Here is a 144,179-nt window from a genome sequence, read left to right on the forward strand (position 1 = left end):
GTTACCCCACTCTTCCACCAAGGCACCTGCAACCTCCCAGACATTTCTGGAGGGAATGGCCCTAGCCCTCACCCTCCGATCCAACAGGTCCCAGATGTGCTCAATGGGATTGAGATCAGGGCTCTTCGCTGGCCATGGCAGAACACGGACATTCCTGTCTTGCAGGAAATCACGCACAGTACGAGCAGTATGGCTGGTGGCATTGTCATGCTGGAGGGTCATGTCAGGATGACCCTGCAGGAAGGGTACCACATGAAGGAGGAGGATGTCTTCCCTGTAACGCACAGCGTTGAGATTGCCTGCAATGACAACATGCTCAGTCCAATGATGCTGTGACACACCACACCACCTCCAAATCGATCCCGCTCCAGAGTACAGGCCTCGGTGTAACGCTTATTCCTTTGACGATAAACGTGAATCCGACCATCACCCCTGGTGAGACAAAACTGCGACTCGTCAGTGAAGAGCACTTTTTGCCAGTCCTGTCTGTTCCAGCGACGGTGGGTTTGTGCCCATAGGCGACGTTGTTGCCGGTGATGGCTGGTGAGGACCTGCCTTACAACAGGCCTACAAGCCCTCAGTCCAGCCTCTCTCAGCCTATTGTGGACAGTCTGAGCACTGATGGAGGGATTGTGCGTTCCTGGTGTAACTCGGGCAGTTGTTGTTGCCATCCTGTACTTGTCCCGCAGGTGTGATGTTTAGATATACCAATCCTGTGCAGGTGTTGTTACACGTGGTCTGCCACTGCGAGGATGATCAGCTGTCCGTCCTGTCTCCCTATAGCACTGTCTTAGGCTCACTGTACTGACATTGCAATTTGTTGCCCTGGCCACATCTGCAGTCCTCATGCCTCCTTGCAGCATGCCTAAGGCATGTTCACGCAGATGAGCAGGGACCCTGGGCATCTTTCTTTTGGTGTTTTTCAGAGTCAGTAGAAAGGCCTCTTTAGTGTCCTAAGTTTTCATAACTGTGACCTTAATTGCCTACCGTCTGTAAGCTGTTAGTGTCTTAACGACTGTTCCACAGGTGCATGTTCATTAATTGTTTATGGTTCATTGAACAAGCATGGGAACAGTGTTTAAACCCTTTACAATGAAGATCTGTGAAGTTATTTGGATTTTCACGAATTATCTTTGAAAGACAGGGTCCTGAAAAGGAGATGTTTATAAGGCTTAAGCAGACAGACAGACAGAGAACAAGAAGAAGCACAGAGTAACAGCAGAGAAGATGCTGAGACAGATGGACAGCACAACAGGGAGGCAAAAAATGTGTATGTGTCACCACTGCTGTCTGTGTCTAAGTAGGGTTGTGTATGGTCAGGGTAAATATATAGCTGGTGGCCAGCAGGGGAGGGTTGGCTAGCGCGCGCAGTGACGTGGGCTGGTGTGGATAAAATACCAGTGCCGAAGTCTTGTCCCAGTCCGCCCCTGGTTAGTAATACTTGAATTTTATACAAATGTAACCAGGTTTTGGAAGGAGAGCAATGACTAGTCTGTGTAATATTAGGCCCGTAGATGGCGCCAAACCATAAACCTAGATAATCTAGTCTAGCTCCATAGTTTACAAAAACCAATTATATCTACAACCTCGCCTCATGCCACGGTTTCTGCATACAATATAATTGATTACACGCACATACCATTCAATCTGCTCACCAGCACAAAGTCCCTCACTTTGTTGCTTACATGACTCGATCCACCCTGCTCTCACTCTCCTCCGCCAGACCAGGCTAAAACCTATCGAAACCATAATACTCATTGCATTTGATGATTGTGAAATATCATCCTCACTTGGCGACGAGGCAGGTAGGCTACATGACCAGTGGTGATAATACGTTGACATGATGATGAAATGTAGCCACCACTGTAGCTTAGTTAAAAAAAGAAAGAAAAAAAGAACAAAACTTATTTAGGATGCCAGCTATAAGGTGAATGCACCTATTTGTAAGTCGCTCTGGATAAGAGCGTCTGCTAAATGACGTAAATGTAAATGTAAATGTTTCCCTTAGCCATGGTCGGCATATGTAATATATGGCCATACCCCGCTCTCACTTTGTTCGTCACTATTGTATCAAACACACCAGACTTAGCACCTAAGGTTTCTCGCCCTGTCTCACATGCGCAGCCCCCAGACAGGCTAATACCAAAGCCTCTTTCAGATAATAAATGTAATATTGATGATAATAATAATAATCAATAATACTATAGATACTCGCTGCTACTACTATAGGAAGAAAGGATAAGAGATTGAGTGGTTAAAAACGACCGTTTTATAAAGCCTTGAGTGGTTAAAAAACAACTGTTTTATATTGCCTCATATGAAGCAGACAATGAGGTATTGTGACAGTGTTGCCAACTCCTCAGTAAGGAAAGTAGCTATTGGCTGTCCTAAAAGTCGCTAGTAGTCGCTAAATGACGTCATCACCTAATTTGCATAATTGGCCATGTGCATGTAATTGTGATGGACGCTGTAGGAGAGAGGAATAACATCATGGGAGAAACAAAAAGTGAGTAAAAAACAAATGAACATTCTTCTGTCGATTCTTGTTTTTTTTATGTCACAATTCCAACCCTCCTCCTTTATCCGGGCTTGGGACCGGCAAAAGTGACCCAAAAGAGACACTCTGGCGGAGTTACTTATTTATTTATTTATTATTATTTTATTCTTTAAAGTTTGGTTTGGTTTTTAACCTTATGGTCCACTTAGGAGCCTACAACAAGTCACAGTAAAACATGACATTTTTTAACAATAACATTTTAAATTATTTTTGTATACAATCTACATGAACAATCTAAATGGACCAAAAAGAGACAATAGAAACACAAGGTCCCCCTGCTCAAGCCAGCGCATGTCCAGGCCCGTCTGAAGTTTGCCAATGACCATCTGGATGATCCAGAGGAGGAATGGGAGAAGGTCATGTGGTCTGATGAGACAAAAATAAAGCTTTTTGGTCTAAACTCCACTCGCCGTGTTTGGAGGAAGAAGAAGGATGAGTACAACCCCAAGAACACCATCCCAACCGTGAAGCATGGAGGTGGAAACATCATTCTTTGGGGATGCTTTTCTGCAAAGGGGACAGGACGACTGCACCGTATTGAGGGGAGGATGGATTACATTTACATTTAAGTCATTTAGCAGACGCTCTTATCCAGAGCGACTTACAAATTGGTGCATTCACCCTATAGCCAGTGGGTTAACCACTTTACAACAATGTTTTTTTTTTTTTTTGGGGGTGGGCTAGAAGGATTACTTCATCCTATCCCAGGTATTCCTTAAAGAGGTGGGGTTTCAAATGTCTCCGGAAGGTGGTGAGTGACTCCGCTGTCCTGGCGTCGTGAGGGAGCTTGTTCCACCATTGGGGTGCCAGAGCAGCGAACAGTTTTGACTGGGCTGAGCGGGAACTATGCTTCCGCAGAGGTAGGGGAGCCAGCAGGCCAGAGGTGGATGAACGCAATGCCCTCGTTTGGGTGTAGGGACTGATCAGAGCCTGAAGGTACGGAGGTGCCGTTCCCCTCACTGCTCCATAGGCAAGCACCATGGTCTTGTAACGGATGCGAGCTTCAACTGGAAGCCAGTGGAGTGTGCTGAGGAGGGGGGTGACGTGAGAGAACTTGGGAAGGTTGAACACCAGACGGGCTGCGGCATTCTGGATGAGTTGTAGGGGTTTAATGGCACAGGCAGGGTGCCCAGCCAACAGCGAGTTGCAGTAATCCAGACGGGAGATGACAAGTGCCTGGATTAGGACCTGTGCCGCTTCCTGTGTAAGGCAGGGTCGTACTCTCCGAATGTTGTAGAGCATGAACCTGCAGGATCGGGTCACTGCCTTGATGTTAGCGGAGAACGACAGGGTATTGTCCAGGGTCATGCCAAGGCTCTTCGCACTCTGGGAGGAGGACACAACGGAGTTGTCAACCGTGATGGCGAGATCATGGAACGGGCAGTCCTTCCCCGGGAGGAAGAGCAGCTCCGTCTTGCCAGGGTTCAGCTTGAGGTGGTGATCCGTCATCCATACTGATATGTCGGCCAGACATGCAGAGATGCGATTCGCCACCTGGTTATCAGAAGGGGGAAAGGAGAAGATTAGTTGTGTATCGTCAGCGTAGCAATGATAGGAGAGGCCATGTGAGGATATGACAGAGCCAAGTGACTTGGTGTATAGGGAGAAAAGGAGAGGGCCTAGAACTGAGCCCTGGGGGACACCAGTGGTGAGAGCACGTGGTGCGGAGACAGCTTCTCGCCACGCCACTTGGTAGGAGCGACCGGTCAGGTAGGACGCAATCCAGGAGTGAGCCGCGCCGGAGATGCCCAGCTCGGAGAGGGTGGAGAGGAGGATCTGATGGTTCACAGTATCAAAGGCAGCAGACAGGTCTAGAAGGACAAGAGCAGAGGAGAGAGAGTTAGCTTTAGCAGTGCGGAGAGCCTCCGTGACACAGAGAAGAGCAGTCTCAGTTGAATGACCAGTCCTGAAACCTGACTGGTTTGGATCAAGAAGGTCATTCTGAGAGAGATAGCAAGAGAGTTGGCTAAAGACGGCACACTCAATAGTTTTGGAAAGAAAAGAAAGAAGGGATACTGGTCTGTAGTTGTTGACATCAGTGGGATCGAGTGTTGGTTTTTTGAGAAGGGGTGCAACTCTCGCTCTCTTGAAGACGGAAGGGACATGGCCAGCGGTCAAGGATGAGTTGATCAGCGAGGTGAGGTAGGGGAGAAGGTCACCGGAGATGGTCTGGAGAAGAGAGGAGGGGATGGGGTCAAGCGGGCAGGTTGTTGGGCGGCCTGCAGTCACTAGTCGCAAGATTTTATCTGGAGAGAGAGGGGAGAAAGAAGTCAAAGCATAGGGTAGGGGAGTGTGAGCAGGACCAGCAGTGTCATGGATGGGGCCATGTATCGCGAGATCTTGGCCAACAACCTCCTTCCCTCAGTAAGAGCATTTAAGATGGGTCGTGGCTGGGTCTTCCAGCATGACAACGACCCGAAACACACAGCCAGGGCAACTAAGGAGTGGCTCCGTAAGAAGCATCTCAAGGTCCTGGAGTGGCCTAGCCAGTCTCCAGACCTGAACCCAATAGAAAATCTTTGGAGGGAGCTGGAAGTCCGTATTGCCCAGCGACAGCCCCGAAACCTGAAGGATCTGGAGAAGGTCTGTATGGAGGAGTGGGCCAAAATCCCTGCTGCAGTGTGTGCAAACCTGGTCAAGACCTACAGGAAACGTATGATCTCTGTAATTGCAAACAAAGGTTTCTGTACCAAATATTAAGTTCTGCTTTTACTGATGTATCCAATACTTATGTCATGCAATAAAATGCAAATTAATTACTTAAAAATCATACAATGTGATTTTCTGGATTTTTGTTTTAGATTCCGTCTCTCACAGTTGAAGTGTACCTATGATACAAATTACAGACCTCTACATGCTTTGTAAGTAGGAAAACCTGCAAAATTGGCAGTGTATCAAATACTTGTTCTCCCCACTGTACGTACCGTGCGGAAGTCGGCATCCAGCCAGGACAGGTTGTGCCAGCTCTACGCTCCAGACCTCCAGTGCGCCTCCACAGCCTGGTACGGCCTGTGCCAGCTCCCAACACCAAACCAGTGGTGCGTGTCGCCAGCCCGGTACGCCCCATACCTGCTCCCCGCACCAAACCAGTGGTGCGCGTATCCAGTCCAGTACGGCCCGTACCTGCTCTCCGCACCAAACCAGTGGTGCGTGTCGCCAGCCCGGTACGCCCCGTACCTGCTCCCCGCCCCAAACCAGTGGTGCGTGTATCCAGTCCAGTACGGCCCGTACCTGCTCCCCGCACCAAACCAGTGGTGCGTGTCGCCAGCCCGGTAAGCCCCGTACCTGCTCCCCGCACTAATCCAGTGGTGCGTGTATCCAGTCCAGTACGGCCCGTGCCTGCTCCTCGCACCAAACCAGTGGTGCGTGTCTCCAGTCTGGCACGACCTGTGCCTGCTACCCGCACCAAACCAGTGGTGCGCATATCCAGTCCGGTACGGCCCGTACCTGCTCCCAACACCAAACCAGTGGTGCATGTCGCCAGCCCGGTACGCCCCATACCTTCTCCCCGCACCAAACCAGTGGTGTGTGTATCCAGTCCGGCACGACCCGTTCCTGCTCCCCGCACCAAACCAGCGGTGCGTGTCACCAGCCCGGTACGCCCCGTACCTGCTCCCCGCACCAAACCAGTGTTGCGTGTATCTAGTCCGGCACAGCCCGTGTCTGCTCCTCGCACCAAACCAGTGGTGCATGTCTCCAGTCTGGCACGACCCGTCCCTGCTCCTCACACCAGACCAGTGGTGCGTGTTCCCAGAGTAGTCCGCTCCACCGGTGCCTAGTTCAGCTCCGGTCAGCGGCTCCATTCCAGTGCCAGATTAATCCACTCTACCGGTGCCTAGTCCAGCCCCGGTCAGCTGCTCCAGTCCAGTGACAGAGCAGGAGCTCCACCGGTGCCCAGTCCAGCTCCGGTCAGCGGTTCCACTCCGGAGCCAGGGCAGTCCGCTCCACAGGGGTCCAGTTCAGCTCCGGTCAGCGGCTCCACTCCAGACCCAGACGTCAGCCCCTCTCCAGGGTCGGGGCCTCCCACACCAGGGTCCAAACAGGGCTTGGTGCATCGCGGGAGGATTGCCGATCCAGGCCCAGACGTCAGCCCCTCTCCAGGTTCGGGGCCTCCCACACCAGGGTCCAGACAGGGCTTGGTGCATCGTGGGAGGAAGGAGAGGGGAAGCATCGCGCCGAGGTCCAGACCAGACCAGGGGTGCAACGGGGAGGCAGAGAGGGAGAGGTCGTCACGCCCGGAGCCGGAGCCGCCTCCGAAGCTGAATGCCTATCCGGACCCTCCCCTTATGAGTTAGGTTGGTGCGGCCGGAGTACGCACCTTTGGGGGGGAGGGTACTGTCACGCCCTGGCCTTGAGAGGCCGGTTGTCTTTAGTTGGTTTGGTCAGGGCGTGAGTTTCTATGTGTATATCTATATTTAGATCTAGGTTTATATTTCTATGTTTGGCCCGGTGTGATTCCCAATAAGAGGCAGCTGTCGCTCGTTGTCTCTGATTGGGGATCATACTTAGGTAGCCTGGTTGCCTACCTTAGTGTGGGATCTTGTTTGAGTTTCTGTTTGGCTAGTTTCATTACAGCCCATAGAACTTCACGGTTCGTTGTTTGTTATTTTGTCAAGTGTTTATTCGTATTAATAAACATGTACGCATACCACGCTGCACATTGGTCTGACCCGTCTCTCAACGATCGTGACAGAAATAAACCTCCATCCCCTCATTTCTCCAGCAGGGTATGACCGCTTCTGTTCCCAGAACAGATAAGATGGACATTTTTGGTGCTAATAACCACTTTGCCTCAGCGGGCCACCTATTTGTTAAAATACACTACATCACCAAAAGTATGTGGACACCCCTTCAAATTAGTGGATTTGGCTATTTCAGCCACACCCGTTGCTGACAGTGTATAAAATCTCCATAGACAAACATTGGCAGTAGAACGGCCTTACTGAAGAGCTCAGTGACTTTCAATGTGGCACCGTCATAGGATGCCACCTTTCCAACAAGTCAGTTCGTCAAATTTCTGCCCTGCTAGAGATGCCCTATTCAACTGTAAGCGCTGGTATTGTTAAGTGGAAACGTCTAGGAGCAACAACGGCTCAGCCGCGAAGTGGTAGGCCACACAAGCTCACAGAACGGGACCGCCGAGTGTTGAAGCGAGTAGCACGTAAAAATCGTTTGTCCTTGGTTGCAAGACTCACTATCGAGTTCCAAACTGCCTCTGGAAGCAACGTCAGCACAATAACTGTTTGTAGGGAGCTTCAAGAAATGGGTTTCCATGGCCAAGCAGCCGAACACAAGCCTAAGATCACCATGCGCAATGCCAAGCGTCGGTTGGAATGGTGTGAAGTTTGCCGCCATTGGACTCTGGAGCAGTGGAAAAGCGTTCTCTGGAGTGATGAATCACGCTTCACCATCTGGCAGTCCGACGGACGAATCTGGGTTTGGCAGATGCCAGGAGAACTCTACCTGCCCGAATGCATAGTACCAACTGTAAAGTTTGGTGGTCTGGGGCTGTTTTTCATGGTTCGGGCTAGGCGCCTTAGATCCAGTGAAGGGGAATCTTAACGCTACAGCATGCAATGACATTCTAGACGATTCTGTGTTTCCAACTTTGTGGCAACAGTTTGGGGAAGTCCCTTTCCTGTTTCAGCATGACAATGCACCGTGCACAAAGCGAGGTCCATAGAGAAATGGTTTGTCGAGATCGGTGTGGAAGAACTTGACTGGCCTGCACAGAGCCCTGACCTCAACCCCATCGAACGCCCAACATCAGTGCCTGACCTCACTACTGCTCTTGTGGCTGAATGGAAGCAAGTCCCTGCAGCAATGTTCCAACATCTAGTGGAAAGGCTTCCCAGAAGAGTGGAGGCTGTTATAGCAGCAAAGGGGGCACCAACTCCATATAAATGCCCATGATTTTGGAATGAGATGTTCGACGAGCAGGTGTCCACATACTTTCGTTCTTAATGATCACTTACAAATGGCTAACATTAGGCATGTTGATCTTTTGGCCTCTGACTTACCTCCACCTAATTAGTGAAAAATAGTACTTGAATTCAGTTGAAATGCAAGCACAGGAAATCAAAATTCCAGTAATCGTTCTGAAAATGTTTCCCCACAGATTATGTTTTTGCCTTTAAAGCAAGGAAAGTGACACTTTGACACGCATTGAAATAATATTTGAGCTGATCTATCATTGTTCCTAGTTTTTATAAATGTTTTTGCACAGTACATAGAGAATGTGTATCAATACAACATGTGCAATGTCTGTGTTATATAATGAAAGTCTTGGGATTGTAGGTACCAGTGAACTCATCCTAAACAGCACTCAAGAACCTCCTTTTGGTAAGCAGAACAAAATGTAAATGTTCTCTTCATGTTGGTCAATGTTTCATTATTCCACAATTGATTTAAACTCATAGTCATTGGTGATATTTGTCTCCCATCACAGCGACAGATATAATGGCCCTGCTGATCGGGAACCTCTCATACCAGAACCACCCCCAGCTCAAGGCGCCCATGGTGGATGTGTATAACCTCACCAACCTCCTGCGCCAGCAGTGTATGAAAGAAGACCTAGAAGAATTTGATCCGTTCTTGTCAAGTTTCAGTCAAATCTTAGTTTGTTTGAGCTGGTTTTTCTAAACAAAATCAAATCATGGCATTTTTGGTTACATACGTTTGAGAAGTCACATTTTTGTCTTATTTCATTCACTTCTCTATTCACTGTCTCATTTACCCCTGTTCAATTCATTCCCATTACCTTCTCCTAGGTTTGCTGTACTATGCTGGTCATGTTTATGAGAATTACGGCAACAGCTTCATGGTACCTGTGGATGCTTCAAACCCGTAACGCTCAGCCAACTGCCTGTGTGTGCAGAGCATCCTCAAACTGATGCAGGAGAAGGAGACGGGCCTCAATGTGTTCCTGCTGGATATGTGTAGGAAGAGGTGGGTAAAGACTAGGATACTACCCACTGGGCAAAAACTGGTTGACTCAACATTGTTTCCACATCATTTCAACAAATAAATGAAATGTGATTACACTGAATCAAGGTGGAAAACTGATTGGATTTGCAAAAAGTCATTAACGTAAGGGAATGTCGTTTTTAATTCATCAACATTTTCGTCTAAATCCAATAACATGGGGACCAAATGTAAATCAAAACTAGACAAAGTTATGTTTCAACCAAATGTAAATCCAAGTTGAACTGATGTCTGTGCCCAGTGGGTATGCTAACCATGATACTTATGCTATGTTCACTATTATTCAGTGTCCCCTCCCTATTGGTAGCATGGGATATAAAGCCCTTCACCATATTGTTTGTTGTAATATTGTGACTATTTAATTTTTATTTTTAGAAATATTAACGATGAAACCACCCCAAACATACTGTACTATTGAGGGTCACCGCTAACATTGTTTTTGGATATTCAATGTAAGTAATCTGATGATTACTCAAAAATATATCTAAACTTCTATTTGTAGCATGTTACTTTGTATGAACAGATGAAATGATATATTTCCCAATGCTGTTCCATTCTTCTCTTGTGCAGCTGCCAAGATGCAGACGCTTTTGAGCTGAGCTCTAGTGGATTCACCAATAGTCTTCATCAAGTTTCTGAAGCAACGTCTTCTGGAGGATGAGAAGATCACTGTGTTGCTGGACAAAGTGGCTGAGGGTACAGAGTAATGGACCAATTATGTGTTGGTAAAATAATAATAATTTTGTAAATGTCACCTATTTGTGGTCATGGAGTATGCAAGTCAATTAATAATAAAGTATACAGAATTGCTCTAATGCAGTACCATGCAAAGTAAGTAACAGCAGTACAACAAAAAATACATATTCTGTGTTTGTTTTATCCAGACATGGGCCAGTTCAACGCCACTAACGGGAAGCAGGCTCTGGAGATCCGCAGCAGCCTATCAGAGAGGAGGGATCTGACGGACCCTATTCTGCCTGGCGACAGCTCTGACATGGCCCTGGCTCACAACGTCAGTGGGCCAAGGCTCACGGTAAGGACACACCTCAAACACAATCAAAGAATGAACGTAATTACAGTACGTTTCGATTTGAGTTGTTTAGCTGACGTTATCAATATACTTATTGTGGATGTAACGTTGTGTTTTTAGTCTAGAACTGCCTGAGAGTATATATCTGGACTTTGAGTGTGGGGCTCAGACCAAGCTGGGTTTGCTGCAGATTTCTCTGACGTGCTGGTCATCTACACCCACATTGTGAAGAAACCAGAGGACATGTCCTTCTGCCAGGCCCACATCATCAACTTCTCCCCGGTGAGTTGCTACAGTCTTTCACCCAGTTCTAAAATTATGCAAACTTGTTCCTTTCCCAGGCTCCTGTCACCAATTCTCACAGTTTCTTTCCTATCCACTACCCCTTCAAGTGTTCATAGATCTGAAAAGGTGTAACTAATCCAATAGCCTAATCCATTAAAGCTTTTCAGATCCGTGAACACCAAAGGGATAGGAGGATAGGGAAGGGAATTTAAACTCAATATGCCACTGATGCCATGATGTTTTTTCCTAGCTCTGTTCAATACAAATGAGAGCATTTTCCTTTCTTGGGGTTTACTGAAACAACATTAGGAGAATAGATGGCATTGTGCAGACTGCAAAGTCTTTCTTTTTGCTGGAGATATGTTTTGATGTCCAGCACCTGGCTCAAAACTATGCATATGCATATACAGTGCCTTCAGAAAGTATTAATAACCCTTGACTTATATTTCACATTTTGTTGTGTTACAGCCTGAATTTAAAATGGATTCAATAGATTTTATTTCCTAACCCATCTACACACAATACCCCATAATGACAAAGTGAAAACATGTTTTTAGAAATGTTTGCACATTTATTGAAAATGAAATAACAAAATATCTAATTTACATACACCACCAGTCAAAAGTTTGGACACACCTACTCATTCAAGGGTTTTTCTTAATTTTTCACATTGTAGAAGAATAGTGAAGACATCAAAACTATGAAATTACACATATAGAATCATGTAGTAACCAAAAAAGTGTTAAACAAAACGAAATATATTCTTCAAATAGCCATCCTTTGCCTTAATGACAGCTTTGCACAGTCTTGGCATTTTCTCAACCAGCTTCATGAGGTAGTCACCTGGAATGCATTTCAATTAACAGGTGTGCCTTAAAAGTTAATTTGTGGAATTTCTTTACTTCTCAGTGTGGTTTAGCTAATCAGTGGTGTTGTGACAAGGTGGGGGGGGTAGCCCTATTTGGTAAAAGACCAAGTCCATATTATGTCAAGAACAGCTCAAATAAGAGAAACGACAGTCCATCATTACTTTAAGACATGAAGGTCAGTCAATACGAAACATTTAAAGAACTTTGAACGTTTCTTCAAGTGCAGTCGCAAAAACCATAAAGAGCTGTGATGAAACTGGCGCTCATGAGGAAACACAAGCAATGGACATTAGACCGGTGGAAATGTGTCCTTTGGTCTCGAGTTCAAATTTGAGATTTTTGGTTCCAACCACCATGTCTTTGTCAGACGCGGTGTGGGTGAATGGATGATCTCCGCATGTGTAGTTCCCACCGTAAAGCATGGAGGAGGAGGTGTTATGGTGTGGGGGTGCTTTGCTGGTGACACTGTCTGTGATTTATTTAGAATTCAAGGCACACTTAACCAGCATGGCTACCACAGCATTCTGCAGCGATACTCCATCCCATCTGGTTTGGGCTTAGTGGGACTATCATTTGTTTTTCAACAGGACAATGACCCAACACACCTCCAGGCTGTGTAAGGGCTATTTTACCAAGAAGGAGAGTGATGGAGTGCTGCATCAGATGAACTGGCCTCCACAATCCCCCGACCTCAACCCAATTGAGATGGTTTGGGATGAGTCGGACCGCAGAATGAAGGAAAAACAGCCAACAAGTGCTCAGCATATGTGGGAACTCCTTCAAGACTGTTGGAAAAGCATTCCAGATGAAGCTGGTTGAGAGAATGCCAAGAGTGTGCAAAGCTGTCATCAAGGCAAAGGGTGGCTAATTGAAGAATCTCAAATATAAAATATATTTTGATTTGTTTAACACTTATTTGGTTACTACATGATTCCATATGTGTTATTTCATAGTTTTGATGTCTTCACTATTATTCTACAATGTAGAAAATAATAAAAATAAAGAAAAACGCTTGAATGAGTAGGTGTTCTAAAACTTTTGACTGGTACTGTATTTGTTGACCCCAAAAATATGAACAGGGAGACACCAGAGGAGATTGGTATCTACCTGCTCTCCAGCAGTCTGCCCCAGCACTGCCTCTACACAGGCCTCAACTCTCTACAGAAGCTCAGGGTAAGGGTACAAAAAAGAATCACCACTTTCTAGATTCTCACATTACTACTACTTTATTATACTGTCTTTGCCCCTTTTGTTTGATCTCTTGAATAAAGTTTTTTAAAACTACCTTCCTGTTTCTATGTGTGCCCTGTGTCCCCTCTGTAGGAGCAGCTGGTGTCATCTTAGGGCAGTGCTCACCTTGGACAAGAGAGTTTTGATCTCCATTGTAGCTATAGTATAAATATATAAGGTCAATAAAATATGATTCTACTCCTTGTCTTCTTCTCTGTAGGATCAGCTGTGGTTCACAGCGTGTATACAGGGCTCTTTCAAGGCTGTGCATGAGCTGGTGGACTGGACCACGGACGTCAACATCGGCAAGCCCCATATCGCCAAAGTAGACCTCCATGAGGAGGAACAGCTGTCTGCAGACCGGCCCCTCTTATTTACAATGATGGCCTACACCGGCCAAACCCGGACGACGCTGGGCCAATTGTGCGCTGCCCTATGGGACTCCCAATCACGTCCGATTGTGATACAGCCTGGAATCAAACCAGGGGGTCTGTAGTGATGCCTCAAGCACTGAGATGCAGTGCCTTAGACCACTGCGCCACTCGTACTGTTTAGTACTGTTACATATGCCTTGAAAAGGTTGTGTTTTTTGCAATTATCTTTCCTTTTGTTAGATAATGATAATATAATATGTAATATTGAGCTTTGAATAGCTAAACCGGTCTCAACCAGCCTCTTTCATATTATATAGAGAGATACAGTGAGGGAAAAAAGTATTTGATCCCCTGCTGATTTTGTACGTTTGCCCACTGACAAAGACATGATCAGTCTATAATTTTAATGGTAGGTTTATTTGAACAGTGAGAGACAGAATAACAACAAAAAAATCCAGAAAAAAACGCAAGATTTGACCTGTCCACAGAAGCAATCAATCAATCAGATTCCAAACTCTCCACCATGGCCAAGACCAGAGAGCTCTCCACGGATGTCAGGGACAAGATTGTAGACCTACACAAGGCTGGAATGGGCTACAAGACCATCGCCAAGCAGCTTGGTGAGAAGGTGACAACAGTTGGTGCGATTATTCGCAAATGGAAGAAACACAAAAGAACTGACAATCTCCCTCGCCTGGGGCTCCATGCAAGATCTCACCTCGTGGAGTTGCAATGATCATGAGAACGGTTAGGAATCAGCCCAGAACTACACGGGAGGATCTTGTCAATGATCTCAAGGCAGCTGGGACCATAGTCACCAAGAAAACAATTGATAAGACACTACGCCGTGAAGGACTGAAATCCTGCAGCGCCCGCAAGGTTCCCCTGCTCAATAAAGCACATTTACATGCCCGTCTGAAGTTTGCCAATGAACATCTGAATGATTCAGAGGAGAACTGGGTGAAAGTGTTGTGGTCAGATGAGACCAAAATTGAGCTCTTTGGCATCAACTCAACTCGCCGTGTTTGGAGGAGGAGGAATGCTGCCTATGACCCCAAGAACACCATCCCCACCGTCAAACATGGAGGTGGAAGCATTATGCTTTGGGGGTGTTTTTCTGCTAAGGGAACAGGACAACTTCACCGCATCAAAGGGACGATGGACGGGGCCATGTACCGTCAAATCTTGGGTGAGAACCTCCTTCCCTCAGCCAGGGCATTGAAAATGGGTCGTGGATGGGTATTCCAGCATGACAATGACCCAAAACACATGGCCAAGGCAACAAAGGAGTGGCTCAAGAAGAAGCACATTAAGGTCCTGGAGTGGCCTAGCCAGTCTCCAGACCTTAATCCCATAGAAAATCTGTGGAGGGAGCTGAAGGTTCGAGTTGCCAAACGTCAGCCTCGAAACCTTAATGACTTGGAGAAGATCTGCAAAGAGGAGTGGAACAAAATCCCTCCTGAGATGTGTGCAAACCTGGTGGCCAACTACAAGAAACGTCTGACCTCTGTGATTGCCAACAAGGGTTTTGCCACCAAGTACTAAGTCATGTTTTGCAGAGGGGTCAAATACTTATTTCCCTCATTAAAATGCAAATCAATTTATAACATTTTCGACATGCGTTTTTTTCTGGATTTTTTTGTTGTTATTCTGTCTCTCACTGTTCAAATAAACCTACCATTACAATTATAGACTGATCATGTCTTTGTCAGTGGGCAAACGTACAAAATCAGCTCACTGTATATATCCTGGAACTTTAAGAGCAGTTTCTGTAGAAGACTTCAGTAAAATGTAATGGTTTTATCCACATGGAGGCATTGTCATTTGATTTGATTTGATTTGTCTCTCATTATATAAACCACAGTTCTGGACATGGATTGTTTTTCATGGGGTTCTTATGAAACATCTCTGTATTTATTACAAAGAAGCTCAAGTACTAGGCTGTGTCAGAAGAAGGCCCAAAAAATTGTCAAAGATTCCAGTCACCCAAGTCACCCCCCCCATCCTTAACAGCTTCTACCCCCAAGCCATAAGGCTGCTGAACCATTAATCAAATGGTCACCCGGACTATTTACATTGACCCCCCCACCCCTTGTTTTTACACTGCTGCTATTCGCTGTTTATTATCTATGCATAGTTACTTTACCCCTACCTACATGGACAAATTACCTCGACTAACCTGTACTCCCGCACATTGACTTGGTACCAGTACCCCCTGTATATAGCCTCGTTATTGTTATTTTATTGTGTTACTTTTTATTTTATTTTTTACTTTATTTTATTTAGTAAATATTTTTTAAACTCTATTTCTTGAACTGCATTGTTGGTTAATGGTTTGTAAGTAAGCATTTCACGGTAAGGTCTACATCTGTTGTATTCAGCACATGTGACAAATAAAAATTGATTTGAAGTACAAAAATCCAGTTGTATACAGTCCGTTTTACAAAGGCTTTACCGAAGATTCAGAGGAATGTATTATTTTTATCATGAAACAATTCAGAGCATTTATAACCATGATGACATTTATCCTCCTAATTGTAGATTCTTGCAAAGAAGACATGAGGTTTACTGTATATAAAAAGAACAGAAAACCGTATTAACCACAACAACAAAAATACTTTTACTGCCATCCCTGTGATGTTTGTCCTGACCTCCTCCCCACAGCTTTCTGAGAAAGACAGATTAAGAGTCATCTCCCTGGGAGAGGGCCCTCTATTGACAGATTAACCAATTTAAGACTGGTTACATTTAGATCGTGTAGTAGGCCTACTGTATGTGTTTCAGATAAATCCAAGCCCACAGTCTAGATTAGAATACTTGAAAGCTGGAATATTTCAGGGAAGTCCAACCTTGGAAATCGTTGGTCAAACTTGGTGCTTAGGTACTAATCTCAAATCAACTGAACCAATGTTTCCTCTCATCACATTACAGAGCACTTCTCCTCTGCTTTAGATTTCATCTCAACCATGGTGGCCGAGGCTTTCTCCTTGATCTGGTCCATGTCCATGTTCTGGAGGTTCTGTATCTGGCCCAGGATAGAGTCCTTCTCCTCTTCCTCTGTGGCATCCTCATCCACCATTTTGAGTAGTTCTTCAGGCACGTCGATGTCGTCTCCTGCCAACTCCATCAGGTTTGCGTCCTGTTCACTCTAAACACAGCAAGCAATGCACAGATCAGACTGGCTGAGGACGAATGTATTATGCCCACGTCCAGTATCAATATTCTCATGTTTAAATTCTATAGTTTATCTTCCTGGCCCATTAAAAAAAACATATAATATTTATTTCCTGACCATGTGACCTGACCAGGTACGATTTTGGGCCGGAAGGCACCTGATTCGGTCACGTGGTCAGAAAACATTTCTGCCCCTAGGTCCAACAGCTAAATAAACAGCTTAGCATTGCATGTGACCCTCTATGACCCTGACAGGGCCTGTGATATAGATGGCATACACACACACATACACACAGGGCATTTCAGGCCTGGGGCTCAAACGCAGGATAGCCGCGGTCACTGGTCTTTTTTTATGCCTTAATCTCTTTGCTCTACTCAGGCCTATCTGACTAGCAGGCCATGTGCTCCTGTAAATGTACTCAGTCACACACTCTGACACCGACCGACACAGCCTCTGTTGCATCATTTTACTCATTTGTGATAATGTGTTCTCGTTTACTGAGAAATTGCATAAGATTATCACCTTACGTCATTCACAGAAAATTACAAATGTGTGTTTTTTATTATTGAGGCCATTTTGCTATTGAGGGCATTTTTATCAAAAAAATCATTTTTCAAAGTATTTCTTCTATGCATTTCTCCTCTTGTTTCATATGACATGAGCATGGAGGAGAATGACAGGAGACTGTCTTACCTTTGGTAGTCTGTATTTGTCTCTTAAGCACGTTCTCAGTGTGGCCCTCTCAGCCTTCTTTACCAAGAACTCTGAATCTCTCTCCATCCTGTTTTCAGACAAGAACAGAAACGATGTTACCAAACCTATAAAAGCTTATTAATATATTGTCCAGCAGTCTATCATATAACTCTTCCAAAATTCTAAAAAGGTAAACAGCTTGTATTTTCACTGTGTGATGCTGGTTGTGTAAAGGTTTGCATTCTTTTTTTCAGAGATACAAATCTGTGTACAGATCTGTTTCTATGCTTCTGTGCAATGATAATTATTCAAGGCCATTGCAGTTTTCATATCAATCAATCACATTTTATAGGCGTCAGTTCTAAATAAGATAATGTAGGAAAACAAAAAAATATAAATGACTCAGTTTCTGGGGCAGCAGAGTAATATATATTTTTATATTAATCTCCAGATTATGGCAGCATTGTCAATCCCACCACTCTCAGCAATTGGAGACAGACAGTAATTCTGAATTAATCTGGGTGTGAAGTAATCTAGGACTGTATGGTGGTTAGTCTGCCTTCAGTTTGACTCTTGTGATCCTAATATTTGGTAAAGCATTCTTCATAAAAATGGTAAAATATGTTCCATTTTATTTTACTTTTATCAGTGTAATACTGTTGACTCAAGGTACATTTACAGGTGGTTTTCTCATTGCACTGTATCTCCTTTACAACTGTTTGGCTTTTTTACTTCACATAACTAGGATAATAAAAAAGTGCTAAAATTTTTCACAAAAGCTAAAGTTTCAAACTAAATCCTCTGCTCTTGCTTGCTATTGAATAAATATAATACAAAATGTCAATTTTAATAATTCCAATGAGGTTGGCCTCAGATTCAGGAGTATAATTTATTTTACATTTAATTTCAATTGAATAAGAATTCAATCTGTACTTCTTATATTTGGCTGAATTGAAATGGAATTGACCCAACCTTGAAGCATTCCTTTCCCCCTAAGCATCCTTTCTAGTTGTTTGATTACCACTTTGTATGACTTTTTACAGTACAGTAAAATAAGGGCTAGTAGTAGTGACTTACTTTTCCTCCACCATCTGTTTCTGGTACTCCTCTGCCTCCTCTCTAGACATCCCCTCGGTGGACATGGTGACGTCTCCTTTTCCTCTGGTAGAACACTAGAGGAGAGAGCTGGACTGGACAGTGCTCTACTACTGTAGCTCTTCACCAAACTGCTCGACTACTCACTCTCAGCCTCAACCGGGTGAATACCCTACCAGGGGATTTGCAGACAAGTTTTGGTCACTGAGTCCCTGGATTCGATTGGTCTCCAAGCAGGCTAAGCCAAGAGAGGCCTTAGACTGAGGGATGGCGCTGTGAAGGGCACGGCTGATCACTGATGGGCCGTGTAACTAAATCTGAGGAATTTCTGCTAACACAATAATCTGGATTAATCCATTTGGGGACAGGTGGTTTAAATTAAAACATTTAATATAAGTAATGAAAGTGAAAGTTCACAGGGACTGCTTTTGAGATGGGTACTATTGTGGTTTAGACTGGTACAGTGGTATATTCTACAGACAGGGCAGGGCGCTAGACTCACTACTCTTGTCTCATGCTACGAGTTTGACTTTAATCCCCTTACATCCCCAACCACAGCCTGAGCGCCAATAGATGTCCCAGACAGAGAGAGTGGAAATTGTATACCACTGAGTAAATCACTAGATCTGCACTCAATACATTCAACTATACTGTCTTGTCCAAGGTAAACAACTTTCAACATATGCATTTCATTCGAATATAAAAATTGTGAATACAGAAATGGTATTGAATACTGAAGTAAACTCAACCGTTGCCAATATTAGCACAGGTGATGTTTATGGTATAAATCTGATATTGTACATATCATTTGGGGGGAATAATGGACAAGGACTTTGGACAGTGATCTCCAAGATGACAGGCCTACTGTACCATGTGACTTACAGCCGTCCTACACCACATCTTACATGACCTGTATATCTATTTACCCCCCCCCTCCCACCACAAGTTATTTTTCAACCAAATGTTTGTACTGTAGTGTAGGGTTGTCATATGATACTCACTGTACTGTACTTTTTTTTGCACCTTCCATTACAGGGTTGCTGTTGCACTATGGGACAGGACTGTCTGTACCCTTGGTCTGTGTCTGTATGAATTATAGATGAACACCAGCAGGCAGAGGAGGAAGTAGGCTGATATCTTTGCTGCGTCACCGATGCTGAGGGGAAGAACAAGGAGGGGAGGGAAGGAGGCCCCAGCGAGAGAGAGAGAGGAGTAGCAGGTAGCTGATGAGAGAGAGAGATCTGATAGAAAAACTCTATGCAGCAGATAATACAGGACTAGCTGACTGACTGAAACAACCATGTTTTCGCCCTGGATCCCTTCCCTTCAGCTCATCCTGCTGCCTCTCTGCTGGAGAGGCATCTATACAAGTAAATATAGATTCTGTATTTTATATGTATCAGCTTTGTACACAGGTCTTTCTGCTTGGCCAGTTGTGATGAAAAATTGTGGCTGTGAGTCTTCGCTGCAGCAGTACATCTGCAAATGTGCATTAGATTTTCACAGTAACTGCATTGGTGTGGTGTATTCAATATGCTTCTAATCCTTCAGTATTATGTATCAGGAGGACATTGGACCCAATAACTTGGTCTGTTGCATGCTTCGATACTGCATCACCAGAGATGCCATTTTTTTCATTACTGAGACAAATTTCCGTTACTGGTGGTGTGCTGCTGGCAATGACTTTGAAATGTGTACTGTTAGCATCCTGTGCTTTACATGACTATTACATGGCCTACCCTTTGTGGCAGTTAACTGCTTAAATGTCAGATATATATAATATACAGTACTCGGTCATTCCACCAAATTGAGTACCTTTTGCGGTAGTGTAACTTGGTAAAAAAAATACCACATGTTCAACTCAATAGAAAACATGTTTTATCATCTCAAGAGGTTAAATAAAGACATTACTGTAGTAAGTGCCTATTAAGTGCTAAATAAAGGGTTGACCGTATCAGGGTTGACAATTTAATCTTAAATCAGCCATGAATCACCTTGTGATAGGGGGAATGGAAGCTTGTTGTGTGCAACAGGGAGTGTTGTTAAAACATTTCTAGCCTGTTTATCTATAGGTAACAGGGTTGACGTGTTATGCTCGAACTGCTCAGTTTTCTACCACAACATGGACAAAAAGCACACTATTTCACTATTAGATGTTCAATGTTCCTTTAGACATTTTTTTTATTAAAGGAATAGTTTCAGCATATTAAAACTCACTGGCCAGTTTATTAGGTACTCCCATCTAGTACCGGGTCGGAGCCCGCTTTGCCACCAGAACAGCCTGAATTCTTCACAGAGGGACATGTCAAAACTCAGAATTTTTGATTTATTGAATTTTACATGTGGTCTATATTGAAGGGCACTTCATTTAATATGCCAGGCTTTTATAATGCAATATTTGTGCACAATTTCTACTTAAAATATCAAAGGGACTCAAAATTTACTCTTTTCGTGGATCAACCCAACTATGTTTAGTGTTAAGACTACTGAGCTTTGAAAAAGTATGTACATACAGTGCCTTCAGAAAGTATTCACACCCCTTTACTTTTCCGAGATTTTGTTGTGTTACAGCCTGAATTTAAAATGATTACATTTAGATTTTGTGTCACTGGCCTACACACAATACCCCATAATGTCAAAGTGGAATTATGTTTTTATTAATTTTTACAAATTAATAAAACATGAAAAGCTGAAATGTATTCAACCACAAAGACCAGGAATGTTTTCCAATGCCTCGCAAAGAAGGGCACCTATTGGTTGATGATTAAAAAAAAAGCAGACACTGAATATCACTTTGAGCATGGTAAAGTTATTAATTACACTTTGGATAGTGTATCAATACACACAGTCACTACAAAGATACAGGCATCGTTCCTAACTCAGTTGCCGGAGAGGAAGGAAACCGCTGAGGGATTTCACCATGAGGCCAATTGTGACTTTAAAACAGTTACAGAGTTTAATGGCTGTGATAGGAGTAAACTGAGGATGGATCTACAATATTGTAGTTACTCCACAATCCTAACCTGAATGACAGAGTGAAAAGAAGGAAGCCTGTACAGAATAAAACATATTCCAAAACATGCATCCTGTTTGCATTAAGGCCCTAAAGTAAAACTGCAAAAGATGAAGCAAAGAAAATGAACTTTAGGTCCTGAGTACAAAGTGTTATGTTTGGTGCAAATCCAACACAACACATCACTCAGTAACACTCTTCATATCAAACAACAATGTTTATGTTAATTTCCCTTACAGCAGAAACAAATCCTCAGTTGGTTTTGACGGATCCAGTCACAACAGTCTTTAAGAGTGCAGTCCTGAAAGGTAACTACTAGAGAGTTCTTGTTTTAGTCACTAGTTTGTGTTGTTGGTGTTCACAATTTTATATTGTAGTGGTGTAGTGTTACATGTTAATTCCATTCTTCACTCAATCATCTTGTGATACTTTAGAAAATGTTTTGTCTGAAATTCTGGTATATGTTCATCTGCATGTTTTGTGTAAAGTTTACATATCTATTTTAGCTGTATTATAGGGTTGAACAGTTGTCTCATTTTAGCTTCTTTCTTTCTATCTGTTTGAAATCCCACCAAAATTCTAAACACAGGGGACAGTCTGGTTGAAAAAGTTGAAATCTTGAAACCCATCGATTTAGAGCTAGCATGTACCTGGACCGGTAATCCAAACAAACTACCAAACATTACCGGGTACTGGCGAAAAGATGGGATTGAAATTCCTAACTCTCGGCTTACTGTACAATTGGAGAATGAACAATATAATCTCAAAAGAGTGTAAGTATGTATTCATTATTCCATCAGGGATAGAGAATGTAAACCTGAAATGTAACTGTCTGTCATCTACATGTAAATATACACAGAAATATACAATGGTCTATGATAACTATGTTAATTATACAGGTTGGGAGAATATCTTCAGTATCTACTTTGACGACAACCAACCCGTACCTCTAGACCAGACTCGATTGGACCAGAGTAATAAAAAAATAATGTTTATCAGCTAAATTGCTCTTCTGGTTAACGAATAGGTATTTATATGTTGGCTAGGCCTTCTAGAAGTCATTCAATTCAGTTTATTAGCGTAAAATAAATATAATATAGGCTATGCAGAGTGGGTCCATTCGGGTCCAATCGAGTTTATCAGCTGTAGTTACATAGACCCAAGACTAGGGCAGAGACCCGATGACAATCAAACAGGACCCGACCCAGACCTGAGGGAAAAGTTTGGGTCCCGGGTCGGGTCTCGGGTATTCGGGTTGACCCGTGAAGACCTCTACGATGTATTACTTTGTGCAAATACACTTTTGGTACAGGACTTGGTAATATTTCACTACTGAAGCAGTTAAAATTATACACTTTGCCTCTGTTATTTTGTATCCCAGAGCAGTGGGTTCCTTGACTACCAGCAATCACCTGTTTGTCAGACTGTAACCAATCCTGGCCCATGGCCAGAGGCTAGAGCCCATTTCTTGCCAACATCTTCTAATGATGTGCCTAATTGACATTTGATAGTGAATGTTTCTTAGACTGACAAAACATCTATATTTTAGATATACAGTGGGGGAAAAAAGTATTTAGTCAGCCACAAATTGTGCAAGTTCTCCCACTTAAAAAGATGAGAGAGGTCTGTAATTTTCATCATAGGTACACGTCAACTATGACAGACAAAATGAGGAAGAAAATTCCAGAAAATCACATTGTAGGATTTTTAATGAATTTATTTGCAAATTATGGTGGAAAATAAGTCTTTGGTCAATAACAAAAGTTTCTCAATACTTTGTTATATACCCTTTGTTGGCAATGACACAGGTCAAACGTTTTCTGTAAGTCTTCACAAGGTTTTCACACACTGTTGCTGGTATTTTGTAGCCGTGGTCCTCTGTAGCTCAGCTGGTAGAGCACGGCGCTTGTAACGCCAAGGTAGTGGGTTCGATCCCCGGGACCACCCATACACAAAAAAATGTATGCAAGCATGACTGTAAGTCGCTTTGGATAAAAGCGTCTGCTAAATGGCATATTATTATTATTATTATTATATTATTATTTTGGCCCATTCCTCCATGCAGATCTCCTCTAGAGCAGTGATGTTTTGGGGCTGTCGCTGGGCAACACAGACTTTCAACTCCCTCCAAAGATTTTCTATGGGGTTGAGATCTGGAGGACTGGCTAGGCCACTCCAGGACCTTGAAATGCTTCTTACGAAGCCACTCCTTCGTTGCCCGGGTGGTGTGTTTGGGATCATTGTTATGCTGAAAGACCCAGCCACGTTTCATCTTCAATGCCCTTGCTGATGGAAGGAGGTTTTCACTCAAAATCTCACGATACATGGCCCCATTCATTCTTTCCTTTACACGGATCAGTCGTCCTGGTCCCTTTGCAGAAAAACAGCCCCAAAGCATGATGTTTCCACCCCCATGCTTCACAGTAGGTATGGTGTTCTTTGGATGCAACTCAGCATTCTTTGTCCTTCAAACACGACGAGTTGAGTTTTTACCAAAAAGTTATATTTTGGTTTCATCTGACCATATGACATTCTCCAAATCCTCTTCTGGATCATCCAAATGCACTCTAGCAAACTTCAGACGGGCCTGGACATGTACTGGCTTAAGCAGGGGGACACGTCTGGCACTGCAGGATTTGAGTCCCTGGCGGCGTAGTGTGTTACTGATGGTAGGCTTTGTTACTTTGGTCCCAGCTCTCTGCAGGTCATTCACTAGGTCCCCCCGTGTGGTTCTGGGATTTTTGCTCACCGTTCTTGTGATCATTTTGACCCCCACGGGGTGAGATCTTGCGTGGAGCCCCAGATCGAGGGAGATTATCAGTGGTCTTGTATGTCTTCCATTTCCTAATAATTGCTCCCACAGTTGATTTCTTCAAACCAAGCTGCTTACCTATTGCAGATTCAGTCTTCCCAGCCTGGTGCAGGTCTACAATGTTGTTTCTGGTGTCCTTTGACAGCTCTTTGGTCTTGGCCATGGTGGAGTTTGGAGTGTGACTGTTTGAGGTTGTGGACAGGTGTCTTTTATACTGATAACAAGTTCAAACAGGTGCCATTAATACAGGTAACGAGTGGAGGACAGAGGATCCTCTTAAAGAAGAAGTTACAGGTCTGTGAGAGCCAGAAATCTTGCTTGTTTGTAGGTGACCAAATACTTATTTTCCACCATAATTTGCAAATAAATTCATTACAAATCCTACAATGTGATTTTCTGGAAAAAAAAATCTCAATTTGTCTGTCATAGTTGACGTGTACCTATGATGAAAATTACAGGCCTCTCTCATCTTTTTAAGTGGGAGAACTTGCACAATTGGTGGCTGACTAAATACTTTTTTTCCCCACTGTAAGTGAAAATTAAGCTATGATTATATTAGCAATGATTATATCTTTTACAGGTTCAGAATTAATGAGGATACCCTTGGGAATTACTCATGCATCTTTAGTGATACCGACAAGGAGGCAAAAATTGATTTCAATTTGGCAGGTACAGTATGTTATATGACATAAGTTGATGCATACACCATATTTCACATTCTCTAGTCTCATTCAAAGCCATGTATTGCTACAGGCATGTCAAGTTAGGCTACATATTCTCTGTCATCCAGTATTACACGTTTTCATTAAATAAAAAGTTTAGTGACATGATCCTTCACAACATTACAAGAATGCACAGAAATTGACTAAAAACCCATCTGTGCAAGGCGCTGGCAATTTGTATTGAGTAATGAAGTGTGCCTATAGATAGCATTGTGATCTTGATACTGGTACCTTTCTTTTCCTCCAGCCCCAGAGGTGGGCGATAAGACGGACAAGCCTATTGTTGCCTATGTGGGGGACTCTGTGGCGATGGCCTGTAAAACCAAGCTTCCCCCTAACACCTGGCTTTGGTACAAAGCAAACGGAACTGAGCAGGTGAGAAGGCTGCCCAAATGTAATCAATGTGTAAAGGGAGACGTAGTTAATAACTAATGTTGATGGCGTATTGTAACCTAAGATGTTTTTATTTCACTCAACTTACAGTTGACCATTAATAAGTCATATAATGTTATTTCATTTGACAGTTATGACAATTATCAATAGTACCGCTTTGTCTTAGAGGCTTCGTTCCATCATTTTCTTTTGGTTTCAGGAACTGATCAATGCATCTACTGACCCCCTTCGTTACAAGATTATTATTGTGGATGGAAACACAACCAAGCTCACTGTGATGAACCTGACAGAGGAGGACTCTGGTGTCTATGTCTGCAGCGCCATCTATAATATCAAGGCCAGTGTGAGCCGGGTGGAAGTTCGGGTCATCACCTTCATGGAGCCTCTGAAACCCTTCATAGCCATCGTGGCTGAGGTGATCATCCTGGTCCTCCTCATTCTGCTCTATGAGAGGTGGAGCTCACGGAAGAGCAGTAACTCGCCAACAGGTAATAACATACATACTGCTTTGCATACAGCTTTGTGTAGCATATGGGGATGTGTGAAACTTACTCCTCAACCTGAAGTGTCCCCACTTGCGCCACCGAATAGCTAGCTTTTCGTGTGGCGCGACTGGTAAGACACTTCGGGAGGGTGGTCACGTTTCACGTGAGTCGAATCAGGAGGAAGCGATACTCGCTAAGCAAGCAGCGTGACGCCCTCAACATTTGCATACAGCTTTGCAGTAGCTTTCAGGACCATTGTTTTATCCTCCATGTATTGTGTTCTATATAACATGATGGTCGTCCTTTGTAGGTATAAAATTAAACTCTCACATTTTCTTATTCTCAGAAAATGGGATGCATGCTGAACAAACGCATAAATTGTGAGTATTTTTTTAAAAGCTAATCATGCCTTATTCAAGGGAATTGTATTGTTTGACTGATTCTTACAGTGACATTATTTTGCACATACGGTCTTTTCAATACTAAGATGCTCTTTTTAATTTCTGCTATTTTAGGACAAGGGAAGGTAATAATGGAATGGATGACAATACCACAACGAGACAACGAAAGATTTAAACAGATACAGCATCAACAGGGTAAATAAACTATAAGAAATGTATGTTCCTAGTGCTAAATTTGGTTCTCTGAGTGTGCTTGAAACCATTTCTTATTCATAAATCAATAGCAAAAAAAATGTAACAATGATAAGTAGTTTCATAACCTTACTCAACAAGAAAACGTCTTATGGCAAACTGTTGCAGGAACACCTTTTCCACAAAAACATCCTCTACCAAAGACATCTACCATAAAATGTCACCCTTTCTGAATGCGTGAACTGAAAAATCTTAGTAAAATATGTTTTCTTTGTGGGTCAATAATTATATTCATGCAACAATGCATTTCTTCTGCATTTAGACAGAAATTATCCCTATATTTGTATTTGTCCATGATTCATTAACCATCATACTACCAGTACCTATGACGTTGTGAAAATAGCAGTGATATCTAAGCACAGTGTGTTGTTTGGTTCGGTTGATGAGATAGCTCGAGAGGCCTTCTCTTGCCTAACAGGATGTGTGTGCCTGTGGTTTAACATAAATGCCTATGTCTTCCTGTTTGACAAGTCTTCTTACTCATCTTCAACTGCACTTATCAATTACATATGGTAGTTGGTGTGCAGTACCTTGTACTTTGACAAACAAGTACATTCTCTGCTTTGCTGATATAATTAATCCCTTGAAGTCCCATATGACGTTTATTTTACATTATCTGTCAGTGTTAAAGCCGTGTGCCTTTAATATACATTTTAAAATGCTATATTATTGTTGTCCTAACTCAGATGTAACTTTCCTGTTGTATATGAATGGTAAATAAAAATCCTAATGATGGATCATCTTTGTCAGTATCCCTGATAAATAGTTGTGGCAAATATATTTATAACTAACAAGATAGTTCATCTGTGTAGTTTTTAATGGGAGCAAATTAAGCATAGTGGGCAGAGCCAAGCACAAGCTACCAAGATCCTATTGGCGCGTTCTAGCATTAATTTGCATATTTCCATTAGGAAACTTTGGCAAAGGGTCACATCTACAAAACGTAGTGCACTCTGTTTGTAACCGATTCTAGTTTTGGGAACAGATAACTGTATTGAGATCGGGCTTTTCTTCTATGAGAAATATTAGCAGAATGTCGGCCCAGTTCCATCTCGCTCCATACTCTCCCACTGGGCTTCCTCTCCTCACCATATTTGGTGGGTAGTGGAAATTCTAACCGGATGCTTCAGATTTATACATCTGGCAACTTGTTCCACCTGTGGCTGTGCCGTTTTTCCACATTGACTAAGCGACACCTAATGGCAAATAGCAGAACACCAGAAGCAGGGTGTTCAACAATAATCACCGAAGCGGGGTATGAGCCAATCTTTCCCCATTGAAACAGTCTATGACTTGGGTGTCTGGAGTCTGACAATTTGTAGGGCCTTCCTCTGACACCGCCTGGTATAGAGGTCCTGGATGGTAGGGATCTCGGCCCCAGTGATGTACTGGGCCGTACGCACCCACTACCCTCTGCAGTGCCTTGCGGTCGGATGCCGAGCAGTTGCCATACCAAGCGGTGATGCAGCCAGTCAAGATGCTCTCAATGATGCAACTTTTTGAGGAACTGAGGGGCCCATGCCAAATCTTTTCAGCCTCCTGAGGGGGAAGAGGCATTGTTGTGCCCAGTTCACTACTATTTGGTGTGTTTGGACCATGATAGGTCCTTAGTGATGTCGACACCAATCAACCCTGTATGCAACTGTTGTTTTCCTTATTTTTTCCCCCACATTAATACATTCTGCCAGATCATACCAGAGATGTACGGTATATATACACATACATACTGTACATGTTCAGTGTCCATGAATTGACATTTGCCACTGTTGAATCCAGATGGAAACAGTTCAACAAAAACACTTATTTTACCCTACATGTCCACCTGACCTGCCCAGTAGGAACCAGACCAGGAGCTTGAGGACCCTGTCATCCAGCCCCACCACAACAACATCCTTCACCTCATACAGACAAATACTGTCTGTCCCCCAGCACAAGTTCTTCCTGGGGTTAACAGCATCCGTCTCCATGGACAGGGCCAGGGTGTTGAGCTGGTAACAGAAGAAGGAGAAGTACTGGCCATCAGTGATCCCAGCCTGGGACACAAAGGGCCTGGTCACATCCTCATCCTCGTGGCTCCAGAAACCTGGTTATGTTTTGTTCAAGATTACAAATGTGCTTTAACAACAAATGGTGGTATTCACAACTAAAATGCATCAAGAATACATTTATTCAAGAGCAGTCAGAGAAAACAGCTGAATGGTAAAATGAATGAAAAGTTACTAATGCTCAGGATGGTAAGGAGAATAACACCTTATTTTCAAGTAATGACTCTACACACCTTGACTGGCAATGCCATTAGCTCTCAGGTAGACCGCGATCTGGTCAGTCAGGTTCCGTTTGGCCATTTTGTCCCTGCGGTACCTATCAGGGACCAGGTGGAACTGGGTGTGGCCATAACACCCTGGGTCAGGAACCTTGGCTCCTGGGAAAGCAAAGAGAGAAAAATATCCATGTTAAAATAGACACCTACACAGAATACATTGATACCACCACCACTAGTGGAAACAATGTGTGGTTAGTTGATGCGCCACCTATGAGAATGACAAAGTAAATGGCTAAAGAGGAAACAGACCGGTTCCAGGCTAGCGCAAACATATTGATCAATATTACTAGATTAACAACCAAAACCTTGTGACACTCATTTTACATCCAGAGCCAACTCCATTATTACCTGTGAAGATGTTGTTCTCATACTGTCTCCTGAACATGGGAAGCAGGTCTGGGGCACACTTTATCTCTAGGTCATCAGCAGAAATCGCTGCCTCAAGGGAGACAAACTGGAAGAGATGGTCCATGGAGATCAATTTGCAAACGACTCGCACTCTAATGTAGGTCTAATTCCATCCCCAAAAACCAGTTTGGCCAAAACCCAGCTTGACGAATTGACGTCAATGTTTGACATATGATAATAGCTAGCTCTCTAAAACTCTAGGCGGCATTCTGCCTTCTCCCTACAGTTTTCAGCCATTAGCTTTGCCCACAACTGGCTCATGTGAACTACAATCCCCATGCTGTATTTTAACGTTTAGAAACATCAATAACATTGCTTGCGATACGGCTTTCGAAACATATGGCCCTTATCTTTCATCAGCGAGAAAGAATCCTTCAAATAAAAAAGATACACTTACTGTAGCAGTTTTGCACTGATCCATACAGCTATGGGTGCCTTCATCCAACAAAACTACACTTCAGCTACACTTCCCGAGTTACGCTTACACACAGGTGTTCGGAACAAACTAGATAGCTAATTAGCACAGGTGGTCGCCTCTTGTCTTCCGTCTGTTTTCCGTAAACAAGTGCTGTAACATGGAGATATGGCCGTGTGGGAACACTATCAAGGTGTGTATCAATTTAACCTTTTCGTTTATTTCTCGTAGATATTAAAAATAAGGTCCTTATGCTTCCAAAACCACACCACAAGCGATGCGTTAATGTACAGTTTGAGCGTAGGGGCTCTTAACAAAACTCCCCCGTACAGAAGACGCCTTTGTCCAATTACTCTTATGTGTAATGTAATGGAACTGAGAGTAATGATCATGGGCTAGATAATAACTTGATAATCACTGAGTTTTGCATCACTGTTGCTGTGTATGTAGTACCTGTGGAAGTTGTTGAGGTATCCTTATCTGACTGTGTGGTTTATCGTCAATCTGGAATCTGATTGGCTTGCCGCGGCCACCCTGATGTCCCCTTGGAAAGGTCCTCTGTCCTCTCATCCAGTAGAAGTTTACCTGAGGGTCAAGATCTAAACAACAGAGTGATGTTAGATGAGACAGTCTCTGCTATGCAAAAGACTGACTATGACTCAACTTCCTCTTAAATATAATTGAGCTAGTGCCAGTGATGACTTTTTAATGCTTACATATCATGCCTTGGACTGAGGGTGGGTTTGGGGGTGATTATGAATAAATTAACGAATAAATGGTTTACCTAAACTTGACAGCTGCAGTACAGGGTTGTGTTTGGCCATAGTGTGCGTGAGTCCAGACCCCAGGTTTCTCAGAAAAGGTGCCACATAATATGTTTTTGTTCCCTTTGCAAGAACGGTTGACGTTTATTCATGTACCAGTTCTCTTGTAAATTGAATTGCTGACATTGGAACAGATGTCAGCAAATACATTTGTCAATGGTGGATGATGCATTCTGAGTGGCAGGCGCCGAATCCTTGGTCTCTTCCACGATGAGCTTATCAGGTAGTTCTTTGTATCAACGATCCGGTCGCTTCTAAACACAAGTCAATTTTTATGAATTAATTACTGTAAAGGCAACTGTATAAGCGCCGCCATGTTTGTTGCTAATGCGAGTTCTTCTTCTGTGCAACCTCCTCAAACGCGGAATATCGCCACCACGTGGAGGGGTGAAATACTATTCGAGTGTCTGGGCCACTGGTGTCTGTATGCTATAAATGGAATGGTTATTCTAATCGAAAATGTTATGTTTACAACATTTTACACCAATCATGGAAGGCACGATTTTTAAAATGTTACAGTTTTGAAACAACGTTTTGATTCTTGAATACAACTTCATCCTCAAGTGCAGTGCAGACATCATATCCGTTTGAATAGCTATTCTCCAAACTGAATTTGCACAGCGTGCACTAATATAATTTTCGCGGGTACAATGCTTCAGGACAAGTGTTTGCCATTCGCGCACTGCATGCCGAGCTGAGGTAGCTATTCTGAGAATAAATCTAATTGTTTTAATCTTAGTAGTCGGCATTTTTTTACTGACGTAGAGCGCAATGATCATGGGAAAATGTGTCCTCACCAAGAGGTTGGGGTTGTTAGAATGGTTCATGGACGTTTTCCACTGCCACTGCAGTGTTTGCAATATCATGCCTTCTTGGCGTCCGCGTGCTTCCCAGCCGAAACAGTTCGGAAGAGTTCGTGCGTATATTATGACAACGTTTTGGACTTCGGTAAGGGTTTTTTAGGCTGTTCGGTCACACACATTTTTTTCTCAAGGTCAGTCGAAGTTCGGGAGCCGAAGTCTACGACGCTTCGTCCGTGATTGGTCAACTGTAGGGAGTCTTTGTTGTCATTCAACGAAAGACGACTCGTTTTCATGCAATTGTTTTCATTGAGTAATACTGCACCAAACATCTTAGTTATATGTAAAAATTGCGCGTCTAAGAGCTCCTCGGCAAAAACGTCAAAATTAATGACATTTGTTGAGTTATCTTAGATTCATTCTGACTATTTTGAGGAATACTGGCTACGGGCATCCCAAAATGGACAAAGTCTAATTGCTGACAAAAAAAGCAACATTTGGAGAAAAAAAATAGTATGTGAATGAAGGTAATGCTTAAGCGAATGAACTATAAAGGGAAATACACTTTATTGTTTTGTTATTTCATTAAATGTTGTTTTTAGAAAAGGGGTGTTTTTTTAAAGTACGGTCCTCCCCCATGGGGTAACTGGCCCCCGGGTTGTGTCAGTTACCCCGGTAGAAGATCATGGCATAGGGTTTCACACAAGTGTGTTAAAATCCATTTAATCAGTTTGATTTAGAAATTATTTAGTAAGTAATACTTAAAAGCTAAGTCTAGTTGTCTTATTTTAATTATTTAATTAAATATGGGGGGAAATGGTGTTGCACATGTCACCATTAATATCAGCACTGAGGAGATTTGATGTAAAGTCCCTCTTTTTAACTCACCTGCACATGAATTATTTGTTATTTCTTTGTTGTTCCTTTTCCATACAATCCATTATGTACAATTGCACTAAATATTATTTGAATAATGCTAGATTTTAAATCCCAGCAGTTTTTAAAATGACATTCAGGAGCAAAATGTTTTCAATAGTTCTTTGTTATTCATACAAAAATAAATATTAATTGGACTCTAATATTGGAATGGAATATAACTAATAACATTGGAATATAACATTTTAATAAGAATAAGAATTCTAATTTGTACATAGGTCACACATAAAGCTATCCCCAGTAAAATTGTAGCACAACTCATGAGCCCACCTCCTGCACTGCTCACACCTAATCCAGTCCCCACCTGTGACTGAAAACGGGGAGAGATGCAAATTGAAAAGCTCTCTCTTAAAAACGTAGCTAGCTATCTAGCTACAGTGCATTCGGAAAGTATTCAGATCCCTTGACTTTTTTTTAAATTTTGTTACGTTACAGCCTTATTCTAAAATTGATTACTTATTTTTTTCTTCTTCAATCTACACACAATACCCCATAATGACAAAGCAAAAACAGTCTAATTCAGACCCTTTGCTATGAGACTCGAAATTGAGCTCAGGTGCATCCTGTTTCAATTGATCATCCTTGAGATGTTTCTACAACTTTATTGGAGTCCACCTGTGGTCAATTCAATTGATTGAACATGATTTGGAAAGGCACACACCTGTCTATATAAGGTCCCACAGTTGACAGTGCATGTTAGAGCAAAAACTAAGCCATGAGGTCGAAGGAGTTGTCCGTAGAGCTCCAAGACAGGATTGTGTCGAGGCACAGATCTGGGGAAGGGTACCAAAACATTTCTGCAGCATTGAAGGTCCCCAAGAAGAGTGGCCTCCATCATTCTTAAATGGAAAAACTTTGGAACCACCAACACTCTTCCTATTGCTGGCCGCCCGGCCAAACTGAGCAATCGCGGGAGAAGGACCTTGGTCAGGGAGGTGACCAAGAACCCGATGGTCACTCTGACAGAGCTCCAGAGTTCCTCTATGGAGATGGGAGAACCTTCCAGAAGGACAACCATCTCTGCAGATCCCACCAATCAAGCCTTAATGGTAGAGTGGCCAGACGGAAGCCACTCCTCAGTAAAATGCACGACTGCCCTCTTGGAGTTTGCTAAAACGCACCTAAAGACTCTCAGACCATGAGAAACAAGATTCTCTGGTCTGATTAAACCAAGAGTGAACTCTTTGGCCTGAATGCCAAGCGTCACGTATGGAGGAAACATGGCACCATCCCTACGGTGAAGCATGGTGGTAGCAGCATCATGCTGTGGGGATGTTTTTCAGTGGCAGGGACTGGGAGACTAATCAGGATCGAGGGAAAGATGAAAGTAGCAAAGTACAGAGAGATCCTTGATGAAAACCTGCTCCAGAGTGCTCAGGACCTCAGACTGGGGTGAAGGTTGACCTTCCAACAGGACAATGACCCTAAGCACACAGCCAAGACAACGCTGGAGTGGCTTCGGGACAAGTCTCTGAATGTCCTTGAGTGGCCCATCCAGAGGCCGGACATGAACCCGATCGAACATCTCTGGAGAGACCTGAAAATAGCTGTGCAGCGACGCTCCCCATCCAACCTGACAGAGCTTCAGAGGATCTGCAGAGAAGAATGGGAGAAACTCCCCAAATACAGGTGTGCCAAGCTTGTAGTGTCTTACCCAAGAAGAATCAAGGCTGTGATCGCTGCCAAAGTTGCTTCAACAAAGTACTGAGTAAAGGGTCTGAATACTTATGTAAATGTTATATTTCAGTTTATTTTTAATACATTTGCAAACATTTCTAAAAACCTGTTTTTGCTTTGTCAATATGGGTATTGTGTGTAGATTGATGAGGGAAAAAAACGATTTAATCAATTGTAGAATAAGGCTGTAATGTAACAAAATGTGGAAAAAGTCAAGGGGTCTGAATACATTCCGAATACACTGTATATGACATAACATGTTGTGTAAAATAGCTAAAAGGCTGTAAAGTAACATTAACTGTAACGCTATCAGTCACTAGTGGAAACATTTACAACTACAATTAAGTTACGTTACCTTTTCAATGTATTTTACCTCAGACGATCTGGTAGTAAGGTTGCTAGCTAGCACTCCAAGCAGCTTATGCTAACTAGCTAGCTGGCTAGCATTTACTGCTAGTGAAGTTGCTAGCTAGCAAGTTAGCATAAACTAGCGTTAACTGGGCTAGTCATTGTGTAAATGACAGGTAGAAACACATTCATAACCATAAAGGGGTAACTAGCCCCCAGGGGCCAGTTACCCCCTAGTAGGGGAGGGGCGAGTTGCCCCCACACTCATCCAACATATTACTACTTTAATCAAAGATTATCTACATTTTTCTCTCTAAACAAGTGGATTATTTATCTTAAGGCGTTCCTACTTGTATATTTAAAATGTAATTATAGATCAAACTTCATTGGAATATATCTACAACATTTTCAACATTTCTACACATTAGATCAACTTACCTCAATTGTTTTGTTGAAATATTTCCAAAAGTTGTGATGACACAGAATACATTTTTTGTTGAGCAAGAGCAACGGCACTCTTTTCTCGTTTTTTTTAAGGGAGTATCCAAGCACATTAGTTCGGTTCGCCAGCCCAAATGAAGCATGCTGACGCTTTAAGGATCAATACAGAAACTAATGTAACATTTTTGCAAGCTGCTAATTTGTCAACCACTGTATTCTTGTTTGTAATGTAATGTGAATAAATGATGGTTAATAAGTGTTAAGCAGTAACGGGCAGTCACTACCATCATTGGGCGGCAGGTAGCTTAGTGGGTACAGTGAGGGGAAAACGTATTTGATCCCCTGCTGATTTTGTAAGTTTGCCCACTGACAAAGAAATGATCAGTCTATAATTTTAATGGTAGGTTTATTTGAACAGTGAGAGACAGAATAACAACAAAAAAATCCAGAAAAACGCATGTCAAAAATGTTATATATTGATTTGCATTTTAATGAGGGAAATAAGTATTTGACCCCCTCTCAATCAGAAAGATTTCTGGCTCCCAGGTGTCTTTTATACAGGTAACGAGCTGAGATTAGGAGCACACTCTTAAAGGGAGTGCTCATAATCTCAATTTGTTACCTGTATAGAAGACACCTGTCCACAGAAGCAATCAATCAATCAGATTCCAAACTCTCCACCATGGCCAAGACCAAAGAGCTCTCCAAGGATGTCAGGGACAAGGTTGTAGACCTACACAAGGCTGGAATGGGCTACAAGACCATCGCCAAGCAGCTTGGTGAGAAGGTGACAACAGTTGGTGCGATTATTCGTAAATGGAAGAAACACAAAATACAGTGGGGAAAAAAAGTATTTAGTCATCCACCAATTGTGCAAGTTCTCCCACTTAAAATGATGAGAGAGGCCTGTGACAGACAAATTGAGGAAAAAAAATCCAGAAAATCACATTGTAGGACTTTTAATGAATTTATTTGCAAATTATGGTGGAAAATAAGTATTTGGTCACCTACAAACAAGCAAGATTTCTGGCTCTCACAGACCTGTAACTTCTTCTTTAAGAGGCTCCTCTGTCCTCCACTCGTTACCTGTATTAATGGCACCTGTTTGAACTTATTATCAGTATAAAAGACACCTGTCCACAACCTCAAACAGTCACACTCCAAACTCCACTATGGCCAAGACCAAAGAGCTGTCAAAGGACACCAGAAACAAAATTTTAGACCTGCACTAGGCTGGGAAGACTGAATCTGCAATAGGTAAGCAGCTTGGTTTGAATAAATCAACTGTGGGAGCAATTATTAGGAAGTGGAAGACATACAAGACCACTGATAATCTCCCTCGATCTGGGGCTCCACGCAAGATCTCACCCCGTGGGGTCAAAATGATCACAAGAACGGTGAGCAAAAATCCCAGAACCACACGGGGGGACCTAGTGAATGACCTGCAGAGAGCTGGGACCAAAGTAACAAAGCCTACCATCAGTAACACACTACGCCGCCAGGGACTCAAATCCTGCAGTGCCAGACGTGTCCAGGCCCGTCTGAAGTTTGCTAGAGTGCATTTGGATGATCCAGAAGAGGATTGGGAGAATGTCATATGGTCAGATGAAACCAAAATATAACTTTTTGGTAAAAACTCAACTTGTCGTGTTTGGAGGACAAAGAATGCTGAGTTGCATCCAAAGAACACCATACCTACTGTGAAGCATGGGGGTGGAAACATCATGCTTTGGGGCTGTTTTTCTGCAAAGGGACCAGGACGACTGATCTGTGTAAAGGAAAGAATGAATGGGGCCATGTATCGTGAGATTTTGAGTGAAAACCTCCTTCCATCAGCAAGAGCATTTAAGAGGAAACGTGGCTGGGTCTTTCAGCATGACAATGATCCCCAACACACCGCCCGGGCAACGAAGGAGTGGCTTCGTAAGAAGCATTTCAAGGTCCTGGAGTGGCCTAGCCAGTCTCCAGATCTCAACCCCATAGAAAATCTTTGGAGGGAGTTGAAAGTCTGTGTTGCCCAGCGACAGCCCCAAAACATCACTGCTCTAGAGGATATCTGCATGGAGGAATGGGCCAAAATACCAGCAACAGTGTGTGAAAACCTTGTGAAGACTTACAGAAAACGTTTGACCTGTGTCATTGCCAACAAAGGGTATATAACAAAGTATTGAGAAACTTTAGTTATTGACCAAATACTTATTTTCCACCATAATTTGCAAATAAATTCATAAAAAATCCTACAATGTGATTTTCTGGATTTTTTTTCTCATTTTGTCTGTCATAGTTGACGTGTACCTATGATGAAAATTACAGGCCTCTCTCATCTTTTTAAGTGGGAGAACTTGCACAATTGGTGGCTGACTAAATACTTTTTCCCCCCACTGTAACTGTCAATCTCCCTTGGCCTGGGGCTCCATGCAAGATCTCACCTCGTGGAGTTGCAATGATCATGAGAATGGTGAGGAATCAGTCCAGTACTACACGGGAGGATCTTGTCAATGATCTCAAGGCAGCTGGGTCCATAGTCACCAAGAAAACAATTGGTAACACACTAGGCCGTGAAGGACTGAAATCTTGCAGCGCCCGCAAGGTCCCCCTGCTCAAGAAAGCACATATACATGCCCGTCTGAAGTATGCCAATGAACATCTGAATGATTCAGAGGAGAACTGGGTGAAAGTGTTGTGGTCAGATGAGACCAAAATGGAGCTCTTTGGCATCAACTCAACTCGCCGTGTTTGGAGGAGGAGGAATGCTGCCTATGACCCCAAGAACACCATCCCCACCGTCAAACATGGAGGTGGAAACATTATGCTTTGGGGGTGTTTTTCTGCTAAGGGGACAGGACAACTTCACCGCATCAAAGGGATGATGGACGGGGCCATGTATCGTCAAATATTGGGTGAGAACCACCTTCCCTCAGCCAGGGCATTGAAAATGGGTCGTGGATGGGTATTCCAGCATGACAATGACCCAAAACACACAGCCAAGGCAACAAAGGAGTGGCTCAAGAAGAAGCACATTAAGGTCCTGGAGTGGCCTAGCCAGTCTCCAGACCTTAATCCTATAGAAAATCTGTGGAGGGAGCTGAAGGTTTGAGTTGCCAAACGTCAGCCTCGAAACCTTAATGACTTGGAGGAGATCTGCAAAGAGGAGTGGGACATAATCCCTCCTGAGATGTGTGCAAAACTGGTGGCCAACTACAAAAAACATCTGACCTCTGTGATTGCCAACAAGGGTTTTGCCACCAAGTACAAATACTTTTTTCCCTCATTAAAATACAAATCAATTTATAACATTTTTGACATGCGTTTTTCAGAATTTTGTTGTTGTTATTCTGTCTCTCACTGTTCAAATAAACCTACCATAAAAATTATAGACTGATCATTTCTTTGTCTGTGGGCAAACGTACAAAATCAGCAGGGGATCAAATACTTTTTTCCCTCACTGTAAGAGCGTTGTGTCAGTAACTGAAAGGTCGCTGGTTCTAATCCATGAGCCGACTAGGTGAAAAATCTGTCGATGTGTCCTTAAGCAAGGCACTTAACCCTAATGGCTCCTGTAAGTCGCTCTGGATAAGAGCGTCTACTAAATGACGTAAATGTAAATCTTTGGACTTTTATTAATTGCTTTATTCTGTGTTGTTACAGTATTGTTGTTACAGTTGGTCCAACTCAAGGAGTCATAAAAAAATGCACAACCCTCCCCATCATAACAAATATTTTCACATAACCCTCCCCTTGTACTGAAAAAAAAACAATTGCACACCATCCCCTAGAATTAACTAAAAATACTGTTTTTACGACCAGAAACGACAATAACTGTACGACCCTGTGTTTATAAACGCGGATATCGACTTTGCCACTTCAGCATACTTTTGTGGCACAGTCGATGCCACACAGGGCTACGGGCCAGAAGGTTGAGTGTTCACCAGCCATCACTGACTAGCTCACTCTCCCTGCCTGTTTCATTAGGCCTACACTACGATCAGAGCCGGCTGCAGACAATGATCAGCTAGGGGGAAATCAGATTTTCAAAATTTTAATGCCGTATTTATAATTAAATAAAATATATTGAACAAAAATATAAACACAAAAATGTCTAAGATTTTACTGAGTTATAGATCATATAAGGAAATCAGTCAATTGAAATACATTAATTAGGCCCTAATCTATGGATTTCACATGACTTGGAATACAGATATGCGTCTGTTGGTCACAGATACAGTTGAAGTCGGAAGTTTACATACACCTTAGCCAAATACATTTAAACTCAGTTTTTCACAATTCCTGACATTTAATCCTAGTAAAAATTCCCTGTCTTAGGTCAGTTAAGATCACCACTTTATTTTAAGAATGTGAAATGTCTCCTTGCTCGCACACGCGTTTTTAGTACTGCCTTCACATTTTCTATAGGATTGAGGTCAGGGCTTTGTGATGGCCACTCCAATACCTTGAATTTGTTGTCCTTAAGCCATTTTGCTACAACTTTGGAAGTATGCTTGGGGTCATTGTCCATTTGGAAGACCCATTTGCGACCAAGCAAATTTAACTTCCTGACTGATGTCTTGAGATGTTGCTTCAATATATCCACATAATTTTCCTTCCTCATGGTGCCATCTATTTTGTGAAGTGCACCAGTCCCTCCTGCAGCAAAGCACCCCCACAGCATGATGCTGCCACCCCCGTGCTTCACGGTTGTGATTTGGCTGCGTATAGGCTACTTACAGTAGGCCCATAAAACAGATAAGGACTTATCCTTAGTGTATGGGTCGCTCAGGTAGGTGTATAGGGTTGGGGACCATTCCATCATGATAGGACAATAAATAAACTATATTTATAATTTATTTTAAAATGTATATCCCATATCGGCACAAAATTGAAAGCTCTCTCACATCCCCTGCTCACAAACACACATGGGCTCTGGGATTTGCAACCATTATCCTTTTTCACTCACTTAACTCCACACTTTTCCAAACACAAAAACACACACCCCACATTCCATCACAATACATCCGCACATACCCACATACTGTGCCTTCTATGTCCTCTGTTTGTTGTGTTTTATCTCCACTATGTTGATTTGAGTACTTTAGTTTCCTTATATTTGAAGTTGTATTATTTTGCTAATGATCCTTTCTTCTAATGCTGTCTTATCAAATTATGAAATATTATAATGGAAAGTCTAATACTAATCATTTTACAACATTCCCTATCTAGAATGGTATAGTGTAGTTTATTTCTTTAACAATTGTTATTATTTTATTGCTTTTCTATATATGGTTTTATTACAATCCCTACCATGGCTAGTATTGGGTGTTCCATTATTTGAATCCTCTATGGGAACTTTGTAATATTTAGAAAGGCAATGGAGTAGACTTTGTGTCTCTGAACATTTGGTTATCAATATACAGTTTATCGACTACTAGAGCTACACGTTTCCCTTTTAATCTATTCTCCTTGAAGACTGGGTACAGAACTTTGCGCCGTTCTGCAATTTCTTTTGTGAACTGATCATTCATGCCAGCAAGTCCTTTACCAAGGCTTTTATCCATTATTTTATCTTTAAAGAAAGACATTTGGCAGCGACTGGGCGCTCAGATCTCTGTCCCGAAATGGTGTACATGTTCGAGTTGGATTTTGTCGACAGCTTCGCGTGGGATCTGAAGCGCTGTAAGGAGGAACTCCCTCACTACACCCTCAGGAACTTCTCCTTCTTTCTCTTGGATACCAGTAATGACCAGATTTTCTCTCATAGATCTAGTCTGTATGTCAAGTAAGGCTTCTCTCAGAAATATATTATCCTTTTTATGTTCATTAACGTGCATTTAATTCTGATTGACTGTCCCTTTTAGCTTGTTCTTTTCTTTCTCTATTGTCGCAGCTTTTTCGTCATTCATCTCGAGGCTCGCCTTCAACTCCTTTATATCTTTATTGACTAATTCAAGTATGCCCAGTTTGTCATTTATTGATTTTAACAGATCGGTTTCCACCCTTACTCTGTCAGTTGAGGAGTCACGTTTTCTTTTGGATGTCCTTGTTTACTCTCGTCATGTTTGGGTGTTGCTTGTTTTCGTAATATTTGTCGACACATTTCTCTAGCCTTATGATTTGTTTTGTGTTGTTATCCAGATTGAAGGTTATTACCCACCAGTATGTGAAATGCTAATATTTAGTCTAATTTACAGATATTGAATATTACGTTTTTATCTTGAGGTGATCTACACTGTGTTCAGTCAGCCATCTTTGATTGATATGTTGATTGATGTAATTGTACAGTTGTCCTTTATGTAATTTTTTTTAAATAAACAAAGTTCTGTGAACGATTTAAACAATAATATTTTTTATGTTCTTTTTTTCTCTCAAATTAAAGCAAATGTTTTCGAGATGTCACAAGCAGGACCCAATTTCATAGACAATTTCTCAAAAGTTTGGCCTATATACTGTTGTTGCTATTTTGATATTGTAGCCTTGTTAATATTTCTGTCATATCTCCAGAGACTTGCTGCGGCAATGATAACTGAGGGCAGGTGTGGTGTGACTGGTGGTATGACTAAATGACCTTGGTGCCCAGAATATCTGGAGCGCATGGTTGAACTCTCACCTGCATTTACTAAAACACCATGTCCAGCTTCAGACTATTGCAGTTCTCAACTCACACAATCCAACACCCCTCAAGACATAACATAAGAATGATACTTTGACCTAAAATGCAGAATTTAACCACCAGAGATTAAATACAGGTCAATAACAATATAGTTTACATTGATTTGTTACACTTATTTCAATGCAGAGGTGTTTCAAATTACAACAAGTTGTTGTTACACAATGTTTGTTCCACAGATTAAAGATCTGTGTATTGTGGGTCAAAGTCTCCTCTTTCCTCATAAACTGTCAGAAGTTATCTTGCTTTATCAATTAATGTTATATCCCCACGATTTAGAACTGATAAGGGCTGACACAATAACGTGCTTTAGTCCAGTCAAAATGACCAGTGTCTTGACCTAAAGTGATGGTTTTACTTCATATTCTTAGAATCAGATATATATTTCTAATGAAATGTGTCTTAAAACTGTTTAACATTAACTTAAATAGGCACAGCAATGTCAACACTGGCTTAATTTAGATCCCTAGGCTCTAATGTAGTATGCTACCCCCCACACAGCTCCTTGTCAGTTTCCAGCACCTACTGCTGCAGAAGGTAACCTTTGTTCAAGTCTACTGGTGGATCGTTAACTAGCAATTTGACCCTCAGGTATGGGGGAAATTACGTAAGAGAGCAGAAAGACCTGAGTTGGACAGTACTGTCCCCCATACAGCTTATCAGCTGCTGTCCTGGGTGACAGTCCCACGTTGTGCACATCACGTCGAGGTCCATTCAGGTTTTCCCTGCGCTCTCTCCTGCCAAGTTGATGTCCTATAGCACCTGCCTCTGTCTGTCCCTGTCTGAACAAAGTCTCTGAACAAGGTAGGATATTTGCTCTGTCTTTATTCAATAGAATGGTATTATAATTGTCTGCTGAATATTACTACTCTGGAATGAATTCATCAATTTCTTGATGTGTGCTTGGATTCTTTCACGATAGGCTATTTTTTTCATGTGCCAGACCACCACGTCAATCTACAAATCACAGACAGCTCTTGCAACATGTTCCTACAGTCCTTGCTCACCTGTCAGAGTGGTGAACGGGGGTCAATTGTCTGTCTCTGTCTGTCTGTCAGTCTGTCTGTGTCCGTCTGTCTTGGAATACATTTGTCCATCTGTCTTGGTTTGTGAAATACATTTGAAACAGTTGGACAGTTCTTGCATTATTAACCTCTGAATATTTAGGATTATTTGTACAGCATCTACAGCAAAGCATTGACTGATACTGGGAGGTGTTAAGTTGCCTATAATTGCATGTAATTGTCTAACCATTAAAACCAAGAGTAACTGTTATTTTGACCTTTAGATTGCTTTCTGGTACTGATACAGTAGCTTTCACAGTATATATCCAATGTAATGTTTGAATTTCAGTGGCAAAGGCATGTTCAGAGTGAAAAAATTTGACCAGTAGCCTATAATAGCTGCATGCGTTGGTTGCCTAAGCTATATATAGATAGATACATGTGTTCAAAGCAAACAAACAAACATGACCTAGCCTAGATCTCAGGACATGCATGCAAAAAAACATGGTCAAACTAAACTCAACCAAGCAGGTTCCTCGTGTTTTATTGTTTTGCCAACAGGCTCAGGCTTATTCTTTATTATCTCCTGCTATGATGTGTCTTGTTAAAGCCTGCTTGGACAACTCATTACTTGATGGGTTGAGCCTTACTCATGTAGGAACATAGATAGAGTATTGTATTTTTTTGTGTCAACCTGCTTCCTGTTTAGAGGTAATATGTTAAAGGCCCAGTGCAGTCCAAAACTAGATTGTATATATATTTCCACACTATGAGGTTGGAATAATACAGTGAAATTATGAAATTGATGATATGCCCTTTTAGTGTATGAGTTGTTTGAAAAGACCGCCTGAAATTTCAGCCTGTTTTGGTGGGATAGAGTTTTGACCTGCCTGCTCTGGTGACATCACCAGGCAGTAAACAGACCAATAAGAAATAGTTCCAATCCTCTCTGCTAATAACAGCTAGTTTTTAGTTTTCCCCTCCCACTTAGACCACTCCCAGACAGTCCTAGCAAAATTCTTGCTTGAGAAATTGTTCTAGCTAAGAAGCTATTTTAGTTTATTTTTTTACAATTTTTAATTTAAAACAATCCCAGTAAGGTACTTAATTGTTACCCAGAAATGATTTGATATTGAGATAAAAACATCTGCATTGGTCCATTAAGAGAGCATAGAGATTCTATCCAATTTATGTATTACAGTTCATCGTTTTTTTGCAGAAATGTCAGTAAGCACTAATGTTTGCATCATTCTGTGCAAAAGTTCAGTGTTTACTTTGCCACATAACTTAGGCAATTGTTTTGCAATTATGATGAACTTTGCCCTAGAGACATTTTGACCGTAGTTATCTGATCTATCTGGTCGGATCTTCTGTTCTTTTCTTGTTGAAGTGGTGAAACAAAACAATGTCCTCATGAACCAGATTAACATTTTCTATCACTGTTATGAGCTATGTCTCAATATTTTAACTGCTCGTTTGGAATTTGAACTGCAGTCAAGTGACACCATCCACCTTTCTCTCTCCATACATGTTTGGCAGCTTCTTGGCAAAATTGTATACTCAAGGCATGTCATCATTATGATTGTCATAGCTAAACTACAGCAGAGCCGTGTGAAAATTGTCTTCAATTTCAAGATACAAACACTAGATGGCATAATTTCACTGACATTTTTCATCATAGGCTGATTGACTTCATGTCAGAGATAATGATGAGGTATGATGGTCAAGTAACCCAACATGTTACTTTATGTGCACTTCACTACATGCTTTGGGCCTATGTTGTATTTGAGACATGTAATAACCAACATATTTACTATGTGTGTCTATGGAGATAACAACTGTACAGAACCTTGACTGAGATCTGCCTTTGAAGTAGGACAAAAAAGGTTTTTCAGCATAAATACGTGCTCTTTCTCAGTGTCACTTTCTTAGTTAAAAGTCAACCGTCTTGGTGTAACCTACTATATTTAAGTGAAAGATTGGAAAAAGCTCTGCAAATGGTTACAAGTTTTTGGCACAAACCCTTTAATTTCGCCATTCGTTATCAATCGAGCTAAGCAGCTATTGACACAACCCCTGACGCTGTCATGTTGCAATACCCACTCATATAAGGATCCAGGAGGGTGCACTTTTTCTCTTGAATTAGTAGAATATCAGGAGCCTTTGCACAAACTATTTAGAGATTTTATTCATTTGATATTTATAGCTCGTTGATCATGATCAAGTGGTTTCTGCACATCTAATGTAGATATTTGACGTATTTTATTTAAGCATTTACAAGATGTCTGAACAAGAGGATTCCATTGTTACCAATGGGGTTCCTGTTGTAGAGAAGAGTTCTGAGAGGTATGTGGACTTATAGTAACCTTATATGCTGAAGTACCAGTTTATTATTGCTGAATATTCACCAAATAATGGTACAGTGTTTTATGACTGAGTGTTTATTTAAGCATCTTTTATTTTCATATGCTTCATTCTAGTTGTGTGAGTGACATTCCTCTTGGCGAAACCGAACAGTTACCACCAGTCGCCAAACTCCAACAGAACAGAAACCACTCGAGTCCCCTCATCAATGGTGGAGTAGTGGACCATCCACAGCCAAACTCTGAGTCAGAGTCAGATGGAGAGTGCAAAGACAGCCAGGAGACAGCTGCTGTAGAACCTGCAGTGATAACCCCATCAAGCATACCTGAAGTACCAGCCAAACCACCCAGATCACCTGGACTAGAGGGACCTCAATGGGATCCTCTCTCAGGTAATAGCAGTTTATGGTGATCATAGGTAGGGCTAAGAGTTTTTTTATGTAGGAGATGGACTCAATTTAACTGAAGCAGATCAGATGTTTTATCGCATGTAAGACGAACATGATTATGTTTTGTAGTTCATAATTCAGCAGTTATAAAGAAACTTGTGGAACAGTTTGACAGAAATGTGCCTAAAAGCATAATCAGTTCAGGGTTACAGTTATTCTGGTCTTCGAGGAAATGTGTTATTTAATCTATGAGGAAGAACATTTTTAACCTGTCCCCCTTGTTTTTGACCTTTTCTATTTAATCAGAGCCAGTTTCACCACTCAAACCTAATTGGTGGGTAGGCAGTGACATTCCATAGCTTCAACATGATACAGGCAGCTCAGTTCTAGTTAAGAGGGTTCAAATGGTTATACTTCACACTGAGACAGCGAATGAGGGTGTGGTAGAGATAGTCCAGTCTGATTCTCAGACATAGCCACACCCCCCTGACTTCTGTTTTATTTAACCCTTATTTTACCAGGTAAGTTGACTGAGAACACATTCTCATTCTGTACCTACCTGCGGTCCACTGCGTTCTTGTGGGAACAGGGAAAGGGAATACTAGTCTGAGATTACTCCATAAACTACCACTGATGGCAGGCAACTGCTGCCCCTGCTGTCCCCGTACTACAGGTGCCTCGGTGCCCCTGAAGCTGTCGGATGTGTCTCTGGCCCCAGCGGAGCAGCTCTGGTGCACCTCCAGGGACCAGGCGGTCAAGCTGAGGATGACCGAGACAGGGCCTGGCTCCGAGGCCCCCATGACCGTCCACCAGATGTTCCTGGAGACGGTGGAGAGCTATGGAGACCTGCCTGCACTGGCATCTAAGAAAGACGGGCAGTGGGTCACCCTGACCTGGAGGGAGTATTACCAGCAGTGCCGAGTGGCGGCCAAGAGCTTCCTCAAGGTCTGTTTATTGATGTAGTTGTTGTGTCAGTGTCTGTGCTCTTTAGTTGCTCTCTGTTCTATGCTTAAGTGGAATTTAATCGAAAATGATCTCTCAAAGTTTTTCCGTTGCTCTATCTACAGAATGTTATGATGTACTTTTTGTACCAGGATGTGTTCTGCATTTTTTAGTTGCTCTATATAGACACGTAGGAGTATTTTTCAACTTTGCCAGTGAATTCTAATTAACTATAATGCAGATCTGTTAACATCACTGAAAATCATCTTCAAATAGGCTATGGCAGGGTTCCCCAACTGGCGGCCCACGAGCCGAATTTGGCCCGTGGGTGGTTTTATTTGGCCCCCAAAATTTTCTGAGCAAAATAAAATTATATATAGATTATTATTATTATTACTACCTTTTTTCATTGTTGGAAATAAGACTGAAAAAACTCCAGGAAATTAGCGCCAAGTGATTTTAACTTAAGAAATCTGTTCCCAAGTACTCCCACGGATAATAGAGAGATGCATGATCATATTCAAATGTAAGTAAGGTTTGAAATGATTATGTTTTAGTCAAAGATATCTGTTTTGGATTCTTGCAGTCAATTTGTGGTCTACAAATGATTTGTAATTATACATTTTTTACATTTGACATTTTAGTCATTTAGCAGACGCTCTTATCCAGAGCGACGTACAGTAGTGAGTGCATACATTTTCATACTTTTCATTATAAACTGGGTGGTTCGAGCCCTGAATGCTGATTGGCTGACAGCCGTGGTATATCAGACCGTATACCATGGGTATGACAAAACATTTATTTTCAGTGCTCTAATTATGTTGGTAACCAGTTTATAATAGCAATAAGGCACCTCAGGGTTTGTTGTACACTACTGGTCAAAAGTTTTAGAACACCTACTCATTCAAGGGTTTTTCTTTATTTTTTTACTATTTTCTACATTGTAGAATAATAGTGAAGACATCAAAACTATGAAATAACACATATGCAATCATGTAGTAACCAGAAGTGTTAAACAAATCAAAATATATTTTATATTTGAGATTCTTCAAATAGCCACCCTTTGCCTTGATGAGAGCTTTGCACACTCTTGACATTCTCTCAACCAGCTTCATGAGGTTGTCACCTGGAATTCATTTCAATTAACAGGTGTTCCTTCTTAAAAGTTAATTTGTGGAATTTCTTTCCTTCTTAATGCGTTTGAGCCAATTAGTTGTGTTGTGACAAGGTAGGGTGGGTATACAGAAGAGGGCTATATTACCAAGAAGGAGAGTGATGGAATGCTGCATCAGATGACCTGGCCTCCACAATTCCCCGACCACAACAAAATTGAGATGGTTTGGGATGAGTCGGACCGCAGAGTGAAGGAAAAGCAGCCAACAAGTGCTCAGCATATGTGGGAACTCCTTCAAGACTGTTGGAAAATCATTCTAGGTGAAGCTGGTTGAGTGTCACGATCGTTACAGGAAGAGACGGACCAAGGCGCAGCGTGATAAGCGTACATTTTATTTTGTACACAACATACGAACAAAACAACAAAACGATACGTGAAGTCCTGAGGTTACACAACACAAACCTTTACGGAACAAGATCCCACAAACTAACTGGTGCCAACAGGCTGCCTAAGTATGGTCCCCAATCAGAGACAACGAGCTACAGCTGTCTCTGATTGGGAACCACCCTGGCCAACATAGATCAACACGATCTAGAACAAAAACATAGAAAACTAAACATAGAAAAATCCACACCCTGGCTCAACATTTAAGAGTCCCCAGAGCCAGGGCGTGACATTGAGAGAATGCCAAGAGTGTGAAAAGCTGTCATCGAGGCAAAGGGTGGCTATTTGAAGAACCTCAAATATAAAATATATTTTGATTTGTTTAATACTTTTTTGGTTACTATGGGATTCCATGTGTTATTTTATAGTTTTGATGTCTTCACTATTATTCTACAATGTAGAAAATAGTAAAAAATAAAGAAAAACCCTTGTATGAGTAGGTGTGAAGTGATGAAGTGGAATAGTTTACAAAGCATCATGTAGGTCAACAGTAAATGAGGCAGTGTGCCACATTCTTATTGATTATAAATGTTTCTTTCGGACTCTTTCTCTTCCTCCCTCTACTGTAGTTGGGACTGGAGCGTTACCATGGTGTCGGTATTCTGGGCTTTAACTCTCCAGAGTGGTTCATCTCAGACATTGGCTGTATCCTGGCTGGGTAATAATAACAAACTTTTAACATGATTAAGAATACTTTATTGGTCAATTGTCCAACCGAAATGTGACATCCGCTTTTAACCCAACCCCTCTGAAAGACACACACATGTTTTTGGAGAGGTCAAGGGCACAACGGCAGGCCAATGTTTTTCCCCATCAGACCCGGGATTCGAACTTGCAACCCTCCGGTTACTGGCTCGCCTCTCTAACCGCTAGGCTACCTGCCGCCCCTATTATTATACATCTAGCATGCACTATCTTACCATGCACTACCCTGCACTATTGTTCATACTGTAAATGCTGTAAGACTTGGACAACCAGCTGTTTCCTCATAGAAAGTATTCATCCCACACAGCAATCACAGTCTAAACCACCTCAATAAGAAAGTTGTCTGATCTGATGTGTGTTGTGTGCCAGGGGCTTTGCTGCCGGCATCTACACCACCAACTCCCCCGAGGCATGTCTGTATGTAGCAGACAACTGTGAGGCCAACGTCCTTGTGGTGGAGAACCACAAACAGCTCCTCAAAATCCTCCAGGTGAGACCCCATAACACATACTGAACTATACTGTTGCCCTGGTTGTGTCTGCCAATAAAATAAAATAGAAATGTCTACAACTCTGGTGATTTAATTAGACGCAGAAAAAATAAGTTTCGATCTGAGTTGGATCTTCATCAGGTCATACACCACTGTGAAATACACCTACTTAAATAACCTCTAGAGGTATGTACATCTGGTCAATTGACTATATCCAGTCAATTGAATACATATGACACATTAACATCAAAATAAATATTACACAGTAGACATAAAGAAAAACATTAATACATTTTGGTTTGTTTATCCATGTCAAGTAATATAGGTGTGCAATAGATTTTAAAAACGGGTGAGACAAATGCGTATACAATAATATATAGAGAAAACTGAAAAATGCCAATAGCCATAGAACCTATGCACAGAATTATGCAAACATCCATGCAGAATTATGAAAAAAAGAATTTAAAAAAAGTATGAATCCAATACTGCGCTCTGTTTTATTTGTAAGTCGATCAAGTGAATATGTTTCTTGTTTTTGTGCCAAAATGATTAATTCTAAAATTCCTACTTTGTCCATACCTTTCAGATTAAGGACCAGCTTCCACACTTGAAAGCTATCGTTCAGTACAAGGATGAACTGCAACAGAAGCTGCCAAACTTGTACACTGTAAGTTTGCATCGAAATAATATCTATAAGCAAGATCAAGTTTAGCCAGCTGAAAAAAAACATTATTTATTTGCATAATAGATAGCAATGTTTTTTAAAAATATTATTATTATTATTTTATTTTTTTTGGGGGGGGGAATATATAGCAATGTTAGTAGCACACAGTATTTCCTATAATTTTTCATGTCCTACACTGTAACTGTGAGACTGTTAATCCATTCACATTACTGAGAAAACTGAGCCAAGTCGAGCTGAACTGGGCTGGCTTTGTTACACATCCACCATAGTTGTTGGAAAGGATAATGTGAAAAGAAAATATCCAAGCCAGCACAGTACGATTCGGATTGGATCTATAATGTGAACCAGGCGTTACTGATTCAACCTCTGTCCTCCTACAGTGGGCTGAGTTTATGAAGCTGGGTGAAGAGGTGTCTGATGAACAGCTGAATGCTGTGGTGGACAGTCAGAGGGCTAACCAGTGTTGTACGCTCATCTACACCTCTGGAACCACAGGCAAACCCAAAGGGGTCATGCTGAGTCATGACAATGTGAGTAATGACAATGACATGACAATAAAAATAGGCTATTGAGGAAAAAGCTCTATATTGACATGTACATTTACTGTACTGCAGTATCCAGCTGGCTCCCCCTTCATCCTCACAGGATGTGGTGGCTCCTTCAGACACATTACAGTAGTACTATATGGTGGAGATAGCTCTGGGGCCACTGGGCACCGGATACAGTATGTGAAAGAGTCACAATTTTGTCCATGTATTGTTCACGGCAAGGACAAACAAAAACGTAGCTTATAGTTTTTCCTCTAAGTGGTGACCGACTCTCTCCTCAGATCACCTGGACTTCAAATGCGGCGGGCACCATGCCAGATCTGAAACATGGTGAGGAGGTGGTGGTGAGCTACCTGCCCCTGAGCCATGTAGCTGCCCAGGTCAACGACATGTGGATCGCCATGAGATTCGCAGGGGCGACGTATTTCGCAGAACCAGACGCCCTGAAGGTCAGAATCCCTAACTATTATACTACAGATAATGATGCTGTGCATTACTTTCCTTTCAAAATGCTATTTACAATGAGAACAATTGATTGAGGTGTAGTGGTTTGGTTTTCACTTGGTTGGGAAGGGTGGGACTGGAGTAACGTGATGTAACTTGATGATTTCATAGGGCTCTTTGGGGAATACACTGAAAGAGGTGCGCCCCACCAGTTTCCTGGGAGTTCCCCGTGTGTGGGAGAAGATGCAGGAGAAGATGAAAGCCATTGGTGCCAAGTCCTCTGGTATGAGGAAAAGAGTGGCAGACTGGGCTAAATCCATCGGATTGCAAGCCAGCTACAGTGCCATGAATGGGTAAGGATTTATCTCAGGTTCTTGTTGTTCAATCAAACCCACACTTCAGAAATAATGCAGATTTTCAGTACATCAAATTTCACCCATAGACATGATCTTATCAACAACAATAAAATAAAAACATGTATCCTCACTCACGCCCAAATAGCATTTTTTGTATTCTAAACTAGATTCAATTCCAGCCAAGTTTGGCGACTAGTAAGTATTTTTTAACCTCCCGCTTTGGGCTGGATGTGTCAATGTGTTTTTTTCATTCATGCATAATCTGTGAGCAGAATTACTGTCTTACCTCAATTAGCCAGGAAACCCCTAGTTTGTTTACTAGAAGCTGTGCGGCACCATTTCCCCTACATTTTCCACCACATGGGCCAGCCCCCTAGCAATTAGAGTTCCAGCCAATCAGCCCCTCACCATTTGAGTGACAGCTAGCAAGATGCACACACAGCAGAGCGAGAGACAGTGGTGCACATATCTGCACATGTGTGATGTAGTACCTAATTTTCAGGGACCGCCTTTGGCTCGTGAATGCCACTTTCAGAACTACTGGCTTAAAAGTATACAAAAGTAACAGAGAATCTCGTTAATCTTTTACACCATGTGTGTTATTCCTCCTTGTTTGTTGTGGATTCCAGTGAGAACCTGTTGCCCTGGGGCTTCATGCTGGCAAACAACCTGGTGTTTAAGAAGGTTCGCTGGGCCATGGGCCTGGACCGCTGCAGGAACTGCTTAACAGGAGCAGCACCCATCACTAAGGAGACCCTGGAGTACTTCATGAGCCTTAGCCTCCCCTTGTATGAGCTTTATGGGATGAGTGAAAGCACCGGCCCTCACACCATCTCCTGGGAGAATAACTTCAAGATCATGAGGTCAGCAACTAGAAAACTAGGATGTCCACTGCCATTTTTAATGACTGTTTACATTCATTAATTTGTAGTTGACAAAACTATCATTGTAATAGCAAAACATGAATTAATACCGATAAGCCATCAGATATAAAAGTGACATTTAATACCCACTTGCTTTGCGGTCTCACTGTATAAAGAATTGACAGAAAATATCATGATGTTGTCCTCAGCTGTGGAAAGGTGGTGATTGGCTGCCAGACAAAGTTAGACAAGCCAGACGAGGATGGGAATGGTGAGATCTGTTTCTGGGGGCGTCATGTGTTCATGGGCTACCTGAACGAGCCAGAAAAGACTGAGGAGGCCCTGGACCAGGAGGGCTGGCTGCACTCTGGAGACCTGGGCAAGCACGACAAGGACAACTTCCTGTTCATCACAGGGAGGATAAAGGGTATAGTACTTATTTATAGTTTATTTTCTAGATGTACAGTATATAGCCACTACACAACATGGCTGCCAGTGTTGGGTGTCGATGGGAGTAAGATGCAGTTTCTCCTAGACACTGATCTAAGGTCAATTTTGTGTACCTTCCCCTGATCCTAAGTCTGTGCCTAAGGGTAACTTCTACCTTGAGCCTGGATATTCAAGATAATCATAGTTGAACATCATGTGGAATCTTGATCTAAATATCTAGCTAAGTATGACATATCTTGTCCTGTAGAGCTGATCATAACAGCAGGAGGGGAGAATATTCCACCTGTGCCCATTGAGGATGCAGTGAAAGCAGAGACCGCCATCATCAGCAACGCCATGTTGCTCGGAGACAAGCTGAAATTCCTCTCCATGATGCTCACGCTCAAAGTAAGGCCTCAAACGTTAGATGTGGACTGTATTGCCAACTCCAATGTTCATTGGCATGCTTTAGAATTCTTGCTTTAGAATTATTAAGCAATTAGAATATAATTATACAGCACAAACAGATCTGGATCCAGGCTCTGTTCAGAAAGACTCCTGGATCACTCCTAACCTTTGACCCCACTCTCCCTCCGTAGTGTGTAGTCGACGACAATGGCGATCCGACGGACGAGCTGACTCCAGAGGCCTTGGCGTTCTGCCAGCAGCGTGGCGTCGTGGCAACCAAGGCCTCTGAGATTATAGCCAGTAAGGAGCCAGCTATTTACAAGGCCATTCAGGAGGGCATAGAGCGCGTGAACGCTAAGGCCCCCTCCAACGCCCAGAGGGTCCAGAAGTGGTTTATTTTGGACAGAGATTTCTCCATATCCGGGGGAGAACTGGGTGAGTCAATCAGTGTGAAAAATATATTTATATTAAATTAAAGCTAGTTTGCTAAACTAAAGCTAGTCTTGTGACGTTACTGTATGTCATTTTCAATAGATAATTAGCTTTTTCATAATTTGACAAAGAACTCTGAGAGCGAAGTAAATGTTTTGCCAGTAATGTTCATCACGTATAGTATCTGACAAGGCAGTCTTGTGACTGTTTCATACTAAACAACATTCCTCTGGATACCATTGCATGATATCATCTTTCTTCCATGCTGTTGAGTATGTCAAATGTGATTGGAGCACAAGAAAAAGAGGACACTCATTTTGAGAGCACGTTAAGTCTGATTGAATATCATTTCCTTCTTCTATATTCTCTCCAGGACCTACCATGAAACTAAAGAGGGGGGTTGTTGTCAAAATGTTCCAGGAGAAAATCAACGCTATTTATGGAATGCCACAAGAATAACAGAGGGACTCAAAAAGGACTGGAGAACATTGGACTGTTGTAGTTATTGGCCTATTAAGTGCATCTGCACCATATCAATATTTAAGCTGTTTTTATGTACATAAGATTACACAGCAATGATATTAGCACTTTTTTGTAAATATACCGTATAATCATCATCGCCAAATCTAGTGTCCACGACTGTGCAAGCAGTTTGTGCTTCTGGTAAGCTACTCTGCAAAAAGGAACTGTAATTGCAACCATAGCGAAAATGTCAAAGTCGTATCACTGTCATAGGCTTTTTAGTTTATTATTTGTAAAATATATGAACATGTTTGCAAAAAAACACTTATGTTCTCTCAACATGTTCCGGGAGAATCTAAAGACATACCAAGGGCAATCATTTAGCAATGCTATATTGTACACATCATTTTAAGTAAAGGACAATGATATCGAAACAAATGATTTTATCATTGTTATGTTTGTCAAGTGATTTCATAAAAATACTACTTTGAATCACAATAACATGGGTGATACACTAATACATTTGTTTGAATTTTAGCCAATGCTTTTCCGTGTACATTAAGAAATATTAAAATGTAAATGTGTATGTGTTAAATGAACATGATCAATAAAATCAGAAAGGATTTAAAGCCATCAAGCTGTTCTGGACAATAAAAGTAACTTTGGTAGTATCTTACATGCACCTTACTTGCTGCTGTCCAAGTTAGTGTCTGTTGTTTCACTGGAACAGCAATTACGAATCTCCTCATCAGAGAACAGTGCCAGTGATGTGACAGCTATGACTTGATAGAAACCATTTGTGAAGAGGCTTTATACTCCGGAAATATAATTACCATCGGAGGTTCTGCTGCGCTAGCTACATACAGTGCATTCGGAAAGTATTCAGACCCCTTGACTTTTTCCAAAAAAAATTACGTTACAGCCTTATTCTAAAATGGAATAAATTGTTGTTTTTCTCTCTCATCAATCTACACACAATACCCCATAATGACAAAACAAAAACAGGTTTTTATTAATTTTTGCAAAATTATAAAAAAGTTAACACTGAAATATCACATTTCCATAATTATTCAGACCCTTTACTCAGTACTTTGTTGAAGCACCGTTGGCAGAGTATTCAGGACCCTTCCCCTTTTCCACATTTTGTTACGTTACAGCCTTATTCTAAAATGGATTTAAAAATGATAATCTTCATCAATCTACACACAATACCCCACATTGCAAATGTATTAAAAATAAAAAACTGAAATACCTTATTTGACATACAGTACCAGTCAAAGGTTTGGACACACCTACTCATTCAAGGGTCTTTCTTTATTTTGACTATTTTCTACATAATAATAGTGAAGACATCAAAACTATGACATAACACTTATGGAATCATGTAGTAACCAAAAAAGTGTTAAACAAATCAAAATATATTTTATATTTGAGATTCTTCAAATAGCCACCCTTTGCCTTGATGACAGCTTTGCACACTCTTGGCATTCTCTCAACCAGCTTCATGAGGTAGTCACCTGGAATGCATTTCAATTAACAGGTGTGCCTTCTTAAAAGTTAAATTGTGAAATTTCATTCCTTCTTAATGTGTTTGAGCCAATCAGTTGTGTTGTGACAAGGTGGTGGTGATATACAGAAGATAGCTGTTAAGATAATTGATTTACTAACTATTTCAGTGTCTCTGTGTGTCTCCCAAAAGGTTGTAATGCTTTTGGATCAAGAAACGGACAGAGTCCCGGTCTGCATAGTCAGGCCTTTAGTCATTGAGAATTCTGTTATCACAATTTCAGAGTCCATCTTTTATACTCACACGTCATACAAAAATCCCTCCCCTTTTAGGCGGGCTGTACACTTTTCACACAGTTTCAGGGTGTAATAATTAGTCATTATTAATTTACCAAATTCTTCTATCAATTCCACCCTTTGACTAAATATTACACACATACTCACAAAATATATGTTGTTATAGAAAGGAATCACACACATTGAAGTATATAAGTTGATTTTGCATATAAAATGAATCACTAGTACAAAACAGACTATAAAAATACAATTTATCTTGCATTGCTACCAAATTTTACTTCCAACCATAACTCACTCTCCATGTTAGGATTTTCACTATAACATTTATTGAAAAGATAGTATACTAAACATCAAAAAGTGTCTAATTTAATACAGGTTCATCAGGGTTACCCCATGATTAAAAGTGTAACGTTACTCTTTAGCAATGGTATCTAACCTGTTTACCCACTATCTGGAAACAACAGTCTAAGCCTATAGTGAAGAACATTTGCTTCATCACATCCTGCAACATCGGTTAACTAGTACATCATACTTAAAACAAGACTTTAATACACAAAAAATCATTACAATAACTTTTAAACTAGAGATTTATAGTTCTAGGAAAATATCCAGTCACAGTTCTTCGTTAGATTTTCACTGCAACCTTCACACATTAGAATTAAGAAAAGTTTCATCCAGTCTCAAACTATCTGAATCATTGTCGTCCTCCACCAAGCCTGGTGGGTCATATTCTTCATTCCTTAGGTCGGAGTCCGGGATTGGGCCGTATCTCACCATCTGCTGTGATACTTGTGGTCCTCTATAGCTAAATTGGTAGAGTATGGCGCTTGTAACGCCAAGATAGTGGGTTCGATACCCGGGACCACCCATACGTAAAAATGTATGCACACATGACTGTAAGTCGCTTTGGATAAAAGTGTCTGCTAAATGGCATATTATATTATTATTATTATACTGCATACTCCAACGCCTTGCTCACCAACCCTCGGACACAGGGAATAAGACAACATCCACAAAGAACAATCATACCCATAGAAGCTATAGCTGCACCCAGAATAGTTGCAACAATAGCTTTCCATTTTCCAAACATGTTATCAAACCAACCAGTCATTGATGTATTCACCCCCAAATTCTCAGCCCATTCTTCACTTAATGCCGTGAAACCGGCCAGTGCTCTAGTTACTGTGCCATCTGGGGCTGTATTGTTGGGGATAAACATACAACAATGACCTCCCACCATCTTGCAAACTCTTGCCCTTCTCTGCTAAAAGCATATCGAGAGCCAAACTATTCTGTCAGGTCATGAGTGAGGTGACGGATAGTTGGTCTGAAATTCCCTTCACTGCATCCCTTGTCTAATTAACGAACCTTTGTAGATGTAATTAATCCAGTCAACATTTTTATTAATTGTAACCCACCAGAAAAACGTTGTTGTAAACCCTTCTCCAATTTGATCTGTGATTCGCATTACTTTGGTGTCTATAACATTGATAATCTCCGGGGGTCATGGTGAATTGGGGTGCCTTAGTATTATCCTTTTTAAGAGTGGTTATTTTAATATCAGAACAATTAGGTGAGGTTTGGTTTGATCCCAAATCTATCACACAAGAGAACATGGTCTGAGGCATAGGTGCAGTTAGAAGGGTTGGCCTACCTGTTGAACAGGCATAACAATTAGTTTGACCCAAAGCCCTAGCTGTGTAGTTCATCCACCTTACCCAGAAGTTCTCATTTGAAATTCCTTCTACTTCTCCTTGGTTCATTTCCTGCAAGAGGAAATATTCTACCCTTGGTGGTTTAGTGCTATTTAGGATTCCTTCTGAGGGCCTTCCAAGGGGTATTAGACAATTTTTTGATACCTCTGGTGATAACATTAGATCTACCTGCTGTTCTGTCTCGGGGGTGGAAGATTCATTTCTCTCCTGAAAAATGAGCCTCACACATGTATTTGCCCCAACATCATCAACACAGACCCAATAGTTCCTTGCTATGTCATCTTGCATAATTGACTTTACCGTTATCACCAGTTCTGTTTTACATTCATCATGGGTTTGTTTAATTCCCCATTGGTGTGCTGCGTCCATTCCATTCTCATAGTATGTTCCCCAGGTATGTTTAAACACCCTTGCCCAAGTACATGAGCGTTCCCCAGTGCAAATGTATTTACCATACCGTCTAGGACCTAACTTTCTTGTACACGCCCCCTTCTTACCAAAGCCCCCAAAACCTCCTATCTCTTCATGGGAGAAGTCGAATGGTATCTTGAATCCCCCATCTTGTCCTAAACTGACTTTAACTATAAAATAATAATTCCCCCAATAGTCTTTCTTGGTTTCAGTATTTCTACGAGATCGAACCAGTGCATCATTTCCCTGTTTAGGTTGACCTGGATTAATCCATAATATGGTTAACATGATGATGCAGCTCAGAGTCCCCCAAAATCCCCAAAACCGCCATCCCAATCCTGTCCCTGACCCACCTGCCTGGTACTTCCCCATACCCATACCTCTATAAACACCCCACAGTGATGAAAGGTCGGGGTAGAGTTTCTTCGTTAACAGAGTTTACCCCCGAACCCTAGTGGGTCAGTTCTTCTCTTTAACTCTGTGTGTGTTCAACGGTGTTGGTATGTGGGCCTACCTTTTTGCAGTGGGTAACGTGGACCCAAGTGGCTCTCTCAGCTATTCTTATAGCGAAGGCAGTTACCAATAGGACTTGGTATGGTCCCTCCCAGCGTGGCTGCTTTCAATCCTTTTTCCTCAACGATTGGATCCACACCCAGTCTCCAGGTTATATACTAAGAATCACCTTCTCCTTTAATTCTCCTGTAGGACACAAATTCTTAGACATACGGGTATTGTTAACGAACAATTTTCTTATGTGTTCTGCTAGTGTATTCTCTAGTTCTATGTCTGCCTGTTCTGGTCTTGCCAACTGTGGCATTCTGTAAGGTCTTCCAAACACTTTTAATTATAAAAAATAAAATAAACCGTTATACCATAGGCCACAAAGTGTTTCCTAACCTGCTCTACCATCTAACCTGCTCTACCATCCCCCCTACTGACACATTGTTTTACCCATGTGTCAATATTTCCGCATATCAAAACAGTGACTATTACATTTTAATATTTCAACTGTAAGTCGCTCCGGATAAGAGCGTCTGCCAAATGGCCAAAATGCAAAATGTAATAAAGAACATAGGAAATATCTGTTTCCCCGTATATTGTTCCTGTCACCCTTCTTAATGTCATATTTCACTCATTTGCCAATATAATCCCTTACTTCGTATAAGTAAGCAGTGATATTTTATTCCAGGCATCTATTTTTTTTAAAAATTGATATGTTGTCTCCTACTGTCCCTTCATTAAATTCACTAAACCTATAAATAACAAGCCCATAACCACCTTCCGGTAATCTACTGATTTAAACCTGTTGCATTAATGTATTAAAATATAAACCTATTGTTTAATAAATGTAGAACCTACGAAAAATGTTTACTACGCCATCAGCCTAATAGTAAAAACGATCTCCCATTGTTCAACGTGAACTGTCTGCATAACTCACTGTTGTATAAACAAACTATTCAGACATCCGCTTCACATTACCCTCTGCTTCGTTTACTAAATCCACCTCTTATGAAACTCCCAATCTGTCATTGTTTAGAATACAGCAGATATAGGTAACTGTCCTTTCTAAGTAGGCTACAAATAACACCAAACACATGCCGTAGTTGACCAGCATATATTGAATTTATCTCCATAGTATTAATATCCAATGTATTGATTGACGTTCCTTAATGGAAACCCTAAATTGGCTTTGTACAATATTATATCAATTATGTCTCACCCATGACGTATGTCTGGGTGAGCAAGTTAATATATAATTATTATTCCAATTATTATTTTATGAAGTCTTTAGCCTCTCATTCAACACAAATCCCCATCATCAAATATACTCCCAGCAGAACTGACAAAAAAACAAAACAGACTGTGATTTCCAGGACACTGCCCCTTTGTTTCTGGCCTCACTATCTCCCCGAGAGTTGGCATGACTGAACTCCCTTTAGGTCTCTCTTAATGAGTGTTGCTGTGCCCCAGCCAATCAGGGTATTTTTAATGGTTCTGCTTATCTCTGGTCTCATTCCACTGAGGAACGCTATCTTTAGTTGCTGATGGTAGGGCGTATCACTCCCCTGTCTCTGTTCTGGCTCGGATATGCCACTGTTTGCGTTAAACACATCTTTAAGCCTCTCTAAGTACTGGCTGACAGTCTCACTATCCTCTTGTTTACACTCATGTACTTTAGAGAAGTCTACATGACGATGGTAATGTTCTCTGAGGCTATTACACAATTCAGTTATTTTTCCCAACATACTCTCCGTGATCGGCCCATGGCAAAAGTGCCCTCTGGGCATCCCCTGAAACCCACTGCCCTCTAACGGCAGCCCAAACCTTACTATTCCTTCTACCGCTCGGGCCACGTCCCTCTGTGTTCATGGCTTGTATACATCTAAGGTTGCTGGGGCCCCTTCATTCCCTGCCAATAGATTAGGTAAGGCTATCAGTGGGTATTGGCCCCCTCCTACTCTCTCATCTCCTGACTCATACTGACTCCCTCCTGAGCTTAGCTCCTAACTGGACTTTTGTTGTGGGGTTCAAGTCTCCTCAGGGACCTGGGTCTTCCACCCTTCGGTCCCTTGACCCCCCTATTGTACCCTAGTACTCTAGTTACTTTCTTAGCCTTCTCTTTCTGGCTTTCTGCTCTTTAACTTCCGTTTTCTGTCTCTTCTTCTCCCGTTCTCTTGGCCTCAGCCATGTACAGTGGGGAAAAAAAGTATTTAGTCAGCCACCAATTGTGCAAGTTCTCCCACTTAAAAAGATGAGAGAGGCCTGTAATTTTCATCATAGGTACACGTCAACTATGCCAGACAAAATGAGGGAAAAAAATCCAGAAAATCACATTGTAGGATTTTTAATGAATTTATTTGCAGATTATGGTGGAAAATAAGTATTTGGTCAATAACAAAAGTTTCTCAATACTTTGTTATATACACTTTGTTGGCAATGACACAGGTCAAATGTTTTCTGTAAGTCTTCACAAGGTTTTCACACACTGTTGCTGGTATTTTGGCCCATTCCTCCATGCAGATCTCCTCTAGAGCAGTGATATTTTGGGGCTGTCGCTGGGCAATACGGACTTTCAACTCCCTCCAAAGATTTTCTATGGGGTTGAGATCTGGAGACTGGCTAGGCCCCTCCAGGACCTTGAAATGCTTCTTACGAAGCCACTCCTTCGTTGCCCGGGTGGTGTGTTTGGGATCATTGTCATGCTGGAAGACCCAGCCACGTTTCATATTCAATGCCCTTGCTGATGGAAGGAGGTTTTCACTCAAAATCTCATGATACATGGCCCCATTTATTCTTTCCTTTACACGGATCAGTCGTCCTGAACCCTTTGCAGAAAAACAGCCCCAAAGCATGATGTTTCCACCCCCATGCTTCACAGTAGGTATGGTGTTCTTTGGATGCAACTCAGCATTCTTTGTCCTCCAAACACGACGAGTTGAGTTTTTACCAAAAAGTTCTATTTTGGTTTCATCTGACCATATGACATTCTCCCAATCCTCTTCTGGATCATCCAAATGCACTCTAGCAAACTTCAGACGGGCCTGGACATGTACTGGCTTACGCAGGGGGACACGTCTGGCACTGCAGGATTTGAGTCCCTGGCGGCGTAGTGTGTTACTGATGGTAGGCTTTGTTACTTTGGTCCCAGCTCTTTGCAGGTCATTCACTAGGTCCCCCCGTGTGGTTCTGGGATTTTTGCTCACCGTTCTTGTGATCATTTTGACCCCCACGGGGTGAGATCTTGCGTGGAGCCCCAGATCGAGGGAGATTATCAGTGGTCTTGTATGTCTTCCATTTCCTAATAATTGCTCCCACCGTTGATTTCTTCAAACCAAGCTGCTTACCTATTGCAGATTCAGTCTTCCCAGCCTGGTGCAGGTCTACAATTTTGTTTCTGATGTCCTTTGACAGCTCTTTGGTCTTGGCCATAGTGGAGTTTGGAGTGTGACTGTTTGAGGTTGTGGACAGGTGTCTTTTATACTGATAACAAGTTCAAACAGGTGCCATTAATACAGGTAACAAGTGGAGGACAGAGGAGCCTCTTAAAGAAGAAGTTACAGGTCTGTGAGAGCCAGAAATCTTGCTTGTTTGTAGGTGACCAAATACTTATTTTCCACCATAATTTGCAAATAAATTCATTAAAAATCCTACAATGTGATTTTCTGGATTTTCTTTCCTCAATTTGTCTGTCATAGTTGACGTGTACCTATGATGAAAATTACAGGCCTCTCTCATCTTTTTAAGTGGGAGAACTTGCACAATTGGTGGCTGACTAAATACTTTTTTCCCCCACTGTACCTCTCTAGCTTTCTCCTTGTCTCATCTTTCTCTCTTTTCAACTCCTGTCTGACTTTCTCTGCCCTTGTGCTGTACTCCTCTACCTTTTGCTCTTCCTCACCTTGGTCTTCCCTTCCTCCTCCAGCCCCTCCTTCCTCATAGGGAGGTGGGGCCGGTGGGGGGGCAACATTGTTCCCCTGCACTCTCCTTCTCCTCACCACGTACACATCATCTGGATTTTCTCTCCATGCCTGGTCTGCCAAGTTTGGATATAACCTTTCTTGCTTTTAAAAGGGGCTGGCAAGGTCTTAAACTCTTCTTCACTGCTCTTCCTACCACCTTCTCTTTTCTTGCTGCCTTCTTCCCGCTTTCTAGCTTCTGCTAGCCATATTCTGGCTGTTTCTAAGCCCTCTCTTTTCTGTTTCTTTAGATCAGTACCACAATTTACATGCATTTGTTTAATCATGGATTCCAGTTTAATTACATCAAGACGCCCAATAAATCCATATTTCTTTCTCCAAATAGGACCATAATACACATTCCGTTTGTCTCGCATTTCCATACATTTCTCGTCCCCAGTTAATTCTGGGACCTCTTGTGAGGATTTGCCCCCCATGGTTGGTACTGTTAAAAATCCCTTAGCCACCTCTTCTATATAACGAGTCAATACAACAAGTAATTCAAAACAGTTTCACACAACACCTGGAATCACCCCTCCCTGTATAGGTAGTCTTGACTAGTCCCCCAGAATTATCTCATACCGTTACAGAGGAATTTATCCCCTCAAATGTAATCTTGACAATTCCTGACAGTCTCATACAACAGAAATGGGTTCTCCCTCTCCTAGTGATCTTAACCGTCCAAATTTACTCAATTATATTAACCTTCTCTTCACTTCTCTTCCACTATATTTCTTTAACCTGGATTATTTGTTGAACATTACTGTTCTATAATCTACTACAGGTTCTCTGAATACAGGGTAGTTTCTTTTGGTAATGGCCTTTACCGTGAATCGTTACAGACCCACCAACATTTCACTTTAAATTGGCTACGCATTGATCAATTTGCTACTTTAAATTATGACGATTAACCTTCAGTCAATATTTTAGCAAGTTCTCAAATCAATTTCCCCAATGAATGAATAAAGACTACTGACCTTATCCTTGCAGCCGAGATTCAATGTAGGTTTGGATTCCGTCACCGTCTCTGTCACTAATCAGGTGTCCTCTGGCCTGTGTTATTGAACCCTTAATGCCAAAGGGCAGGTCTTTCTATTTACGAATGTATCATTCGCCCGTCGACGGTTTTCAGAGTTACCTGGAATGACAGAGGCAGGTATTGGAATCCGGCTCGAAAGGACCAAGCTGTTAAGATAATTTATTTACTAACTATTTCAGTGTCTCTGTGCGTCTCCCAAAAGGTTGTAATGCTTGTGGATCAAGAAACGGACAGAGTCCCGGTCTGCATAGTCAGGCCTTTATTCATTGAGAATTCTGTTATCACAATTTCAGAGTCCATCTTTTATACTCACACGTCATACAAAAATCCCACCCCTTTTAGGCGGGCTGTATTTTTCCACTAAACATGGGTTTAGCTCATGTTTTCCTCTGCTTCTCCTAACCATCAGGTCACACACATATGTTCTTATCATAGTTTACTCCCTGCATTCCTCAGTTATCTCCGTTCTCACAATATTCTGACTGCCTCATTGTACTTCTAACTAAGCTACACATATTATCAGTTTATAGTCTTATGATTCTAACACTTTCACACAGTTTCAGGGTGTAATAATTAGTCATTATTAATTTACCAAATTCTTCTATCAATAGCCCTATTTGGTAAAAGACCAAGTCCATATTATGGCAAATAAGCAAAGAGAAACAACAGTCCATCATTACTTTAAGACATGAAGGTCAGTCAATACGGAACATTTCAAGAACTTTGAAAATGTCTTCAAGTGCAGTCGCAAAAACCATCAACTCGCTATGATGAAACTGGCTCTCATGAGGACCGCCACAGGAATGGAAGACCCAGAGTTACCTCTGCTGCAGAGGATAAGTTCATTAGAGTTACCAGCCTCAGAAATTGCAGCCCAAATAAATTCTTCACAGACTTCAAGTAACAGACACATCTCAACATCAACTGTTCAGAGGAGACTGTGTGAATCAAGCCTTCATGGTCAAATTGCTGCCAAGAAACCACTACTAAAGGACACCAATAAGAAGAAGAGACTTGCTTGGGCCAAGAAACACGAGCAATGGACATTAGACCGGTGGAAATGTGTCCTTTGGTCTGGAGTCCAAATTGGAGAGTTATGGTTCAAACCGCTGTGTCTTTGTGAGACGCAGTGTGGGTGAACGGATGATCTCCGCATGTGTATTTCCCACCGTAAAGCATGGAGGAGGAGGTGTTATGGTGTGGGGGTGCTTTGCTGATGACACTGTCTGTGATTTATTTAGAATTCAAGGCACACTTAACTAGCATGGCTACCACAGCATTCTGCAGTGATACGCCATCCCATCTAGTTTGGGTTTAGTGGGACTATCATTTGTTTTTCAACAGGACAATGACCCAACACACCTCCAGGCTGTGTAAGGGCTATTTTACCAAGAAGGAGAATGATGGAGTGCTGCATCAGATGACCTAGCCTCCACAATCCCCCGACCTACACCCAATTGAGATGGTTTGGGATGAGTCGGACCGCAGAGTGAAGGAAAAGCAGCCAACAAGTACTCAGCATATGTCGGAACTCCTTCAAGACTGTTGGAAAAGCATTCCAGGTGAAGCTGGTTGAGGGAATGCCAAGAGTGTAAAAGCTGTCATCAAGGCAAAGGGTGGCTATTTGAAGAATCTCAAATATAAAATATATTTTGATTTGTTTAACACTTTTTTGGTTACTACGTGATTCCATGTGTTATTTTATAGTTTTGATGTCTTCACTATTATTCTACAATGTAGAAAATAGTAAAAAATAAAGAAAAACCCTTGAATGAGTAGGTGTTCTAAAACTTTTGACCGGTAGTGTATATGGCCAATATACCACGGCTAAGGGCCTTATTGCTTAATTATGTTCCAGCCCCCGACCCTCCGCTCAATAAAAAAATCGTCCCGCGGCTGAATCTAGCTGATGATCCCTGGACTATGGGCTATTTAGAATTTGACCTCAAGAGAAAGGGGATTATGAATGTTTACACATCAGAAATAATTTCCTTGTTCTCCCATTGTCATTTCTGTCTCCTTGTAAGAATGGTGCTGGTGAAAAACAAAACACTTGGGTGTGTTAGATTCAAAGATTAAGTTACATCTCCAGTGTCAAGGAGAGGCGATGAAGTGGAGTAGTTTTCAAAGCATCATGTAGGTCAACAGTAAATGAGGCAGTGTGCAACATTCTTATTGACTATAAATGTTTCTTTCGGACTCTTTCTCTTCCTCCCTCTACTGTATTTGGGGCTGGAGCGTTACCATGGTGTCGGTATTCTGGGCTTTAACTCTCCAGAGTGGTTCATCTCAGACATTGGCTGTATCCTGGCTGGGTAATAATAACAAACTTTTAACAAGATTAAGATCACTTTATTGGTCAATTGTCCAACCGAAATGTGACATCCGCTTTTAACCCAACCCCTCTGAAAGACACACACAGGTTTTTGGAGAGGTGCTCAAGGGCACAACAGCAGGCCAATGTTTTCCCACATCAGACCCGGGATTCGAACTTGCAACCCTCCGGTTACTGGCTCGCCTCTCTAACCGCTAGGCTACTGTACCTGCCGCCCCTATTATTATACATCTAGCATGCACTATCTTACCATGCACTACCCTGCACTATTGTTCATACTGTAAATGCTGTGAGACTTGGACAACCAAATGCTTCCTCATAGAAAGTATTCATCCCACACAGCAATCACAGTCTAAACCACCTCAATAAGAAAGTTGTCTGATCTGATGTGTGTTGTGTGCCAGGGGCTTTGCTGCCGGCATCTACACCACCAACTCCCCCGAGGCATGTCTGTATGTAGCAGACTACTGTGAGGCCAACGTCCTTGTGGTGGAGAACCACAAACAGCTCCTCAAAATCCTCCAGGTGAGACCCCATAACACATACTGAACTATACTGTTGCCCTGGTTGTGTCTGCCAATAAAATAAAAAAGAAATGTCTACAACTCTGGTGATTTAATTAGACGCAGAAAAAATAAGTTTCGATCTGAGTTGGATCTTCGTCAGGTCATACACCACTGTGAAATACACCTACTTAAATAACCTCTAGAGGCATGTACATCTGGTCAATTGACTATATCCAGTCAATTGAATACATATGACACATTAACATCAAAATAAATATTACACAGTAGACATAAAGAAAAACATTAATACATTTTGGTTTGTTTATCCATGTCAAGTAATATAGGTGTGCAATAGATCTTAAAAACTGAAAAATGCCAATAGCCATAGAACCTATGCACAGAATTATGCAAACATCCATCCAGAATTATGAAAAAAAGAATTTAAAAAAAGTATGAATCCAATACTGCGCTCTGTTTTATTTGTAAGTCGATCAAGTGAATATGTTTCTTGTTTTTGTGCCGAAATGATTAATTCTAAAATTCCTACTTTGTCCATACCTTTCAGATTAAGGACCAGCTTCCACACTTGAAAGCTATCGTTCAGTACAAGGATGAACTGCAACAGAAGCTGCCAAACTTGTACACTGTAAGTTTGCATCGAAAAAATATCTATAAGCAAGATCAAGTTTACCCAGCTGGAAAAAAACATTATTTATTTGCATAATAGATAGCAATGTTAGTAGCACACAGTATTTCCTATAATTTTTCATGTCCTACACTGTAACTGTGAGACTGTTAATCCATTCACATTACTGAGAAAACTGAGCTGCACTGGGCTGGCTTTGTTACACATCCACCATAGTTGTTGGAAAGGATAATGTGAAAAGAAAATATCCAAGCCAGCACAGTATGATTCGGATTGGATCTATAATGTGAACCAGGCGTTACTGACTCAACCTCTGTCCTCCTACAGTGGGCTGAGTTTATGAAGCTGGGTGAGGAGGTGTCTGATGAACAGCTGAATGCTGTGGTGGACAGTCAGAGGGCTAACCAGTGTTGTACGCTCATCTACACCTCTGGAACCACAGGCAAACCCAAAGGGGTCATGCTGAGTCATGACAATGTGAGTAATGACAATGACATGACAATAAAAATAGGCTATTGAGGAAAAAGCTCTATATTGACATGTACATTTACTGTACTGCAGTATCCAGCTGGCTCCCCCTTCATCCTCACAGGATGTGGTGGCTCCCTCAGACACATTACAGTAGTACTATATGGTGGAGATAGCTCTGGGGCCACTGGGCACTGGATACAGTATGTGAAAGAGTCACAATTTTGTCCATGTATTGTTCACGGCAAGGACAAACAAAAATGTAGCTTATAGTTTTTCCTCTAAGTGGTGACCGACTCTCTCCTCAGATCACCTGGACTTCAAATGCGGCGGGCACCATGCCAGATCTGAAACATGGTGAGGAGGTGGTGGTGAGCTACCTGCCCCTGAGCCATGTAGCTGCCCAGGTCAACGACATGTGGATCGCCATGAGATTCGCAGGGGCGACGTATTTCGCAGAACCAGACGCCCTGAAGGTCAGAATCCCTAACTATTATACTACAGATAATGATGCTGTGCATTACTTTCCTTTCAAAATGCTATTTACAATGAGAACAATTGATTGAGGTGTAGTGGTTTGGTTTTCACTTGGTTGGGAAGGGTGGGACTGGAGTAACGGGATGTAACTTGATAATTTCATAGGGCTCTTTGGGGAATACACTGAAAGAGGTGCGCCCCACCAGTTTCCTGGGAGTTCCCCGTGTGTGGGAGAAGATGCAGGAGAAGATGAAAGCCATTGGTGCCAAGTCCTCTGGTATGAGGAAAAGAGTGGCAGACTGGGCTAAATCCATCGGATTGCAAGCCAGCTACAGTGCCATGAATGGGTAAGAATTTATCTCAGGTTCTTGTTGTTCAATCAAACCCACACTTCAGAAATAATGCAGATTTTCAGTGCATCAAATTTCACCCATAGACATGATCTTATCAACAACAATAAAATAAAAACATGTATCCTCACTCACGCCCAAATAGCATTTTTTGTATTCTAAACTAGATTCAATTCCAGCCAAGTTTGGCGACTAGTAAGTATTTTTTAACCTCCCGCTTTGGGCTGGATGTGTCAATGTGTTTTTTTCATTCATGCATAATCTGTGAGCAGAATTACTGTCTTACCTCAATTAGCCAGGAAACCCCTAGTTTGTTTAATAGAAGCTGTGCGGCACCATTTCCCCTACATTTTCCACCACATGGGCCAGCCCCCTAGCAATTAGAGTTCCAGCCAATCAGCCCCTCACCATTTGAGTGACAGCTAGCAAGATGCACACACAGCAGAGCGAGAGACAGTGGTGTACATATCTGCACGTGTGATGTAGTACCTAATTTTCAGGGACCGCCTTTGGCTCGTGAATGCCACTTTCAGAACTACTGGCTTAAAAGTATACAAAAGTAACAGAGAATCTCGTTAATCTTTTACACCATGTGTGTTATTCCTCCCTGTTTGTTGTGGATTCCAGTGAGAACCTGTTGCCCTGGGGCTTCATGCTGGCAAACAACCTGGTGTTTAAGAAGGTTCGCTGGGCCATGGGCCTGGACCGCTGCAGGAACTGCTTAACAGGAGCAGCACCCATCACTAAGGAGACCCTGGAGTACTTCATGAGCCTTAGCCTCCCCTTGTATGAGCTTTATGGGATGAGTGAAAGCACCGGCCCTCACACCATCTCCTGGGAGAATAACTTCAAGATCATGAGGTCAGCAACTAGAAAACTAGGATGTCCACTGCCATTTTTAATGACTGTTTACATTCATTAATTTGTAGTTGACAAAACTATCATTGTAATAGCAAAACATGAATTGATACCGATAAGCCATCAGATATAAAAGTGACATTTAATACCTTCTTGCTTTGCGGTCTCACTGTATAAAGAATTGACAGAAAATATCATGATGTTGTCCTCAGCTGTGGAAAAGTGGTGATTGGCTGCCAGACAAAGTTAGACAAGCCAGACGAGAATGGGAATGGTGAGATCTGTTTCTTGGGGCGTCATGTGTTCATGGGCTACCTGAACGAGCCAGAAAAGACTGAGGAGGCCCTGGACCAGGAGGGCTGGCTGCACTCTGGAGACCTGGGCAAGCACGACAAGGACAACTTCCTGTTCATCACAGGGAGGATAAAGGGTATAGTACTTATTTATAGTTTATTTTCTAGATGTACAGTATATAGCCACTACACAACATGGCTGCCAGTGTTGGGTGTCGATGGGAGTAAGATGCTGTTTCTCCTAGACACTGATCTAAGGTCAATTTTGTGTACCTTCCCCTGATCCTAAGTCTGTGCCTAAGGGTAACTTCTACCTTGAGCCTGGATATACAAGATAATCATAGTTGAACATCATGTAGATCTATGATCTAAATATCTAGCTAAGTATGACATATCTTGTCCTGCAGAGCTGATCATAACAGCAGGAGGGGAGAATATTCCACCTGTGCCCATTGAGGATGCAGTGAAAGCAGAGACCGCCATCATCAGCAATGCCATGTTGCTCGGAGACAAGCTGAAATTCCTCTCCATGATGCTCACGCTCAAAGTAAGGCCTCAAACGTTAGATGTGGACTGTATTGCCAACTCCTATGTTCATTGGCATGCTTTAGAATTCTTGCTTTAGAATTATTAAGCAATTAGAATAGAATTATACAGCACAAACAGATCTGGATCCAGGCTCTGTTCAGAAAGATTCTTGGATCACTCCTAACTTTTGACCCCACTCTCCCTCCGTAGTGTGTAGTCGACGACAATGGCGATCCGACGGACGAGCTGACCCCAGAGGCCTTGGCGTTCTGCCAGCAGCGTGGCGTCATGGCAACCAAGGCCTCTGAGATTATAGCCAGTAAGGAGCCAGCTATTTACAAGGCCATTCAGGAGGGCATAGAGCGCGTGAACGCTAAGGCCCCCTCCAACGCCCAGAGGGTCCAGAAGTGGTTTATTTTGGACAGAGATTTCTCCATATCCGGGGGAGAACTGGGTGAGTCAATCAGTGTGAAAAATATATTTTTATTAAATTAAAGCTAGTTTGCTAAACTAAAGCTAGTCTTGTGACGTTACTGTATGTAATTTTCAATAGATAATTAGCTTTTTCATAATTTGACAAAGAACTCTGAGAGCGAAGTAAATGTTTTGCCAGTAATGTTCATCACGTATAGTATCTGACAAGGCAGTCTTGTGACTGTTTCATACTAAACAACATTCCTCTGGATACCATTGCATGATATCATCTTTCTTCCATGCTGTTGAGTATGTCAAATGTGATTGGAGCACAAGAAAAAGAGGACACTCATTTTGAGAGCACGTTAAGTCTGATTGAATATCATTTCCTTCTTCTATATTCTCTCCAGGACCTACCATGAAACTAAAGAGGGGGGTTGTTGTCAAAATGTTCCAGGAGAAAATCAACGCTATTTATGGAATGGCACAAGAATAACAGAGGGACTCAAAAAGGACTGGAGAACATTGGACTGTTGTAGTTATTGACCTATTAAGTGCATCTGCTCCATATCAATATTTAAGCTGTTTTTATGTACATAAGATTACACAGCAATGATATTAGCACTTTTCTGTAAATATACCATATAATCATCATCGCCAAATCTAGTGTCCACGACTGTGCAAGCAGTTTGTGCTTCTGGTAAGCTACTCTGCAAAAAGGAACTGTAATTGCAACCATAGCGAAAATGTCAAAGTCGTATCACTGTCATAGGCTTTTTAGTTTATTATTTGTAAAATATATGAACATGTTTGCAAAAAAACACTTATGTTCTCTCAACATGTTCCAGGAGAATCTAAAGACATACCAAGGGCAATCATTTAGCAATGCTATATTGTACACATCATTTTAAGTAAAGGACAATGATATCGAAACAAATGATTTTATCATTGTTATGTTTGTCAAGTGATTTCATAAAAATACTACTTTGAATCACAATAACATGGGTGATACACTAATACATTTGTTTGAATTTTACCCAATGCTTTTCCGTGTACATTAAGAAATATTAAAATGTAAATGTGTATGTGTTAAATGAACATGATCAATAAAATCAGAAAGGATTTAAAGCCATCAAGCTGTTCTGGACAATAAAAGTAACTTTGGTAGTATCTTACATGCACCTTACTTGCTGCTGTCCAAGTTAGTGTCTGTTGTTTCACTGGAACAGCAATTACGAATCTCCTCATCAGAGAACAGTGCCAGTGATGTGACAGCTATGACTTGATAGAAACCATTTGTGAAGAGGCTTTATACTCCGGAAATATAATTACCATCGGAGGTTCTGCTGAGCTAGCTACATACAGTGCATTCGGAAAATATTCAGACCCCTTGACTTTTTCCACATTTTGTTACGTTACAGCCTTATTCTAAAATGGAATAAATTGTTGTTTTTCTCTCTCATCAATCTACACACAATACCCCATAGTGACAAAGCAAAAACAGGTTTTTATTAATTTTTGCAAAATTATAAAAAATTAAACACTGAAATATCAAATTTCTATAAGTATTCAGACCCTTTACTCAGTACTTTGTTGAAGCACCGTTGGCAGAGTATTCAGGACCCTTCCCCTTTTCCACATTTTGTTACGTTACAGCCTTATTCTAAAATGGATTTAAAAAATAATAATCTTCATCAATCTACACACAATACCCCATATTGACAACGTGAAAACTGGTTTTTAACATTTTTGCAAATTTATTAAAAATAAAAAACAGAAATACCTTATCTGACACACAGTACCAGTCAAAAGTTTGGACACACCTACTCACTCAAGGATCTTTCTTTCTTTTTTACTATTTTCTACATTGTAGAATAATAGTGAAGACATCAAAACTATGACATAACACTTATGGAATCATGTAGTAACCAATAAAGTGTTAAACAAATCAAAATATATTTTATATTTGAGATTCTTAAAATAGCCACCGTTTGCCTTGATGACAGCTTTGCACACTCTTGGCATTCTCTCAACCAGCTTCATGAGGTAGTCACCTGGAATGCATTTCAATTAACAGGTGTGCCTTCTTAAAAGTTAAATTGTGAAATTTCATTCCTTCTTAATGTGTTTGAGCCAATCAGTTGTGTTGTGACAAGGTAGGGGTGATATACAGAAGATAGCCCAATTTGGTAAAAGACCAAGTCCATATTATGGCAAATAAGCAAAGAGAAACAACAGTCCATCATTACTTTAAGACATGAAGGTCAGTCAATACGGAACATTTCAAGAACTTTGAAAATGTCTTCAAGTGCAGTCGCAAAAACCATCAACCCGTTATGATGAAACTGTCTCTCATGAGGACCGCCACAGGAATGGAAGACCCAGAGTTACCTCTGCTGCAGAGGATACGTTCATTAGAGTTACCAGCCTCAGAAATTGCAGCCCAAATAAATGCTTCACAGAGTTCAAGTAACAGACACATCTCAACATCAACTGTTCAGAGGAGACTGTGTGAATCAAGCCTTCATGGTCAAATTGCTGCAAAGAAACCACTACTAAAGAACACCAATAAGAAGAAGAGACTTGCTTCGGCCAAGAAACACAAACAATGGACATTAGATCGGTGGAAATTTGTCCTTTGGTCCGGAGTCCAAATTGGAGAGTTATGGTTCAAACCGCTGTGTCTTTGTGAGACGCAGTGTGGGTGAACGGATGATCTCCGCATGTGTATTTCCCACCGTAAAGTGTGGAGGAGTAGGTGTTATGGTGTGGGGGTGCTTTGCTGATGACACTGTCTGTGATTTATTTAGAATTCAAGGCACACTTAACTAGCATGGCTACCACAGCATTCTGCAGTGATACACCATCCCATCTGGTTTGGGCTTAGTGGGACTATCATTTGTTTTCAACAGGACAATGACCCAACAAACCTCCAGGCTGTGTAAGGGCTATTTTACCAAGAAGGAGAATGATGGAGTGCTGCATCAGATGACCTGGCCTCCACAATCCCCTGACCTCCACCCAATTGAGATGGTTTGGGATGAGTCGGACCGCAGAGTGAAGGAAATGCAGCCAACAAGTGCTCAGCATATGTGGGAACTCCTTCAAGACTGTTGGAAAAGCATTCCAGGTGAAGCTGGTTGAGAGAATGCCAAGAGTGTGCAAAGCTCTCATCAAGGCAAAGGGTGGCTATTTGAAGAATCTCAAATATAAGATATCTTTTTTATTTGTTTAACACTTTTTTGGTTACTTTTTGGTTACTAATTTTCACATTCTGTCATAAAGAGCACATGTTCAACTTAATAAAAAAACTAGTTTTCCCATCTCAAGAAAAAAAGGACTATAGTAAGAACCTTCAGTCAACTACACACTGCAGAATGCTGACCTACTTTGGTTAACATTTGTTCATTATTATGTTCAAAATGTGTTTACGTATTACAGTATTCAATTAATCATTGAATTAATAATAGCTGACTATCATTAATGAATAACTGCAAAATAGAACATCTATTTTACTCCATATGAAAAACTTGTACACACATATTATTTACAGTTTATGATACTGTAATGCCCCCATGTGGTAACAATCATTGATTCTAGTAAAAATAATATGCTGATGCACACCCATATTTTTTTTGAAGAGGTGCTGACTAAAGTAAGTAAACTGTGTAAAAATAATTACAACTCTGAAGAAGGCACTGCGTGGCGGAACGTTGGTTATACCCATTAAATTGTTGGGATCATATTTAGAGAGTGCAACTTTATTTTATAACAATCATTTATGACAATTATGGATTGATTGATTCGGCCTGCGGGCCTTATGTTTGACACCCTAGCCCTATACCTTCAATGACTCATTCTACCATTTTAAATATTTGCTTAATTCAACTCACCCAAATGTAGCTTGTGTCTTTATAGGGTCAAATAAACAAACTATGCTGCACATCACAAATGGATTAATTGTGTGAATAAAAACATTGAAACATTTGGTTGAATCCAGTCTAAATACATTTAAGGTAACTAAAGGGGGTGCTCCTAATCTCAGCTTGTTACCTGTATAAAAGACACCTGTCCACAGAAGCAATCAATCAATCAGATTCCAAACTCTCCACCATGGCCAAGACCAAAGAGCTCTCCAAGGATGTCAGGGACAAGATTGTAGACCTACACAAGGCTGGAATGAGAAGGTGACAACAGTTGGTGCGATTATTCGCAAATGGAAGAAACACAAAATAACTGTCAATCTCCCTCGGCCTGGGGCTCCATGCAAGATCTCACCTCGTGGAGTTGCAATGATCATGAGAACGGTGAGGAATCAGCCCAGAACTACACGGGAGGATCTTGCCAATGATCTCAAGGCAGCTGGGACCATAGTCACAAAGAAAACAATTGGTAACACACTACGCCGTGAAGGACTGAAATCCTGCAGCGCCCTCAAGGTCCCCCTGCTCAAGAAAGCACATATACAGGGCCGTCTGAAGTTTGCCAATGAACATCTGAATGATTCAGAGGAGAACTGGGTGAAAGTGTTGTGGTCAGATGAGACCAAAATGGAGCTCTTTGGCATCAACTCAACTCGCTGTGTTTGGAGGAGGAGGAATGCTGCCTATGACCCCAAGAACACCATCCCCACCGTCAAACATGGAGGTGGAAACATTATGCTTTGTGGGTGTTTTTCTGCTAAGGGGACATGACAACTTCACCGCATCAAAGGGACGATGGACAGGGCCATGTACCGTCAAATCTTGGGTGAGAACCTCCTTCCCTCAGCCAGGGCATTGAAAATGGGTCGTGGATGGGCATTCCAGCATGACAATGATCCAAAACACACGGCCAAGGCAACAAAGGAGTGGCTCAAGAAGAAGCACATTAAGGTCCTGGAGTGGCCTAGTCTCCAGACCTTAATCCCATAGAAAATCTGTGGAGGAAGCTGAAGATTCGAGTTGCCAAACGTCAGCCTCGAAACCTTAATGACTTGGAGAAGATCTGCAAAGAGGAGTGGGACAAAATCCCTCCTGAGATGTGTGCAAACCTGGGCCCGTATCTCTAAAGAATTTTTGTGCAAAAAGTGGCTCCTAGCGGCCAAATTCTAAGAAAATTCTCAGAGGCATGACGTTTTCTTAGAATTTCCCCTAAAAGTGACACGAAAATCCCAGTTAATATAAAAGCTATTCCTCAAGAGTCCTAGCGCTTAAAAGGGCTCCTAAGGCGAGATCTGCTAAGAGCAGGGAAGAGGACTTTTAGTGGCTTAGGAGTTACCCTAAGCAGCTGCACAAAATGGCCAACAGAGGAGGCAGGAGAGATGTCCTGCAAACACTGGATGACAGGGAATTATTGAGACGCTACAGATTGGATCGTGCAGGAATCATGTTTGTGGTGGATCTCCTTAGAGATGCAATTACTTCACCAACTCGACGCCACAACGCTATTACACCGGAGAAGAAAGTAATCACAACCCTGAGGTATTTGGCAACAGGGAAAATGCAACAATGCAGCAGTGATGACTTGGGTCTGTCCCAATCCTCCGTCAGCAGAGTCATCACCCAAACACTGACAGCTTTGTCACAACCTAATATTGTGACACAATTTGTTTCATTCCCGCTGGATGCCCGCACTTTACACACACATAAAAGGGCATTTATGGACATTGCAGGATTCCCTGGCGTTGTGGGTGTAATTGATGGAACACATGTGAGAATAATTGCGCCATCAGAGGACGAGGCTGTCTTTGTTAACAGGAAGAATTTCCACAGCATCAATGTGCAAATAGTGTTCAATGCGGCCTGGAAGATTTTGGACATTGTGGCTAAATGGCCAGGCTCCACACATGATGCGAGAATGCTCTCCGAGAGTGGCATCAGACAGCTTTTTGAGAGACGCTATGTGCCAGCTAATTGCCACTTGTTAGGGGACAGTGGCTACCCATGCAAACCATGGCTCCTTACACCTTACCTCCAGCCACGCCAAGGGCCCCAACTAAACTATAACAGGTAAGCCAAACAATACAAAAATCATGGAAATGAAATGCAAGCAATATGTTAGAGCATCCAAGTAGTGCAATATTTCCATCAAATAATTAAAGGTCTGTATTCTATTGTAGGGCCCACAAGACAACAAGAGCGGTGGTGGAGCGTGGCATAGGCCAGCTTAAGAGGCGCTTTCATGTTCTCCACGGAGAGGTGCGGCTGAGGCCTGAAAAAAGTCAGCAAACTCATCATAGCCTGTGCAATATTACACAATATTTGCAAGGTTAGACAGATTGCAGAACCTCTGGAGGATGGCGATGAGGATGAGGATGGAGACAACGATGAGGATGGTGGTGAAGAAGATATTCACATTCCACAGGGGAACCTAGCCCAGAGTGGACTGCCTTACAGGGCAAACTTCACAAATTTACATTTCAGGCAAGCTGTAGCCCCATGTCATTTGAGAACTTGTGATGGTATTAAGAACTACCACAGTTTTACTGCACATCACCTGCAACTGTTAAATGCAAGACACAGAACACAATCTCTAAATGGTTAATTTTTTAGGTGTTCAATTTTAAGGCGGTAGTACTCCTCCTGAAGGGAAAGGACTTTTTTTGTTGTTCAAACACATCAATTGTGAGTTGCAATCTTCTCTCCTGCAGGGATGCTGACGGAGCAGGTGCTGCGGATGGGAATGGTGTTTGATCCGCCGGGCTATCCTGAGTAGCAGCTGCAGATGGTTCAGGCGGCAAACTTGATGGGCCCGGTTCTTGTGATGGCTCCATGCTACAGAAATACATAGGCCTAGTTTAATTATTGTTTTGATTAAATTAATTTAATACAATGAGCATGGATAACACATGAAATGGCTTCTGCAATGAATAAACACTGTTGATATGAATAACCCTGTGTCCTACCTTTGCTGCATTTCAAGGGCCTGCATCATTGACGTGTCAATGCCTGTTGGCAGCCCGGTGACACTGACCTCAGAGTGTCCCAGGACTTGAAAGACAGTGTCGGCCACCTGGGACAGCCGCTTTGCAGGTGGTCCACCCCCTAGAAAGAAACAGTCAATGAACACAGTACTTAGGCATGTAAATTAACTTTGCCAGCAGGAGCAAATTGCCAGATTATGTGGTAGGCCATAGTATTTTGCTCACCTGTGAGTGAGGATTCCCGCTTGTGTGCTGCAATCTCATCTTTTGCCTTGGACTGCAGCACATACCACCTTTTCTCACAATCGTCGCCTGTCCGCACCACCAGTGGAAAAGAGGCATTGATTGTTTGGGATATTGTGTCCCAGGCGCGCCTCTTGCCTTGGCTAGTGACAGTTGGGCCAAATTTTCCTCGTAACATACCTTTATGTTCGTTCACCAACTGGGCCAGCAACAAACCTTGCTCCTCAGTCCAGTTCGGCTTGCGATTCCTTTTTTTCTCCATTTTCTGTGTTTGTAGGATATTTGTTAACAAGCCTTCATAAATAGACCAGCCAGCAATCACAGACATTGTTAAAAGCTGAGCTGTGTTACCCTCGTTAAGTTCACACTGAGTTGTAACGTTGCAATTTCTACTTCATTAAGGACAGCCCCTTGAGATAGGCCATCTTGTTTTCAATGGGGTCCATATGGAAGTGAAAGTACAAAATATGCCAGCTAGGATATTAATATGAGCAAATGAGACACAAATCATTATTTGAACAGGGTGTAATGAGCTTAAGTTTTCACATATTTTAGATTCTAATGTTAGGCTATAACCCCTACAGCTTACTATTCATTTTCCAGATATTTTCTTGAATGTGAAATATTATTTACAATTATAGTCTGCATAAGATTAGAGTGTATAATTATGTTTATTGATTTGAGGGTACATCCTTTGCTCATTATCACCAAAAGTTCATTTTCATCAAACTTGTAGGATCAACCAATCACGGCTTTTGAAATGATGACTCATACCTAGCAACGGGGTCAACCACACCTCCTCACTAAGATAGGATTTTTCATCCATTCCTGGCTCAGAGTTCACTGAAAATGTTCTGGAATCACTTCTAAGCTAAAACTCCTGGCAAGGAATTTTTAGGTTAAGTTAGGAGCTCTCTGAGAGGATTCTCAGAATCTTTAAGGATACGGGCCCTGGTGGCCAACTACAAGAAACATCTGACCTCTGTGATTGCCAAAAAGGGTTTTGCCACCAAGTACTAAGTCATGTTTTGCGCAGAGGGGTCAAATACTTATTTCCCTCATTAAAATGCAAATCAATTTATAACATTTTTGACATGCGTTTTTTTCTGGATTTTTTTGTTGTTATTCTGTCTCTCACTGTTCAAAAACACCTACCATTAAAATTATAGACTGATCATGTCTTTGTCAGTGGATAAACGTACAAAATCAGCAGGGGATCAAATACTTTTTTCCCTCACTCTATGTGGTTCACTAACCACCTGACATAATAGAGAAAAAAGCAATTTTATGGTAGGCTGTCAGGCCCAGGTTCACATTTTATGAAACCTCTAACAAAAACAGTGCTGCTGCATGCAAGACAGAGAAATGTAAAAAGCATACAACTGGTACTCAGACAAGACATTAGATTATTGACCTATAATTTCTCATGTTGCACTGTCAGTTTTGCTGGGTTACTGACGATGGCAGTGACAGCGACCCTGTTGTAGCACCTGGTTCACCAGATACTGCCCTGTCTGTCCAGTGGCTCAAAAAACAGCTATCTTCATCTTGACACTGCAAAATAAATACAATGCATTTCATGAGGTTAAGGACCAGACTTGAAATGGGTTTAGAATATTTATTGAGGAAATGGAAAGGATGTGAAAACAAGAATTCAGTGGGGAAATGAGAATGGACCGGATGACGCCATGGGCTGCAGATGAAGGAGCCGGAGGGGTTTACTCTGTATAGTTTGGCGTCTCAGGTAGACTTCACCGTCAGGCGGTGGTCATTAGGCTGCTGTGGTGAAGGCAATTCCTTCAAAACAGAGAGGAGGACTGTCTGTTTGGTCAGGTTTAAGTAGGGTGGTAGTGGTGATTAAGGAGAGTGAGAACAGGTGTAGAGGCTGATTAGCAGTTAGTAGAAGCTGGAGCTTGTTTGAGGAGTTACGTTCAAGGCAACAAGTTAAGTGTTACAAAAACATAGTTGAGGCTGACTGGCAATGATTACCAGCTGGTGCTTGTTGAGTTGCTAGGGAGCTGCGTTCAAGGCAACTAGTTAAGTGTTACGTTCAAGTCTGGTCTTTTCGCCTGAATTGTTGTTCATTCTTAACCCCACGTGTCAAACTCATTCCACGGAGGGTTTTCGCTCCTCCTTTGTACTTGATTGATGAATTAATGTTACTAATGAGTAAGGAACTCCCCTCACCTGGTTGTCTAGGTCTTAATTGAAAGGAAAAAACAAAAACCAGCAGACATTAGGCCCTCCATGGAATGCTTAACGCCATGAAATATACTGAACAGAAATATAAACGCAACATGTGTAAAGTGTTGCTCCCATGTGTCATGAGCTGAAATAAAAGATCCCAGAAATGTTCCATACGCACAAAAAGCGTTAGTGAGCATTTCTCCTTTGTCAAGATAATCCATCCACCTGACAGGTGTGACATATCAAGAAGCTGTTTAAACAGCACGATCATTACACAGGTGCACCTTGTTCTCGGGAAAATAAAAGGCCACTCTAAAATGTGCAGTTTTGTCACACAACACAATGCCACAGAGGTCTCAAGTTTTGAGGGAGTGTGCATTTGGCATGCTAACTGCAGGAATGACCAACAGAGCGGTTACCAGAGAATTGAATGTTCATTTTTCGACCATAAGCAATGTCGTTTTAGAGAATTTGGCAGTACGTCCAACCAGCCTCACAACTCAGACCACGTGTAACCACGCCAGCTCAAGACCTGAACATCCGTCTGAGGAGGAGGGGGGGACAGTAAGCTCTTTTGTGGGGGGAGAATTCATTCTGATTGGCTGGGCATGGCTCGCCAGTGGGTGGGTCTATGCCCTCCCAGGCCCACCCATGGCTGTGCCCCTGCCCAGCCATGTGTAATCCATAGATTAGGGCCTAATGAATTTATTTCAATTGACTGATTTCCTTCTATGAACTTTAACTCAGTAAAATCGTTGAAATTGAATGTTGCGTTTATATTTTTGTTCAGTAATATAATCATTAACAGTTAGGAAGTCAATCATAGCATAAGCTTCATGCAATTCAGGAAGAATGCAAAGTCTGACACATTTACAGCAGTGCAAGTTTACAGTCAAGGGTGTGCAGTGGGCCTAGCACAACTTCTCTGAACAGACAGTGTACTGTAGCAACACCCACCCATGTTTCATAACTGCTTGAAACATAACAAACTTGAAATGTATTAGGTCTTATTCTTCTATAACAACAAATCAAATCAAATCAAATCAAATCAAATTTTATTGGTCACATGCGCCGAATACAACAGGTGCAGACATTGCAGTGAAATGCTTACTTACAGCCCTTAACCAACAGTGCATTTATTTTAAACAAAAAAAGTAAGAATAAAACAACAAAAAAAGTGTTGAGAAAAAAAGAGCAGAAGTAAAATAAAGTGACAGTAGGGAGGCTATATATACAGTAAAATAAAGTGACAGTAGGGAGGCTATATATACAGGGGGTACCGTTGCAGAGTCAATGTGCGGGGGCACCGGCTAGTTGAGGTAGTTGAGGTAATATGTACATGTGGGTAGAGTTAAAGTGACTATGCATAAATACTTAACAGAGTAGCAGCAGCGTAAAAAGGATGGGGTGGGGGGCAGTGCAAATAGTCCGGGTAGCCATGATTAGCTGTTCAGGAGTCTTATGGCTTGGGGGTAGAAGCTGTTGAGAAGTCTTTTGGACCTAGACTTGGCACTCCGGTACCGCTTGCCGTGCGGTAGCAGAGAGAACAGTCTATGACTAGGGTGGCTGGAGTCTTTGACAATTTTGAGGGCCTTCCTCTGACACCGCCTGGTATAGAGGTCCTGGATGGCAGGGAGCTTTGCCCCAGTGATGTACTGGGCCGTACGCACTACCCTCTGTAGTGCCTTGCGGTCAGAGGCCAAGCAGTTGCCATACCAGGCGGTGATGCAACCAGTCAGGATGCTCTCGATGGTGCAGCTGTAGAATTTTTTGAGGATCTGAGGACCCATGCCAAATCTTTTTAGTCTCCTGAGGGGGAATAGGCTTTGTCGTGCCCTCTTCACGACTGTCTTGGTGTGTTTGGACCATGATAGTTCGTTGGTGATGTGGACACCAAGGAACTTGAAGCTCTCAACCTGTTCCACTACAGCCCCGTTGATGAGAATGGGGGCGTGCTCAGTCCTCTTTTTTTTTCCTGTAGTCCACAATCATCTCCTTTGTCTTGGTCACGTTGAGGGAGAGGTTGTTGTCCTGGCACCACACGGCCAGATCTCTGACCTCCTCCCCTATAGGCTGTCTCATCGTTGTCGGTGATCAGGCCTACCACTGTTGTGTCGTCGGCAAACTTAATGATGGTGTTGGAGTCGTGCCTGGCCATGCAGTCATGGGTGAACAGAGAGTACAGGAGGGGACTGAGCACGCACCCCTGAGGGGCCCCCGTGTTGAGGATCAGTGTGGCAGATGTGTTGTTACCTACCCTTACCACCTGGGGGCGGCCCGTCAGGAAGTCCAGGATCCAGTTGCAGAGGGAGGTGTTTAGTCCCAGGATCCTTAGCTTAGTGATGAGCTTAGAGGGCACTATGGTGTTGAATGCTGAGCTGTAGTCAATGAATAGCATTCTCACGTAGGTGTTCCTCTTGTCCAGGTGGGAAAGGGCAGTGTGGAGTGCGATAGAGATTGCATCATCTGTGGATCTGTTGGGGCGGTATGCAAATTGGAGTGGGTCTAGGGTTTCTGGGATTATGCCGTTGATGTGAGCCATGACCAGTCTTTCAAAGCACTTCATGGCTACAGACGTCAGTGCTACGGGTCGGTAGTCATTTAGGCAGGTTATCTTAGAGTTCTTGGGCACGGGGACTATGGTGGTCTGCTTGAAACATGTTGGTATTACAGACTCAGTCAGGGACATGTTGAAAATGTCAGTGAAGACACTTGCCAGTTGGTCAGCACATGCTCGGAGTACACGTCCTGGTAATCCGTCTGGCCCTGCGGCCTTGTGAATGTTGACCTGCTTAAAAGTCTTACTCACATCGGCTACGGAGAGCGTGATCACATAGTCATCCGGAACAGCTGGTGCTCTCATGCATGCTTCAGTGTTGCTTGCCTCGAGCGAGCATAGAAGTGGTTTAGCTCGTCTGGTAGGCTTGTGTCACTGGGCAGCTCGCGGCTGTGCTTCCCTTTGTAGTCTGTAATAGTTTTCAAGCCCTGCCACATCCGACGAGCGTCAGAGCCAGTGTAGTATGATTCAATCTTAGACCTTTATTGACTCTTTGCCTGTTTGATGGTTCGTCGGAGGTCATAGCGGGATTTCTTATAAGCGTCCGGGTTAGAGTCCCGTTCCTTGAAAGCGGCAGCTCTACCCTTTAGCTCAGTGCGGATGTTTCCTGTAATCCATGGCTTCTGGTTGGGGTATGTACGTACGGTCACTGTGGGGACGACATCATCGATGCACTTATTGATGAAGCCAGTGACTGATGTGGTGTACTCCTCAATGCTGTCTGAAGAATCCCGGAACATGTTCCAGTCTGTGCTAGCAAAACAGTCCTGTAGCTTAGCATCTGCGTCATCTGACCACTTTTTTATTAACCGAATCACTGGTGCTTCCTGCTTCAGTTTTTGCTTATAAGCAGGAATCAGGAGGATAGAGTTATGGTCAGATTTGCCAAATGGAGGGCGAGGGAGAGCTTTGTATGCGTCTCTGTGTGTGGAGTAAAGGTGGTCTAGAGTTTTTTGCCCTCTGGTTGCACATTTAACATGCTGGTAGAAATTAGGTAGAACGGATTTAGGTTTCCCTGCATTAAAGTCCCCGGCCACTAGGAGCGCTGCATCTGGATGAGCGTTTTCCTGTTGATTAATGGCCTTGTACAACTCATTCAGTGCAATCTTAATGCCAGCATTGGTTTGTGGTGGTAAATAGACAGCTATGAAAAATATAGATGAAAACTCTCTTGGTAAATAGTGTGGTCTACAGCTTATCATAAGATACTCTACCTCAGGCGAGCAAAACCTCGAGACTTCCTTAGTATTTGATTTTGTGCACCAGCTGTTGTTTACAAATATACAGAGACCGCCACCCCTTGTCTTACCAGAGTCAGACGTTCTGTCCTGCCGATGTAGCGTATAGCCTGCTAGCTGAATGTTATCATTGTTGTCGTTCAGCCACGACTCCGTGAAACATAAGATATTACAGTTTTTAATGTCCCGTTGGTAGGATAACCGTAATCTTAAATCGTCCATTTTATTCTCAAAAGCTTGAACGTTGGCTAATAGGATTGATGGGAGAGGCAGTTTACTCGCTCGCCGTCGGATCCTTACAAGGCACCCGGATCTGCGTCCGCGATATCTCTGTCTCTTCCTCACGCGAATGACGGGGATCTGGGCCTTGTCGGGTGTCTGTAGGATATCCTTCGCGACCGCCTCGTTGAAGAAAAAATCTTCGTCCAATGCGAGGTGAGTAATCGCTGTCCTGATATCCAGAAGCTCTTTTTGGTTATAAGAGACGATGGCAGAAACATTATGTACAAAATAAATTACAAATAACGCGGAAAAACACACATAATAGTACAATTGGTTAGAGGGCTGTAAAACGGCAGCCATCTTCTCCGGCACTGTGTCTTCTGTTCAAATGTAACCCATATTAGCCTTTATGCTTTTGATTCATAAAGTGGGACTTGGAAGGTTCATTTATACACTACCAGTTAAAAGTTTGGACACACCTACTCATTCAAGGGTTTTTCTTTATTTTTCCTATTTTCTACATTATAGAATAATAGTGAAGACATCTGGTCCTCTGTAGCTCAGCTGGTAGAGCACGGCGCTTGTAACGCCAAGGTAGTGGGTTCGATCCCCGGGACCACCCATACACAAAAATGTATGCACGCATGACTGTAAGTCGCTTTGGATAAAAGCGTCTGCTAAATGGCATATTATTTATTTATATAAAACTATGAAATAACACATATGGAATCATGTAGTAACCAAACAATTGTTAAACAATCAAAATATATTTAATATTTGAGATTCTTCAAATAGCCACCCTTTGCCTTGATGACAGCTTTGCGCACTCTTGGCATTCTCTCAACCAGCTTCATGAGGTAGTCACCTGGAATGCATTTCAATTAACAGGTGTGCCTTCTTAAAAGATAATTTGTGGAATTTCTTTCCTTCTTAATGCGTTTGAGCCAATCAGTTGTGTTGTGACAAGGTAGGGGTGGGTATACAGAAGATAGCCCTATTTGGTAAAAGACCAAGTCCATATTATGGCAAGAACAGCTCAAATAAGCAAAGAGAAACGACAGTCCATCGTTACTTTAAGACATGAAGGTCAGTCAATCCGGAAAATTTAAAGAACTTTGAAAGTTTCTTCAAGTGCAGTCGCAAAAACCATCAAGCGCTATGATGAAACTGGCTCTCATGAGGATCACCACAGGAATGGAAGACCCAGAGTTACCTCTAATGAACTTATCCTCTGCAGCAGTTACCAGCCTCAGAAATTGCAGCCCAAATAAATGCTTCACAGAGTTCAAGTCACAGACACATCTCAACATGAACTGTTCAGAGGGGGCTGTGTGAATCAGGCCTTTATGGTCGAATTGCTGCAAAGAAACCACTATTAAAGGACACCAATAAGAAGAAGAGACCTGCTTGGGCCAAGGAACACGAGCAATTGACATTAGACCGGTGGAAATGTGTCCTTTGGTCTGGAGTCCAAATTTGAGATTTTTGGTTACAACCGTTGTGTCTTTGTGAGACACAGTGTGGGTGAACGGATGATCTCCGCATGTGTAGTTCCCACCGTAAAGCATGGAGGAGGAGGTGTTATGGTTTGGGTTTAGTGGGACTATCATTTGTTTTTCAACAGGACAATGACCCAACACCTCCAGGCTGTGTAAGGGCTATTTTACCAAGAAGGAGAGTGATGGAGTGCTGCATCAGATGACCTGGCCTCCACAATCACCCGACCTCCACCCAATTGAGATGGTTTGGGATGACTCCTTCTAGACTGTTGGAAAAGCATTCCAGGTGAAGCTGGTTGAGAGAATGCCAAGAGTGTGCAAAGCTGTCATCAAGGCAAAGGGTGGCTATTTGAAGAATCTCAAATATAAAATATATTTTGATTTGTTTAACATTTTTGGTTACTACATGATTACATGTGTTATTTCATAGTTTTGATGTCTTCACTATTATTCTACAATGTAGAAAATAGTAAAAATAAAGAAAAACCCTTGAATGAGTAGGTGTGTCCAAACTTTTGACTGGTACTGTATGTCAGATAAGAAAACATTTCAGACATGCTAGAAATGTAAACCGAGGACATGACCTGTGTGTATTGAGTGGACATTTACAATTGGTCTATTTAAAACAGTAGATGGCAGTGTGCACCAAGTACATTTTCCACTAACAAACCAACCCACCCCACTGCCAACTGCATTTATTTTCATAATGGGCATAACAAACAGCCATACAAAGCTGATCACAAAATAGGATACATTTTCAGTGAGGAAAACCCCACATTTCTTATCTGAAAACTGAACCTGGATTTTGATTATGAACTGTCGAAGTTGAAAAGGCAATACTGAGAAAATGGCCCTTCAGGAGACAGAATAAAACCAGGATTAATCTAGGGGGAAATTTTACTTTGTATGGCGCGAGGTCTGATCACACTGTCTGTGTTGTATCCATCTGAAAAGGATTCTTTCTGCAACTGTGAAATGATAATGGACAATAAGCTAAAGCAAGGAATATAAGAGAAGGCAGCATTATGAAAATCTAACCTAGAAATGAGAAAATGTCAGAAGGTGAAAATGTGAAGAGGTCTTTTATTTATCTGATGGGCATCAGTCACCACATGCACTAAACACAACCTACACTGCATAGGAATAATCTTGTCTACAGATTTCATGTTTTATTTCATAACTCATATGTCTTGCAGCAAACTGCTCTAAAAAAGCTGATAAATAGTCATGGAATAAACTTCAGAGACACCAACCCATCATAATACACAGCTGCTATGATGAACTTTGACTTATGAGCTGTTGACTTATGAGCTGTATAAGGCCATAAGTCAACAGGAAAACGCTCATCCAGATGCAGCGCTCCCAGTGGCCGGGGACTTTAATGCAGGGAAACTTAAATCCGTTCTCCCTAATTTCTACCAGCATGTTAAATGTGCAACCAGAGGAAAAGAAACTCTAGACCACCTTTACTCCACACACAGAGACGCATACAAAGCTCTCCCTCGCCCTCCATTTGGCAAATCTGACCATAACTCTATCCTCCTGATTCCTGCTTATAAGCAAAAACTAAAGCAGGAAGCACCAGTGACTCGGTTAATAAAAAAGTGGTCAGATGACGCAGATGCTAAGCTACAGGACTGTTTTGCTAGCACAGACTGGAACATAGCATTGAGGAGTACACCACATCAGTCACTGGCTTCATCAATAAGTGCATCTATGATGTCGTCCCCACAGTGACCGTACGTACATACCCCAACCAGAAGCCATGGATTACAGGAAACATCCGCACTGAGCTAAAGGGTAGAGCTGCCGCTTCCAAGGAGCGGGACTCTAAACCGGACGCTTATAAGAAATCCCGCTATGCCCTCCGACGAACCATCAAACAGGCAAAGAGTCAATACAGGACTAAGATTGAATCGTACTACACTGGCTCTGACGCTCGTCGGATGTGGCAGGGCTTGAAAACTATTACAGACTACAAAGGGAAGCACAGCTGCGAGCTGCCCAGTGACACAAGACTTCCAGACGAGCTAAAGCATAGAACGAGCTAAACCACTTCTATGCTCGCTTCGAGGCAAGCAACACTGAAGCATGCATGAGAGCACCAGCTGTTCCGGATGACTATGTGATCACGCTCTCCGTAGCCGATGTGAGTAAGACTTTTAAGCAGGTCAACATTCACAAGGCCGCAGGGCCAGACGGATTACCAGGACGTGTACTCCGAGCATGTGTTGACCAACTGGCAAGTGTCTTCACTGACATTTTCAACATGTCCCTGACTGAGTCTGTAATACCAACATGTTTCAAGCAGACCATCATAGTCCCCGTGCCCAAGGACTCTAAGATAACCTGCCTAAATGACTACCGACCCGTAGCACTGACGTCTGTAGCCATGAAGTGCTTTGAAAGGCTGGTCATGGCTCACATCAACAGCATTATCGCAGAAACCCTAGACACACTCCAATTTGCATACCGCCCCAACAGATCCACAGATGATGCAATCTCTATTGCACTCCACACTGCCCTTTCCCACCTGGACAAGAGGAACACCTACGTGAGAATGCTATTCGTTGACTACAGCTCAGCATTCAACACCCTAGTGCCCTCAAAGCTCATCACTAAGCTAAGGATCCTGGGACTAAACACCTCCCTCTGCAACTGGATCCTGGACTTCCTGACGGGCCGCCCCCAGGTGGTAAAGGTAGGTAACAACACATCTGCCACACTGATCCTCAACACGGAGGCCCCTCAGGGGTGCGTGCTCAGTCCCCTCCTGTACTCCCTGTTCACCCATGACTGCATGGCCAGGCACGACTCCAACACCATCATTAAGTTTTCCAACGACACAACAGTGGTAGGCCTAATCACCGACAACAATGAGACAGCCTATAGGGAGGAGGTCAGAGACCTGACCAAGACAAAGGAGATGATTGTGGACTACAGGAAAAAAAAAAGGACTGAGCACGCCCCCATTCTCATTGACGGGGCTGTAGTGGAACAGGTTGAGAGCTTCAAGTTCCTTGGTGTCCACATCACCAACGAACTATCATGGTCCAAACACACCAAGACAGTCGTGAAGAGGGCACGACCAGGCCTATTCCCCCTCAAGAGACTGAAAAGATTTGGCATGGGACCTCAGATCCTAAAAAAATTATACAGCTGCACCATCGAGAGCATCCTGACTGGTTGCATCACCGCCTGGTATGGCAACTGCTTGGCCTCCGACCGCAAGGCACTACAGAGGGTAGTGCGTACGGCCCAGTACATCACTGGGGCCAAGCTTCCTGCCATCCAGGACCTCTATACCAGGCGGTGTCAGAGGAAGGCCCTCAAAATTGTCAAAGACTCCAGCCACCCTAGTCAAAGACTGTTCTCTCTGCTACCGCACGGCACAGCGTACCGGAGTGCCAAGTCTAGGTCCAAAAGACTTCTCAACAGCTTCTACCCCCAAGCCATAAGACTCCTGAACAGCTAATCATGGCTACCCGGACTATTTGCACTGCCCCCCCCACCCCATCCTTTTACGCTGCTGCTACTCTGTTAATGATTTATGCATAGTCACTTTAACTCTACCCACATGTACATATTACTTCAACTACCTCAACTAGCCGGTGCCCCCGCACATTGACTCTGCACCGGTACCCCCCTGTATATATAGCCTCCCTACTGTTATTTTATTTTACTTCTGCTCTTTTTTTCTCAACGCTTTTTTTGTTGTTTTTTTATTTTTACTTTTTTGTTAAAAATAAATGCATTGTTGGTTAAGGGCTGTAAGTAAGCATTTCACTGTAATGTCTGCACCTGTTGTATTCGGCGCATGTGGCCAATACAATTTGATTTGATTTGATTTGATATGGCAATGCAAATTCCTAAAATATGCTATTATGAAAGCAAAAACGAATGCGAGCTGGATTTAATTTTCCATGTCCTATCCCTTGGTGATGATGACCAAATGACATAAGGTTTGGCAGCTGTTGGGCTATACCAGCACAATCTAATCAACAATTCTGCTAACGGTTCATGCACTGCAATATGGCTCACAATGTAGGCACAGGCGTGTGAAACTCATTCCAAGGAGGGCTTAGTGTCTGCTGGTCTTTGGTTTTTCCTTTCAATTAAGACCTAGACAACCATGTAAGGGGAGTTCCTTACTAATTAGTGACCTTAATTCATCAATCAAGTACAAGGGAGGAGTGAAAACCCGCAGACACTCAAATTGACTAATTGACTCACAAATGCGATCAAACAATCTGTTTACTCCAAAAGTAGGCTAATGTGAAAGCTCACGGTTATGTAGTCCTCTGTAGCTCAATTGGTAGAGCATAGCGCTTGTAACGCCAGGGTAGTGTGTTCGATCCCCGGGACCACCCATACGTAAAAATGTATGCACACATGACTAAGTCGCTTTGGATAAAAGCGTCTGCTAAATGGCATATTATTATTATTATAAAGGGCATCATATATTGTTTGGCAAGTTGTTTCACAACCATCTCTGCGACTTAAAACATTTCCTGATATGCCCAGAAGTTGCCTGGAAACCTGACGTTGCATTGCATTGAATTCTACGTCGGGCAAAAATGAGTGTTTGGATCAGGAAAGTTTCCTCTCACAACCTTTACAAGCATGTTGAACAAAATTACATTTAAACACCCTCTACTGGCTGTTACCACTGTTGGTCCTTTTGACGGTAGGAATGCGAAACAATATATACACAGGAAAGTATAATTAAATCCCCTTATCAAAGTGCTGGTAGTGTGTTCAGATTTCTATCACCTGAAGCGTGCGCAGAACCATGTAAACACGTGCATGAGCTCGCAAGTATGCACGCGTGTCGTAATTGAAATCTGTGCACACTACCTGTCTCACATTCCTACCTGCAAAAGGACCAACCGCATCGACAACCAATGAAGTTAAAATAAAATTGTGTTCAGCATTCCCGCTGGACAAAAACTGGTTGAATCAACGTTGTTTCCACATCATAAAATAAAAAATAAAAAGTGATTACGTTGAAACAATGTGGAAAACTGATTGGATTTTTAAAAACGTCAACACAAGGGAATTTAGTCTTTTTTCACCAAACTTTTAACCTAAATCCAATGATAATGGTATTTTTTGTTAATTTCACATGGAATTCACATTAGTTGACAACTCAACCAAAACGTAAATCAAAACTAGACGTTGAACTGACGTCTGTGTCCAGTGTGTTCTGGCTTGTAGAGGATGCGAGAGGAAACTTGACTGATTCAAACACTCCTTTCTGCCCGTTGTAGAATTCAATGCAAGCCCAGAATAAATACACTGAACACAAATGTAAAACGCAACATGTAAAGTGTTGGTTTCATGAGCTGAATTAAAAAATCCCTATAGTTTTCCATATGCACAAAAAAGCTTATTTCTCTCAAATGTTGTTTACATCCCGGTTAGTGAGCATTTCTCCTTTGCCAAGATAATCCATCCACCTGACAGGTGTAGCATATCAAGAAGCTGATTAAACAGAATTATCATTAGACAGGTGCACCTTGTGCTGAGGACAAAAAGCCACATTAAAAAGTGCAGTTTTGTCACACAACACAATGCCACAGATGTCTCATGTTTTGAGGGAGTGTGCAATTGGCATGCTGACTGCAGGAATGTCCACCAGAGCGGTTGCCAGATAATTTAATTTTCATTTCTCTACCATAAGCTGCATCCAACTCCACTTTGTCCCTGACAGCCAACAGAGGCTCCTCATAACACACCCCTTCTAACATGTGTCTGTTGGGGTCAATCTTCTCCAGGTGAACCAGGGGCTTATTAGAGAATTTGGCAGTACGTCCATCCGTCCTCACAACCGCAGACCACGTGTAACCACACCAGCCCAGGACCTCCACATCCGGCTTCTTCACCAACTGGATCGTCTGAGGGGGTGTGCTGAGGAGTATTTCTGTCTGTAATAAAGCCATTTTGTGGGGAAAAACTAATTCTGATTGGCTGGTCCAGGCTCCCCAGTGAGTGGGCCTATGCCCTCCAAGGCGCACCCATGGTGCACCCCTGCCCAGTCATGTGAAATCCATAGATTAGGATTTATTTCAATTGACTGATTTCCTTATATGAGCTGTAACTCAGTAAAATCTTTGAAATTGTTGCATGTTGCATTTATATTTTTGTTCAGTATACTTGTGACTTGGATGCACTCAAGATCTGTAATGCTTTTGTGTTTTGATTGAGCAGCTCAAGCTAGAAATATTAAATGTTACTTTTGTATATGCCTAATCTGAGTCACAATAGAAGCATTATTTTGCTTTTGGAAGTGTTTGATGCCGACTACCTGGACAAAACAGGTGCTGAAGTGATTGAGTAAGTGCTTATGGCTGAACACCCTATTGTGGCTACAAAAACGTTGGCTATTTGGCCAAACCACCTTTTTTAACATTTTTTTTCTCCAGACAATAGTTAACCCCTTATATATCAACATAAATTACAGTTTAAAGGTAGATTTAGCGAAATGACGTTGCCACGATCAGCACCACAGTATCTGTGCATGTGCATGCGTTCGCTTCCACTGTTTCAGCGTGCTAGCCAAGGCACCAAAACAGCCAAGAAGTTGAGCCTCGAGCTTCAACGCTCTTAGTTGTTACGGAAATTGACCCACTATCCTGTTTACTTTCTGTATCTATGTCATATCTGCCTGTTTTGGTGGGATGGAGTTTTGGCCTGCTGGTGACATCACCAGGCGGTAAATTAGTAAAAAATATTATCCGGTACTTTTGTACTTTTTAGCCAGTAGTTCTGAAAGTGGCGCCCACGAGCCAAAAATGGTCCCCAAAAATTACGTACATGTCACAAATGTGCAGATATGTGCACCACGTCATTGCTCTCTCCCTCGCTCTACTGTGTGTTTGTCTTGCTAGCTGCCACTCAAATGGCAAGGGGCTGAAGCTCATTGTCTGAAACTCAAATTGCTAGGGGGCTGGCCCACGTGGGGGTAAATGTGGGGAAAATGGCTCCGCACAGCTTCCAGAAAACAGTTGCTTTCAAAATAGGGATTTAATTGCTAATTGAGGTAAAACAGTAATTCTGCTCAAAGATTATGCATGAATGAACTACACATTGACACATCAAGCCCAAAGCGGAGGTTTAAAAAAATAATAGTCGCAAGTTAGCGTTTTCCGTCATCAATCTCTGCAGAGTGGTCACTAGCTGGCACAGCCACAGTCATACAATCTGATTTTAAACCTAACCCTAATCTTAACCCTCACCTTAACCACACTGCTAACCCAAATGCTTAACCCCAACCTTAAATTAAGAGCAAAAAGCACATTTTTGTTTTCATGAATTTTTACAATATAGCCAATTTTGCCTCCAGGACAAGACTTATCCCAATAAACGTCAACCCGCTTACTAGTCACCAAAGTAATAAGAAAGAGAGTTCCAAACCTCACTGCCAATAACAGCTATTTTTCAATTTTCCCCTCCCCAGTCAGACCACTTCCAGACAGTCCTTTCAAAATTCTTGCTTGAGAAATTGCTCTTGCTAAGAAGCTACCAAGTTAGCACATTTGGTTCCTTGGAAGTTGTTAGAATGTACGTTTTTTGTTTCCCCATTGGTTCTAAGGTAAATAACCTTCTGAGTATATGTTTCAATACGACTTTTAGTAACACAGCTAGCTTAGTTTGGGTTAACTGTTTTAAACTCCAAGCACAGATAGGACACATGAAAATTAATCTGCTTAGGCATTCATTATGCAAAAATACACTTTTTATTGTGGCACGGTATAAGTGTGATTCAAACCTATGATCTTCTGTTTTCTATCCATGGAATTAGTCCACTACACCAACGCTGTTAAATTTAGTCTATTCAAACAGACCCCATTTCAAAGGAAACAAGCACTCATTAAGATCAGATGTGGCCAATTAGTGGGCGGGGCCAACACACCTGAACCTGAGTTTTGTTGATGCTGAGAACGGAATGTATGTTTTTAAATAACATTCATAGAACGTTCTTTGAACGTTACTGTTTTCTTGTGGTTTTTATGGAAAGTTCTCTTAATGTTCTGACAACATGACTTTAAATAAAACCATGATGAAACCTGTAGAAAACGTTATGCTGAAGTACTGAAATTCCCATCTATGAACATGGTTCTCAGAATGTTATGTATACTATACCATTCCCAGAACTTTGTGGGAAGATTGTATGCAAAATAACCATAGGACAACCAAGCTCTCACCAAGCTCTAAGAAACATGGTTCTCAGAACATTGTGCTGGCTGGGAATTTGTTTCTTTTTGACTTAGAACAATCACAGTAAGGTACTTAATTGTTACCCAGAAATTATTTGATATTGAGATAACGTCGGCAATAGACCTTTAAGTAATCCACTAAATAATGCTAATACTTGCTTTTGTATTATGACATTTAAAGTGGGATAATTATTTTATTTTTTACTCAAAATATGTCACTGAACCAAGACTCAGGTACAAGCCAGTTTCATGGTACAGATAGTGTTCTACACTATACTAAAAACATTGTTTGCAATATAACGGTCTTACATATTATTAAGACATATATACACTTTGAAGTATTTTTCCTGGTGGTTAAGGCCGTGACAGTAAAGACACCATTTTTGTAGATTGACCCAGAAGTTCTATTCGCCTAATTCTCTCCAAAAGTTGGGTTTATAATGTTTGTCTCAAAATTTTAAATAGACAAGCATCAAAATTATCTGATTGAATTTTGATTCTGCAGCCTAAACCTGAATTGCAGAAGTTTGTTTACAACCCGAGTTCAATCGAGTACAGGCTTAACTGGATGACAACAGAGACAGAATACAATATGGAATTTTATTGAATAGTTTGGGGTAGGCCTCGTCTCCAAGAAATGCCCCTGAAAGCCAGCATTCCTCGGAGACGAGGCCTACCCCATACAATTCAAAACAATTCTATATTGTATTTTTGTCCTACCTCAATTAGCAATTAAATCCCTATTTTGAAATCTGTTTTCTGGAAGCTGTAAGATATACATTTGCTGCTTCGAACCCAGTCGTGCATGCTATAAATGAGTGATGGGACACATGCCAAAGAGTGTCTGACCCAAAAGACGGGTGTAATATGAATGACCGCCACATGAATGCATGTCAGAAACTCGTCAACTAAAGTAGCCATTGATAGCTATGGTAAGAAGCCATTGCTGAGAAGATGTCATATAGATTGGGCATAGCAAAGCATAACCAGCGACCTAGTTGCTGGAGAGTGATGGTGGAATTATACCTAATGTAGCTGCGGTGGTTAAGCCCCAGATCTGAACAAAAGACCAGTGTAGTGTAGATGGGAAAGATACTGTAGCACCTTTATATTACTTGAGAAAGGAAAGAAGTGAAACATAGGGTTTTTCAGTGTATTTCTTATCAAGAGAATTTGCATGTGTGCAACTAAAACTCGGACAGTAGATACTTCCGAAAATGTCATTTATGTACCCTTTAAGGTGCATCCTTTCTAACCCGTGAAAAATCCACTAAAATAAAAAATAAAAAGACCCCACACAATAAATCAAACACAGTATTAACACCACTAACAAATATTCCTAACAGGTGGGTTGTGTGTGGGTGCTGGCGTGTGTGGTAAAACATAGGGTAAAAACAAACAAAATGGCCAGCCCTTACTTTATTTGGGAGCTCCCTTAACAGCCGGATCCGGGTACCTTTATACTGTATAGTACACAGTCTCAATAACTGCTCTCCTAAAGCACCTGCCCCAGGAAGACTTTCAAAGGGAGAGATACAGAATCATTGGTAAACTTGGTAGTGGACATTCCGTAAGTCCTGGAAGAAAGAAAATCAACATCTTAATCAGTCCTAAAAATTCTTCATCCTAATCGAGCTTACTGCATCTTGGGCAGGAAGTCTTGATAAAACCATGCGTATACAGAATCATACTTCAGACATATCAGATGATACAGTGTCCCGTTAAACTGTATAGGCACCTTCTAAAGTAAACAATCCCAGAGCCCCTTTCTTGTAATCTTATCATTTTGACCTGTTGCATTGACATATGATCTGTACTGACTGTGACATCAACTAGACAAAATATGAAACCTGTTGTTTAACAAATCTGCTAGGACCTTCAAAAAGTTGGTACTGGCTTATCAGCTCAATATTCGGTACTAACAACATTTACTTGGATCTACTTCAATTCTGGACACAGTTCCAAGTAATGGAAACAGATTATTGTTTTAGATAACATTACCTTCTTACTTAAATCACTGGTGCTACCTAAATTATAGTATTGAGTAATAATAATAATTGGAAATTGTCAAAAACGTCTCTTATTAAATTATTCATACCTCTGTCCCAAATGTCCCACTATGTCCCTTACAGTCAGGTTTGTAGGCCTCCTTGCTCGCACACGCTTTTTCAGTTCTGCCCACAAATTTTCTATAGGATTGAGGTCAGGGCTTTGTGATGGCCACTCCAATACCTTGACTTTGTTGTCCTTAAGCCATTTTGCCACAACTTTGGAAGTATGCTTGGGGTCATTGTCCATTTGGAAGACCCATTTGCGACCAAGCAAATTTAACTTCCTGACTGATGTCTTGAGATGTTGCTTCAATATATCCACCTAATGTTCCTTCCTCATGATGCCATCTATTTTGTGAAGTGCACCAGTCCCTCCTGCAGCAAAGCACCCCCACAGCATGATGCTGGCACCCCCGTGCTTCACGGTTGGGATGGTGTCCTTCGGCTTGCAAGCGTTCCCCTTTTTCCTCCAAACATAACGATGGTCATTATGGCCAAACAGTTCTATTTTTGTTTCATCAAACCAGAGGACATTTCTCCAAAAAGTACGATCTTTGTCCCCATGTGCAATTGCAACACGTAGTCTGGCTTTTTTATGGCGTTTTTAGAGCAGTGGTGTCACGCCCTGGCTCTGGGACTCTGTTATGTTGAGCCAGGGTGTGTAGTTTCTATGTGTTTGGGTTATAGGTTCTTTATCTAGCTCATGTGTTTCTGTGTTGGCCGGGGTGGTTCTCAATCAGAGGCAACGAGTGTCAGCTGTTGCTTGTTGTCTCTGATTGGGAACAATACTTAGGCAGCCTGTTTTCCACAGTGTTTTGTGGGATCTTGTTCCGTGTATGGTTTGTGTCTGTTACTTAGGACTTCACGTATCGTTTTGTTGTTTTGTTCGTGTGGTGAATCTAAATTAAAAGTATGTTCACTCATCACGCTGCGCATTGGTCCACTTCCTCCAACGATCGTGACAGAAGATCCCACCAAAACTGGACCAAGCAGCGTGTCCAGGAGCCAACGCCAGAGGTAACTCTAGCGGATATCCACCTCGACTGGGTCAAGCAGCGTGTCCAGGAGCCAACGCCAGAGAGGACTCTTATGGATATCAACCTCGACTGGGTCAAGCAGCGTGTCCAGGAGCCAACACCAGAGAGGACTCTTATGGATATCAACCTCGACTGGGTCAAGCCGCGTGAGGAGGAGAGAGGTTGGACTTGGGAGCAGAAGATGGAGAGTCTGGTGAGAGCCATGGAGGCCATAGCCACGGGGGAGAGACAAACCCAATACATTTTTAGGGGGGGGCTCACACCGTGGACGACGGGGCTGCTGGAGGCAGATAAGGGGCGAGTTAGTGGACGAGGAGAGAAGGCCACCGGGTTACGGGAGCCATTGGCGAGTAGAGGGAAGGAAAATGTAGAGGCACGGCGAGAGGTACTGAGATGTGTTGCCAGTCCGGTCCGGCCCGTTCCTGATCCCCGGGTAAGGCCAGTGGTGTGTGTTCCCAGTGCGGTCCGGCCTGTTCCTGTCCCTCGCACCAAGCCTGTGATGCGCGTCGCCAGCCCGGTCCGTCCTGTTCCTGCTCCCCGCACCAAGCCAATGGTGCGCGTCGCCAGCCCGGCCCGGGCTGTTCCTGCTCCCCGCACCAAGCCAATGGTGCGCGTCGCCAGCCCGGCCCGGCCCGTTCCTGCTCCCCGCACCAAGCCTGTGGTGCGCATTGTCAGCCCGGTTCGGCCCGTCCCTGCTCCCCGCACCAAGCCTGTGGTGCGCATCGTCAGCCTGGTCCGGCCCGTTCCTGCTCCCCGCACCAAGCCTGTGGTGCGCTTCGTCAGCCCGTATGTTCACTCATCACGCTGCGCATTGGTCCACTTCCTCCAACGATCGTGACAAGTGGCTTATTCCTTGCTGAGCGGCCTTTCAGGTTATGTCGATATAGGACTTGTTTTACTGTGGATATAGATACTTTTGAAACTGTTTCCTCCAGCATTTTCACAAGGTCCTTTGCTGTTGTTCTGAGATTGATTTGCACTTTTCGCACCAAAGTACATTCATCTCTAGGAGACAGAACTCATCTCCTTCCTGAGCGGTATGACGGCTGTGTGGTCCCATGGTGTTTATACTTGCGTACCATTGTTTGTACAGATGAACGTGGTACCTTCAGGCGTTTGGAAATTGCTCCCAAGGATGAACCAGACTTGTGGAGATCTACAATTATTTTTCTGAGGTCTTGGCTGATTTCTTGCAAAGAGGCACTGAGTTTGAAGGTAGGCCTTGAAGTACATCCACAGGTACACCTCCAATTGACTCAAATTATGTCCATTAGCCTATCAGAAGCTTCTAAAGCCATGACATCATTTTCTGGAATTTTCCAAGCTGTTTCAAGGCACAGTCAACTTAGTGTATATAAACTTCTGACCCACTGGAATTGTGATACAGTGAAATATAAGTGAAATAATCTGTATGAAAACAATTGTTGGAAAATTACTTGTGTCATGCACTAACCAACTTGCACAAACTATAGTTTGTAAAAAAATTAAATAATTGTGGAGTGGTTGAAAAACGAGTTATAATGACTCCAACCTAAGTGTATGTAAACTTCCAACTTCAACTGTATATACAGTCGTGGTCAAAAGTTTTGAGAATGACAGAAATACTAATTTTCACAAAGTCTGCTGCCTCAGTTTTGATGATGGCAATTTGCATATACTCCAGAATCTCATGAAGAGTGATCAGATGAATTGCAATTAATTGCAAAGTCCCTCTTTGCCATGAAAATGAACTCAATCCCCAAAAAACATTTCCACTGCATTTCAGCCCTGCCACAAAAGGACCAGCTGCCATCATGTCAGTGATTCTCTCGTTAACACAGGTGAGAGTGTTGATGAGGACAAGGCTGGAGATCACTCTGTCATACTGATTGAGTTAGAATAACAAACTGGAATCTTTAAAAGGAGGATGGTGCTTGAAATCATTGTTCTTCCTCTGTTAACCATGGTTACCTGCAAGGAAACACGTGCCGTCATCATTGCTTTGCACAAAAAGCCCTTCACAGGCAATGATATTGCTTCTAGTAAGATTGCACCTAAATCAACCATTTATCGGATCATCAAGAACTTCAAGGAGAGAGGTTCAATTGTTGTGAAGAAGGCGTCAGGGCGCCCAAGAAAGTCCAGCAAGCGCCAGGACCGTCTCCTAAAGTGGATTCAGCTGCGGGATCGGGGCACCACCAGTGCAGAGCTTGCTCAGGAATGGCAGCAGGCAGGTGTGAGTGCATCTGCACGCACAGTGAGGCGAAGACTTTTGGAGGATGGCCTGGTGTCAAGAAGGGCAGCAAAGAAGCCACTTATCTCCAGGAAAAACATCAGGGACAGACTGATATTCTGCAAATGGTACAGGGATTGGACTGCTGAGGACTGGGGTAAAGTCATTTTCTCTGATGAATCCTCTTTCCGATTGTTTGGGGCATCCGGAAAACACCTTGTCCAGAGAAGACAAGGTGAGCGCTACCATCAGTCCTGTGTCATGCCAACAGTAAAGCATCCTGAGACCATTCATGTGTGGGGTTGCTTCTCAGCCAAGGGAGTGGGCTCACTCACAATTTTGCCTAAGAACACAGCCATGAATAAAGAATGGTACCAACACATCCTCAGAGAGCAACTTCTCCCAACCATCCAAGAACAGTTTGGTGACGACCAATGCCTTTTCCAGCATGATGGAGCACCTTGCCATAAGGCAAAAGTGATAACTAAGTGGCTCTGGGAACAAAACATCGAAATATTGGGTCCATGGCCAGGAAACTCCCCAGACCTTAATTCCATTGAGAACTTGTGGTCTATCCTCAAGAGGCGGGTGGACAAACAAAACCCAACAAATTCTGAAAAACTCCAAGCATTGATTATGCAAGAATGGGCTGCCATCAGTCAGGATGTGGCCCAGAAGTTAATTGACAGCATGCCAGGGTGGATTGCAGAGGTCTTGAAAAAGAAGGGTCAACACTGCAAATATTGACTCTTTGCATAAACTTAATGTAATTGTCAATAAAAGCCTTTGACACTTATGGAATGCTTGTAATTATACTTCAGTATACCATAGTAACATCTGACAAAAATATCTCATAACACTGAAGCAGCGAACTTTGTGAAGACCAATATTTGTGTCATTCTCAAAACTTTTGACCACGACCCTCAAAATTGTCAAAGACTCCAGCCACCCTAGTCATAGACTGTTCTCTCTGCTACCGCACGGCAAGTGGTACCGGAGCGCCAAGTCTAGGTCCAAAAGGCTTCTCAACAGCTTCTACCCACAAGCCATAAGACTCCTGAACAACTAATCATGGTTACCCGGACTACTTGCACCATCTTTTTACGCTGCTGCTACTCTGTTAATAATTTATGCATAGTCACCTTAACTCTACCCACATGTACATATTACCTCAACTACCTCAACTAGCCGGTGCCCCCGCACATTGACTCTGCACCAGTACCCGCTGTATATAGCCTCCCTACTGTTATTTTATTTTACTTCTGCTCTTTTTTTCTCAGCACTTTTTTGTTTTATTTTACTTTTTTATTAAGAAATAAATGCATTGTTGGTTAAGGGCTGTAAGTAAGCATTTCACGGTAATGTCTACACCTCTTGTATTCGGCGCATGTGGCAAATAAAATGTGATTTGATTTGACTGTATATTTGCGAGATAAAAAAACATATGGGGGATTGGAAGTGATGCAGACAATTACATTGATGGAAGTTACAATCTATCTGCAATATTAAAGCTGATCTACTCCCCCCCTCCAAAAAAAATAAAAAAATGTATATATATATTTTTTTACTTTTATGAAGGCACTAGTGAATAGACTTCACATAAGACTATGGGTACCTTTTTATTGTTGGGTTTCATTGGTTTTATGTTTTTTAAAATATAAATTCATTTAAATTAACTTACTGAAATTCAGTCGCCGTGTCCCTCAAATGTTCGAGGATGATGTGTCTCCTCCTGGGCAGCTCACAGTAAGGGTCTGGTCTGGGCAGGTCCTCGTTGTGTGTTGGTCAGATAGGAATTTCCCTCACGCTTCATAAAATCCGCCACCGGTATTCCTCGCAGACCCTCACTGGATAGGTCCGCAGGCAGAATCATCATTCTGTTAGTGACGCCAAATTGTTGTGGAAATTATACACAGGAACACTCGAAGTCAATCTTAAATGAATAATTTTTTTAATTTAAATCAAATCAAATCAAATGTTATTTGTCACATACACGTGTTTAGCAGATGTTATAGCGGGTGTAGCGAAATGCTTGTGCTTCTAGCTCCGACAGTGCAGTAATATCTAACAATTTCACAACATATACCCAATACACACAAAACTAGTAAGGAATGGGATTTAAGAATATATACATATATGGACAAGCAATGACAGAGCGGCATGGACTAAGATACAGTAGAATATTATAGAATAGAATGCAGTATATACATATGAGATGAGTAGTGCAAGATATGTAAACATTATTAAAGTGACTAGTGTTCCATTTCTTAAAGTGGCCAGTGATTTCAATAGGTAGCAGCAGCCTCTAATGTGCTAGTGAATGGCTATTTATCAGTCTGATTGCCTTGAGATAGAAGCTGTTTTTCATTCTCTCGGTCCCAGCTTTGATCCACCTGTACTGACCTTGCCTTCTGGATGATAGCGGGGTGAACAGGCAGTGGCTTGAGTGGTTGATGTACTTGATGATCTTTTTGGTCTTCCTGTGACATCGGGTGCTGTATGTGTCTTAGAGGGCTGGTAGTTTGCCCCCGGTAATGTGTTCGGCAGACCACACCACCCTCTGGAGAGCCCTGCGGTTGTGGGCGGTGCAGTTGCTGTATTAGGCGGTGATACAGCCCGACAGGATGCTCTCAATTGTGCATCTGTAAAAGTTTGTGAGGGTTTTAGGTGCTAAGCCAAATTTCTTCAGCCTCCTGAGGTTGAAGAGGCTCTGTTGCGTCTTCTTCACCACACTGTCTGCGTGGGTGGACCATTTCAGTTTGTCGGTGATGTGTACACCAAGGAACTTGAAGCTTTCTACCTTCTCCACTGCGGTCCTGTCGATGTGGATAGGGGGGTGCACCCTCTGCTGTTTCCTGAAGTCCACGATCATCTCCTTTGTTTTGTTGATGTTGAGTGAGAGGTTATTTTCCTGGCACCACACTCCCAGAGCCCTCACCTCCTCCCTGTAGGCGGTCTCGTCATTGTTGGTAATCAAGCCTACTACTGTTGTGTCGTCTGCAAATTATGATTGAGTTGGAGGCACGCTTGGCCACACAGTCATGGGTGAACAGGGAGTACAGGAGGGGGCTGAGCACGCACCCTTGTGGGGCCCCAGTATTGAGGATCAGCGAAGTGGAGATGTTGTTTCCTACCTTCACCACCTGGGGGCGGCCCGTCAGGAAGTCCAGGACCCAGTTGCACAGGGCGGGGCTCAGACCCAGGGCCTCGAACTTAATGATGAGCTTGGAGGGTACTATGGTGTTGAATGCTCTGTCATATCCTCACATGGTCCCTCCTATCATTGCTACGCAGACGACACACAATTTTCTCCTTTCCCCCTTCTGATACCCAGGTGGCGAATCGCATCTCTGCATGTCTGGCAGACATATCAGTGTGGATGTCAGATCACCACCTCAAGCTGAACCTCGGCAAGACGGAGCTGCTCTTCCTCCCGGGGAAGGACTGCCCGCTCCATGATCTCGCCATCACGGTTGACAACTCCATTGTGTCCTCCTCCCAGAGTGCAAAGAACCTTGGCGTGACCCTGGACAACACCCTGTCGGTCTCCGCTAACATCAAAGCGGTGACCCGATCCTGCAGGTTCAAACTCTACAACATTCGCAGAGTATGACCCTACCTTACACAGAAAGCGGCACAGGTCCTAATCCAGGCACTTGTCATCTCCCATCTGGATTATTGCAACTCGCTGTTGGCTGGGCTCCCTGCCTGTGCCATTAAACACTACAACTTATCCAGAACGCTGCAGCCCGTCTGGTGTTCAACCTTCCCAAGTTCTCTCATGTCACCCCTCTCCTCCACACACTCCACTGGCTTCCATTTGAGGCTTGCATCTACTACAAGACCATGGTGCTTGCCTACGGAGCTGTGAGGGGAACGGCACCTCCTTACCTTCAGGCTCTGAACAGACCCTACACCCAAACGAGGGCACTACGTTCATCCACTTCTGGCCTGCTAGCCCCCCTACCTCTACGGAAGCACAGTTCCCGCTCAGTCCAGTCAAAGCTATTCGCTGCTCTGGCACCCCAATGGTGGAACAAGCACCCCCATGACGCCAGGACAGCGGAGTCACTGACCACCTTCCGGAGACACTTGAAACCCTACCTCTTTAAGGAATACCTGGAATAGTATAAAAGTAATCCCTCCCATAAAAAAAGTGGTTGTCCCACTGGCTATCATAAGTTGAATGCACCAATTTGTAAGTCGCTCTGGATAAGAGCGTCTGCTAAATGACGTAAATGTAAATGAATGCTGAGCTATAGTCAATGAACAGCATTCTTACATAGATATTCCTCTTGTCCAGATGGGATAGTGCAGTGTGCAGTGTGATGGCGATTGCGTCGTCTGTGGATCTATTGGGGCGGTAAGCAAATTGAAGTGGGTCTAGGGTGATAGGTAAGGTAGAGGTGATATGATCCTTGACTAGTCTCTCAAAGCACTTCATGATGACAGAGGTGAGTGCTACAGGGCGATAGTCATTTAGTTCAGTTACCTTTGTTTTCTTGGGTACAGGAACAATGGTGGCCATCTTGAAGCATGTGGGACAGCAGACTGGGAAAGGGAGAGATTGAATATGTCCATAAACACACCAGCCAGCTGGTCTGCGCATGCTCTGAGGATGCGGCTAGGGATGCCGTCTGGGCCGGCAGCCTTGCAGGGGTTAACATGCTTAAATGTCTTAATCACGTCGGCCATGGAGAAGGAGAGGCCACAGTCCTTGGTAGTGGGCCTCGTCAGTGGCACTGTGTTGTCCTCAAAGCGGGCGAAGAAGGTGTTTAGCTTGTCTGGAAGTGAGACGTCGGTGTCGGCGACGTGGCTGGTTTTCTTTTTGTAGTCCGTGATTGTCTGTAGACCCTGCCACATACATCTCGTGTCTGAGCTGTTGAATTGCGACTCCACTTTGTCTCTATACTGATGTTTTTCCAGTTTAATTGCCTTGCGGAGTGAGTAGCTACACTGTTTGTATTCTGCCATATTCCCAGTGACCTTGCCATGGTTGAATGCGGTGGTTCGCGCTTTCAGATTTGCACGAATGCTGCCGTCTATCCACGGTTTCTGGTTAGGGTAGGTTTTAATAGTCACAGTGGGCACAACATCACCTATACACTTCCTGATAAACTCAGTCACCGTTTCAGTGTATACGTCTAAATTATTTTCGGAAGCTACCCGGAACATATCCCAGTCCGCGTGATCAAAACACTCTTGAAGCATGGATTCCGATTGGTCAGACCAGCGTTGAATAGTCCTTAGCACGGGTACTTCCTCTTTGAGTTTCTGCCTATAGGAAGGGAGAAGCAAAATGGAGTCGTGGTCAGATTTGCCGAAAGGAGGGCGGGGGAGGGCCTTATAACCATCCCGGAAGTTTGAATAGCAATGGTCGAGGATTTTAGCAGCGCGAGTACAACAGTTGATATGTTGATAGAACTTCGGCAGCCTAGTCCTCAAATTTGCTTTGTTAAAATCCCTGGCTACAATAAATGCAGCCTCAGGATATGTGGTTTCCAGTTTGCATAAGGTCCAGTGAAGTTCTTTGAGGGCCGTCGTGGTATCGGCTTGAGGGGGGATATACATGGCCGTGGCTATAACCGAAGAAAATTATCTTGGAGGATCAGGGGAACAGAAGGACTCGAGTTCCTGTATGTTACTACAATTATACCATGAGTCGTTAATCATGAAACACACACCTCCGCTCTTCTGCTTCCCGGAGAGATATTTATTCCTGTCTGCGCGATGAACTGAGAACCCATCTGGCTGGACCGATTTCGAGAGACATGTTTCCATGAAACAGAGTATGTTACAGGCCTTGATGTCTCTCTGGAAAGAAATCCTTGCCCGTAGTTCGTCGACTTTGTTAACCAAAGATTGAACATTAGCGAGTAGAATACTTGGATGCGGTGGGTGGTGTGCGGTGGGTGGTGTGCGGTGGGTGGTGTGCCTCTCCTCCGCCAGCGATGTTTTGGGTTAGCCGCTGGAATCAGTTCAGTTGCCCTGGGGAGAGCAAAAAAGGATCTGTTTTGGGAAAGTCGTATTCCTGGTCGTAATGCTGGTGAGTTACCGCCGCTCTGATATCCAATAGTTTTTCCCGGCTGTATGTAATGATGCAAAACACTTTCTGAGCTAATAATGTAAAAAATAATACATAAAAAAAAAACATACTGCAAAGTTTCCTAAGAGCTAGTCGCGAGGCCGCCATCTTTGTCGGCGCCAGGAAATAGGTGCATAAAGTACCGGTCTGAAGTGAGCTCTGCCAGGGCAGTCCTGTTAGTTCTCTTATATACTGCTTACACAGACAAGTTATAGTTGCATGATTTAGCTTATTCATAATTAATTAATAATTAATATTTGGTTCATGCATGTGACCAACCAATACCTCACAAGGCTTCTTCTCTCCAAGCTGAGACCTTGAAACTGAGATATTCCTTTCCGTTCTCAAAACAATGTTCTGGGCGTACTGCCAAATGGCAGATACTGTTAGTGAAGATTCCTCCCAGACATGATCAATCAGTCTCTTGCATGAACCCAGTCAAATTGGTTATTAGAAAAGCACAAACATACAATTTCCCTTCACATTACATTACAGCCTTATTCTAAAATAGATACAATTATATTTTTTTCTCATCAATCTACACACAATACCCCATAATGACGAAGCGAAAACAGGTTTTCCGAAATTTTTGAAATGTATTACAAATAAAAAACAGAAATAACTTATTTAAATAAGTATTCAGACCCTTTGCTATGAGACTCGAAATTGAGCTCAGGTGCATCCTGTTTCCATTGATCATCCTTGAGATGTTTCTACAACATGATTGGAGTCCACCTGTGGTCAATTCAACTGATTGGACATGATTTGGAAAGGCATACACCTGTCTATATAAAGTCCCACTGTTGTCAGAGCAAAAACCAAGCCATGAAGTCGAAGGAATTGTCCTTAGAGCTCCGAGACAGGATTATGTCAAGGCACAGATCTGGGGAAGGGTACCAAAAAATGTCAGCAGCATTGAAGGTCCCCAAGAACACAGTGGCCTCCATCATTCTTAAATGGAAGAAGTTTGGAACCCCCAAGACTCTTCCTAGAGATGGCCGCCTGGCCAAACTGAGCAATCGGGGGTGAAAGGCCTTGGTCAGGGAGGTGAACAAGAACCCGATGGTCACTCTCACAGAGCTCCAGAGTTCCTCTGTGGAGATGGGAGAACCTCCCAGAAGGACAACCATCTCTGCAGCACTCCACAAATCAGGCCTTTATGGTAGAGTGGCCAGACGGAACCCACTCCTCAGTAAAATACACATGAAAGCCCTCTTGGAGTTTGCAAAAAGGCAACTAAAGGACTCTCAGAGCACTCAGGACCTCAGACTGGGGCGAAGGTTCAACTTCCAACAGGACAACAACCTTAAGCACACAGCCAAGACAACGCAGTAGTGGCTTCGTGACAAGTCTCTGAATGTCCTTGAGTGACCCAGCCTGAGCCCGGACTTGAACCTGATCTAACATCTCTTGAGAGACCTGATAATGGCTGTGCAGCAAAGCTCCCAATACAACCTGACAGAGCTTGAGAAGATCTGCAGAGAAGAATGGGAGAAACTCCCCAGATACAGGTGTGCCAAGCTTGTAGCGTTATACCCAAGAAGACTCAAGGCTGTAATCGCTGCAAAAAGTGCTTCAACAAAGTACTCAGTAAAGGGTCTGAATACTTACAGTACCAGTCAAAAGTTTGGACACACCAACTCATTCAAGGGTTTTTCTTTATTTTTACTATTTTCTACATTGTAGAATAATAGTGAAGACATCAAAACTATAAAATAACACATGTAGTAACCAAAAAAAATAAAAACGTTGCACATGCTTTCCCAACAGTTTTGAAGGAGTTCCCACATATGCTGAGCACTTGTTGGCTGCTTTTCCTTCACTCTGTGGTCTGACTCATCCCAAACCATCTCAATTGGGTTGAGGTCGGGGGATTGTGGAGGCCAGGTCATCTGATGCAGCACTCCATCACTCTCCTTCTTGGTAAAATAGCCGTTACACAGCCTGGAGGTGTGTTGGGTCATTGTCCTGTTGAAAAACAAATGATAGTCCCACTAAGCCCAAACCAGATGGGATGGCTTATCGCTGCAGAATGATGTGGGTAGCCATGCTGGTTAAGTGTGCCTTGAATTCTAAATAAATCACAGACAGTGTCATCAGCAAAGCACCCCCACACCATAACACCTCCTCCTCCATGCTTTACGGTGGGAAATACACATGCGGAGATCATCCGTTCACCCACACCGCGTCTCACGAACACACAGTTGTTGGATGCAAAAATCTCAAGTTTGGACTCCAGACCAAAGGACACATTTCCACTGGTCTAATGTCCATTGCTCGTATTTCTTGGCCCAAGCAAGTCTCTTCTTATTATTGGTGTTCTTTAGTAGTGGTTTCTTTGCAGCAATTCAACCATGAAGGCTTGATTCACACAGTCCCCTCTGAACAGTTGATGTTGAGATGTATCTGTGACTTGAACTCTATGAAGCATAGATTTGGGCTGCAATTTCTGAGGCTGGTAACTATAATAAACTTATCCTCTGAAGCAGAGGTACCTCTGGGTCTTCCATTCCTTTGGCGGTCCTCATGAGCGCCAGTTTCATCATAGTGCTTGATACTTTTTGCGACTGCACTTGAAGAAACTTTAAAAGTTATTGAAATGTTCCGTATTGACTGACCTTCATAACTTAAAGTAATGATGGACTGTTGTTTCTCTTTGCTTATTTGAGCTGTTCTTGCCATAATATGGACTTGGTCTTTTACCAAATAGGTCTATCTTCTGTATACGAGCCCTTCCTTGTCACAACACAACTGATTGGCTCAAACGCATTAAGAAGGAAAGAAATTCCACAAATCAACTTTTAAGAAGGCACACCTGTTAATTGAAATGAATTCCAGGTGACTACCTCATGAAGCTGGTTGAGAGAATGACAAGAGTGTGCAAAGCTGTCATCAAGGCAAAGGGTGGTGTTGTGGAAAATAACCACTATACTTTATTACAAATAAGATCTTACAGAGTGTTTGTGGGATCAATAATTACTTTATTATAATGTCAGGCCAACCTGCAGATTCGCCCGTCTCTCTCTCTCCCTCCTACCTATATAGTTTCCTTTCTACCACCCTAGGTTCAAATCCCTCCCTCCTTAGTTTCCCGCTCTTTATCACTCCACACCCACTTCCTTTGTCCCTGAGGACGGCTGAATTATTACTCCAACCAATCACTGCTCCCCTGTCTTGCACACACACTCATGTTTAGTCTCAATATGACAAGGCCCTAAATTCTTGACACCCCCCCCCCCCACCCCATCATGCTGTAATCAATCAAGAAGATACCAATGAGACCAAGGTCTAGCCCAAACTCCATTCAACCCTTGGTGCCACTCTCTTCACAATGTTTGAAGAGAGAAACAAAAGAGCAAGCACTTTGACCCTAGGGCAGTTTCTTCTCTACTCACCCACACACACAGTGAAATGCCCCAATATAATTCCTAGCCCAGTAACAAACAATTCTAACTCAATGTTCATGATTAACCCAGTTCTATCTTCTAATTTATTAAAGAATATACATCAGTGGCTACTTTGAAGAATCTCAAATATAAAATATATTTTGATTTGTTTATCACTTTTTTGGTTACTACATGATTCCATATGTGTTTTTTCATAGTTTTGATGTCTTCACTATTATTCTACAATGTAAAAAATAGGAAAAATAAAGAAAAACCCTTGAATGAGTAGGTGTGTCCAAACTTTTGACTGCTAGTGTATCATGCCATATATAGCCATGTATTACTTTTCCGTATGGGATCTCTCTTTCGGCTGCTGCTGACAGCATGTAAATTGTTCTTCTCCATAATAATAATGAAATACACTACCGTTCAAAAGTTTAGGGTCACTTAGAAATGTCCTTGTTTTCGAAAGAAAACAGTCTCAACTTCAACAGTCTCAACGTCAACAGTGAAGAGGCGACTCCGGGATGCTGACCTAGTCAGAGTTGCAAAGAAAAAGCCATATCTCAGACTGGCCAATAAAAATTAAATATTAAGATGGGCAAAAGATCACAGACACTGGACTTTTTCTTTGCAACTCGAAGGTCAGCATCCCGTATTCGCCTCTTCACTGTTGACGTTGAGACTGGTGTTTTTTGAGCTGAGCTGCCATTGAGGACCTGTGAGGCGTCTGTTTCTCAAACTAGACACTCTAATATATTTGTCCTCTTGCTCAGTTGTGCACTGGGGCCTCCCACTCCTCTTTCTATTCTGGCTAGAGCCAGTTTGCGGCAACAACCCATACTGTACTGGTGGGAGGTAGCCCAGTGGCTAAGGAGTTGGACCTGTGGCAGCAGTTGGACCTGTGGCTGAAAGATGGCCGTGTTGAATCCCGGGCCGGACGCTGTACAAAATGTCCGGAATTGATCTGACAACTGGAGGGCTGCTGGGTTCACATCCTCAAAAAATCTCCCTAATGTTGAGCCCTTGAGCAAGGCCCTTAAACCCACAACATCCTCTCCATCCAGGTGCGCTGCACTGCAGCTTGAACATGTGCTCGTTTCAACTGTATCTGTGAGGTCTGCTGTTTGGGGGGTTGAGAACGGAGCAGAAACATTTTTGTTGTTCGCTGTAACTAATGGACAAAGTTGTATTGTATTGCATTGTAATATAAAGAAGTCAGCCAGAGTTGACGTGGGCCATCATTCAAACAAAGAGATGCCTCCCTGGCCAACAGTGCATATTTCCGAACTATGTTTGCATATATAGACAATAAATTCAAAGAACTGTGCTGGTATTATTCTGTCCATTATTTAATTGTTTATTAAATTATATTTAATAGTAGTAGCCATAATTCCTAAATGGCACCATGCAGGGTTCTATATGGAATCCTTTTGGTTCAGTGAAGAAGAACCTCTAGGTTCTATATAGAACCCTATAAAAAGGTTCTATATAGAACTTTTAGGGGTTCCATATATGAAGCAAGCGATATAACCTTTTTTGGTTCTATAAGGAACCTTTTTTTCTAAGAGTGCACAGCACTAATGTCAATAGGCCTCTGTTTTGAAACTGCCTGAATAAATGGCTGTAGTATATTCTCACTGAAGATTCGAGTTGAATGGTCCACATTTTGAAGCCGTTTTCATGTCACACTGGTATTTAAGCACATACTGTATCTACCCATACATGCGCTAACTGTGATTTGTAAGCGTCATATAACTGTCTGTGGGTAGATAGGTGTGTCTTATATATAAACCTTATGCCTTGTTTCCCAGGATTACTGTTTACACCACAACAATGAGTGCAGCCACCCCTGAGAAATACAACACAGAGGTAAGACGAAAGGTAATGAAACTGCTGATATGTCTCATCATTGGCTCTCATTTGTGTCCCAGTACAATAAACAATGCTCAATGATTACTTTCCTGTGTTTCAAGGGCTGTCATAGCAATGAATGAAGCTGAGTCATGGACCAAAATTATGATTATGTTGTTGTACAGGAAGAGCAGATATTTTCTGCATTAAGTGCCCCCCTTTTAGTTATTCTATGAGATTTAATTGTCATATCTTTTTTTAGGTAAACAAATGAATGTATCTTTTTAGCCAAAATGCGATTTAGAAACGTAGCATGTTCACGTTAATTCCGAATGTGCAATTTGAGTGTGATAAATGTATGCAACATAAAATGCCTTACTACACTTAACTGATCTATATAATATGAATTTAAAGGAGGTTATCCACTGTCCAAATGAATAATAAAACTTGTAATAAAAATAAAATGTCTACATTGTTTCCCTAGCAGAGAGCTAATGTTACTGCCACAAAATAATCCATCAGTAATAAAATCATATAACATTTTAGAAATGATACACATTGTCTCTGTAGCCTGCATAGAAAATAGGGGAGACTGGGGTAAGTTCAGCCAAGGGGGAAGTTGAGCCACCCTTATTTCTAGGAAACCATACACAAAATTCATAATTTGACCAAATATTTAGGAACAGGTCATCATTTCATGGAGTGTGTAAAGGCAGAAACCACATGGAAAAAGTGGTACGCAAGTTAGGTCCAAAAAACCAATTTTCAACAAGTCAAATAAATGTATTGTGTTAGAGGTATCATGATGCTTTTATCTATTCCAAACCAAAGTAGATCATTTTAAGATTGTTCTATACATAGTTGGGATCTCTATAAGCTTCAATATGAGGTCCTTAACCTAGCATGAAAGTACTTCCTTGTAGCTGTGTGGGCTAATATAGTCGAAATGTTTGCCTTGGGGTAAGTTGAGCCAATGGCCATGGGGTAACTTCAGCCAATGGTTGAGCAAATGGAAGTGTTTTCTTCCCAGGCATATTGCAAGGCATTATTGCTGGGATAAGAGGTAACAACAGGGTCTGGCCTATGTTAAAAGTGTTTTTAAAAAGTACAAAGTGTTTGTTAGGCGTTAAGCCTGTGTTAAAAGATGGTAAAAGACAAAAAAGCGATTGTGATTGTGTTGAATTGAATTGTATTTGGGAAATAAAGATAGACATGGTTTTAAAAACGTAGTGGTAATATTTCATGCAGTACAGAAATTTGTAGGCGGTTTAACTTACCCTGTCTCACGGTAAGTTCTGCTAACAAACCACTTTTTTTGGACAAGCTATGTTTTCAAAACTGTGATGTTTACATAAATTCTGATTATTTCCAGGGATACACAACATTGTTGTGGTTTGCGAATCTCACTGAGTGTGAGCTAACGTTAGCTAATGCTCAATCACCTCAGTAGCTACCCTAAATCTGGATAGCACTGTTAGTCTAGCTAACTAATAACTCACTGTACAGCTAATGTAGAGGACGTGGGTGGAAGGACCACAACAAACCTTGTTCTTTCCGTGATGTTTATTGTACACAAACAACACACACTTTTGAGGACTGACTAGCTCCAGTACAGAACAATCTGTGTTCTAACCCGTGACCATATGTCAAGTCAACTGCCCCAAATTGACAGTTACACAGAACATACAGTGGGGAGAACAAGTATTTGATACACTGCCGATTTTGCAGGTTTTCCTACTTACAAAGCATGTAGAGGTCTGTAATTCTTATCATAGGTACACTTCAACTGTGAGAGACGGAATCTAAAACAAAAATCCAGAAAATCGCATTGTATGATTTTTAAGTAATTAATTTGCATTTTATTGCATGACATAAGTATTTGATCACCTACCAACCAGTAAGAATTCCGGCTCTCACAGACCTGTTAGTTTTTCTTTAAGAAGCCCTCCTGTTCTCCACTCATTACCTGTATTAACTGCACCTGTTTGAACTCGTTACCTGTATAAAAGACACCTGTCCACACACTCAATCAAACAGACTCCAACCTCTCCACAATGGCCAAGACCAGAGAGCTGTGTAAGGACATCAGGGATAAAATTGTAGACCTGCACAAGGCTGGGATGGGCTACAGGACAATAGGCAAGCAGCTTGGTGAGAAGGCAACAACTGTTGGTGCAATTATTAGAAAATGGAAGAAGTTCAAGATGATGGTCAATCACCCTCGGTCTGGGGCTCCATGCAAGATCTCACCTCGTGGGGCATCAATGATCATGAGGAAGGTGAGGGATCAGCCCAGAACTACACGGCAGGACCTGGTCAATGACCTGAAGAGAGCTGGGACCACAGTCTCAAAGAGAACCATTAGTAACACACTACGCCGTCATGGATTAAAATCCTGCAACGCACGCAAGGTCCCCCTGCTCAAGCCAGCGCATGTCCAGGCCTGTCTGAAGTTTGCCAATGACCATCTGGATGATCCAGAGGAGGAATGGGAGAAGCTCATGTGGTCTGATGAGACAAAAATATAGCTTTTTGGTCTAAACTCCACTCGCCGTGTTTGGAGGAAGAAGAAGGATGAGTACAACCCCAAGAACACCATCCCAACCGTGAAGCATGGAGGTGGAAACATCATTCTTTGGGGATGCTTTTCTGCAAAGGGGACAGGACGACTGCACTGTATTGAGGGGAGGATGGATGGGGCCATGTATTGCGAGATCTTGGCCAACAACCTCCTTCCCTCAGTAAGAGCATTGAAGATGGGTCGTGGCTGGGTTTTCCAGCATGACAACGACCCGAAACACACAGCCAGGGCAACTAAGGAGTGGCTCCGTAAGAAGCATCTCAAGGTCCTGGAGCGGCCTATCCAGTCTCCAGACCTGAACCCAATAGAAATTAGAAAGAATACTATATTCCCCTTGACGGAGTGATGCTGAATGTAAAAAATTGCTCAACTTTACCCCATTCTCCCCTATCATATTTACATACAGTGCATTCTGAAAGAATTGAGACCCCTTCACTTGTTCCACATTTTGTTACGTTACAGCCTTATTCTAAAATTGATTTATTTCCTCATCAATCTACACACAATACCCCATAATGACAAAGCAAAAACAGGTTTTTAGAAATGATTGCAAATGCATAAAAAATTTAAAACGGATACCTTATTTAAAAAAGTATTCAGACCCTTTGCTATGAGACTCGAAATTGAGCTCTGGTGCATCCTGTTTCCATTGATCATCCTTGAGATGTTTCTACAACTTGATTGGAGTCCACCTGTGGTAAAATCAATTGATTGGACATGATTTGGAAAGGCACACACCTGTCTATATAAGGTCCCACAGTTAACAGCGCATGTCAGAGCAAAAACCAAGCCATGAGGTCGATGGAATTGTAAGTAGAGCTCCGAGACAGGGTTGTGTCGAGGCACAGATCTGGGGAAGGGTAACAACACATTTCTGTAAGTTTGGAACCACCAAGACTCTTCCTAGAGCTGGCCGCCTGGCCAAACTGAGCAATCGTGGTAGAAGGGCCTTGGTCAGGGAGGTGACCAAGAAAACGATGGTCACTCCGACAGAGCTCCAGAGTTCTTTGCAGAAGGACAACGATCTCTGCAGCACTCCACCAAGCAGGCCTTTATGGTAGAGTGGCCAGACAGAAGCCACTCCTCAGTAAAAGGCACATGACAGCCCGCTTGGAGTTTACCAAAAGGCACCTAAAGGACTCGCAGACCATGAGAAACAAGATTCTCTAGTCTGATGAAACCAAGATTGAACTCATTGGCCTGAATGCCAAGCGTCACATCTGGAGGAAACCTGGCACCATCTCTACGGTGAAGCATGGTGGTGGCAGCATCATGCTGTGGTTATGTTTTTCAAATGCAGGGAATGGGAGACTAGTCAGGATTGAGGGAAAGATGAACAGAGCAAAGTACAGAGAGATCCTTGATGAAAACCTGCTCCAGAGCGCTCAGGACCTCAGACTGGGGCAAGGTTCACCTTCCAACAGGACAACGACCCTAAGCACACAACCAAGACAATGCAGGAGTGGCTTCGGGACAAGTCTCTGAATGTCCTTGAGTGGCCGAGCCAGAGCCCAGACTTGAACCTGATCGAACATCTCTGAAGAGATCTGAAAATAACTGTGCAGTGACGCTCCACATCCAACCTTACAGAGCTTGAGAGAATCTGAAGAGAAGAATGGGAGAAACTCCCCAAATACAGGTGTGCCAAACTTGTAGCGTCATACCAAATAAGACTCGAGGCTGTAATCGCTGCCAAACGTGCTTCAACAAAGTACTGAGTAAAGGGTCTGAATACTTATGTAAATGTGATATTTCCGTTTTTTATTTTGAATACATTTGCAAAAATGTCTAAACCTGTTTTTGCTTTGTCATTATGGGGTATTGTGTGTAGATTGAATAAGGCTGTAATGTAACAAAATGTGGAAAAAGTCAAGGGGTCTGAATACTTTCTGAATGTACTGTACTTACACTGGATAAAAACGTATTACACAATATAATGAAGCTATTTCGACAAAACCACAATGATGCTTTGCATGTCAGCCCCAATAACTATACAATAAAGTAGGTAAATTCCATGAACAGTATTATGGTGATTATAGTTATAAGAACTCCCAAAAAACTAGATCAGCAACAACAGACAGTCAAAGTAACACCTCATTCAAAGTAACCCTATGTTTTGATTTGCGACATCAGTTCTGTGAGCAGGACCATACATAATGAAGTAGGTCCAATTTACAGAAATCTATACCATAGTATAGAACACTTGGAGAATGGACATTTTTAGTTAGTAGGGAGGTGGGGGTTTATGTGAGCATGACCATGTACAGTATATAACATGTAGAATACAGAGCTCTAAACTATAGTATAAAACAGTTGAAAAATTGACATGTTTAGTTTGTAGGGTGATGGGGGTTGATCTGTGGTGTGCAGCTGCAGCTCCGGGTCAGATACACAGAGGAGATGACCAGTGTGTTGTAGTCATCCAGGTAAAGCACTGGCACCAGGTGTCGGGATGCAGGTTTGCAGCAGGAAACCTAAAAAAGGAAAGGTCACTGAACTGTAAGTAACCTTCAGATCACAGTTTGAAAAGTTTACAGACATATTCAATCTCTCCATATCCCAGTCTGTTGTTCCCACTTGCTTCAAGATGTCCACCATTGTTCCTGTACCCAAGAAAGTGAAGGTAACTGAACTAAATGACTATCGCCCCGTAGCACTCAGGGCCCTGGCTCTGAACCCCTCCCTGTGCAACTGGGTCCTGGACTTCCTTATGGGCCACCCCCAAGTGGTGAAGGTAGGCAACAACACCTCCGCCACGCTGATCCTAAACACGGGGGCCCCATAGGGGTGTGTTCTCAGCCCCCTCCTGTACTCCCTGTTCACTGGGAGCACACTGCCTGCCCTCCAGGACATCTACAGCACCCGGTCACAGGAAGGCCAAGAAGATCATCAAGGACCTCAGCCACCCGAGCCACGGCCTGTTCACCCCGCTACCATCTAGACGGCGGAGACAGTACAGGTGCATCAAAGCTGGAATCTAGAGACTGAGAAACAGCTTCTATCTCCAGGCCATCAGACTTTTAAACAGTCACTACTAGCCGGCCTCCGCCCAGCACCCTGCCCTGAACCTTAATCACTGTTCTAGCCGGCTGCCACCCGGCTGACATCGCTCGTTCTGATATTTCTTAATTTAAATTATATAATTTTTCTGGATTATGTGTGTATTGTTTTTTTCTGATTATTATTGTTAGGTATTACTGCACTGTTGGAGCTAGAAACACAAGCGTTTCGCTGCACCTGCAATAACATCTGTAAATCTGTGTACGCGAACAATAAACGTAGATTTTATTTGATTCAGTATTTTGATATCATTATGCTTCTTAGCGAGGTTGCTTCTTAGCGAGGTTGATCATCTGAAATGAAAGACTATAGTAATACAATTAAGTAATCCGGTATGATCTGTGCAGTAGCAGATTTGTTCAGTGGGTAAAAAGGGAGAAGAAAACCAAAACAATTAAGGAAAGTGCAATACCTGCGTTGTGGTAAAAAATAAGAGGTAGGCTAGTCACAATAGTGTCCTAATTTTACCCTTAAATCATATTTGGTTGTTAAGACATCTGCTCTGTCTGATTGAGTCTACCATTTCCTGGCTGAACAAGTGTGAGAACCATTTAGATGAACAAGGCACTAACCCTTAAACCTGTGACCTTGTACTGAGAGATGCACAACACATTCTATTTTATCACTTGTTCAGACAAAGCACCGATAGCCACTTCTATGGAATCAGATGGAATAGCCGCACATGTACAGTCGTGGTCAAACGTTTTGAGAATGACACAAATACTAATTTTCACAAAGTCTGCTGCCTCAGTTTTGATGATGGTAATTTGCATATACTCCAGAATGTCATGAAGACTGATCAGATGAATTGCAATTCATTGTAAAGTCCCTCTTTGCCATGAAAATTAACTTAATTCCCCCAAAACATTTCCACTGCATTTCAGCCCTGCCACAAAAGGACCAGCTGCCATCATGTCAGTGATTCTCTCGTTAAGACAGGTGAGAGTGTTGACGAGGACAAGGCTGGAGATCACTCTGTCATGCTGATTGAGTTAGAATAACAAACTGGAATCTTTAAAAGGAGGGTGGTGCTTGAAATCATTGTTCTTCCTCTGTTAACCATGGTTACCTGCAAGGAAACATGTGCCGTCATCATTGCTTTGCACAAAAAGCCCTTCACAGTCAAGGATATATATCTTTTTATTTAACTAGGCAAGTCAGTTAAGAATAAATTCTTATTTACAATGATGGCCTACACCGGCCAAACCCAGACCAATTGTGCGCCTCCTTATGGGACTCCCAATCCCGGCCGGTTGTGATACAGCCTGGAATCAAACCAGGGGGTCTGTAGTGACGCCTCAAGCACTGAGATGCAGTGCCTTAGACCGCTGCGCCACTCGGGAGCCCATATTGCTGCTAGTAAGATTGCACCTAAATCAATCATTTATCGGATCATAAAGAACTTCAAGGAGAGAGGTTCAATTATTGTGAAGAAGGCGTCAGGGCGCCGAAGAAAGTCCAGCAAGCTCCAGGACCGTCTCCTAAAGTTGACTCAGCTGCGGGATCAGGGCACCACCAGTGCAGAGCTTGCTCAGGAATGGCAGCAGGCAGGTGTGAGTGCATCTGCACGCACAGTGAGGCGAAGACTTTTGGAGGATGGCCTGGTGTCAAGAAGGGCAGCAAAGAAGCCACTTCTCTCCAGGAAAAACATCAGGGACAGACTGATATTCTACAAAAGGCACAGGGATTAGACTGCTGAGGACTGGGGTAAAGTCATTTTCTCTGATGAATCCCCTTTCCGATTGTTTGGGGCATCCGGAAAACACCTTGTCCGGAGAAGACAAGGTGAACGCTACCATCAGTCCTGTGTCATGCCAACAGTAAAGCATCCTGAGACCATTCATGTGTGGGGTTGCTTCTCAGCGAAGGGAGTGGGCTCACTCACAATTTTGCCTAAGAACACAGCTATGAATAAAGAATGGTACCAACACATCCTCCGAGAGCAACTTCTCCCAACCATCCAAGAACAGTTTGGTGACGACCAATGCCTTTTCCAGCATGATGGAGCACCTTGCCCTAAGGCAAAAGTGATAACTAAGTGGCTCTGGGAACAAAACATCAACATTTTGCGTCCATGGCCAGGAAACTCTGGTCGATCCTCAAGAGGCGGGTGGACAAACAAAAACCAACAAATTCTGACAAACTCCAAGCATTGATTATGCAAGAATGGGCTGCCATCAGTCAGGATGTGGCCCAGAAGTTAATTGACAGCATGCCAGGGCGGATTGCAGAGGTCTTGAAAAAGAAGGGTCAACACTGCAAATATTAACTCTTTGCATAAACGTAATGTAATTGTCAATAAAAGCCCTTGACACTTATGGAATGCTTGTAATTATACTTCAGTATACCATAGTAACATCTGACAAAAATATCTCATAACACTGAAGCAGCGAACTTTGTGAAGACCAATACTTGTGTCATTCTCAAAACTTTTGACCACGACTGTACATTGTGTCTGCAAAATGTGCATTTGACTGTAAACTTTTAAAAATCATACGCCAACTTTTCTTATCACTTCTCTTTAATGCTTTTGTAGTGGACAAAGTTTCAATGTTTTTAGTGCAGCTTCAACATTCTTGGTTGAGAGGCCAGGGTTGCATGCTTTACCTGTGGAGGGGGGTCCTGTGGGGAAAGGTGTGCGCCACACAGTGGACCTGCGGGGTTCAGCTGTGGGGTGCAGGCTGCACACTGGGTGAAGGTGAAGCTCTCTGGGTAGATGATCCAGTTCTCCCAGCCCAGGTCTAGCAGAGACAGACAGACCACAGACCAGAGTCACTCCAAATGTGGGAAACCATACTTGCAAGGTTTTTCAGTGTTTGTCAGATCTGTTGGATTAACTAAACTTATTTGTCCAAGATTGTGATTATTTGTGCTATAAGTTAGGCAGTAAAATTGGAAAACTATCATATGACACAAACCTTGTATGAAGATCTGAGAAACCAGTTGACAGCAGTGTGGCCCTGTTGTGTTTCCAGAGAACTCTGGCTTGGAGTTCACTACTGAAATAGAGAATGACTTCAACAAATCTGTGTAGTAATACATGACTCAAACAAATGGTGGGAATCTCAGATTCATTATCTAGATTTAATAAAATGTTCAATTTCAGTGAGTTACATTACACAGCTTTCAAATCAAATCAAATTGTATTTGTCACATGCGCCGAATACAACAGGTATTCACTTACAGTGAAATGCTTACTAACAAGCCCTTAACTAACAATGCAGTATTAAGAAGAATAAGTGTTAAGTAAAAAATAAGTTACAAACAACGCGAAAAAACACACACAATAGCACAATTGGTTAGCAGCCATCTCCTCCGGCGCCATACCATTGCTGTCCAGTGTTGTCTGAGAGTCACTGTGTTGAGTTGCGAACACAGCCTTCCACTGCTCCCTCAGTGAGGCCAGTCCAGCCCCCTCCATCCGAGGCTCTCGCTGCAGGTTCAGACCCCTCAGCAGGAACTGTTTTATGTCTGAAAGGGGTTCCCATCGGCACCTGCAACAAGTCAATAACAGACTTTTACTCCTAAGATTTTTACATACAGTGGCCTACATGACATTCCCCACTAGGCACAGACATCAATTCAACATCTATTCCACGTTGACTCCACGTAATTTAATTGAAATTACGTGGAATCAACGATGATTCAACCAGTGTGTGCCCAGTGGGTCAACTTCGCTGTGCAGAAAAGGCGATCAAATGCATTTCATTCAGAGGAGAAAAAAGGCAACAATTGTCCCTCATGCTTTCCACTATTCTGATGCAAAATGCATCTATCTAATATTAGAGTGTGACATTAAAAACCATAATAAAACCATGATTATACACTAGGCTTGTTAAAAACACACAGGATGTCTGAAAGCAGTATTCTGTGTTCAGAGTGCTAGGAACAGGATGACATGGATATGTATTTAGCATGGGTAATCGTCTGGTCTCTACAGCTGCAAAAACACACTGCTATTTTCTCTGATCAAAACAGCATTGGCGATTGATGATTACATCAGCATGTTAGTTTTAAAGTACATTGCAATGGGAGCAACAAATCAACTTAAATCAACATAAGTCTAACTATAACATCATCTGCATCTTTAAAGTAGGTTATTTGTATCTTTATATTTGAAACTAATAACTCCAAAAATTGACTGATGTCATTGATGATTCAGATCATTTCATCAATCAAAAGCATAGCATGCATTCATTGTGAATTTGAGGTGACATTGACTGCTAATGCTCAATGATGTACTACCATTTATTGCCTCTAAAATGTAATTATCATGCTCTCCAGTAACAAATTACACAAAAAAACGGGTAGTTACACAACATTTGTCCAACAACCTGCTAAGAAAGAACGACTATCCTAATTTTCTATAATCATATCTTTTATTATGACTCATTGAGAGTATCTATTCCAGGTGTGTCTCACCTGTTCAGAGTGATGACTGGAGCAGAGTCTGTTGGAGTTGCTTTGGGTTTCTGCTCTGAGGATTTCAGAATTAAAGTTTCTCCCAGGGAACAGCTAGAGAGCAAAACCATTAGATATCGCAAGATAATCATCTTTCTCTGCGCACAGATTGACATCCAAGTCAGAATCCAATCAAATATTTGGTGTGGTTCTTGTAGTCCTATTCAGAGAGGCTATGGGTCTGTTGACTGTTTTGAGATGTGTTTGAGTGAAGTGATTCTCGATGGTCAGATGATTATGAATTGTGTGGATGATGAGGAGTGACCTTTTGCTCGTAGTAAGAAGCCTGGGAACATGAGTTCTATCTATTCAAACACCAGATTGACCTTGTTTGACTGTCCTACTAGTGTTAACTGGCATGATGTGAGAAAGGGAGGGAGAGAGAGAGAGAGAGAGAGAGAGAGAGAGAGAGAGAGAGAGAGAGAGAGAGAGAGAGACACACACACAGCGAGAGAAATAAAGAAATGAAAGAGAGAAAGAGAGAAAGCGAGACAGAGAGAGAGAGAGAGGACACACAGAACACTTTGTTTTCTTTGCCTTGTCTTTTTTGGCCATGGGGTGTACTACAGCGTCTGTATAGCAGTTGCCTCCAAGATGATAAGCCAACAGGTGTTCAGGGAGTAAACATTGAACTGTTCATAACACTTCTCTCTGATGTAGGAAAATAGTCTTGTTCAAGATAACACTGCCTCAGAAAAAACTGATGATGTGGAATGCAATGTAATCAAACAAAATATTGTACAGTTAAGCAGGATGTACACATTGCAAGATGTATAACTACAGTTATACTGTATGTATACAATGTTCAGTGTAGGATGAGTATTGGTAAAGTGGGACACTTTCTGAAAATGTGCTTTCCGGAACACCTTACAGAATCATCCCATTGTCTTAACCCCGAACATGATACCATTCTAAATAGCTTAAGAACTCTACTACACTATACAAACAAAAAATGAAATAACTATTAAAGACAGGATGGATGACTCTTCTTCAAACATAAATTGTCCTGAGACAAAAAAAATCTGTCGATACTGGCAAATTGGGACACCTTGATTGGCAAAGTGGGACAGTTAATTATTTATAGTAAAGAAGCAGAAATGAGAGATAAGAGTAATTTCTATATTTTTCTGATAAACTTCAATTATTCATACAAATTATATGTATTAAAACATTATTTAGGTGTTTTTGCAGTAGGGGCTGTAACACTGAACTAAATTCTGGATGCTGGATGTTACATCCAGTATAGCATCCAGCTCAAAGTTACAACATCCTGCATAGCATCCGGCTCAGCATTACATCCAGCACCCAGCATCCAGCACCAAGTTACATCCAGCAGCTGGCTCAGAGTTACATCCAGCATCCGGCAGAGAGTTGCATCCAGCATTCAGCTCAGTTACATCCAGCATCTGGCTCGAAGTTACATCCAGCATCCTGGATGTAACGCTGAGCTGGATGTAACATATTTCAAATAAGAGTCCTCTGATATGTCATGCGAAAGTAAAAGTCCTTTGATTTCTGATTTCAAAATAAGAGTCCCTCGAATTGTCATGCCAAAATAAAAGTCCTGCGATTTCCTTTTTCTTTTAAGTCAAGGGGTGTGAATTCTTTCTGAAGGCACCATACACACATACATACATATACATACACACACAAATATATATATATATATATATATATATATATATATATATATATATACAGTGGGGGGAAAAAGTATTTAGTCAGCCACCAATTGTGCAAGTTCTCCCACTTAAAAAGATGAGAGAGGCCTGTAATTTTCATCATAGGTACACGTCAACTATGACAGACAAAATTAGAAAAAAAAATCCAGAAAATCACATTGTAGGATTTTTTATGAATTTATTTGCAAATTATGGTGGAAAATAAGTATTTGGTCAATAACAAAGTTTCTCAATACTTTGTTATATACCCTTTGTTGGCAATGACACAGATCAAATATTTTCTGTAAGTCTTCACAAGGTTTTCACACACTGTTGCTGGTATTTTGGCCCATTCCTCCATGCAGATCTCCTCTAGAGCAGTGATGTTTTGGGGCTGTCGCTGGGCAACACAGACTTTCAACTCCCTCCAAAGATTTTCTATGGGGTTGAGATCTGGAGACTGGCTAGGCCACTCCAGGACCTTGAAATGCTTCTTACGAAGCCACTCCTTCATTGCCCGGGCGGTGTGTTTGGGATCATTGTCATGCTGAAAGACCCAGCCACGTTTCATCTTCAATGCCCTTGCTGAGGGAAGGAGGTTTTCACTCAAAATCTCACGATACATGGCCCAATTCATTCTTTCCTTTACACGGATCAGTCGTCCTGGTCCCTTTGCAGAAAAACAGCCCCAAAGCATGATGTTTCCACCCCCATGCTTCACAATAGGTATGGTGTTCTTTGGATGCAACTCAGCATTCTTTGTCCTCCAAACATGACGAGTTGAGTTTTTACCAAAAAGTTCTATTTTGGTTTCATCTGACCATATGACATTCTCCCAATCCTCTTCTGGATCATCCAAATGCACTCTAGCAAACTTCAGATGGGCCTGGACATGTACTGGCTTAAGCAGGGGGACACGTCTGGCACTGCAGGATTTGAGCCCCTGGCGGCGTAGTGTGTTACTGATGGTAGGCTTTGTTACTTTGGTCCCAGCTCTCTGCAGATCATTCACTAGGTCCCCCCGTGTGGTTCTGGGATTTTTGCTCACCGTTCTTGTGATCATTTTGACCCCACGGGGTGAGATCTTGCGTGGAGCCCCAGATCGAGGGAGATTATCAGTTGTCTTGTATGTCTTCCATTTCCTAATAATTGCTCCCACAGTTGATTTCTTCAAACCAAGCTGCTTACCTATTGCAGACTCAGTCTTCCCAGCCTGGTGCAGGTCTACAATTTTGTTTCTGGTGTCCTTTGACAGCTCTATGGTCTTGGCCATAGTGGAGTTTGGAGTGTGACTGTTTGAGGTTGTGGACAGGTGTCTTTTATACTGATAACAAGTTCAAACAGGTGCCATTAATACAGGTAACGAGTGGAGGACAGAGGAGCCTCTTAAAGAAGAAGTTACAGGTCTGTGAGAGCCAGAAATCTTGCTTGTTTGTAGGTGACCAAATACTTATTTTCCACCATAATTTGCAAATAAATTCATTAAAAATCCTACAATGTGATTTTCTGGATTTTTTTTTCTCAATTTGTTTGTCATAATTGATGTGTACCTATGATGAAAATTACAGGCCTCTCTCATCTTTTTAAGTGGGAGAACTTGCACAATTGGTGGCTGACTAAATACTTTTTTTCCCCACTGTATATATATATATATATATATATATATATATATATATATATATATACACAGTACCAGTCAAAAGTTAGGACACACCTACTCATCCAAGGGTTTTTCATTATTTGTAATATTTTGTACGTTGTTGAATAATAGTGAGGACATCAAAACTATGAAATAACACATATGGAATCATGTAGTAAACAAAAAAGTGTTAAACAAATCAAAATACATTTTATATTTGAGATTCTTCAAATAGCCACCCTTTGCCTTGATAACAGCTTTGCACACACTTGGCATTCTCTCAACAAGCTTCACCTGGAATTCTTCTCCATCAGTCTTGAAGGAGTTCCCACATATGCTGAGCACTTGTTGGCTGCTTTTCCTTCACTCTGCCGTCCGACTAATTCCAAACCATCTCAATTTGGTTGAGGTCGGGTGGATTCTGAAGGCCAGGTCATCTGATGCAGCACTCCATCACTCTCCTTCTTGGTAAAATAGCCCTTACACAGCCTGGAGGTGTGTTGGGTCATTGTACTGTTGAAAAACAAATGATAGTCACACTAAGCCCAAACCAGATGGGATGGCGTATCGCTGCAGAGTGCTGTGGTAGTCATGCTGGTTAAGTGTGCCTTGAATTCTAAATAAATCACAGACAGTGTCACCAGCAAAGCGCCCCCACACCATAACACCTCCTCCTCCATGCCTTACGGTGGGAAATACATATGCGGAAATCATTCGTTCACCCACACCGCGTCTCACAAAGACACGGCGGTTGGAACCAAAAATCTCCAATTTGGACTCCACACCAAAGGACAGATTTCCACCGGTCTAATGTCCATTGCTCGTGTTTCTTGGCCCAAGCAAGTCTCTTCTTATTAATGTTGTCCTTTAGTAGTGGTTTCTTTGCAGCAATTCGACCATGAAGGCCTGATTCACACAGTCCCCTCTGAACAGTTGATGTTGAGATGTGTCTGTGACTTGAACTCTATGAAGCATAGATTTGGGCTGCAATTTCTGAGGCTGGTAACTCTAATGAACTTATCCTCTGCAGCAGAGGTAACTCTGGGTCTTCCATTCCTGTGGCGGTCCTCATGAGAGCCAGTTTCATCATAGCGCTTGATGGTTTTTGCAACTGCACTTGAAGAAACTTTCAAAGTTTTTGACCTTTTCCTTATTGACTGACCTTCATGTCTTAAAGTAATGATGGACTGTTGTTTCTCTTTGCTTATTTGAGCTGTTCTTGCCATAATATGAACTTGGTCTTTTGCCAAATAGGGCTATCTTCTGTATACGAGCCCTACCTTGTCACAACACAACTGATTGGCTCAAGGAAGAAGGAAAGAAATTCCACAAATCAACTTTTAAGAAGGCACACCTGTTAATTGAAATGCATTCCAGGTGACTACCTCATAAAGCTGGTTGAGAGAATGCCAAAAGTGTGCACAGCTGACATTAAGGCAAAGGGTGGCTATTTGAAGAATCTAAAATCTAAAATATATTTTGATTTGTTTAACACTTTTTTGGTTACTACATGATTCCATATGTGTTATTTCATAGTTTTGATGTATTCACTATTATTCTACAATGTAAACATAAAAAAATATATAATAATAATAATAATAATAATATTGAATGAGTAGGTGTGTCCAAACTTTTGACTGGTAGTGTATACAGTTGAAGTCGGAAGTTTACATACACTTAGGTTGAAGTCATCAAAACTCATTTTTCAACCACTTTTTCAACCACACAAATTTCTTGCTAAAAACTATAGTTTTGGCAAGTCGGTTAGGACATCTACTTTGTGCATGACACAAGTAATTTTTCCAACAATTGTTTACAGACAGATTATTTCACTTATAATTAACTGTATCACAACTCCAGTGGGTCAGAAGTTTACATACACTAAGTTGACTGTGCCTTTAAACAGCTTGGAAAATTCCAGAAAATGATGTCATGGCTTTAGAAGCTTCTGATAGGCTAATTGACATAATTTAAGTTGTACCTGTGGATGTATCTGAAGACCAAGGAGCTCCCCAAACAGGTCAGGGACAAAGTTGTGGAGAAGTACAGATCAGGGTTGGGTTATAAAAAAATATCCGAAACTTATTTTAAAATGGAAAGAATATGGTACCACAACAAACCTGCCAAGAGAGGGCCGCCCACCAAAACTCACGGACCAGGCAAGGAGGGCATTAATCAGAGAGGCAACAAAGAGACCAAAGATAACCCTGAAGGAGCTGTGTAAGGGTTGGTGTGAGGTGTGACCCAGGTGCGGTGCAGTATAGACAGTAGGCAGTAGCTATAGATGGCGAAACAAGGATCTTTACTGATGATCTCGAAGCCAGGATACAAAATAATGGACTTTACATGAAAAAGAAAGGTGGAGCAAATAAGACTCTAAAAAACAGGCTGAGAGCCAAAATACGAAATAATAACTGTGACTGAAATAATAAATAAACAGGGAGAACACTTCTCACGTACCTGTCCATACGTCCTGCGATCAGACACTGATTAGTACTGCTTGGCATAGTGAAACTAGCAGAGAAAACTGAGCAAGGGAACACAGGGAGTGAGGGCATAAATACACAGGTGACCAGGTAGACACATGTGACACCAATAGGATCATGATTAGTCCAGACTGTGAGTGAGGAGATGCCTAAGGTTTTCGGAGGATGACACCTAGTGGGTAGCTCCGGAACTGTGACCCCCTCCTGTAACAGAGCTGCAAAGCTCCACAGCGGAGATTGGAGTATCTGTCCATAGGACCACTTTAAGCCATACACTCCACAGACCTGGGCTTTAAGGAAGAGTCGCCAGAAAAAACAACATTGCTTGATGAAAAAAATAAGCAAACACGTTTGGTGTTCACCAAAAGCAATGTGGGAGACTCTGCAAACATATGGAAGAAGGTACTCTGGTCAGATTAGACTAAAATTTAGCTTTTTGGCCATCAAGGAAAAGGCTATGTCTGGCGCAAACCCAACACCTTTCATCACCCCGAGAACACCATCCCCACAGTGAAGCATGGTGGTGGCAGCATCATGCTGTGGGGATGGTATTCATCGGCAGGGACTGAGAAACTGGTCAGAATTGAAGGAATGATGGATGGCGCTAAATACAGGGAAATTCTTGAGGGAAACCTGTTTCAGTCTTCCAGAGATTTGAGACTGGGACGGAGGTTCACCTTCCAGCAGGACAATGACTCTAAGCATACTGCTAAAGCAACACTCGAGTGGTTTAAGGAGAAACATTTAAATGTCTTGGAATGGCCTAGTCAAAGCCCAGACCTCAATCCAATTGAGAATCTGTGGTATGACTTAAAGTTTGCTGTACACCAGCGGAACCCATCCAACTTGAAGGAGCTGGAGCAGTTTTGCCTTGAAGAATGGGCAGAAATCCCAGTGGCTAGATGTGCCAAGGTTATAGAGACATACCCCAAGAGACTTGAAGCTGTAATTGCTGCAAAAGGTGGCTCTACAATGTATTGACTTTGGGGGGGTGAATAGTTATGCACGCTCAAGTTTTCTGTTTTTTTTTGTCTTATTTCTTGCTTTTTTCACAATAAAAAATATTTTGCATCTTCAAAGTGGTAGGCATGTTGTGTAAATCAAATGATACAAACCCCCCAAAAATCAATTTTAATTCCAGGTTGTAAGGCAACAAAATAGGAAAAATGCCAAGGGGGGTGAATACTTTCGCAAGCCACTGTATACAGTACCAGTCAAAAGTTTGGACACATCTACTCATTCAAGGGTTTTTCTTTATTTTTTACTATTGTTTACATTGTAGAATAATAGTGAATACATCAAAACTATGAAATAATACATATGGAATCATGTAGTAACTAAAAAAGTGTTAAACAAATCAAAATATATTTTATATTTGAGATTCTTCAAATAGTCACCCTTTGCCTTCTATATATAACATAATATTATTTCCTTTTCATCAACAATTAATATTTTATAAAGAGAAAACCCTGCAGATTACACAATTTATGATGTGGGAACTGGCAACTAGACCCCCCCAAAAAATGTGCTATGTATAAAAACATTTGTAATGCTTGTTATTTTGACCATTGAAACTGTCAACACAGGAAAATATATCACGTCATAGCAAACATAGACCTTTATGATTATTGAGGTACACAGAATGTAATAGAATGGGAATGGAAATGTTTTTTGGGGGCAGTATTTTTGGGCGGTATTAGCAATTCATCCAGCCAGACAAGACTAAACTAGACATCAGTCAGGATTTATTAAATCATATCAGGAAAGGGTAACATAAAATATGTAGTCAATGTGTAATTAATTATTAGTTTATGATGAAACAGGTTCAATCAAACAATTACTTTATTCACTGTTTTTAGTCTATCCTGTGAGGGATAGTGTTCTGTTGGTTTCCGTTTGATAAACACCTGTCAAACAGACAGCCTCTTATGTAATTGTGCCATTTGAAGCATTTGGGTTGGGCAGGATCCATCACAGCAGTGCTTGTCTTTTCCTGTCAGTGTGGAGACGGTTGTAGACACAACATGGACCATGGCTGCAGCCACCTCTTCCAGTTCAGCTTGAATTAGTGGTGTGTGGCATCCTTCCAGCTCACCCATGCAAAGGAATAAAAAAAGCAGTATGAGTCAACACATGTAAGACCTTCAGTGACACTGAGAGCATCAACATATTTTGCAATATTGTCCAGACTAAACAAAAGTTGTGGGTCTACTTTCAAGTTGGTAACAGTGGTTAGTTAGACAAATGCAAAATTATCAACATGGTAACTACAGTTGTGATCACTGTAAAGCTATCTCGTACCCTAATACTGGAAAAACACATGTTGAATTGAGTGGGCAACTACCCCATCAGTGGTTTAGCAGACTACGTTTTGACATTCAACAGTCATGAATTGGAGACATTCATTAGAACAAATAACACATTTAACATAGCAAAAAGCCAACTGGCTACATAGACAGACTGGAATACAGATAGCTGAGTAGAGTTTATCTGCAGACCGCAGACTGGGGGGTGCGCACATGGCGCGGCGTGTGGGATAATCGACTACATTTTACATCGACTACACACCGCTCCCACCAAGCAGTGCCACGCGAGAGTTGGGTTCAAAGGGTCTGGTTCCAGCAGATACGTGTACTATCTAGCTAGCTAGTGTTGTACTAGATAGTATGTACTAGCTCGCTAATGTGCATGTAGTGACGTAATGCTAATGGGCGTCGTACTGTTACAAGTACCCAGTGGACACAGCGTGTAGTTGGCGTGGCGTGTAGTTACTGCGGTCCTCCGATAGATATTATTGGGCTAGCTAGCTAGTTTAAGATTAACAAGATCAGTTATTATGGTGGATATCAGCAGCAAAACGATTACTACTAGCTACAATGATAGCAACATTAGCTGAGTAAACCACACATTTTGCAACGATCACAAGTTCATCACTGTTTCGATTGTATATCTTCACATGTTTATGTCTTTGTTAACATGTAATTTGTGGGGGAGACTTGCTGATACAGACCCGAAATGAATTGACAGGAAAGCTTGATCAGATTAATGTATTTTACTGCATCTGCTTCAAGAGTTGTGAAGCCAGGAGGCTTCACCTCAGTGGATTCCTGGAGTAGCTGCACCCTCAACTGGACACTTGGTGAACCTAGCCAGACATGTCAATTTACACTTTGTAACGTCTTCATCAACATTTACATTTACATCAACAAATCATACAAGCATAGCTAATTGTCTTCAATTGGCTATATATAATAATAAATACTCTAAGCATCACATTGAAGAAATGAATCATTAGTGTGTGCGTTTTGAAATAAATATTGACTCAGTAGCCTTCAAATTAGCAATAAGAAAAGCCCCAGTCACAGTCTTTGTAAATTAAACTAAACTAGTTTTGATAGTGTGTGGAACACAAGCATAACAAATACAATACCACACAGAGGTATTATCATAAAAGCGCAGCTAATTGCATTCTGAGGTCAAGTGTTAAAAATATTACAAAGAAAATCCCACCACTTCATAACAGTGATACTATGAATCCCAGACTGCATTGCAATGCTTTGCTAGCAAGCCCAGGCGAAGTCTAAATATACATGCTATTACACATTTATCATATTATAATGCTCGCATGAATATAATGCTGAATATATGTTCATACCATTGACACCAATCAACTGCATTACACTCAAAATAATTCAAATTCAGATGCTAATCTGGTTTACAACACTCACTAGCTAAGTTAGCTAGATAACCAAACCCATTGTGATGGTTAGCTAGCATGCTAGCTAGCCCGACTACTACATCCGAAATAATTGTGTTTGCAACAATAATAGCAAATGTCTTAAACAACAGTCCAAAACAACATATACAGTGGGGAGAACAAGTATTTGATACACTGCCGATTTTGCAGGTTTTCCTACTTACAGAGCATGTAGAGGTCTGTAATTTTTATCATAGGTACACTTCAACTGTGAGAGACAGAATCTAAAACAAAAATCCAGAAAATCACATTGTATGATTTTTAAGTAATTAATATGTAATTTTATTGCATGACATAAGTATTTGATCACCTACCAACCAGTAAGAATTCCGGCTCTCACAGACCTGTTAGTTTTTCTTTAAGAAGCCCTCCTGTTCTCCACTCATTACCTGTATTAACTGCACCTGTTTGAACTCGTTACCTGTATAAAAGACACCTGTCCACACACTCAATCAAACAGACTCCAACCTCTCCACAATGGCCAAGACCAGAGAGCTGTGTAAGGACATCATGGATAAAATTGTAGACCTGCCCAAGGCTGGGATGGGCAACAGGACAATAGGCAAGCAGCTTGGTGAGAAGGCAACAACTGTTGGTGCAATTATTAGAAAATGGAAGAAGTTCAAGATGACGGTCAATCACCCTCGGTCTGGGGCTCCATGCAAGATCTCACCTCGTGGGGCATCAATGATCATGAGGAAGGTGAGGGATCAGCCCAGAACTACACGGCAGGACCTGGTCAATGACCTGAAGAGAGCTGGGACCACAGTCTCAAAGAAAACCATTAGTAACACACTACGCCGTCATGGATTAAAATCCCGCAGCGCACGCAAGGTCCCCCCTGCTCAAGCCAGCGCATGTCCAGGCCCGTCTGAAGTTTGCCAATGACCATCTGGATGATCCAGAGGAGGAATGGGAGAAGGTCATGTGGTCTGATGAGACAAAAATATAGCTTTTGGTCTAAACTCCACTCGCCGTGTTTGGAGGAAGAAGAAGGATGAGTACAACCCCAAGAACACCATCCCAACCGTGAAGCATGGAGGTGGAAACATCATTCTTTGGGGATGCTTTTCTGCAAAGGGGACAGGGCGACTGCACCGTATTGAGGGGAGGATGGATGGGGCCATGTATCGCGAGATCTTGGCCAACAACCTCCTTCCCTCAGTAAGAGCATTGAAGATGGGTCGTGGCTGGGTCTTCCAGCATGACAACGACCCGAAACACACAGCCAGGGCAACTAAGGAGTGGCTCCGTAAGAAGCATCTAAAGGTCCTGGAGTGGCCTAGCCAGTCTCCAGACCTGAACCCAATAGAAAATCTTTGGAGGGAGCTGAAAGTCTGTATTGCCCAGCGACAGCCCCGAAACCTGAAGGATCTGGAGAAGGTCTGTATGGAGGAGTGGGCCAAAATCCCTGCTGCAGTGTGTGCAAACCTGGTCAAGACCTACAGGAAACTTATGATCTCTGTAATTGCAAACAAAGGTTTCTGTACCAAACATTAAGTTCTGCTTTTCTGATGTATCAAATACTTATGTCACACAATAAAATGCAAATTAATTACTTAAAAATCATACAATGTGATTTTTTGGATTTTTGTTTTAGATTCCATCTCTCAGAGTTGAAGTGTACCTATGCAAAAAAATTACAGACCTCTACATGCTTTGTAAGTAGGAAAACCTGCAAAATCGGCAGTGTATCAAATACTTGTACCCACTGTAGATACCTTCATAGAAAGTTACTCAAGTAAAAGTGAAAGTCACCCAGTAAAATACTACTTGAGTAAAAGTCTAAAAGTATTTGATTTAAAATATACTTCAGTATCAAAAGTAAATGTAATTGCTACAATATACTTAAGTATCAAAAGCAAAAGTATAAATAATTTCAAATCCCTTATATTATGCAAACCAGACAGCACCATTTTCTTGTTTTTAAAATGTAAGGATAGCCAGGGGCACACTCCAACACTCTGTCACGACTTCCTCCGAAGCTGCCTCCCCTCCTTGTTCGGGCAGGCTTTGGCGTTCGCCGTCACCGTCCTACTAGCTACTACCGCTCCATATCTCATCATTCCATTTGTCTTGTCTTGTCAATTACACACACATGGTTCATATCCCCTCATTAGTACATGTATAAGTGTTCCCTCTGCCCCCCTTGTCCTTGTGGGTGATTGTTATTGTTATTGTTGTTAGTTGAGTGTAGCTCAGTTGAGCTACCTGTACCTTGTATTTCTGGGGATATTGTTCCCCGTGTGCCTGTATTTTGTTGACGCTATCCACCCGCACTATGGAGTCAGCGGGAGAGGAGCGCATGCCTGGAGTCGTGGCACAGGTCCAAGAGCATTCCACGATGCTGGCCAGCTTGGGGGAAGCGATGGATCGGATTCTTCAGGTCATCCAACGCCTGGAGAGGAGAGGACCCGATCTGTCGAGACCAGCTGGTCAACCGGATCCAGCCACCCACACCCCAGCACCCGGAGGGATCCAGATATTCCGACCACGGGGGTTCGACGGGACGGCGGCGCTCTGCCATGGATTCCTCCTCCAACTGGAGCTCTATTTCTCCAGCTTCAGGCCGGCCCCATCGGAGCGGGAGAAGGTGTCCGCCCTCGTCTCTTGCCTATCGGGGAAAGCCCGGAGTGGGCCAACGCGGTGTGTAACAAAGGAGGAGCCGCGTTGGAGAACTACTGGGAGTTCGCTCGCCTCTTTCGGGCGGTCCTCGATCACCCGCCCGAAGGTCGAGAGGCAGGCGAGCGGCTGGTCCACCTGAGGCAGGGGACGAGAACCGCACAGGACTTCGCTTTGGAGTTTCGGACTCTGGCAGCGGGGTCCGGGTGGAACGAGCGGGCCCTTATCGACCATTTCCGGTGCCATCTGTGGGAGGACGTCCGACGGGAGCTAGCTTGTCGGGACACCATGTTGTATTTCACGCAACTGGTGGACATGGCCATCGGTTTGGACAACCTGCTGGCAGCCAGAAGACGTCCTGGAGGGGGTCTGCTCGTTCCCACCCCGGCCGACTCAGATCCCGAGCTGATGGAGCTGGGTGGAGCCACCATCCGAGAGAGTGGAGGACGACAGCGACAGTACACCACATGGAGTCGTCAACAATCTTTTGGGTCTGGAGGCGGCAGAAAGGGCACTCTCGCATCACCCCAGGAATTGAACACCCACACTCGTTCAGAGCCCTCTGCAGCGCACTGTACCCTGCCCTCTACTTTCCCGATCACATGGTAGTTCCCCAGTGTAAGGCGCTAGTCGATTCAGGCACAGCTGGGAACTTTATGGACAGGGCATTCTCACGCCGTCTAGGTATTTCATTGGTTCCCCTATCCATTCCACTCCCCATCAGAGCACTTGATAGTCGACCATTAGGGTCCGTGTTTGTTCAGGAAGTTACTGCACCAGTCACCATGATTACCCAGGAGACTCATTGTGAGCAGATCACTTTTTTTATTATTGAGTCCCCTGCTTTCCCTGTGGTATTAGGTATCCCTTGGTTAGCACTCCACAACCCCACCTTCTCATGGCCGCAGAGGGTTCTCACGGGGTGGTCGCGAGAGTGTCAGGGTAGGTGTCTAGGTGTTTCCGTTGGTGCAACCACGGTGGAAAGTCCAGACAGTACCTCCACCGTGTGCATTCCTCCCGAATACCTCAATTTGGCGCACGCATTTTCAAAGACGCAGGCTACCAAGTTTGCGTGATAAACCTCCGGGTAGACGCTGTACCTCCCAGGAGTCATGTGTACCCCCTGTCGCACGCTGAAACAGCGGCTATGGAGACATACGTCACCGAGTCCCTGCGCCAGGGGTATATTCGTCCCTCCACTTCACCCGCCTCCTTGAGTTTCTTCTTTGTGAAGAAGAAAGACGGCGGTCTGCGCCCTTGCATTGATTATCGACCACTGAACAAGGAGACAATCAGGTTTAGTTATACTCTCTTCGTCATTCCATCAATGATCGAGTCAATGCATGGGGCGCGCTTATTCACCAAATTAGATCTCAGGAGTACGTACAACCTGGTGCGTGTTCGGGAGGGGGATGAGTGGAAGACAGCATTCAGCACAACCACGGGGCATTATGAATACCTGGTGATGCCCTACGGTTTGATGAATGCTCCATCCTTCTTCCAGTCCTTTGTGAACAAGGTGTTTCGGGACATGTTTTGGTCGCGGTGTAGTGGTCTACATCGATGACATTCTGGTGTATTCCGCTACGCACGCCGAGCAAGTGTCCCTGGTTCGCAAAGTGCTGGCCCGACTTTTGAAAAATGACATTTATGCCAAGGCAGAGAAGTGTATGTTTTTCCAGCAGTCCGTCTCCTTCCTCGGATACCACATTACCACCTCAGGGGTGGAGATGGAGGGGGATCGCATTTCAGCCATGCGTAATTGGCCGACTCCCACCACGGTTAAGGAGGTGCAGCGCTTTCTGGGCTTTGCCAACTACTATCAGAGGTTTATCTGGGGCAATGTTGCAGCTCCCATTACATCTCTGTTGAAGGGTGGGCCGTCCCGGTTCCGCTGGTCTGCTGAGGCTGACCTGGCCTTCAGGAAACTGAGGGGTCTGTTCACCTCAGCCCCGGTACTGGTCCACCCCGATCCATCACTATCATTCGTAGTGGAAGTGGATGCGTCCGAGGTAGGGATAGGCGCTGTTCTATTTCAACGCTCGGGCACGCCAACCAAGCTCCGCCCCTGTGCCTTCTTCTCTAAGAAGCTCAGCCCGGCGGAGCAGAATTACGACATTGGTGATCGGGAGCTGTTGGCTGTTGTCCGAGCTTTGACCGTGTGGAGGCATTGGCTCGAGGGGGCGAAACACCCTTTCCTCGTCTGGACGGACCACCGTAACCTGGAGTACATCCGGGCAACGAGGAGGCTGAATCCTCGCCAGGCCAGGTGGGCCCTATTCTTCACCCGGTTCGATTTTACACTGTCATACATCCCGGGTACGAAGAACGTGAAGGCAGACGCATTGTCACGGCTGTATGACACAGAGGAGAGGCCCAGAGACAACACCCCCATACTCCCAGCTTCCTGCATTGTGGCGCCGGTAGTATGGGCGATGGACGCGGATATAGAGCAGGCATTACGCACAGATCCATCTCCATCTCAGTGTCCAGCTGGGCTGCGGTACGTGCCTGCTCTTATCCGTGATCGTCTGATCTACTGGGCACACACGTCACCCTCCTCTGGTCACACAGGTATCGGTCGTACAGTGCGCTGCCTGACCGGAAAGTACTGGTGGCCTACCTTGGCTAAGGACATGAGGGTGTATGTGTCCTCCTGCTCGGTGTGCGCCCAGAGTATGGCACTTAGGCACCTCCCAGCGGGTAAGTAACAACCTTTACCAATTCCACAACGACCATGGTCTCATCTAAGTGTTGATTTCCTGACTGATCTTCCCCTCTCCCAAGGTAACACCACCATCCTGGTCATTGTGGACCGCTTTTCCAAGGCCTGCCACCTCCTTCCTCTGCCCGGTCTCACCACTGCCCTGCAGTTTGCCCTGTTTACACACGTCTTCTGGCACTACGGGGTACCAGACGATATAGTGTCTGACCGAGGTCCCCAGTTTACATCCAAGGTCTGGAAGGCGTTCATGGAACGTCTGGGGGTCTCGGTCAACCTGACCTCTGGGTTCCACCCGAGTCTAATGGGCAGGTGGAACGGGTAAATCAGGATGTGGGTAGGTTCCTGCGGTCCTACTGCCAGGACCGGCCGGGGGAGTGGTCGGTGTTCTTGCCATGGGCCGAATATGCCCAGAACTTTCTCCGGCACTCCTCCACTAACCTAACGCCATTTCAATGTGTGTTGGGTTACCAACCGGTTCTGGCACCGTGGCACCAGAGCCAGACCGAGGCTCCTGCGGTGGATGACTGGTTTCGGCGCGCAGAGGAGATGTGGGACGCTGCCCATGTTCACCTCCAACGCGCCGTGTGTCGTCAGAAGGCCAACGCTGACCGCCACCGCAGTGAGGCCCAGGTCTTCGTACCGGGTGATCGGGTCTGGCTCTCGACCCGGAATCTGCACCTCCGCCTGCCCTGCCGGAAGCTGATCCCGCGGTTTGTGGGGCCGTTTAAAGTCCTGAGGAGAATCGACGAGGTCACCTATAGGTTATTACTTCCCCCCGATTACTGTATTAAACCCTCGTTTCATGTGTCCCTCCTCAGGCCGGTGATGGCTGGTCCACTCCAGGAGTCTGAGGTGCGGGAGGTCCCTCCGCCTCCTCTGGACATCAAGAGGGCCCCGGCGTACTCTGTCCATTCCTTCCTGGATTCAAAGCGTTGGGTGGGGGGCCTTCAGTACCTCGTGGAGTGGGAGGGGTACGGTCCGGAGGAACGGTGCTGGGTCCCGGTGAGGGAAATCCTCGATTTTGTTGCCTTACAACCTGGAATTAAAATGGATTTTGGGGGAGTTTGTATCATGTGATTTACACAAAATGCCTACCACTTTGAAGATGCAAAATATTTTTTATTGTGAAACAAACAAGAAATAAGACAAAAAAAACAGAAAACTTGAGCGTGGATAACTATTCAACCCCCCAAAGTCAATTCTTTGTAGAGCCACCTTTTGCAGCAATGACAGCTGCAAGTCTCTTGGGGTATGTCTCTATAAGCTTGGCACATCTAGCCACTGGGATTTTTGCCCATTCTTCAAGGCAAAACTGCTCCAGCTCCTTCAAGTTGGATGGGTTCCGCTGGTATACAGCAATCTTTAAGTCATACCACAGATTCTCAATTGGATTGAGGTCTGGGCTTTGACTAGGCCATGCCAAGACATTTAAATGTTTCCCCTTAAACCACTTGAGTGTTGCTTTAGCAGTATGCTTAGGGTCATTGTCCTGCTGGAAGGTGAACCTCTGTCCCAGTCTCAAATCTCTGGAAGACTGAATTTCCCTGTATTTAGCGCCATCCATCATTCCTTTAATTCTGACCAGTTTCCCAGTCCCTGCTGATGAAAAACATCCCCACAGCTTGATGCTGCCACCACCATGCTTCACTGTGTGGATTGTGTTCTCGGGTTGATGAGAGGTGTTGGGTTTGCGCCAGACATAGCGTTTTTCTTGATGGCCAAAAAGCTAAATTTTAGTCTAATCTGACCAGATTACCATCTTCCATGTGATTGGGGAGTCTCCCACATGCCTTTTGGCAAACCCCAAACGTGTTTGCTTATTTTTTTCTTTAAGCAATAGCTTTTTCTGGCCACTCTTCCGTAAAGCCCAGCTCTGTGGAGTGTACGGCTTAAAGTGGTCCTATGGACAGATACTCCAATCTCCGTGGGATGTTCAAAGTTTCTGGATTTAATGGTGCTCCGTGGGATGTTCAAAGTTTCTGATATTTTTTTATAACCCAACCCTGATCTGTATTTCTCCACAACTTTGTCCCTGACCTGTTTGGAGAGCTCCTTGGTCTTCATGGTGCCGCTTGCTTGGTGGTGCCCTTGCTTAGTGGTATTGCAGACTCTGGGGCCTTTCAGAACAGGTGTATATATACTGAGATCATGTGACACTTAGATTGCACACAGGTGGACTTTATTTAACTAATTATGTGACTTCTGAAGGTAATTGGTTGCGCCAGATCTTATTTAGGGGCTTCATAGCAAAGGGGGTGAATACATATGCACTTTTCCGTTATTAATTTGTTTGAATTTTTTTTAACAAGTTATTTTTTTAATTTCACTTCACCAATTTGGACTATTTTGTGTATGTCCATTACATGAAATCCAAATAAAATCCATTTAAATTACAGGTTGTAATGCAACAAAATAGGAAAAACGCCAAGGGGGATGAATACTTTTGCAAGGCACTGTAGGTGATTTGATGTTGAAATGTTGAAGTTGAAAGGGTGCTGGAGTAGTGGAGGCAGCTCCTGTTTTCTTTGGGACTTGCGGTAACTCTCCGTGGTTCTAAATCAATAGTTGTTTAGTAGTCCGAAAATGTCGGAAACATTAACTTGCTTGACCATTCTGTAGGTTATTTAACTGTTTGTTACATGCAATATGCTTTGTGGACTTCACCGGACAGATGTTGCTCTTCAGTTTTGTGATGAAACAAAGATGTTGTTGAATTTATTCTGCCACTGTGTTTTCTTATTGTCTCGGCCTAAGGCCTATATATCAATGTGGCAAGCCATATGAACCAACAGATTATAGAGCAAATAACGCAATTATCACAACACATATGTTGCAATATAGCATTTTTTTCCAGGCTTGGCTTCCCCAGTGATTTTACCCATGCAACGCTACTTACGCCTGTTGGAACAAAACAGTCCTAGCAAAATGCTAATCACTACGGAATATGTCCAGTTGAGCATTGTCTCTCCAGTTGAGCAGTGTCTCTCCCTGACAGAGGGGAAAGGCTATACGGACACCGCTGGTGTCCAAATTGATGACGTATGTCGCGCAGCTGTGAATCAAATGTGGAGACGAACGGATTCGGTTTTGTCAGTCATCCTGATGAGCCCTTCCCAGCTAGATAGTTTATGCTGGCTAGCTGGCAGTAACAGCAGCATGGCTCTAGTTATGGTCAAAACTTGTAAAAAAAAAGTGATGTTTATTTCGATGGGCGAGGGAGAAATAACTTGTAGTATTGGTCACCATCTGGATGTCACCGTGACATGCCAATTAGCTAATGTAATGACAAACCGGTGTGAATGACCACTGACCAGTGCAATGGTGTTGTATTGAGGTGCTTGCCGACGTGAGTTGCTTCCCACCTGGCAGTTGTAGGCTATCACGTCGCAGGCGGTCAAAGCCGGTTCCAGGTATAAGCGACATAAGCGGTCGCTTAGGGCCCCTGGCCTGACAAAAAGGAACTCAGTCGGGATCTTATGGTATTATTTTATGTATCATTAAGGCAAATGTTGGGAAATGTCAAAAGTAAAATATAGTAAACATGATTGACATTCTATAATACAGTGTGTAACCATGCCTTAATGTATGTATGTTTATTATTTTTGAGAAAGGGTCTGCCACCAATATAATGAGATAAGAGGAAGAGGTCATATGGAAAAGTTCACATAGCCTTTTTGGAGAAAAACAACATGTGACATCTAGACGTTGAAAGATAAGGGTGGCGTGGCCATGGAAGAAGTTAATCAATTACCCTAAGGGTAGCAACTGTGTATGCTATGTAAGGATGACTATGCACTTGTATTGGTATAAAAGGAGATCTTTGAGCCAAGTAGAGCGAGTTGTTGCTCCATGGAGCAAAGCTCAGGCTTTGTTATTCAATAAAGTCTAAATTCTTAAATTCACAGGCTCCGATGTCTTGAGATATATTTTTGAGTTGATTATCTAGTCAAATGTTTCTACAACATATTTGGCACCCCAGATGGGACTTGATAGGGATCAGTGACGGTATACATTTGCAGTTGTGAAACGGCTTGGACGGACCATACAAACAAAAGCGGCCGCTTTTAAAAAGGTAAGCCAAGTTCTTACTTAAATAGTATAACGTTTGTGTGGTCCGATCCGGGGCTCGGCAACATCTAAAGAAATACCAAGTAGGTCTCTCCAAATTTAAGAACCAGAAAGTTAGACACTAGGAGCTTTTGAATTTAAGAATACATGTCGCTGTTGTTTGTCTGAACCGTCTGTTCAATTGATTTGATTCTTTTGATTCATTTGATTCATTTGATTCATCTTGCTGATCGCTCTGTCTGGGTCATTTCGACACGGGTGGTTGTCCCGCTGGTTGAGCGATCAGACAATAACATGTTAAGTCCTGCAGATACCGCTTTTAGACGTGTTGGGGGAGTGAATCGTCTTGAGGACTGCTTAGGTAGGCAGAAATCCTGTGTAATACCGCTTCTTTTTCTGTGTTGAGGAAGTGTAACAGAAAAAATAGGGCAGAATTTACAGGTCGCTTAGGAAAGCGTAGTAGAAGTCCAGGTGTGTTGAGGAAGTGTAATACCTAGGGGGCTAAATAAATAGAAATCCTGTGGATACCGCTTTGGAGAGCTAAAATTAGCATTCCAGGGGACTGAACAGGCAGGTGGCTACTTACGGATACCGCTCTGATGAGGAATTCTTTGTTGGAGGTCTGCACAGGTAGGTAGGGAATCATCCTGGGTTGTGATGATGCCAAAATTAGGTAGGGTCTATCAGGTAAAAAAGTTAGGTCATCCGGCGTAGGTGACACCGTAAATTGGAGTAACACCGGTCATCCTGAGTAGGTGAACGGGTTAAATAGCTACAAGGGGCTTCAAAATTTTGATAAAGTGTTATATATAGAGTAGGTCTGCTCATCTCATATGGGGAATGGGTTGCTTGGCGGCTGTGAGTCATTCAACTGTCTGATTCATTTGGGCACAAGTGGCTGCTCATCTATATGAATGAGAATAATAAGAAATCCTGCAGATAACAGCTTATTTTCTGTGTTGAGGAGAGAAGCTGTGTTTGAGGTCGTTTGAAGTGTCGGTGTTTGGTGGAGAAAGGTTGGCGCACCTGTCCTGGACCACTGTTTGAGTATAACCTGGTAGGAAGGACGCACCCGGTCTCACACCAAGAGAGGAAGAATAAATGGTGCGTGGATATTCATTGACCAACTGAGTGTAGAAAATTCACGTTACCTGGAGGGGTAGAATAAATCCTGTTGGAGGAACAGGTCACATGTATCGGTGTGGTCATATGACGTCTATGCATTGTATTTTGATATATCTGTTAGGGTATGTTTCTGACATTATATTTAGAAACTTTAGAGGAGATGCAGTATTATGATAAATTGACTACAGTAAAATAATAACTAGGATAGGGTTAACATTCCAAATTTGGGCCTTTGATAGAGTAAAATATTCCTGTAGGTTATACAAAGTAATTAAAGGCGTTTAAGAACAACATTGTATAAATATGGAATAAGAGTTGTATAAGGATGTAAATTAGTTGCACTCTGAAGTTTGAATGATGAGATATAGAGGTGTGTTTGATAATTATATATACATTGAAATAATAAGCTTTTCTTGTAAATGATATCTTGGAGTTTCGTACAACAATGCCTGTCATAGAATTTTGTAAGATCAGGGAATAGTGACCAGCATATATGATTCTAGGAGGATTCTATGACTGAGGGAAAGGATTTGGGTAATTTGTTGTTTGTTCCGCTGAGACTAGATGGTGATTAACTGATTTGTGGCAATAAAGAATAATTAGAAACATGAATGGTTTGGTAGATATGAATAAATTGGAATATAATTAATTTTATGTGAGTGTGGTAAATACGAGGGATTGGATAAAATTATAGGTGTTGACTTGCTCAAACACGTAGACCTATGTGGAAATGGGAGAGAGTACATAGGACAGGTGGTGGAATTAAGCATTATAATAAACTATCTATTATTTCAGAAGCAGATATATAATTCATTTGGTTAGGTCGTTAGATCTGTTTCCAAATCAATGAATGTGGGGTTTGACTTGTTGACTGCTAAGTTGATTACGTTGAGCGTATGAGATCTGTGTCCTTCAAAGCTATTTTCTGATAAAGTGTGGTATGAGCCAGATACTAAAACTACTGACCATTATCATTGGAATAAAGGAGGATTAACTTGTCATTTCAATAAAGCATAGATTCTGCATCGCTGAACAGAGTCTAGGTTTTCTAAGTATAGTTTAGCTATAGTTGTGGGTTGTTTAGATTGAAGGAACAGTCAGGATAAGATTGGAAGATCTAGTAGCCTGCGTCTTTTCAGACTGAAGGACTCACTTATTCAACGGGAAGGAGTGAGGAGTGACTATAGTCTGAATAGCGTACTGGCAATTGCGATAGAGTTATGGCCATAATTTTAATTGTTTAGGTAGACTGGAATGAAAGTAAGGTATTTTAATATTATGAATATACATATATTATTAGTTATTGTTGGGATGTGAATAGATTTTACTAATGCCATGAATTAGTTTCCGGTAAAAAGAGAGTCATACTTGTTTGACTGTATCGAGCTGAAATAGTTATTTAAAGAAAGTTTGAATAGTTGGATGGAAAACATTTATTTGACAAAATTCTAATTGTTATTACTTTATTCTATGGTTTGCGTGACATCAGTAATGTATGCGAATTGTTGAATTCTAGAATGATAATGTATTTTCATTACGTAAACCAGGGGATGCAAGAAGCTTTGGCTATTATGCTATAGTGGGTTCTAGATTTGTTGAATAAACAAACTTATATTTTAAACAAAAGTAATGCAATAGGCTACAATTATAATATTATCAGAAAAAGGCACTATACGCTCATCTGTGGTCCTCTGTAGCTCAGTTGGTAGAGCACGGTGCTTGCAACGCCAGGGTTGGGTGTTCGATTCCCAAGGGGGGCTAGTATAAGTATAGAAATGTATGAGCTCACGAATTGTGTGTTGTTTGGAAAAAGAGCATCTGCTAAAATGTTAACGGATATGGAGAGAAGAGTGCGTGGTAGTCATTGAATGAGGTTTTGCTAGATTAAACGAGTGACAATGGTGAAATATGTCTATAGATAAATTGGATTGTGATAAATTGATTATTTCAATATATGATGGTGAACTACAGCAAGTGTTTGGTGTTACTTGTAGCTTACTTAGCAAGGATAGTTAATTCATTCTGTAATGGCGGAGTGATGGTTTAATTGTGTGGCTATGATTTTAGTTGATTACAGGAGAAATAGGATATAGTTTACGACATATGGAGAAGTGAATGTCTTATATGGTAATAGATAAACTGAACCAAACATGACGTTACTACGGCAATTTAGGATTGTTAATGTTGTTAAGTTCGTTTTTAAACCCTATGATAGAGGTAAATGCAGAACGCTGTTTGAAAGTGGTTTATTAGGTCTGCTAGGAAAAATTGAATAATTTCCATTTTTGTCTGTGGATGTTGGACATTGGGGCTTGCTGAAACGTGAGAGCGCTATAAGGGACATTATGGGTTACGTTAGGTGTACGGGGATTGCGTGTTTTGTGGGAGGTCGTGGAAGGTGGAATGTTATCGGCAGGAGATTGCTAGCTAGTTAGCGGTGAGAACTAGTGTGGTTTTCGTTGGGTGACGTCACTTGCTCTATGAACTGGAAGTAGATGCTTTGTGTGGCACTGGTGGAGCGACGGGTAACAGTGCTTCGATGGTGAATGTTGTCAATGTGTGCAGAGGGTCCTTGGTTCAAATCCAGTAGGGGACAGAAAGCAAATATTTTACATTGATGTTATTGATGTGAATTACTGGTTTCATTGATAACTTTATAGGAAAGATGTCCTACCAATCCATATCGAATAGGATAACATAGTAATTGAAATTGCATATTGGTGAATTGGATGTTTTATTGGTTTTTACTATAAATATAAAATAATTTGTCATCTGTTGAGGTACCGTTATGAGGGAAATTAGCGGTAGAGTATGATAGATATTGTAGAGGGTTTAAAAAATAAGTTAATTGGGTGATGAGACAGGTTGACGTGATGTTGAATGGGATTGTTTAATAGAAGTAATTATTTATATTTAGGAGAATGAGAATATGTTATTAGGTAGTATTGCTTTGTGGAGACGATTAACTAATGAAGAACATGTCTCGATAGTTGAATAAGGAACGATATTTGATAATTGATCATTTTTATTATGACATTATATAGTTTGTTTAAACAGCAGTGAGTTATGATGATGGTTTATTACTTCAGATAACGATAAATTGTTTATAGTACGTTGAACCTTGGGAGGTAGTTGTTGCTGTTGACTTGATGGATTAAGTAGACATCTTTTTATGGGTTTTGGATTATGAAACAATAAGTTTGTATTTAAGAAAAAGAAAAAGAAAACATCAATGCAACAGTTTGTGACGTTTAAATTACTAAAATGGGGTTATAGATTTATAGTGGAAGGTGTAGTTAACTTAATAAAATGTGTTATTATCTAGTGTCTTCTAAGTGGGAGCTTTATTTTAAGGATTGATGGGAGTCTCCTATAATATTATGTTAGGGGTGAGATAGGAATGGGGAGATATGTATGATGTTTTGTGTGTAATTACTATCTTTGGATTGTTGATTATATGTTAACGACATGTATACTTTCTCTTCCAGGAACATGGGGATTTCTTTATTGGGAGGTTGAAAAAGTCTGTCGGCTAGGGTGGAACTAGTTAGTAAAATTAAGTAGTTTTATTTTTAAGTTGTCATAGGGAGCTACAAAAATAAATAAGGCCTGGCCATTTTTGTTTGTTTATTGTTTTACTATATGGTGTTCAAATAACCACAAACAAACTACTTAGTATGAAATGTTAGTTGTATAGGATTTTTATTTCTATTTGGGGTTTTTTGACAGGATGGAAGTGAAATATCTTAAAGGGGCATACGCATGTAATTTGGGTTTTATTTACTGAGGGATAAGTAAATAGGTATGATTTATTTTGAAAAGAGCTATACTAAGGAATTACAACATTTATGAAAGGTTTTGATGGTTGTTAGAAGTAGTATACTATAGGATGAAACAATTCATTGAATGATTTCAATGACCTCTGAAATCTGTCCTGGCTTTATAGTGTGACCTGATCAACCGCACTATGAATTCTAGAGGCATGCTGAATTAGGGGGTTAGATAAAATAAGGATAATTGTGAAGAAGTTTATAATTTGGAAAAATCCTATATATAAATTAGTCTAAACAGGACAAGGATGAAGTGAGAGAGTTAGTCCTGAAGGAGAAGTATTCCTTGAATAGTGTTATGGAATACAGTTAAGTAAAGATATGCTCAAGGGTTGTCATTTTAAGGTTAGTTATTATTTTAGGTTTGATAGGCAATATTGTTTTGTTTTGTTTTTGTACAGATGAATCACGATGTGATGCATGTGTCCGAGGGGGGAAGTTGGGATTACAGAGGTTTTAATGTTTTATTATGGTTTTGTGGGGAAGTATGCACGGTGTATTAAGGATGTGAGCAGTAGTAATAATGTGTTATGGGTTAGGTTAAATCAAAGTAGTAATAATGTGTTATGGGTTAGGTTAAATCATTTTTTGTTTTTGTGATAGGAGGCATGGTGTAGAGGTGGTCTGTCTATGAAATAAGTGGACTACAACAAGCTGGAAGCAGGTGTGCTTCATAATCTCAAGGCTTCTCTTGACGGATGAGAGGACATGAGTAGCATACTGTGTCTCACCTAACCTAACAATGTTCTTAAGATTTTCTTTTCATGGGTGAAGATAACTATGCCCAACTGAGTAGGATAATCTGAGTATTTTCTGTGCCCTGGAGACTTTGTGATGGCAAAAGACTACAGAAGAAAGAGCTGGAAAGAGCCTATGTGGAGGGGCCTGT

The 144,179-nt window shown here is 42.5% G+C and overlaps 8 protein-coding genes and 1 pseudogene across 9 annotated transcripts; 5 read left to right on the forward strand and 4 right to left on the reverse strand.

Moving 5' to 3' along the window:
* The first annotated feature begins 9,016 nt into the window (after positions 1-9,016).
* Positions 9,017-13,573, forward strand: LOC121550709 (annotated as a pseudogene).
* Positions 13,574-15,790: 2,217 nt separating this feature from the next.
* Positions 15,791-18,541, reverse strand: LOC121550869 (complexin-4). Its single transcript, XM_041863265.2, has 3 exons — positions 18,275-18,541; positions 17,198-17,285; positions 15,791-16,477 (listed from the first exon to the last, which is right to left on the reverse strand). Exons 1-3 carry the CDS (start codon positions 18,337-18,339, stop codon positions 16,250-16,252), a joined length of 381 nt encoding a protein of 126 aa, XP_041719199.1. The 5' UTR covers positions 18,340-18,541; the 3' UTR covers positions 15,791-16,249.
* Positions 18,542-19,392: 851 nt separating this feature from the next.
* Positions 19,393-27,108, forward strand: emb (embigin). Its single transcript, XM_041863610.2, has 8 exons — positions 19,393-19,662; positions 21,545-21,613; positions 21,895-22,078; positions 24,698-24,786; positions 25,087-25,214; positions 25,432-25,720; positions 26,064-26,097; positions 26,233-27,108. Exons 1-8 carry the CDS (start codon positions 19,593-19,595, stop codon positions 26,291-26,293), a joined length of 924 nt encoding a protein of 307 aa, XP_041719544.1. The 5' UTR covers positions 19,393-19,592; the 3' UTR covers positions 26,294-27,108.
* A 680-nt stretch (positions 27,109-27,788) lies between these two features.
* On the reverse strand, positions 27,789-30,661 carry LOC121551144 (39S ribosomal protein S30, mitochondrial-like). The gene is made up of 5 exons (XM_041863697.2): positions 30,301-30,661; positions 29,970-30,115; positions 29,042-29,147; positions 28,649-28,792; positions 27,789-28,453 (listed from the first exon to the last, which is right to left on the reverse strand). The coding sequence occupies exons 1-5, from the start codon at positions 30,338-30,340 to the stop codon at positions 28,176-28,178; spliced, it is 714 nt and encodes a 237-aa protein (XP_041719631.2). The 5' UTR covers positions 30,341-30,661; the 3' UTR covers positions 27,789-28,175.
* An 11,059-nt stretch (positions 30,662-41,720) lies between these two features.
* LOC121550190 (long-chain-fatty-acid--CoA ligase ACSBG2-like) lies at positions 41,721-53,914 on the forward strand. Of its 2 annotated transcripts, XM_041862320.1 has the most exons (15): positions 41,721-42,007; positions 44,479-44,553; positions 44,688-44,962; positions 45,633-45,904; positions 48,029-48,117; positions 48,534-48,654; positions 49,241-49,321; positions 49,720-49,869; positions 50,169-50,336; positions 50,503-50,684; positions 51,317-51,550; positions 51,760-51,977; positions 52,248-52,387; positions 52,579-52,822; positions 53,193-53,914. In XM_041862320.1, exons 2-15 carry the CDS (start codon positions 44,489-44,491, stop codon positions 53,276-53,278), a joined length of 2,325 nt encoding a protein of 774 aa, XP_041718254.1. In that variant the 5' UTR covers positions 41,721-42,007; positions 44,479-44,488; the 3' UTR covers positions 53,279-53,914. The 2 variants fall into 2 exon arrangements, with proteins under 2 accessions (XP_041718254.1, XP_041718253.1); XM_041862319.2 differs by lacking the exon at positions 41,721-42,007 and having other exon boundaries at positions 44,336-44,553.
* Positions 53,915-64,857: 10,943 nt separating this feature from the next.
* On the forward strand, positions 64,858-70,713 carry LOC121550710 (long-chain-fatty-acid--CoA ligase ACSBG2-like). Its single transcript, XM_041863069.1, has 11 exons — positions 64,858-65,021; positions 65,446-65,566; positions 66,113-66,193; positions 66,521-66,670; positions 66,970-67,137; positions 67,304-67,485; positions 68,116-68,349; positions 68,559-68,776; positions 69,047-69,186; positions 69,378-69,621; positions 69,992-70,713. Exons 1-11 carry the CDS (start codon positions 64,858-64,860, stop codon positions 70,075-70,077), a joined length of 1,788 nt encoding a protein of 595 aa, XP_041719003.1. The 3' UTR covers positions 70,078-70,713.
* A 3,908-nt stretch (positions 70,714-74,621) lies between these two features.
* Positions 74,622-75,996, forward strand: LOC123493121 (putative nuclease HARBI1). The gene is made up of 3 exons (XM_045227053.1): positions 74,622-75,571; positions 75,682-75,782; positions 75,986-75,996. The coding sequence occupies exons 1-3, from the start codon at positions 74,859-74,861 to the stop codon at positions 75,994-75,996; spliced, it is 825 nt and encodes a 274-aa protein (XP_045082988.1). The 5' UTR covers positions 74,622-74,858.
* Positions 75,997-76,110: 114 nt separating this feature from the next.
* Positions 76,111-77,690, reverse strand: LOC123493122. Its single transcript, XM_045227054.1, has 4 exons — positions 76,909-77,690; positions 76,711-76,797; positions 76,468-76,606; positions 76,111-76,354 (listed from the first exon to the last, which is right to left on the reverse strand). The coding sequence occupies exons 1-4, from the start codon at positions 77,054-77,056 to the stop codon at positions 76,111-76,113; spliced, it is 618 nt and encodes a 205-aa protein (XP_045082989.1). The 5' UTR covers positions 77,057-77,690.
* A 35,996-nt stretch (positions 77,691-113,686) lies between these two features.
* Positions 113,687-119,667, reverse strand: LOC121551505 (bone morphogenetic protein 5). Its single transcript, XM_041864200.2, has 5 exons — positions 119,339-119,667; positions 118,244-118,410; positions 117,835-117,915; positions 117,524-117,657; positions 113,687-114,330 (listed from the first exon to the last, which is right to left on the reverse strand). The coding sequence occupies exons 1-5, from the start codon at positions 119,491-119,493 to the stop codon at positions 114,187-114,189; spliced, it is 681 nt and encodes a 226-aa protein (XP_041720134.1). The 5' UTR covers positions 119,494-119,667; the 3' UTR covers positions 113,687-114,186.
* Positions 119,668-144,179: the final 24,512 nt, after the last annotated feature.

This window comes from Coregonus clupeaformis, chromosome 18 (genome assembly GCF_020615455.1).
Source record: "Coregonus clupeaformis isolate EN_2021a chromosome 18, ASM2061545v1, whole genome shotgun sequence".
NCBI lineage: Eukaryota > Metazoa > Chordata > Actinopteri > Salmoniformes > Salmonidae > Coregonus > Coregonus clupeaformis.

Bases quoted from the DNA above. Each gene is read 5' to 3' on its own strand.
- LOC121551505 (XM_041864200.2), bottom strand. From the start codon at position 119,493: ATGTCAATCTGTGCGCAGAGAAAGATGATTATCTTGCGATATCTAATG. The intron at 117,916-118,243 runs GTATGGCGCCGG...TCTCTATTTCAG, and splicing joins GACAACACTGGACAGCAATG to TAGTGAACTCCAAGCCAGAG. The intron at 117,658-117,834 runs GTTTGTGTCATA...TGTCTCTGCTAG, and splicing joins TTCTCAGATCTTCATACAAG to ACCTGGGCTGGGAGAACTGG.
- LOC121550710 (XM_041863069.1), top strand. From the start codon at position 64,858: ATGAGGCAGTGTGCAACATTCTTATTGACTATAAATGTTTCTTTCGGA. The intron at 67,138-67,303 runs GTCAGAATCCCT...ATAATTTCATAG, and splicing joins CAGAACCAGACGCCCTGAAG to GGCTCTTTGGGGAATACACT. The intron at 68,777-69,046 runs GTATAGTACTTA...CTTGTCCTGCAG, and splicing joins CATCACAGGGAGGATAAAGG to AGCTGATCATAACAGCAGGA.
- LOC121550190 (XM_041862320.1), top strand. From the start codon at position 44,489: ATGTCTGAACAAGAGGATTCCATTGTTACCAATGGGGTTCCTGTTGTA. The intron at 49,322-49,719 runs GTAAGTTTGCAT...GTCCTCCTACAG, and splicing joins AGCTGCCAAACTTGTACACT to TGGGCTGAGTTTATGAAGCT. The intron at 52,388-52,578 runs GTAAGGCCTCAA...CTCCCTCCGTAG, and splicing joins CCATGATGCTCACGCTCAAA to TGTGTAGTCGACGACAATGG.
- LOC121551144 (XM_041863697.2), bottom strand. From the start codon at position 30,340: ATGGCCAAACACAACCCTGTACTGCAGCTGTCAAGTTTAG. The intron at 30,116-30,300 runs GTAAACCATTTA...TCTGTTGTTTAG, and splicing joins ACTGCAGCTGTCAAGTTTAG to ATCTTGACCCTCAGGTAAAC. The intron at 28,793-29,041 runs GTAATAATGGAG...TTGCTTTCCCAG, and splicing joins TGAGAACAACATCTTCACAG to GAGCCAAGGTTCCTGACCCA.
- emb (XM_041863610.2), top strand. From the start codon at position 19,593: ATGTTTTCGCCCTGGATCCCTTCCCTTCAGCTCATCCTGCTGCCTCTC. The intron at 19,663-21,544 runs GTAAATATAGAT...TTTCCCTTACAG, and splicing joins CTGGAGAGGCATCTATACAA to CAGAAACAAATCCTCAGTTG. The intron at 25,215-25,431 runs GTGAGAAGGCTG...TTTTGGTTTCAG, and splicing joins AAGCAAACGGAACTGAGCAG to GAACTGATCAATGCATCTAC.
- LOC123493121 (XM_045227053.1), top strand. From the start codon at position 74,859: ATGGCCAACAGAGGAGGCAGGAGAGATGTCCTGCAAACACTGGATGAC. The intron at 75,572-75,681 runs GTAAGCCAAACA...ATTCTATTGTAG, and splicing joins CCCCAACTAAACTATAACAG to GGCCCACAAGACAACAAGAG.
- LOC123493122 (XM_045227054.1), bottom strand. From the start codon at position 77,056: ATGTCTGTGATTGCTGGCTGGTCTATTTATGAAGGCTTGTTAACAAAT. The intron at 76,798-76,908 runs GTATGTTACGAG...TGGTGCGGACAG, and splicing joins GTTGGTGAACGAACATAAAG to GCGACGATTGTGAGAAAAGG. The intron at 76,607-76,710 runs GTGAGCAAAATA...GTTTCTTTCTAG, and splicing joins GCGGGAATCCTCACTCACAG to GGGGTGGACCACCTGCAAAG.
- LOC121550869 (XM_041863265.2), bottom strand. From the start codon at position 18,339: ATGTCCACCGAGGGGATGTCTAGAGAGGAGGCAGAGGAGTACCAGAAA. The intron at 17,286-18,274 runs GTAAGTCACTAC...GTCTGAAAACAG, and splicing joins AAACAGATGGTGGAGGAAAA to GATGGAGAGAGATTCAGAGT. The intron at 16,478-17,197 runs GTAAGACAGTCT...TGCTGTGTTTAG, and splicing joins ACAAATACAGACTACCAAAG to AGTGAACAGGACGCAAACCT.